This window comes from Chamaea fasciata, unplaced genomic scaffold, assembly GCF_029207755.1.
Source record: "Chamaea fasciata isolate MVZ Bird 193981 ecotype frontalis unplaced genomic scaffold, bChaFas1.0.hap1 SCAF_10, whole genome shotgun sequence".
Taxonomy (NCBI): Eukaryota; Metazoa; Chordata; class Aves; order Passeriformes; family Sylviidae; genus Chamaea; species Chamaea fasciata.
This window is the reverse complement of record NW_027094095.1, coordinates 23,902,034-24,040,606: the sequence shown is the minus strand read 5'-3', so window position 1 is coordinate 24,040,606 and position 138,573 is coordinate 23,902,034. Positions and strand designations below refer to the sequence as shown.

At 47.9% G+C, this 138,573-nt stretch overlaps 7 protein-coding genes and 1 long non-coding RNA gene across 13 annotated transcripts in view; 4 read left to right on the top strand and 4 right to left on the bottom strand.

Annotated features, from left to right (window-relative positions):
* DMBX1 (diencephalon/mesencephalon homeobox 1) overlaps positions 1 to 20,454 on the top strand; it is a 21,186-nt gene extending 732 nt beyond the window's left edge. Inside the window, 4 exon segments of the mRNA XM_066193132.1 lie at positions 13,082 to 13,247; positions 17,813 to 17,991; positions 19,210 to 19,564; positions 20,034 to 20,454. Of these exon segments, the coding sequence (XP_066049229.1) occupies positions 13,082 to 13,247; positions 17,813 to 17,991; positions 19,210 to 19,564; positions 20,034 to 20,434 (1,101 nt within the window). The 3' untranslated portion in view covers positions 20,435 to 20,454.
* Positions 20,455 to 51,272: 30,818 nt separating this feature from the next.
* LOC136294727 (fatty-acid amide hydrolase 1-like) lies at positions 51,273 to 59,614 on the top strand. The gene is made up of 15 exons (XM_066192763.1): positions 51,273 to 51,501; positions 52,555 to 52,668; positions 53,371 to 53,514; positions 53,841 to 53,974; positions 54,951 to 55,157; positions 55,561 to 55,601; positions 56,144 to 56,268; positions 56,445 to 56,570; positions 56,791 to 56,888; positions 57,231 to 57,330; positions 57,618 to 57,658; positions 58,028 to 58,067; positions 58,628 to 58,736; positions 59,041 to 59,186; positions 59,276 to 59,614. Exons 1-15 carry the CDS (start codon positions 51,337 to 51,339, stop codon positions 59,402 to 59,404), a joined length of 1,719 nt encoding a protein of 572 aa, XP_066048860.1. The 5' UTR covers positions 51,273 to 51,336; the 3' UTR covers positions 59,405 to 59,614.
* A 2,692-nt stretch (positions 59,615 to 62,306) lies between these two features.
* Positions 62,307 to 95,679, top strand: LOC136294721 (vitamin D3 hydroxylase-associated protein). Of its 2 annotated transcripts, XM_066192754.1 has the most exons (25): positions 62,307 to 62,587; positions 63,562 to 63,675; positions 64,004 to 64,147; positions 64,470 to 64,603; positions 64,867 to 65,073; positions 65,594 to 65,634; positions 66,212 to 66,336; positions 66,714 to 66,839; positions 67,563 to 67,660; positions 68,181 to 68,280; positions 85,809 to 86,036; positions 87,615 to 87,728; positions 88,047 to 88,190; positions 89,353 to 89,486; positions 89,804 to 90,010; positions 90,465 to 90,505; positions 90,720 to 90,844; positions 91,990 to 92,115; positions 92,497 to 92,594; positions 92,766 to 92,865; positions 92,966 to 93,009; positions 93,446 to 93,485; positions 93,917 to 94,025; positions 94,272 to 94,417; positions 95,087 to 95,679. In XM_066192754.1, exons 1-25 carry the CDS (start codon positions 62,378 to 62,380, stop codon positions 95,210 to 95,212), a joined length of 3,081 nt encoding a protein of 1,026 aa, XP_066048851.1. In that variant the 5' UTR covers positions 62,307 to 62,377; the 3' UTR covers positions 95,213 to 95,679. The 2 variants fall into 2 exon arrangements, with proteins under 2 accessions (XP_066048851.1, XP_066048852.1); XM_066192755.1 differs by lacking the exons at positions 85,809 to 86,036; positions 87,615 to 87,728; positions 88,047 to 88,190; ... (10 more) ...; positions 94,272 to 94,417; positions 95,087 to 95,679 and adding exons at positions 68,838 to 68,881; positions 76,191 to 76,230; positions 78,366 to 78,474; positions 79,284 to 79,429; positions 79,698 to 80,060.
* LOC136294726 (uncharacterized) lies at positions 68,999 to 75,714 on the bottom strand. Its single transcript, XR_010722477.1, has 2 exons — positions 75,088 to 75,714; positions 68,999 to 71,500 (listed from the first exon to the last, which is right to left on the bottom strand). It is a non-coding gene; the product is annotated as an uncharacterized lncRNA (long non-coding RNA).
* A 487-nt stretch (positions 95,680 to 96,166) lies between the features above and the next one.
* Positions 96,167 to 99,857, bottom strand: NSUN4 (NOP2/Sun RNA methyltransferase 4). 2 transcript variants are annotated; one of them, XM_066192760.1, is made up of 6 exons: positions 99,738 to 99,857; positions 98,695 to 99,116; positions 98,396 to 98,550; positions 98,075 to 98,229; positions 97,313 to 97,437; positions 96,167 to 96,580 (listed from the first exon to the last, which is right to left on the bottom strand). In XM_066192760.1, the coding sequence occupies exons 1-6, from the start codon at positions 99,855 to 99,857 to the stop codon at positions 96,307 to 96,309; spliced, it is 1,251 nt and encodes a 416-aa protein (XP_066048857.1). In that variant the 3' UTR covers positions 96,167 to 96,306. The 2 variants fall into 2 exon arrangements, with proteins under 2 accessions (XP_066048857.1, XP_066048856.1); XM_066192759.1 differs by lacking the exon at positions 99,738 to 99,857 and having other exon boundaries at positions 98,695 to 99,553.
* Positions 99,858 to 100,914: 1,057 nt separating this feature from the next.
* UQCRH (ubiquinol-cytochrome c reductase hinge protein) lies at positions 100,915 to 102,169 on the bottom strand. The gene is made up of 4 exons (XM_066192753.1): positions 102,083 to 102,169; positions 101,977 to 101,997; positions 101,610 to 101,771; positions 100,915 to 101,171 (listed from the first exon to the last, which is right to left on the bottom strand). Exons 1-4 carry the CDS (start codon positions 102,104 to 102,106, stop codon positions 101,139 to 101,141), a joined length of 240 nt encoding a protein of 79 aa, XP_066048850.1. The 5' UTR covers positions 102,107 to 102,169; the 3' UTR covers positions 100,915 to 101,138.
* Positions 102,170 to 102,402: 233 nt separating this feature from the next.
* On the top strand, positions 102,403 to 111,045 carry LRRC41 (leucine rich repeat containing 41). Of its 4 annotated transcripts, XM_066192747.1 has the most exons (10): positions 102,403 to 102,550; positions 102,636 to 102,722; positions 102,930 to 103,000; positions 103,769 to 104,900; positions 105,307 to 105,552; positions 106,857 to 107,021; positions 107,364 to 107,462; positions 107,929 to 108,051; positions 108,926 to 109,001; positions 110,131 to 111,045. In XM_066192747.1, the coding sequence occupies exons 1-10, from the start codon at positions 102,424 to 102,426 to the stop codon at positions 110,363 to 110,365; spliced, it is 2,361 nt and encodes a 786-aa protein (XP_066048844.1). In that variant the 5' UTR covers positions 102,403 to 102,423; the 3' UTR covers positions 110,366 to 111,045. The 4 variants fall into 4 exon arrangements, with proteins under 4 accessions (XP_066048844.1, XP_066048845.1, XP_066048847.1 ...); XM_066192748.1 differs by lacking the exon at positions 107,929 to 108,051; XM_066192750.1 differs by lacking the exon at positions 102,403 to 102,550 and having other exon boundaries at positions 102,654 to 102,797.
* A 69-nt stretch (positions 111,046 to 111,114) lies between these two features.
* RAD54L (RAD54 like) lies at positions 111,115 to 128,947 on the bottom strand. The gene is made up of 18 exons (XM_066192752.1): positions 128,901 to 128,947; positions 128,617 to 128,706; positions 127,443 to 127,562; positions 126,683 to 126,743; positions 125,002 to 125,137; positions 124,159 to 124,228; positions 121,848 to 122,136; positions 121,294 to 121,418; positions 119,807 to 119,957; positions 118,551 to 118,677; positions 116,349 to 116,423; positions 115,806 to 115,936; positions 115,597 to 115,707; positions 115,331 to 115,454; positions 114,937 to 115,015; positions 114,652 to 114,831; positions 113,072 to 113,235; positions 111,115 to 111,921 (listed from the first exon to the last, which is right to left on the bottom strand). Exons 1-18 carry the CDS (start codon positions 128,901 to 128,903, stop codon positions 111,720 to 111,722), a joined length of 2,238 nt encoding a protein of 745 aa, XP_066048849.1. The 5' UTR covers positions 128,904 to 128,947; the 3' UTR covers positions 111,115 to 111,719.
* Positions 128,948 to 138,573: the final 9,626 nt, after the last annotated feature.

Here is a 138,573-nt window from a genome sequence, read left to right as displayed (position 1 = left end):
GGACGATGGCGATGGCCCCGGGACTGGCTTTTCTTTCTGGTGCGGCTGGAAGTTGAGAGCGGAAGGGAGGGCAAGATGCCGGCGGCGCTAGGAAGCCTTTCTAGGACCAATCACACCCTCACGTCACCCCGTTGCGAGGTTAGACAGCAAAACGGACGGGGAGCCCCCTGTAAGGAGCTGGCAGGCCGGTCTTTGCGGCCCCCCCCCCCCCCCCCCACGCTCTCCCTCTTTAAGGGGTGTATAAATCCCGGACCTGCGCTGTCAGCCCTTTTTGATAAATTAAGGGCTTCGCAGTCGAAACCTATTTACACCTCTATTATAGGGCTAACCAAATGGGGATCCGCGTGCATATTTTTACCGCAAGAGATCTCATACATCTCCGCCAGAGTCGGCCCTCGGGCCATGGGATAACAGATAGGGAAGGGGGGTGGGTTGTGCTCCGCCGCGGCCAGCACTTGAGCGGAAAAAAGTCCGTGTCCCCACTCGGTGCTGGCTGCCCGGGGCACCCGGGACCCGTTCCCCTTGCAGGGGCAAGGAGAGGGCGAGGGTGACCTCCCGGGAGCCTCGAGGGGACCGGACACACTAGAGGGGCTCCTCCAGTCCAAAGCAAGGCCCTCGAGGAAGTTTGTCCTCCGACGGAGATGGGGTTTGAGTTCGACGCTTGCCGTGCCTGTCCTTTTATCTGGGGAGAGAAGGGACAAGAAGAGCCCCATACGGAGCCATCCTGTCCCCGCGGTCGGCAGCTTTTCCCGGCTGCGCTTTCCATTTATTTCCAGGCGGCGACCTCGGGCCACTCGGGGGAAAAAGGGGTCAGCGCATCCCGGGACAGGTCCTTGGTGTCCCCGAGGGTCGCCTCGGCGAGGCCGTCAGCAGAAAGGAGGGAGGGAGCAGTACCCCCCGTTTCCCTGTGGGATTCCCGCACCGAGCGCTGCCCGCTCCCTTTCGAAACGAAACTCGGCCGGAGCGAGGTGGAATCGCAGCCCCAGATCCGGGGAGGGCTCGGCCCAACACCCCCGTCCCTGGCTGGGGGCTTTGCGGGGCTGTCCCCGCAGCCTCTGCTCCAGCCGGCCGCGCTCCGGCTGTGTCCCGCATTCCGGCTCCGCCGGGGAAAAAGAAATGTCCCCGCTCCGCCTCATCCCGTCCCCTCCGGCGGCCCCCTCCAGTTCCACTTGGTTAGCTCAAGTTTTCCATGTAAATGACAGTAATAAATATCTAATCATGACCCGCAGCTATCGGCGGCTCGCCGAGCAGCCGGCATTAATGAGACATCCAGGGGAAGTGGGGGAAAGGAGAGGGGAAGAAAAAAAAAAAAAAAAAAAAAAACAACATAAAAAGGAAAGTTTTTCCGCTCTCCCTGAAATGGTTTCTAGAGGCGAGGCCCGGCCGAGGTGCGGGGGGATGCGGAGAGCGGAGCCCCTTGCTTCTCCGGAACGATCCCAACTGTGGGGTCGAGCTCAGGTTCAAACCCGTCCCCTCTAATTAACCTCCTCCCCAAAATCCCAGATATTCCCCTCGAGGGAGGGGCGAGTCCGGTCTCATCCCCGGGCTGGGAGCTGCTGTCCCGAAAGCCCCGCGGAGATGCGTGTGCCCGTCCCTGCCGTGATTCCCAAACAATTAATGGAGCTGCAATGAGCTTTGAATGTTGATGGTGAGCCGAGGGGGGGAAGGCGGTGGGAAGGCTGCGGCTGAAATTAAACCATGAGAGTTGGATTTGTTCGCCTAACGCTAAACAAATGGACTGATTACCTTCTTTCCAAACGCATCAGTCATACTACATTAAGTAGCAGAGAGCTAATTATCCCAATTAGGAGGCTGATTTATAATTAATGGCTTGGACCAAGTGATAATTGGATGTTAATGGATAACAGTTTTGTCTGAAGTAGCGTCCCACTTCCCCAAGGCAGGGCTGGAGGGTTTGGGGTTTGTTTACCCTCTCTCTCCCTCACCTCCGCACGGAACACAAAAGCAAAGGAGAAGCGAAATCTACTCTTAGCTGGGTCGGGTGAAACCCTCCTCAGGCTGGGGGAGCCGCTGGCTGCTTCCCAGCCTGCCCGGGGCTCAGCGAGGAGGGCTGCGGGGGTAACCTTCAGTACCCACCTTCCCCAGATTTCAAGCAATATCTGCTGCTTTTTTCCGCTCCTCCCTGAGTTTCCTAGCCGTGGCTAACTGACCCTGCTGGGTATCTCATCCTAGTACAGGACGTGGGTCGTGTTCTCGATGAAGGGCAAAGGCTGAGCCCCACGGGGTGCCCTGTTGCAGATGAGGCTGTTCCTCTGCCCTATCCGTCCCAGGGAGAGCAGGATGGGACTCACCCCGAGGATGAGAGGTTTTACACCCTCCCTGGCCCACACCCCACCCGTGCAGTGGCAGGCAGAGAGTAAAACTGCAGTTTCTCACTGCTTTGTGTTTCTCCTGACCATATCTCAGAACTGGCTTGCTGTTTAGCTTCTCTTTTCCATGTTCACGTTTCACCCACGAGTGAGTCGATGCATGTCAATCCCACTTCCTTGTTTGCCCCAGCCGGAGAAACTTGGACCTACAACCCTTTGGCTTTTGGACTGTGTTTCTAAGTTCAGTTTTCCCATTCCAAGTAAGAACTGCAATGGGGACAAAATTCCTGAAAGGGTAAGAGTGACTTCAACCCTGGGTTACCCCCTGACTGATGAGAAGCTGTATTAAATTACGCCATCGTAGTCAATGAAAAAATACACCCGAAACTGTGTCATCGGTACACAGAAAGACGGTTTAGATCAGCTTTCCAGCTTTTCCTGCTAATTTAAAGAGATCTTGATGTCTAAATGGGGGATTCTCCTCATGCTCACACACATGAGCAGGGATCTTATTGCCGTATCAGAAGGCACAGCTCGGTTTCAAGGAGCTGGTGCAGATGTTGCTTTTCCTTAGTGCCAGTGCCGCTGCCTGCACCAAAGAAACGGAGTCAGAGGGGCTTCCCACAAATCAAAGAAAAGGGCAGGCTTGCCAGGCAAGTTTTGCACAATATAGTTGTAGAGGGAGTGACTGCATTGGGGTTTGTTCCCAGTGTCTTTATCTTTTAAAATTATGTTTTACTGAGAAAGAAGGAAATTGGATGAAAAGAAGCTGGAGAGAACAGTTTCTTTTTCCTCTGGCATCTTCACAACCTGCCCTGACAAAACAAAGGTGCTGCAGAGAAGGTCCCGGACAAGCTCTTCTGATACAGCTACCTGCTGGTTTTACTGGTGACACAATGGGTAAACTGTTTAGCTAGAAGTAGTCCACGTTTTCTAAGATTTCAGTGGTTTTTCAGGGGCATCTCAAAATTCAGCTTGTCAAGTTGAAAACGCTTCTACTGAGGCACTAACAAACGGCTTAAACCCTTTCAAAAGGTTGAGTGCTGATTTCCACAACTTGTGTCTGAACAGGACGTTTATGGTTAACTTGCTTCATTTGGAAAAACATAGGAGTAGGGAAAATGCTGAAGAACAGGGATTCAGTAAATCCCAAATTTTCCAATCCTATACAGTTACTAATAAAGTAATCTACTTCGGGGGAATTTCCATCAAAATGTGCTGGTGGAGAATTTGGAAATGTAGCCAAATAGTCAAGAATTAATTAATGGCGCACCGGGGTTAGCCAAACCTTGGGTCTTTTCCCACCAGTTTATTTCACTCTAAGAGTTACTGAAATTGATTTTTTTTTTTTCCTTTTAACTTCATTAGGTTTTGGATCAGACTGCTTCTATTTCCCAAAGCAGTTCTGGTAGAATTATAGCCCATGGGAAGGAGGGAGTCTCTGAGGGAGAGCTGGGAGCAGGATGGACCACCAGTTCTCCGAAGGGAGGGAAAGAGATATTTGCCCCAGGAGTTGTAGGTAGCTGGCACAGCTTTCTTAGGAGCATCAGCAGCCTCTGTACGGCCAGAGCAAATACTGACTTGAGAAATGGTGCTGTAAAACTGAAACTGCGAGTGTGATGCTTGGAAACTCCGCTAGAATCTTCCAAAGAAAGAGTAACAATTGCACTGGAGGAGATGAGCTGATGGATCTCACCAGGGAGAAAATGCTCTTCCCAAGGGAGCTGTGGAAAACTGCTGCCTCCAGCCGTGCCGAGCACCGGGCGGAGCGAGCAGGGAGCAGCTCTGTGAGTTCTCCGCTTGTGTTATAGCCCGAGGTGGGGAAACCTCTGCTGAGGGACTCCACGTCTCCCCACAAAACCCAGCAGACATTTAGCAGCCCTGCCTGCTTTACAGCACACGGCTCTTTAGAGCACAGATCACCTGCTGGTGGCCAAAACACATTGCTTACCTTGGCAGCCGCGCTTCATTCGGTGTAGGGATCCAAACGCTTACGGGAAGGGAAGCCTTACACGCACCCGTGGTGCTCCCTGGCACTGCTGCCACTAACTCCAGTTTGTGGCCCTGTTTTAAGGTGGCACAAGTCTTCCCCCCACCCTGGCCCCTCTTTGTAAAAGCCACTGAGGTCAAGCATCTTTTTTAGTGGTAGAATGAAAATTGGTGTTACCACTTGCAAAGAAGGAAAATTCCAAAGTTCTGGTTTATTCTTTTAAGGTATTAGAAGTCCCCTACCATTCCAGTGCTTGTGGAGTTGCCTTTCTGGATTTTTTTTTTTTCCCCTTTTAGACCAAGGTAGGACTGTGTGTCATTTTGCCTCACAGATGATTTAAGTCTGAGCAGGAGAAGTTGCCATCCTGGGTTTTGTGACTGTTGTTTGGAGTGCTGCAAGAATCATCTGCAGAGGCAGAGTCCAGCTGAACTTGCAGAAATACCCTGAGTTCAGGCTCTCCGCTTCTGTCACTTTCAAATTTTGCTTGCTCTTTCTGTCTCTCAAAATCACCTTCGAGCAGAATTGCACTTGGCATCATAACCTCACAACCCTCCATCTAACCAGCTAAAAGAGCACCTAGGAAAGCCCTTTTGTGCCAGCGGGGTTAAACTCCAGCAACGTGGCAGAAACCACTGCATTTCACAAAGACACACTGCTCCCCTCCTCGTGTGCATACCACGCTCTCTCAGCTTAACACCCAGAACTTACAGCTTCAACTTTTTACTTTCTACTTGATGAGTAGTGGGGATGGGTGGAGAAATGACCCTCCCTGAGTGCCTCATCTCAGTGCCTGCCCGTGGAGCCCGGGATCTGGGCTGAGGCATTGCACTGGGAGTGCCTGGAGCAACCCCACATTCCCTCCTGCCAGCCTTGCTGCCGGGCTTCCAGCACCTGGGAGCAGCAGGAGAGGAACTGGGAATGTCTTAAACTGCCTCAGAAAACCTTTATTGAGCTTATCTGTGCACTTCTTGCAGTGTTTGATCTCCCCTGTTAGGGCTCAGCGTTAGATTGTCAGATCAGCGTCGTGGTTGTGGTGCTCAGGACAGTCACAGGTCCTTGTCACTAAAGGTCACAGGCTTAGAAACATATTTTGACACAGAACTGTAGATCCTTGTCATCTTGCGGAGACTGCCATGGGTAAAATCCTCCAGGATATTGCTCCATCTTCCAGGGATGGGAGATTCCTGAAACAGAAGTCCCAAGAGGCTGCCTTGCAAGACAGTCAGTTGCTCGTGGGAACAATCTGCAATCAAATATGCTGCAGGCAAAAGCTGTTTCGGGGGCGGAGAGCAAGCAGCAAACCACCCTCCTGCTTCCAGCAGGCCTTTGGGAAGGGCAGAGTTTCATTTGAAAAATTCCCTTTTCCAGCATCAGGGAAAAACAAAATGATGCTCCTCAAGAAAGCCTTTTTCACAGAAGTGAGGCACAGGGCTGAGCAGGTACTTTGTTGTTTTTCTTTTCATAAAAATACCAAAAATTACCCCTTTAAGCAGTTAGTGAATTCAGTGGTGTGATTGCAGGGTGCTTTAAGGTTACTCCAAGTTCTGGGTTCAGGGCAGTCCAGAGGCAGAGATGCTGTGAGGTCTGGAGGCAGGAGAGCAGGTGGGGAGCACAGGAATGCATGAGCCTGGCCAGATGCAACTGCATTTCATATCCACAGATGTGGAGTGTGCAGCAGCAATGTTGGCAGAGCTGGGCTGTAGGGTTCATTTTCAATTCTGGTGTTCATGATAAGAAATCTTAAATGCATGATTTTTTTGCTGTTGTTGTTGTTGCTGACTGATCTGGAAGCAGAATGAGATGAGAAACTAGAGTCAAAGTGATCTTCACGTCAAGAGCTTTTCTTGTTTACCCAGGAAAATACTCCACTTCAATATAATTTCCAAGAGCTTCTACTGAGGTTTGAGCACTGCTCTGAAGGGAAGAAGGGAGGTTTGTCCTGGTTTGATCTGTAAGCACTGCTTGTCTTGTGTAAATTACGGCAAGCGAGGGATTTCGCACCACAGCGATCTTTAGTGGTGCCACTCCTGGCTCTACACTGTGAGCTGCTGGGCTCCAAGCCCTAAAACTTATCCCCCACTCTAAAGCAGACCCTTTAAGGATGTCTTTATTTTATTTTCTTTATTTTGGACTTCTGAAAAATGCTTCTGCAAACAGAGGCATTGGAAAGTCTTTTGCCAGGAAGTGTCTTATCAATCACTCAGTTCTGTTAACTTCTGGGTGAAAAAGCGGTGATTTCACTAAAACCTTAAATAAAAATCACAGCAACCGACATGAGTTACCCCTTGTCAGCCAGGGCCTGTTACCTCAGCTGCTCACAACCTGGTGTTGAGGATTTCCAGGGTCCTGCAACAAAACTTCCTTCTCCCAGCAGAATTCTCTGAGGTTTGTTTTATAAAAATTGCGAGCCCTCCCACATCCAGTTATGTTTCCACTACAAATAGATGAGCATTACAAACACAGTTGCTGTGCTCATCGTCAGCACAGCCTCAGAGAGTCAATTATTTGACAAGGTCTACCCAAAAATGGCAATGCTGTCCCTAACTGGAAGCATTTCCAGATTTCAGCTGCTACCAATCCTCCTGGTTTTAAGAAAACTATCTCTTTATTTATACCAAGGTCACTGGGAATAGCTGAGTGTGAGCTGCAAGAATTGGTGTAATTGCTCAGGTTTTACTTTCAGTGCATTGTCACTTATTTGACTAGATCCTGCTGAATTAAGGTCTCTCTCTGCACTTAGAAATTAACTTTATTTAAATCAAGGGATTTTCACAGGTGTAAAAATATTTCGGGAAGATCAGAAAAGTGGAGTCCTGGGGGGTTTTTTGGTAGCTGTTTTCAGTTCCTTATTTCAGTTATAAGGAAAGTCTTTTGGAAGCCTGTTTTCGTGGTGCATGCTGCTCTCGGACTTTGACATTTGAATGAGAAACTATGATGTGTTGCAGTATTTCAAATTATCTGTATTTCATCCACTGCAAAGGTGGAGTTGTTTCCTTAGACATTTGGTAATCTCAAGTGAGGAACAAAACTGATTTATAACGTGTTGGTTATTATCTTATGTGATTTTGGGCCTTTATATATCTAAAAGATTTAGGGATATATTAAAAAAAATTGAAGAAAACCTCTTGGTAGGATCATTTATTCAAAACCCCTCAGGTATGTAATTCATTTAGTACCGGATACATATAAACCCAGTGTCTGCTATAGAGTGGGCCTGTTTTCCCAGAATGTGAGTTACACAGAGTCAAAGATTTGTTATTTATCTTTCTGATTTGAAGTGTTTCTGAAAAAGGAATTAAAGCATAAAATCATAACGCAGAACAGCTCCAGGGAGGGTGAGGGGGGATGTTCTGCTGTGATTCTATTTTCAGTGATTTTTTTTGCCAGTGGTAGTAAGAGGGAAAGGATGTTGCAGCACAAACCATTTGCTGTTTTTCCCTGTTAGTAATGAACAGTGGGTTCCTGTGCTTTGCATAAACACCAGCAGTGATTTGTAGCACCTTTGCAGGTCCTCAGGCTGAGGACCACAACTTTCCTTTTACCTGACAGGGCTACTCCTATTTTTTTCTGTCACCTGCAGAATGCTGAATACCAATCAAGTGCACCAGACTTCTGTTTCATGCTTGATGTTTTTTTAAGTGATCTTTTCCTTGTGCTCAAGCTGTGCCTTGCATCAGGGCACAGACCTGAGGCCGTGCCATGTTCTTCCACACTTTAAATGCATCTGTCGTGAATCTCTTCATAAGCAATGAACAATAGTGTTGAAATTCCCCTCTGAAAATCACTTTCTAAAGTCCATATTTGACCCTTTTTTTTTTTGTACAGCTTATTTCCCATGTAAAGAAGGCCTCACAAACCCTCTTTACCATCACTAACCCCCTCATTTTGGGGACAGACGAAGTGATAAAGAAACACCCCATGGTGCCCACCAGTCAAAAGCAGACTGGGATCCTCTTCTTGAAACCTCTAGGAATATTTCAGTATTTCTAAGTCATAGGTTTTATTACCCCATTATTTATGATGGCGCCTAAGTGTCTCTTGTAGATCAATGAATTTAGTCTCAGTATCTCTTTGAGTTTGGGATGACTCTCTTTGGAGGGAAAAGAGATAATGGGCCAAAGCCCCTGCAAAGCTGCATGTCCTTCATCCAGCCTCAGTCTCATCTCACCTGACAGTGTTTGCATGAGAAAGGCAAATGTCTCGTTTGTGATTTTGTTTTGGTGATTTTTTGGTTTGGTTTTTTCCTGATTGAAGGGACAATATGGATGTTTTCTTGCCAGGAACTTTTCAGAAAATTTCAATTTCTCATTTTTTAACTTGTTCTCAGATCTGTCTCAATTCTGCATGTACACAAGCCACTAGGAACAGGAATTTTCACCTGATGAGGAAATGCATGGGTCTCTCTTCACATCTTCTCTCAGGACAGAATTACTTGCAAAATTATACCAATATTAGTTACCTGATAAATAGGGAAACTTAAAGCCTTGTACAAAGCTGATAATATTAAAACCCAGGGTCAGATCTCCCCTGTATGCCATTCTGTTACGTGGTGCACAATAAATTGCATCACTCTTGTGCTGTGTGACTTCATGGGAACCTGAAGTTTTCAAGGCCAGTGCTGGAAGGGATGGATGGGAGCCACGCTGGTTGGAGCAGCACAGCTCTGCTCTGGGATAACAGGGTTCCTACTTCTGGCTGGTAAATATGCAAATTGCTTTGCATCAGATTGAGCAGCAGCTGAATACAGAGTGGTGGGGTCCCTGGATTAGTCTGGGATGGGCAGAATCCTGCATTGCCTGGCCTCAAAGCAAAGCAGGAATGGAGAAACCTGGATTCCTCATAGGCAGCAGCAGTTAAAGCTCAGGGGAATGCCGTGTCCTCTCTGTGAGGCTGGACCCTGGCAGAACACAGCCCCTGCAGCCTGAGGAGTCTCCAGGCTTGGGAAGAAAAACAGGCACAGCATCCATGAGTCTTCCATAGCAAAAACAAGTGAGAGGCAAGAGCTGTGGGAGAGTTTTTGACACTGAGGTAGCAATGCCAGGATTGTAAAGACAGAAGGAGTGGGAGCCCTGGCAGGGTTTGGTGTAGGACAGGGCAAGGAGACATCACAGCCCGGAGCTGTGGAATGTGGGGAGCTGGGAGAGGGCCGGATTGTGATGCTGGGGGTGGGAGAGTCTCTGGTGCTACTGCTCCAGGGGCCGTGCAGTAAAAGAGCCCCGGCCCCAGGAGGTGCCAGCCCAGCACTGCCTGGCAGCATCCTCCCTCTGTGAGGAGCAAACGCTGCCAGATCAGCGCACAGGCTCCCGGCAAGGGGCATTCTTCTCTCACTTATTGTTTTCCTGCACCTCTCCTCAGCTTCTATCTCCTTTCTTCGTTGCTCCTAACTCTTCAATGATCTCTGGTGCACAAAATCAGGATGAGGAATCCGCTTTCTTTCACCCTGTTACCCTCCCAGCTTATCCATAGCTGCTCAAGCCTGTACCCTTCCATAAAGCAGGGGTTCAAACTTTGCTCTCATCCTCCTCCTGGCTGTGGCTGTTCCTGAGGCCCTCCAGCCACGCAGAGACATAAAAGATGCATTTGCAGATTTTGAAAATTAAAACCATCTATACAGCCAGTGGGAAGGGATCAGCTTATTTGGTTGCTTAATGAAATATAAAGATTATTTTAACCAGTGTAAGCACTATTCGACAGCTTGTGAAACACAGCAGTGGCTTGATGAATGGCTTTCTCCATTAAAAAAAATTGCTGCATGATGTCTTTTAAATATTTAATTTATTGGGGTTGGAGTGAGCTCAGAGCTGACAGTTAAACAGGAGCTATTTGTGGTCTCAGTTAACTTTGCTTACCCGGCTGAACCGTCTCGCTCAGTAAATTCCCTCATATTTTATACAGAATCTGGGATGATACATTTGCTGCACAAGTGAGTAGGAAGTTCTGCCCGTTGTCTGCGCTGCAGCGTAACAGGCAGTTATCACCAAAGCTGTGGTGTGCATTGTCTCCCATCCTGAGTCCATCCCTATGAAGTCCTTCTCTTTTTTCCTTTTTTTTTTTAAATGCAGTTTCTTCTAGGCCACCCAAAAATGTACACATAAAATCATCTTTTAACAATCAAAACCACTGAAATATTCCTGGAGCAAGCGTTTCAGTGGAAACATTGGGCTCCAGACACAACACCACTGGCAGTGTCCTTGGAAGACTGTATAGTATGGGAAAATTCCCCTCCTCTCCCTCTTAATTTTTTCTTTAATGTGCCAGCTTGCTACACAGCTGACGACATGCAAGGGGGATTAGAAAAGAAAAAACAGGCGTTTCTGTGAGTTGGAAGTCAAAGACACTTGGCCTCCCACATTATCTTCTGGCAAGGCTGAGCCCCGGTGTGGGTTCTCCAGCCTCTATTAAGGACAGAGGTCTGGCAGCAGCCCAGGGCAGTTAATAGGTTCTGTGTCCTCAAATGGTTTTCATGAAACACGAAGGAACTTAATAAGCTTTAAGACCTCCACCCCGCTGGCCAAAGCTGGTGCAACCAGCCAGCTGGTTCACAAGTGGGGAGGCAGAATGAAGCTGCAAATCTCTGTTTTGCTGCCTGTGTTGGCCAGAAAAGCCAGTCCTGCCCTTGTCTGTGACAGTGAACAACTTTATTGGGTGGTACGATGTCCTTGGGAAATAAACCACACCAAGGATGGGGTGAGGCTGCACCACAGGTCAGTCTTTCCCAGATGATGGGAGATGTCCTCTGTGGCCATGTCAATGGTACATGCCACTGGGACATGTCCCTTAACACGTGCCACAGGCAGCAAACCTTTGCAGTCCAAGAATGCAACATCACTGTTTTTGCTGTGAACCCCATTGTGAGGAAAATAGATAAGAATGCCAAAAACCTGTTGGTGTGGGAGTCCATCGCCTTGGTCAGAGAGCCAGCAAACAATTTGGTCATTGCTTAGATCTGCCCTAAGCTCCATTAGAGCAGAGCAACGGCGTCTTTGTGTTTTGGCTAGCACCTGAAATTAAAATGTCCATTTTCACATTTTATCTTAGAATAATGGGGGGTCAATCCAGAGTGGATGAACAGGCAGACACAAAGCAGATGAAGCGGCATCAGGGTGTGGGTCAGATCTTTGGGGTGTAACCACACCCAGACCTGTCAAACGCTATTGGCATTTAGTGCTGAAATGATGCAGTGGCAGAGCACGAGGGACTTGGGGAAACAGGAATGAAGCAGAGTGCTAAATTCCAAAATTATGGGTTTATAGTTACCGCAGCCTGTTTGAGAAGACAAGCCCCTAAACCAGAACTCACATTCATGAGGGTCATCCTTGAGCTGGCAGAGTGTTTGACCAAACTCCAGCTGCATGTCTCCCTCCCCTGTGCCTGGGCATCACAATGCAGAGATGCTCGTGAAGGTGAAACCATGTGATGCCCCAGACCCTATTGTACTAAATTCAGCTGCTTTTTGAGGAACTCCCACTTTGTCGCTGGCTGTTACACAACGTGACTTCATGCTTGTACTTCTTACATCAAGGTGGTGAGAACAGGACTTCAGAGCAGGAGGGACAGTGGGTCCAACTCATTTCCATCCTTCGCTCTTAACCATGAGCCTGTCCGACTGTGGTATAATTCATTTAGGGATCTTTTCGCAGTAGAGAAAATACAGCAGATAATTGTTCTTCCAAATTTTCGCTGTTCAATGCATCACGTTCCTCCTAAAACCATGGGCATTTCTCCTAAAATCAACACCTCCCTCCAGCGTTTAAATTGTTTTCTAAGAGGCTGCCTGAAAAGATGTCTGCTTTCCTTAAGTTAGTCCAGCTGACCCTCTTTCCCTGAACGTTTGTTCATTGCACTGACTTTCCAGATGGTGACTTGCTGATGTAAACGGTGGTTTAAAAAATTTATTTTGTGGCTAATGTTTCACAACTTCCTTTCTGATGTCTTACAAACTGCAGAAACGACATCCTGGAGGCCCTCAGTCATTTACAGCAGGGATGAATGAAGCATTGCTTGGCTTTTGAGATCAATATTAGCTCAGTTTTACAGATGGTCTGTAAGGAAAAAGAGCTTGAAGTTTCATGCAGAGCCCACACTAGAAAAAAAAAGCCATTAGTTTTCTGAAATAATTTCCTTGCTATTGAGCTATGAAATGTCGGTATTTATTACAAACCTTATTCCCTCTTTAGCCATAACATTTTTGGTGCTATTATGCTGCAGATTTATTTTCTTTTACACCACATGCTCTTTTCCCACCCGCCCCCCCCAGCCCATATAATTTGTGTTTTCTTAAGAAGACCTGTTAGAAAAATGAATAATGAATGGAAACAAATTATAATGAGTGAGTTCAGGTGAGAAACATTATTTGACATTCCAGCACTGGGGTTACAAATAGTCCACTGTAGAGAGTGATCAGGGCAAAATCCCAGCTAGCCCTGGGATAGAGCTAGGACAACACATTAAAATCACTGTAATATGATAAACTGTGTTGTGGTATGCAAAAAAATTAATTTCCCATATTTTGATCAGCATGAGTGAGATATAGTCGGATTCTGGGGTTTGAGTTTGGAAGCCAGACTGGTATTTGGAAGCCAGAAGGTGCATGGAAGATATTTCCATTCCCGTCCCAGAACCTGTTGGAGTTGAGAGTGTGTGAGCCTTGCATGCAGCACTTTAACTCTGAGCTCAGCACTCCCAAAGCTCTGCTGAGACACTGGGAATGCTGGAACAGCACGTCCCTAAGCCTCTGTGTCCTGTGGCTGATGTTTTGCAGGTTTATGTCACCATGCAGCACTATGGAGTGAACGGCTACTCGCTGCACGCCATGAACTCGCTGAGTGCCATGTACAACCTCCACCAGCAGGCAGCTCAGCAGGCACAGCACGCCCCCGACTACCGGCCCTCCGTGCACGCCCTCACCCTGGCTGAGAGACTGGCTGGTAAGAACAATTCGTGGCTTTTGCCCTCCCCTGGTGATAAAAACCCCACCTCTTGGAACCCTGGGCACTGAGGATTTTAGGCTTTCTGTGCTGACAGGCACTGACCCCCGAGAAAACACTGCATTTGGCTTGGAAAAGGCTTCCAAAATTGAATTATTATGGGTGTGTAGTTTGAATAGAAGTGTGTAATATCACATGGTGGAAAATTTGGAGTTTGAGGTTTTAGAATATAGTAATATATATAAAGGAAGATGGAGGCTTCAGGGTGTAGGCTAAGTCCTTCTTTTTCATCTTCTTCTTCTTGGGTCTGGGTGGTATCTTGTAATTGGATAGAAAAATCCGCATTGCGGGCCACAGGTGATTGGTTATTGGGTTAAAAGTAAAAATAATTTAGGTGTCATTTCATAATTGGACAGTTTGTCCTTAAAAGGCCTTGTAAAGAAATAAATAGAGGCCGTTTTTCACTATGTTAGCTAGAACTCACAGCTTGTGAGACTGTACCGTAGATAAGAGTTAATAAACATCTGAGTCCAAACACGAAACACCGTCTCTCGAGCATTTAATCCTGACTCTAACAGAAAAGAAGATTAAAAAGCAACATCCACCCACCCAAACAACAACAACAACAACAACAACAAAATCAAAAAACCCAACCAAAAAAAAAAAACCCAAAAAAAAACCCCAGCACCCCCTTTTTGAGTTGTTAAAACCCCCTTGTAGCTTGCGTTGAGTGAAACTCTTCTGGAGTGTGAGAGAGCCAAGGGCCATGGTGTGCTCCTCTGTACTGTCGCTGTGGCCAAGCTCTCAGGTGACACCTGCCCTCCAGTGTTTGCTGGCACCTTGCTTCAGACTGGCCTCCGACGGCTGGGAAGAGATGGGACGTGGCTCCACTCCATGGGATTGAAAAGAGAGAATTAAAAAGACACTGAAGTGTCTTTTAGCAAGTGAACAGAAAACAGCAAAGAATTTCCCTTTCTTGTTAGTAAATAAGGGCAGAATGTGCATGATGACAAAGTAAATTGGGTTTCCCAGCTCAGGCAGCCAGGTGTTGCATTCAGCCACCTCCTGCCAGCCCAGGTCATAGCTTGTTTCACCACATTGTCTCTTCATGCAACTATTTTCCACTTCTTTCCTAAAAAACACTTTTTCTGTTTAGGACATGACCTTCATTTGGATCTTATTTGGGTTGCACCTTGACCTGTTTTTTTCTGGGAATCCTAGACACTTTCCTGCAGATCCTGCTGCCTTCCATAAAGCAGCTTTTTAGCTCAAATTAAGTCACATGTGACTTTACCCAGGCTGTGTCATTTACACAGCACTGTTCATGGTGGGGCAGCAGGACAGGAGCTGCTGGTCCAGAGCATCTGAGCTGGTTTGCTGTGTTCAGCCATGGTTGTAACAGCAGTGCACTGATGCTCTCATTAATAGGAAGTGCAAAGTGTAGACGATATTCTATGATTTAGTAGAAGTAATTGTTCAAAAATAGTGGGTGTAGACCTGAGAATATTTGGTGTGGTAGGGCACATGTATCTGCTATAAATTTCAGCCTGCCATGAAACATCCAGACCTGTCTGAGATCATCAAAGGCTCCTGCAGTACAAGTGATCAATAGCTGCAACATCACTGTTTTGGTCTGGACTTGGATGCAGTGATGTAAACCAGACCTGAAAACCAGGGCATGGAAGCTAAAGCAAAAAGTTCCCATACTTGTGATTCTAGAAACTTTCCCAGAATGGAATTATCTTCCCTAATGGTCTGAAAATGTGTATCTGTTCTAAGATAGCTTTCTAGTTGTCTGGTATTAAAGTTTAAAAAAAAAAAAAATTGTCAGGGATTCCTTCCAGTCTAGAGTAGGTGGGAAAAATTACCTGTCCAGACAGTTTTGGTGGGCTAAATTAAATAAATAACAGCTTAAGCCAAAATAAGGATGCAGAAGTTTCAGGAAGGTGGATTCCCAGGTGGGCAGTCCACAAAGGCATGGTTATAAAGGTCTTGGACTCCTTGGATCAGTGAGCCACAGCTGGCTGTCAAATCTTCGTGCCAGCAATGTTCTCTAATCCAGCTGCTAATTCTGACCTGCTTAACATGGTTCTAAGTGGCCTGGACTCTTCTCCAGGCTCTGCTGCTGGGCTGCAGAGTGATGAGGAGAGCACTGTCCTAGTCCTGGTCACCCATCCCCTTGTTCCCTGCCCCTTTCAGTATGCAGGTGGTCAGATGGAAGCAGATGGCCCTGAACTCTGCAATGTATGTTGCAGACCCTGGGTCTCCAGGTGCCCCTTTTCAAGCTGCAAGGATCTCTTGAAAGATGTTTGTGATCTCTATCTTTTAGAGTAGAGCATGGAGGACTTAATGTCTTTGGCCCTAGCTAGGCTAATGCAGAGGAAGATAAAAAAGAATGAAAAAGCTATTCTCATATTCTTGACCAGAAGATTCAATTGGTCTCCTGACCTCTTATCTTTAAAATTAATAACCCACCTGGAAGACTTCCCAAATTAAATCCCACAGTCCCCTTGTCTGCTTATCATTGGCAGTGTAGGCATTATATACCTACGAGCTGTTTCCTTCGCAGTTGCCTCACATTCTGTTACTTCTGAATATCTTTCAGTGCAGGTAATAGATCTCATTTGCCTTCCAGGGACAGTCAGAATAAAGCAGCACAAAAGCAAATGACCTTAAGTCAGAAAACAGAGGTTTCTGGAGGTAACTGCAAAGCCTCACCTGCAATTTATATTCTCCTTCTTGCACAAAGCCTGAAAACATAGTTAAAACATTAAAATAATTGCTGGTTGCCTCTCGCTGGAGTGGCCAAACTTAATGCTTGAGCTGCCGCCTCTGGGGAGCTGGTAGGTCTAACCTCTACTCTAGAAATTTGGGAATATTCCACCCTGCAGGTAGGGTGTTTAACCAGTGCCCTTTCTCCTCTTTTTGTGTACTTGAAACACAAATGTTAGCTTTTTAAAATGTTTTGGGGTAGCTTCAATTTCATTTCACGTGCTGGAATATCTCCCTGCCTGGCTGCCCTGTGAGCCGTGCCTGGATGCACAAGGATGGTCCCTCTGCCTCTGAACATGCAGCTTCATCATCAGCATTTGAACTCCCCAAGGAGCTCCGATACCCCGAACATAAAATTCTCTTGTATGCAACCAGCACTATATTGTTGAAGACCTTTAGCCTGATCACATCTTTGCCGGGTTGCCAAAACCACGCAGCTTTGGCACTCCCCCAGGAGGGCGCTGCGAGTGCTGACCTAGAATGGAACAGCTGGAAGTTTTGGAAGAAGAATGTTTGTGCAGTGCAAAGCTGATTTGCTACGCTCGTTAGCCAGTGGATCTGAGACCTGGCTGTGTGGTGCTGGGGGTGGCCCGACAGCAGGTTTTGGTTTATTGTTTAGATTCATGTCACGATGCTCGTGACAAAAGCGCAAATAAACAGCAGCCAGAGCCTTCACTGGGCTCTGTGCGCTGATAGTGCCAGCTTTTCTCCCTGCTCTGTTGTTTTCTCGTGTGTTCATTCCTCCCTTCTACTGGAAGTCACATTCTTAACTGAATTAAAAATGATACCAGACACTGCTCTTTCTGCATTTCCTCTAGCAGATCAAACCTCTTGCCAGACTGTTTCATTCCTGGGCTGTAGCACAGCGTGTCCCAACTTGCATAATAAAGGGTGGGTTTTTTTCATTTTCAAGTAACTTATTTTCATTGATTTAAGATCTTTCTACTCCCACTAACTGTTGTGCAATAATAACGCCTCTGGTAAAATAATAAGCCCTTTACTGTTGGCCTCAGATTTTCCCCAGTTTGAATTTCTTCTCTGCCCTCAATTTTCCAAGTGTAGTTTGCAAAGTCAGACCTTGTAAGTAGGTGCTCTGTTGAGAAGAGCTCAGCACATGAGCTCTGGGCTTGCAACCAGTGGGGCTGGACGTGGCCTTGGCTGGTGTTTCCACCCCAGATGCTGGAGAGTGTCCATGCTCAGTATAGGATGTGCTTTGGAGCAAAATGCACAAAAGCACATGAGATTAAATGCTCTCTGAACTGGAGCCCAGAACATCTCTCCAATATCATGCCTTGAAGACTACAGTGAGACAGCATAAGACATTAAAGAAGTACAACCGTGAATGTCCCCACATCATTTTTAGTTGTGTTTCTTAGTGGAAGGTACTCATGCCATGGTGGGGTCTGGGCATCTGCCTGTCCTGCCCCACTGATGTTGGAGCAGATTGAGTTATTTCAGCCAAATTCAGCACTGGAGTCTCAACAGCTTTCACAGCTGTCACAGAATGAGGTTCTCTCTCCAGAACAGGCTTTTAGAATCATAGCATGGTTTGGACTGGAAGTGATCTCAAAGGTCATCTAGTTTTAACCCCACTGCTATCATTTTATCTCTTTGGACACCTCAATTAACCAGTAAAATCCATATGTATGTGTTTTATTAGCCCTAAAGCAGTGGAAAAAAGCATTCTGTAGTTTTGTCTGATGATAGCAAGCGCTTTACTCGACTGTCAGCGTGCAAATTCCAATAATTAAATTGGCCACTTTTCTTGTCTTCCAACGGCTGTACATTTCAAGACATCATTTTGGAGGCACGTTATGGATCCCAGCACCGCAAACAAAGGCGAAGCCGCACGGCCTTCACTGCCCAGCAGCTGGAGGCCCTGGAGAAGACCTTCCAGAAGACTCACTACCCAGATGTGGTGATGAGAGAGCGGCTGGCCATGTGCACAAACCTGCCTGAAGCCAGAGTCCAGGTACTGACACCTTGTGGGTTTGCCAGTGGGGATGTTTAAAAGAACATAGCCGGGTTCCCAGAGGGCCAACAGCTCCCTTGACCTTTCAGGATTCCTCCAGTGGAACCAAAGATTTTGGGGCAGCAAAGTTGTCAAAGGCAGGGGCAGGGAGGATAAAATTATCCAAAGTGACACATCTGCTTAAGGAACTTCTAATCCACGTGCACATTTTTTAAATTTAGGATTGTCTGAAGTGTACACTGGTTTTCATTTGTTCTTTCACATTTCTTTGAGGGAAATTTTAGAAACAGAAACAGAAGTTGCTGTTTATTTATTTATTTGTGAGGCTTTTCTGGCTTTCTCAGGAAAGCAGAGACCCAAGTAATTCCAGCTGCTCTTTTCCACCAGTGTCAATATTTGTAACATCTCAGGCCAAGGTTTGGGTTTGCTTTTTTGGTTTTGTTTGCCTTTTTTTTTTTTTTTCAGTTTCAACTAGGGAAATGTGCTAGTTCATAACCTGCTGGTGAAGAGGTTCTTGTCTTTTAAAACACAAATATTTTTCACTGTGAAGAGAAAAAGAAGTGGAAAAATTTAGTTCTTTTATATAAGTATCAAGGCATTTGGATCTAAAAATGGCTTGTTTCCTTATCTAACCAAGCAAACAACACAAACAAGATTTGCAAATATATTTCTTCTAATCCATGTCTACTGATTTAGGTTAAAAAAAATAATGGATTCTCTCCTCCTTTCCTAAATGCAGTTCCCAGACAACAGCCTATGCCTGTAATGACTTACTTTGAGTATTGCCATCATAGTTTTGATACACTTATAACCAAATGGTTGTAGCAACTTAACAGACTGTAAGCCAATGTAATGACATCAGACATTACAGCTGCAAGACATTCTTTTGGGATGCAGCTGCCTAACCAGTTTAGGGGAGAAAAACTAACAGACCCCAAAAAACACCAGTAGTGGAGCCTGTTAAAGAATCAATATAGAGATTGATCTGTATCAATATAGAGGCTAGATATTTTTTAGTCTGTTTGAAATGTTATTTTAGATTCACTGAAAACAGTCAAGCTCTAAGGTCCAGCAAAGTGGAATGGCCTTTGGGCAGAGTGGGCTTGCAGCACCTCATTACTTGGGGGTCCCCTGAAGCTCCAAGGCTGAATGATGCTGAATTTGGCACTAAGCAGGAATCTCACTGGTTTTTCTCCTTTGCTGTTTGTGGCACTGAAGGTCTGGTTCAAGAACCGGAGAGCCAAATTCCGAAAGAAGCAGCGCAGCCTGCAGAAAGAGCAGCTGCAGAAGCAGAAGGACTGTGAGGGGAGCCACAGCGAGGGAAAGATGGAGCCACCTGTGCTGGAGACCCAGGCTCCCACCCCGGACACTGAGAAGGTCCAGAGCCTCCCCAGCGAGGCTGGCACAGACCTCAACCTGACCCTCTCGGAGCAGTCTGCCAGCGAGTCGGCACCCGAGGACCAGACCGACAGAGAGGAGGAGTTCAAGAGCACCTTGGATGAGGCCAAAGTGGACAAGAGCCCTGGTGTGGACAGCAAGACTTTGAACTGCAAGAGAGCAAGCCCAAAAGCAGGTGAGGGGCGGCGTCTTGATGGGGGTTGGTGTCAGGACCCGGCAGGCTGGTGGTCAGGCCCCCTTTCCGAGGGGGATGCTGGTGGTTGGGTGTAGTCCCGTATTCTCTGTGGAGTGGGTGCTCATGGATAGGCTGCCCAGGCTTGTCCTCAGCACTGAACAGGCCCCACAGAGGGCAGGATGTCCATTGCAGCTGGAGCACTGAAAGAACAAAGACCTTCTGCTCCAGTTAGATCCTGGGGAGAACAGTGCCCAGCAGCAGCAGAGATCTCAGCCCCATTTCTACACTCTGAGGTGCCAAGTATGGGGAAGGCACACATTTAGTTCTTGTGAGCTGTCACACCCCCTCTCATCCACCCTCCAGTGCACGAGAAAAGCCCATGCTGCTGTCTGAACCTTTCTGGGGTGTGAATAAGCACCTGCATCCAGCCTGTAGGAATAACCCAAATCCCCTCTGTCTCCTGCTGCAGAGTCCCCTCTCAGCGCAACTGTGACGCCTTCGTCCAGCAGTGGCCTGGCTCAGACTCACTCCTACTCCTCCTCGCCCCTGAGCCTCTTCCGCCTGCAGGAGCAGTTCCGCCAGCACATGGCAGCCACCAACAATTTGGTCCATTACTCCTCCTTTGAAATGGGGACACCGTCTGCCATGCCCTACTTGGGCATGAACGTCAACATGGCCCCGCTAAGCTCCCTGCACTGTCAGTCCTACTACCAGTCGCTGTCCCACGCTCAGCAGGTCTGGTCCTCTCCCATCCTTCAGGCCTCCAGCTCCCTGCCAAGCCTGAACAGTAAAACCACCAGCATTGAGAACCTGAGGCTCCGGGCGAAGCAGCACGCGGCGTCCCTGGGGCTGGACACCCTCCCCAACTGACTGCCCAGGAGAAGATGCACCAGAGGTTGGCACTACATATGGCACTCCTTGAATCCCCACCTCTTCCTGGAGTGAGGTGCTCCCTTGCAGGGAAAACTTTTGCATTTCTAAACGTCTTGTTAGCACCACAGTTACGTCAGACGTTGCTACTGGCCTGGTCTTCACTAAATATTTAATGAGGAAGGGGGAAGGGATCTGTGTTTAGACAGATGAACTGTCCTCTGGACTGCCATGAGTTCAACCTGTAACGTTCAGGAGGAGCCCCTTGTCCTCATCCCCTCGATAAGGTGCCAACTGTGTTATATTCACCTTTTATTTTGTTGTTGTTGTTGCATTCTTTGGGGGAAGAAAGAGTCCTGCTTTGTCTTGTATATAGTTTATAATGTTGACAGCACCCATCATCTGTGTGTTACTGTCAGTGTTACAGAACTGTGACCTCTTTTGCTTTTATTCCCCTTTCCTTTTCAATTTTTGTAGCTAGTATCAGAGTTACAAACCAGCCATCACCTTGACCTCAGCTGTTAGCTAGTTGCTCTTCTTGGGTCAGCATTCTAAAGGTGTTCTTGAGGAAGAGAAATGATCGTGCACTTCATCACTCCACTTCTCCCTTCTCTGTTAAAGCTAATTTTCTAACAACCGGGAAATGATCTGAAGGTGAATTTCCTGTTTAAGCACTTCCTACAAGGCAAGCATTTTTCATTTTCTTTTTCATAGCACTTGCTCAAAGAGGAAAAAATATTGGCCAAATGCTGCTGGCTGGGAGAAAATGAAGGCCAAATTTGCAGGTTATTTTTGATCGATTTTGTTTCCTCTTTGATCTTCAGTGAAGTGTAAACTTTATTTAAAAATTACAGGATTTTCTTTTTGGAGAGCGTTTTGGTCTTACTTTGACAATAGATAGTAATAAAAATTTTGTATGGACTCCTGGTGTGTTCATACACCATGAATTTTATGGTTCTTTGACAAAAAACTTGATTAATGCAAGCTGTGTCTAGAAAAAAAAAACCTGATCACCAAATTCTATTCTCAAGCCCTCAGTCCAGAAAGCGGTTACCAAGTGAAAATGTAACAAGTGAAAAATTATGAACTGCTGGAGGCAAAGCAGGTGCAAGCAGGGGCTTTGTATTCTCTTGGGAACTGAGGGCGGGGGAGATGGACTTGCCAAAAATGCAGGGTTTGTAAGTAACCAAAATTCATCAGCTTCAGAATTATTGCATTGAACGATTTCAGTCTCATTTCATTGGAATGACCCATCATTCACCCTTGGGTGGTTTTCCTTGTTGAGAAGGAATGTTCCTGCCAATTTAAATCACTTTCTTTTTCTTTTTCTTTTATTTTTTTTTTCCCAACCAAATAAACATTCTGGACTCACTGCTATTACTCTGAGCATTAAGGAACGGATGACATTCATGTCTCATCTCTAATATTTCCTAGGACTAAGACGTCCAGAGTGACCCTGGGGCAGGTGGCTTGTTTGTATCCCAAGAGTGTGGGCTGGGTGTGTCACTAACAGACTGGGCAGAGCTTTGCTGTGTCTCTGCAAATAATCATAATTGATTTAACGTGGAGTGTAGACCCACAGCCACCCAAGTGTGCGCCTTCTCACTCCCACCTTGCTTCACACTGGGGCAGCAGCTGGGGGTCAAATTATCTATTTAAACATGGAGGGAAAGAGTGTTTTCAGCTACATTATTACTTCTCGAAAAAGCATCTAACTCCCACAAATAGAGACGTAAAAATAGCTGTTTGATGGGAAATTATGGTTTATCCCTCATAAAGTTGGAGCAGGAGCAGAGCTCCGGAGGGGGCAGCTCATCAGCTGCACCAGATTCCAAGGAAAATGGAGTGCCTTCCATAAATATTTCTGTTGTGCCAAACACTTTGGTTTGGGGCTTTTTTCTCATGCTTTAGTTTTCCTGACTGTGTCAAATCAGCCTCCGTGACTGGCAGAATTCTCCACTTTGCCAAAACCAAATGTATTTGTAGGAAGCAGATTTTTGGCTGCCGCTTTCAAAGGAGTCTGAGTAAATTAAAACCACCAAAGCACATTTACTCTGTCCAAGGAGAAAGTCCCAGCTTTCATTTTTTGCTGCCTGTCACCCAAACCAGAGACACCCAAACAAAGCTTTAATTTTCCTCCTCCTCCCTCAAAAGGCTCTATTCACCTATATTTTTTTCTGTGCCCTGCTAACCTCTGCTGCACCCTTCTAGCCTGGGAGTTGCTTTACCAGAGCAGAGCAAACACAAACTTAATGAACACCCCTTCTGATGTTGTCCCCTGATGCCAGTGAACAAGTGAGGTAATTGGGTGTGAGATCAGATCTGCACTTGAGCTCTTTTTTAATGAATAAAAGATGCCCATGAAACTGCAGCTCATGTCAGTGAGTGTTCGAGGCAGAGAGCAGAGGGCTGCAGTCGCTCTTGCACCATCCCAGGTGAAACAGGCATCTCTTCTGTGCCCATGGGGCTGGAAAGGGAGGCATCAGCTCACTCCAGGGCGGATACAGCTTTGCCATGGCTCACGATGGATACCACAGCAAGGCCAGAACACGTGGATTTCTGGCCTGCTCCTGCAAGGAGAGGACAGGCCGCACAGGAGATAAGCTGGCTTGATCCAGCGCTAGATTTGCCATGATCCTCTGGAGGGAGACAAGAGGAAAGGAGGGAAACTCTTCCCTGTTCCTTGGCACAGAAATTCATTTTAACATTCCCAGCCTTCACACTGACCCTGAAGCCTGACCCCCTTCATCCCTGTGTTACTGCTGATCTCCTTCCTCACAGAGGCCTGGAGCTGCTGCCAGGAACTTCTCCAGTGGAGCATCTCTCACACTACTAAAAACCAACACTGGGCTGAGGCCAGCACGGCTCAGGAAGCAAACTGGGAGAGGAGACACTCAGATCTCCATCAGTCCATGGGGGTATTTGTTCAGCACCATCCTCATCTGCCTCTGCCAGGAGCAGCACTTACTGAGGTGCAGCTGGTCCTGGACCAGGGCATCTGAATAATTCCCACCTGGAGATTATTTCTCCTGCTCTGAATCAGGATGAAAATATCTAAAATTAAAAAAAAAAAAAAAAAAAAAAAAAAAGGATTGACTTAAATACAGATGAGCTCCTGAAGGATTTTATGCAAAGTTTGGGGTTTACCTTCTTACAGTCAACCTTACCATCCACCCATCCACAAGGGGAGTGAACTGACCTTAAAAGCCAAAATTGATTTGGAAATGCAAAAATGCAAGAATTTAGGCTCGCAGCTTGCAAAAATACAGTAATTAATTATCTGTCAAAACTGACTCTTTCCTGCATATTGTTGTAAGTTCTTTGAGCTCTTGGGCTATTTCTGACCAAAAGAAAATTATGAAAAAAACAGGGAGAAATTCCCCCTTCAGTATAATCCAGTGTATGTTTTGGGAAGACTGAAAGGACTGATTCTGCATAATTCCTCTTTGAACTTTGCAGAGCTGGATGTTTCTTCAGGTGGGAAGAACCTCTGCGGATGTCCCGATTTGGGATGTGAGGTCTGTTTATCCCCTTTCCTTCCACCATCCCCAGCTGTTTAGGAAAATTAAGTCACTAATGAGTCTCAGAATCAAAACCAGACTGAGGTTCCCCTCCTCACTTCCAGACAGAGATCTGAAAATTCTTAACAAACATTTTAATTGGATATGATGTGGCTTCTTCCATCACAGGCATAAAATGCTTGGAGTGTAACACAGAGATCCTTCCTCACCAGACAGCTGAACTATTATAGGGGAGAAAAAGAGTTCTCCATCCCCTCTGGATGCTGTGCCAACCTGGAGCAAGGGCAGGGCATTCCCGAGACAGCTTCACCCCGGGGCGGTTAAATGTAAAAAGGGAAGCAACATTTTGTGTTCTGTGAGGTCATGATCAAGCTGATTTTTTAATGTATGAGAGGAATGCCAAACAAATGTACAGCATGGCACGCAGGCCAGGAAAATTGCACAATCCTTTAAAAACAGAGGTGGAAAATCTGGAAAAAGTCTCCCATGTTCCTATCTGGAAACAGGTTATAGATCTGGAGATTTTCTCTGCCAGTCTTTTGCCCTTCCTATGTTTGCTTTGCCTCTCCTTGGTGAACCAGCTATAGCTCCAAACCCTCCTTAGTGAATTTATAAAGGTTTTATACATGATCCTTGCAGGATCAAGGCCCAGGAGAAAATCAGTCACGATATTGAGGGCAAAAGTTTGCAGTTAAATGTCTTCTACCCTGCAAGTCTAATAAGTATATATATGGATATATATATATATTTTTTTTTTTTTAAATAAGGAAATATTTAAACAGTGCAGGAGAAATGCTAATTGAGAAAGTATCCAGTAATGATGCAGGGAGGCTGAAAGGAAACATCTTTTTTTCCCCTTTTTTTTTATCTTTCTAATTTTTTTGGCTACGAAGAGAAATTGTCCTTGATGGTGAATATGGGAATAAAGAGAGGTTTTGGTTTTTTCCCCTATATTTCCTTCAAGAAAAATCATAATTTGCTGTGTAGGAAACACAAAAAAAAAAAAAAAATGCTGTCAAATATAAAAATAACCATCAGCAAGCAGATCCCTCCACATCTCCTTCCTCATTTAGATATTTCACCTTGTGAAGAATTTTAATGAGCTCTAGGTATGTGTTGCCATTGCAGCCAGCCAAAGAGATGCTTGTTTTTGCTGGAGAAACACCAAAGTGGGTGGATTCAGAGATGGGAACTGTAATTATTTCTGTCCCCATGTTCCACATGTGGTACTTCCATTGACATGACAATTTTGAGCAACATCAGGACATTTCTGAAGAGTTCATACCTAAAGGATTAAATAAACCTCTCTAGAAAAGGAATGCAAATTAAAATCCACCATTTTCTATTCGTTTAATTACAGTAGCTATGAAACATAATTCAATTAAGCTTGGAAAAAAAGTCAATTACAGAACTTTCCTGCTGGTTTTTACAAGCTGTGTTGATTTTTCTTTTCCTTCCTTCTTAGCCCTCCATGTGCCCCTTGCTGGTTTTTTATGATCTGTTCTAGAGCAGCATAATACAACTCCTGGGGGGTTTTGTTGGTTTTTTTTTTTTTCCTCTTGATTGAAAAAAAGCTATTTCCCTGCGTAGGTCTGCCCTCAGCCCAAATCCATAGTGGAAGGATAAGAAGAGGTTGGTGCAATAAACAACAAAAAAGAAATACCCCCAAACATTTCAGCAATGCAAGATCAAACAAACAAAAAATCCCCGGCTCTGCCGTGCGGCCACGACTCTCCCACCGTGTTACGCAACAGCCCAGCAGTGACTGAGGTTCCCTGTTTTCCACAGACTCTGCAGATGCTCTTTGCTTCCCAGCTGCTCAGGCAGCAGCATCCACCCTGTCCCTGGCTTTCCCAGGCTCCTGAGGAAGAGGTGCAAAAGCTGAGGTGCACAAGTGAGGACCCTCATCACTGCCTGTGATGCCAGAGTGGAATTATCACGCCAGTTTCGCTGGAGCAGTGCCACAGCTGGGAGCAACACTGAGCCCCCATATTAATTTATACAATTTTTCATATACTAACAGTAAAAAAAAGGCAATTATATTTTAATAGTCTGGGTTCCAGGCTCGAAGTCCTCTTCAAACTCTCTGTAAGACACACATTAAACCCATAGCAAGTTAAAATTCTGCAGCTGGTGCCCTGTGAATGGCCAAAGCCTTTTCTAACTGCTCTGGCAATTGAGTGGGGCCATCTCATATGGCAGAACTTTAGATGTGTCTGTGCGATGGGAAATAACTTTTTAGTTTATTTTCTCATGCCAGGAGGCAATCAGTTTATTCTTTTTTTTCCCAGGTTCTGACCCAAGGTGTGCAGTTAGCTCCAAAGTGTATCCATGTTTGTATGTCAAACCCATCCTGCAAAGGAACAAAGGCTTTTAAATTGCTAAAAGGAAATCAAAGTAATATACTGTACAGATTGCTGTAAAATTGAGCTGTAGTGTAAGACCTTGTGCTTTAGAATTCACTATTGAGGAACTCAAATATGTATCATATTTATTTATTCTGGTAGGTAAAAAAAGAAGAAGAAGAAGAAAAAAAGAGTTTATATTCATTTCTGAAAAGCTGCAGCATGATGTTATGTGCCAATTGTGCCAGTCCTGCTTTCTGTAAAATTATTGCCTGTTTTCATACTCCGCTAATAAAAAGGAAAAAAAATAATGAAAAATGCTAATTTTGTGAATCATTCATTAACCTGAGGCTGGGACCACACAGAAAAAGCTGCACAAAAAAGTGCTGGAAAGCAGCTTCCTGCTGCTGGGGTCCACATCTGCAGCTGGGGTGGCAGGTGAAAAGTCCCCCTTGGCCACAAGACACCAAAGCAGTGGCTGCAGCACCTCTTGTCACCTTCCTGCACAACCCAGGAAAAAAATTCCTGCTTGGTGAGGTGATGATAGGAAAGACCTGAGCAGACAGCACATCTCTAAAGACAGTGCACATTGGATGTGACCACTCTCAAACGGCTGGGGGTTTTCTGTGTGATTTTGAGGATGTTTCTGTTCTTTTGGTGGAAGAGCTGTCCCCTTTTCTACACCTAGCCATGGGGGACTGTGCTCCAGGAGGTTGCAAAAAAGCTTCTGCAAACTTGTTCTTCTACCTCCTGTTTCTTCAGGGTTAGTTTAAACTAAAAGGTGAAACTGCTCCTTAGGCAAGAAGCTGGTAGTGATTTCATGGGCTTTTCACCATGGGTATAGATCCAATTTGATGCCTTGTGAAGCAGATGGGAAAAAAATATTTTTTTCCATGTTTATCGATATTTTCCTGAAGTCATCTGATAATGAAGCTCTTAAAAGAAAAAATCAAATTATTCCATTTCAGAATGTCAGCCCCCATTAATATGATTTCCCAATTTCTTTTCTCAACTGTAGAAATATTGTAAAGGAAAACACATAGAAGGGAAAAAGGAATCTGGAAGGAAATGCAAGTAACAATGCATTTGTAACAATGATTAATAACTTTTCAGACATTCTCAAGAAAAGTGACTTTTTCTTAAACCAGGCAGAGAACCAGAACAGTGGGAATGTGGGCAGAGACTGGGAACACCCTCGACTGCAAAAATTTTAGTGCTAATAGTTTTGACCCAGTTCTATCAGTGCCTTTGAAGACTGTTTGATCACATGCACCCAAAATATCAGCCAGCCACAACTGTCCTACACTGCCGCCATTGCTATTCTTTTTATCCACAATAAGGCAAATATTAATCATTAGATCTCCTTTTCCACTGCAGTTACAGGCCTGCTTTGAATATTAAAAACCATGTGGGCAAGGAGTGTCTGTGACCATCAAGGACACCAAATTGCTCAGTAAATTCCTGCCTTCACAAAGAGCGAAATAAATGGATGAACTATGGTCACATCCTTGTATGTGGTTATTTTCAATTAACAACTGAATTTTTCCCTTACGCAAGGTTGATGAGGTAAAGTCAGCCACCAGCTGAAACTGAGACCCAAACTTGCAGGAAGTTTAAGGTGGTGCTTTGGCCTTGAAGACCATGCCCTAAAGTTATCAGGAGGTTTGTTCCAGAAAAATACAATGTGAGGGGAAAAATAAGATTTGAAAGAGCTCCAGAGCTCAGTATTAACTGCACATGTGGCATTTTGATCCATTTCCATAAGGCATAACATAATATTTGCTAAAGAAGGAGGAGGAGGAAGGGGAAAAAAAAGACCAGAGTTAATATTCTCCTTCGGATTCCCCATTTGCTGATTACTCTGCAAGCTGTGTAATTGGGTGTCTCTGGCAATATGATGAAATGTGCCACAAACATCAAAAAACGGTGCTATATTAAATCTGCTTTTCATAATCTCTTCTCATTTCCCAGACCTGAGACATTTTATTCAATTTTTCCTGACTAAGTTGATATGTAAAGCCATATAAACATATCAATGCAAATAAATACATATATATTTTTCAAATGCTCATCAGAATGCACTCATTACAAAGATTTGCATCAGGACTCTCTCACGACTGGTAGCCAAAGAAACCAATTTTTTTTTTTAACATTGCATTATTTTTAAGAATAGTTTACAAAGGTACAGGCTACTTCTTTGTATTTCATTAACAAACGAAACTCTAGCTATCATGTTTCAGCCTAATCTTACCTGATTAGAAAATCATTTCCCTATTTGCATTAAGGGCAACAATCTATGCAAAGTCACCATAATGTTATTCAAGCCCCAGAACAGCAGTGAAGATCCTGTTATACACTGGGGCTGCCTCTGTTTTGAGGATCTGCAAGTCCAGCAGGGACTGTGCTGGTGTTATATTTTAACATGCTGCAAGGCACACATCAGAGAAACCCATCTATTAATAATGCCTAAGTGGCTTAAATACCTGCAGCTTTTGTCTGTGTATCACTTGGGGCTTTTGCTTACATTTTACCTGGTGTCTCCAGGCTTTGTAGCCCCATTTTGGATAAAAGCTGGCTTTTAGCTCAGCCCTGGCAAATTCTTCAGCACTGACCCTCCACTCTGCCACCATCACCCCCAGCTGAGGGTGGGGGAAGATGAATCCCAGCCTCTCCACTGTCAGATTGCAGCCTGTTCTTTGCCTTTTGCAGCTGATGGAGGAAAATATTTCCATTCCCACAGTGGCAGGAGAGCGTCCAGCTGTAGAAATGGTAGGATTGCATCTCGCCTGCACCAGGCTCACCAGATTAGACACAGAGCCTGGAAGGTGTTTAACTCTCTGACTTCCATAAAAATCAGCAGACGTCAGGGAAACAGCTTTCTCCAAGCCCTGATTTACCAAAGACCCATCCAGGTGGCTCAGCCGAGTCCAGTTAGTCCCAGGCTCACATCCATATTGCAGGAATAGGAACAAGGTGACTCTATTGCCCCCTTGCAGCCCTAATCATGCTTCTCTTTCACCAACCTGCACCCAAAATTGTTTTCCTGCTGGGAGCAGGGCAGTGCTGGGACCAGCCAAGTCCATTTCTCGAGTGTGCTTTTCCTGGAAGCCACCAGAGCAGAGATTATGTTTAGAGACCTTTGAGCTTCCAGCAGCACCCACTCTGCATAGTTTTCCAAATCACCTTCCTGACAAGTGCTGAGCAGGGAATGCAGTGGCCGAAAGCAAAGTTAGTTCACTCACACACAGATGCAAAAAGCAAGGTACAGATTTCCTTCAGCTTGACTTTCTTTCCAGCACATTCTCTCTGCATTAGTAAGGTGAAATATCAGTGTGGGACTGCACCATGTCCACAAGGAAACACATGGAAAAACTGACACATGGGAACGTGAGTTTATTTCAGCAGAACACACCACCAGCAGGAAGCCCAGGTGAGGCACCTGAGATCCCCAGGCTTTTTGTCTACTGTTTTTGTACAGTAAACTTTACACCACCCCTTATTTCAAGGGCAGCTGCAAGCAGTTTACTCTGACATGCAATACTTGTGCTAATTTTCCAAGTGTTTCTTTTTTATGGAGTCAATGAAGAGGTCAGGAGAGTCACAAAGGCTCTGAGAGTTTAGCCAAGTATCCTCTCAGTGGTTTGGTGGCCATGGCCAGTTGGCTGTAGCTGTTGGGGACAGGAGACCGTCTCTCCAGTGACATCGTGGAAAGAAGCAGAGAAACACAAAGCAGTTTCAAAGCCACCTTAAAATCTCCATGCAGGTCGCCACAGCTGCCCTGGGAAACATGAGGAAAACTGAAATACCCTGTGTTAACCTGGAAAAACCTTTGCTGATGGATTTTCATGTGTACAGTCTCATTCTGTAGTTAAAAAATGAACTTTCCTGTAACAAGATAAATCACTCGCCTGGTGGAAGCAGCTCAGCTCCCTCCAGCTCAGCCTTGTTGAAGGCAAAAAAACCCCCAGAAATTATTTGTCAAATTCAGTTTTGTTTCATGTCCAAAAAAAAAAAAAAAAAAAAAAAAACCAACCAAAAACAAACCCAAAAAACACCCAAAAAACAAACTTATTGTCTGATACCTCGTATAGTCCAGTCCTCTCTTCCCCAAGGAGAACTGGAAGCTGTTTAGTAAAAACTCCTTGGGATTGCCCTGTGGAGACCACCAGAGGTGAAACTCTTCTTCCAAGAGATTATCTGCTGTAGAGGGACCCACATGTGGAATTAAGGGCACGTTTATTGCTGTGTCAAGAGTAGAGAGAAGCATCACAGCTTCCTGAAGACCAGCCCTGCTTCACCCCAGCCCTCCCACCCCAGCAAACCATACAAGGTATTTGCCTCACCTCCCTGTAACAGGCACCTTAAAGGAGAAAGAAAAAAGAAAAAAAAAAAAAAGACCTCTGATCCACTCTGAAACATGAGATATCTCTCAAACCCTCAATAACATCTTAATTTCCTCTCCTTGCTCTCTGTGCTGGAGATGATTACACAGGCAGGAATGTTTCTGAAGACAAAAAAAAATTACATTAGTGGGGAACAATAGAGGGGAGACCTGGTGGAGCAGAAGTGAATTAGTTTTGCCTTCAGAGATACCCACAGAGAAAAGAAAGGTGTCTGAGTTACCTCAAAGTAATTCCTCTGCACACAGAGATCCTCTAAACAGCTTAAGCAAAGAGAGACGAGAGATGTGCTTTTGATTTCAGCTCCATTTCCCGAATTTTATTTGTTTGCTTTGCTCCCACCTGGGTTTTTAAGTCCCTGCACCTCCCAGGACGTTTTCAGGGCTGTTACCTGCAGGAATGTGTTGTGTGTGCATCAGGTCTCAGCACAGGAGCCAGGGGTGGGAGGGGGCTTCACCTCTGCTCACGTTCCTGCAGCTTTCAGCAAGAGCAATTGCACTTTCCAAATAAAATTTAAGGACAAATTGACCTTTTGGGTATCCAAAAACAGCAGGAAGGGCTGCAGGGCAAGCAAGGGAAAACAGGAAAGCAGGGAAAGGAGAGGAGCCTTTCACACAGGGAATCTGGAAGGGCTGAAATCCCAAATAGTTAGAATTTTATCTAGATGCCTTTTAGGTCCAAACACATTATCACATACTTTTCCCCATTTCACTTCATTTTTAATGTAAAAAAAGTCAACCAAATACTTCTTTTCAGCACGAAGCCGAATCTTGCTAGTGGACGAATTATTTGTTGTTGTTTTAATTTCCCAAAAATACCCGCAAAAATCTCTCCCCCCAAAAAAACCCCAAACCCCAAAACCTGACAACTTGCTTTTCATTCATTTTTACTCGATAAAAATGCTGAGGTTAAGCCCTCTAAGCCTGAATCAGGACCTTAGCCTAGCCCTTCCAGCTGGCCTTTAAAACACTGGGGTTTCTTGGCACATTTCTGGGGGCACGAGGGTCTCCTACCTCTGAACTTTCAGACTGTCAGGCCAAACAAAAGTGAGCACTGCTCTCTTTTTCTTGAGGGTGAAGTGGAACACACACCAGTCAGGAGGCCTCGTACATTGAAAAATTCCTGTGCTGTCACGCTTAACTAATAAATTATCGAGTTGTGTAAACAGGGCCAGGGATGCTCTTTATTCATTTATTTGTTTGTTTGCTTGTTTAAAGGGGGGGGGGGGGAATAAAAGGTAGCTTGTCCATAGGTTGCTTGCAAAATGCGTGTCAAGCAGTGGGGGAGAGGAAAAAATCAACAACAAAGGAGCTTAAAGAGAAAATATTAAGAACCCCAAATTGGGTGAAAATTGCTTTCTGACAGATATCACCTATTGCAAATGAGACAGAAATACAAGTAATCTTGTAAAATGAAAGCCAAGGACAGACTTGTACCTGCCTTAGATGAATAAGTATCCCATTATCTTGAAGAATGAGGGCCCCAGGCTGTGATTATGCCACTATTGTATTCTAAACAGCATGGTTTGTCAAATGGAATAAATCCTAGCAAAATCAAATAATAAAAAAAAAGGGATCCAATTTGAAGGCCAGCACACGATTTATTATTTTGTTTAATGTCGCCCTCTTGATGTTACTGATTATTGGGCAAAAGGCACCGTGTTTAAGCATGTGTTTAGAGTCCCCTGTCCCCCTCCCAGGCTCCCAGCTGTCCTCCTGAATGTCACCCAGCACTGGCTGCCACCACCCAGCTCAGCAGCCTTAGAATGGCTCCAGATTCCAGGGCCCAGGCCAGCACAGTGGGGAAAGAAATTCAGTGTTTGGGTTTCTGCCTGGATGAGTCTCGTGGTGACACTGAGGGATGGGGTGAGGAGCACTTTGCACCGTGCTGGCAGTGCCAAAACAAGAAGGAGCTAAAGGCAGATGGTTGCATCAAAAATTTATGCGGTTAAAGGAAATTTCACACCAATCTTCTTGTCCTTTATGGATTTGGGATAACAGTCCATCTCCCAGTGTATCTTGAAAAGGTTTCTCCTCTTCCAAAAGTGCCACTTCTTGTTTTATGATGTCTCAGGCTTGATTTAAAAAAAAAAAAAAAAAAAAAAAAAGTGATTAAAAGGACCAAACAGGTTATATGTGTTCTGAGGTGTTCTATGAAATACTTGATATTGCTTTACCTGCTTGAGTCACAGGGGGGACTGGACCTGAACCTGCCTCTGCACAAGGGGAAGGCATTGCTGTTAAACTGAGATTATGAGTATTAAGGAGCCAGATCCAGAATCACAGAATCATTTATGCTGGAAAAGGCCTCTAAGGTCACTTGGACCAACCATTAATGGAACACTGCAAGGTCCAGCCCTGCTTTGCATTCAGCTGACTTCCAAAAGTTGGAAAAAGTTCCTGAAAGTTGGAAAATTCCTCAGAAAGCTGACCCTGACATTTCCCACTTGCACTCAGAAGTGGGTGTTCAGGAGAAGGTGGTACAATCAGAGGCAGATGCAAACAGGAGGGAAGCTCTTGGAAATATTTCTGGGCAGCAGTTTGCTGAGGAAGGAGCATTCCGGTACCCTGGCTCACTTCAAGGAGTTACTGCAATTGCTTGACTTTTCTTTGATGGGGCTCTGATTTCCTCAGCTGTGAGAGGAAGGTAGTAACACTGCCTTTAACTGGCATAATCTATTCACTGTGTATAAACCCTCCAGTTACATAAAAAACCACTGAGCCAGGAGCAGAATGGGAGATGGAACATGTAAGTGATCCCTGTGAGCTCAGACCTCAGGGCACCTTTGCCCAAACAGCCCTCATGATGACTCCTTCTCCTCCCATAAACCCTTTCCCCTTCAATTCTTCATGAATGAGCAGTGGTTGCTCATATCCTGGTACTTAAAAGGAAAAAGGGGGTTTGGAAATGTAAGTTTTAAGAACAAAAATGCAGCAGTTTGTCAGGTCCTTGGGGCAGGAGCTATTAGGGCTTGAAATTAGATTGCCCTCACACAACAAGGACTGATTCCAGCAATGAGTGGGCTGACAAAGTCTAAGAATAATAGCAAGAAATGATGGATTTAAAGAGTCAAAAATAAAGCGAGAATATTTTATTTAGACAAAGTTACAATTGAAATCAATAAGAACTACAGAATTTTGCCTTGTAATTTGACTTGAAAGCATTATTTGTTAAGGACTATGAAAAACAGAGGAATTTTAAAAGTCTTAATATATATTGCATCATTTTGTGTGAACTATTTAACTTTCCTGAACCTCATTGCTTCTGGGCGTGGTAATGTCACTCAGGTCTCTGTTTCTCTCAAGTTTCACAGTATTGTCAGCCACAAGCATATAGAAAGTTACTCTCGAGTTTCAAAAATGATTGATGAGACTTTGTCATGTAGATGAAGGACAAAATTGATTTCTGTCAAATTTCTGTAAACCACGAGGGAAAAACTGCTTTAAAAGCAGAGGTGTTTTCATATTCACAGGTCTCCAGGAGCTGGATTTTAACCCTTTTGGCTTTCACCCCCTCACTCCCCAAATAGTGCAAATTCTGTGCAGCAAGTTCCTCTTGCTGGATTTCTACAGCTTCTGCAAAGTTCTTGTTCATCAGCAGGTCTCCTGACTGAGTTTTCCTGGTGCTTTAAATCAAGCAAGGGGTCTAGAAAAACACAAATCCTCATTACAGAATAGCTAGAGGTAGTCATGATCCAGAAAGTTAAAAAGACAGAAGTTGTTCCTTTCCCCAGCTATTTTGGGCAGCCAAGAAATGACATTACCTGCAGGAGTTCCTTTTCCAACACAAACCAGAAGCAGTGGCTAGGTTTCTGTTTGCTTTGTGTAGAACAAGTGAAAAACATTCCACACCCACAGAGTCAAACGAAACCCAGATTTTCTTAAATGAATCTGAATATTTCACCAGAAATGCTTCTTTTCTACTGAAACGTACAGATCTGAGAGGGCTCACACAGGCCCAGTCCTCATGTTTTAGACTGGGAAAAGTGGGGACACTGGTCCCTTCAAAATCTTCTCCATCACAAGGTCCTAAACTGTAAAAAGACAAAAGCATCTTCCAGGTGGAAACATCAGAAGCCTGCATGTCCTCAGTTTTCTGAAATGAGCCCACAGGGCAATTTGATACTACCTGATTCCATTCTCCAGGAAAGCTCAGTGTGCTTGTGTTTTTCTTTTGTATGAAAGTAGCTTCAAAAGTTTCCAAATTTTTTTCTCTTTCGCAACTATTTTTGCCTCTTGGTTTTCAAAGCACGCTTTGAGTTTTCAAAGTACACTTTCTGGGTTTTTTCCCCCACCCCTCCTTATTTCAAAATTGTTCTGCTTTTCTGGAACTTCTGTTTCCTATCACCTGGAATGCTCAGAAGCAAGCCTCAAATATTTCCAATTAAGTTCCCACCAGCATTCCAATTCCACCTTAAGAAATGAAGGAGAAAAAGAAAAAAAACCCAAGAACTAAAATGCCCAGTGAAAGCCATGAAATCCCATGCCAGAAAAAAAAAAAAAAAGGAAATCGAGAAACCAAACTTGGGACTTTCAAAAGGGAACATTCTCCTCTTAATATAGAGATTTGCACCTAAAAATCCTCCAGCCATTTCAGCATTAATTCAGATCGCCGCTGCTTTATTATTGTTATTATTTCTTATTCTTATTATTTTTTATTTTTCCCAGGCTGCCGTGCTGGCTGCCCATGAGACCTGCAGCAGTGCCCTGACCTCTTCTCCCAGCTCCTGCACCGTGGGGCGATGCTCCCCAGAGCCCACCTCCCCATTCAGGGCCACGATTGTGCTTTCCCCACCAGGCTGAAAGCCCTGCGAGGAGGGGAGGGAAAGAGGAGAGAGGAATCCTAAGGCATTCTGGCACCCCGGCCTGATAAGAAACTTTAGCCCCATTCAGCGACTGACAACCGCTTGTAGAATATGATCTTAATCCTATTTCTAACACTCTCTCGCCCCTCGGCCGCCCTATTCCAGGCTGTATTCTTCCAACCGTCGCTCCGGCAAATCCCCCAAAGAGAATTGCCGGGGGGGAGATAAACATCAAAGGGAAATTCAAGGAATCTACAGTAGGTTCACACAGTGGGGAAAAGAGGGGCAGGTGGGGGCCGGTGGAGAGGGCTGTCTCTGCCCTCACCCTGGTTGCATTCCTCAAGGCTGGCTCTCTGCAGAGCAGCCCCCCCAAACCTGCTCAGCAGAGTGCCACATTTATGATTTTTTATTTTTTATCCCGTCTGAGGCTTTTTTTTCCCCACAGGAGTAAGAGCCTGGTCATGCAGAGCTCTGTACACAGGCACCGTGTGTAAAAAACACCCCTTCCCCAGAGAGGGGCATCACCTAAACAGAGAAGATGGAGGTGGGAGAAGGAGGGGACATTTTCCTGGTAGGAAGCAGGAATGGGGAGAGCCAATGGATTTGCCCAGCAGCACATGGGAAGTCTGCTGTAGAAATTAAATGAGTGAACATCATTCGGGTGCCCCCCAGTAATTCCCATCAGGCGCAGGAACCTTCAGACACAGTCCCATGGTCTTCCCTAAAGAGCTTCCAGCAGGTTGCCAATGCCAGCTTAGAAGGAGCTTCCCTGTGATCCCATGGGAAGCCATTCATATTTGTCACACAGCTGTGGGTCTCCTCTGATGTGTGACCTCCAGGACTAAGGACAAGGCGGGATTTTGAGGACAGGGTCAGCCTTTCCCTCCTGTCTCACTTCAGTCCTTCAGAAATCAGGGCACTGCTCTCTGCTTACTGTGCAGCTGGTGAAGGAGGATGAGCTCCTACCACCCAAAACTTCACATGCTGCCTCCCATGACCGAGGTGACACCTGGACTAGACATCCTCCAAAGACCCCTTCTAACCCAAATTACTGCTGTAAACACTGTGATTCAAGAGGATCTGGCCTACAACAGGGCACAAAAAAATCGGGCTGTTAAAAGAGAGTGCAGAAAATTGAGATGGCTAACTTATTCCCAGCCCTGCAAAAGCATCCCCTTACAATCTCCCCTGGGATCTTTCCTTCCTGCTGGCCACAGTTCACAGATTTGTTCACACAAACTCCACCAGCACCTTCTCCCCAGCCCTTTGTGGCAGCTGTGAAACTTGGGTAAACACAGCCTTGACCTGGTGTTGGCAATAGCCTGGCTCCAGGCAGGAGGTGGGTTTGAATTGCTCAGAGGCGCCCTAACCCCACCCAAGTGTGCTCCTCAGTTCTCAAATGTTAAAAAAAAAAAAAAAAAAAAAAAAAAAAAAAAAAAAAAAAAAAAAAAGCTGTTTCAAGAGGAGCACTCTGAGACTGTGTACCAGCTTCCAGGAGGTAAAAATCTGATGAGCTATAAAAGAATAGAGAGACCTAAAAATAGAGCTCCCACCACCCACGCTAAAGGATTAACTCTCTGTTAGGAAGCAGGACAGCCTTGACCTTGAGGCAGGGCAGAAATGCCTGGCTTGCTACTGTGGTCTCCACTGCCCCATCACATGCGGTTTGGAGAAAAAGCTTCACATTCTTGGTTCTGGATTTCCTGTTTTTCAAAGGAAGCTGAATATCCTTGTACATTTATTGATGCTGTAGATTCACAACTTGACAGATTTACCCCAGACCTCAAGGGCCTACCTGGACTGTGATGAATTATCTCCAGTTAACAGGGCAGGAGCAATGGTGGAGTCCTTTCAGCTCTTTTCTCTTGCAATTCTATGCCAAAACCTGTTTTATTAGATGCAGAAAACTTTTAAATACAGAACAGTGATGAAGATGTCCACCTTACAATAGCTATTTTGCTTTCTTATAACCCATTTTGTGGTTTTGGCATCTCACCTTTGCAGAGAAAGTTGGGGGCGGGGATGGGTGGGAGGAGACACATTCCTCATTTCCATCACATTCAACAAGAAAGAAGTCACAAAAGAGTGTTCCATTTCCAGCCTACACAATCCCTGTCACAGATTTTTGGTGTAAGTGCTTGATTAAAGCCATACAACACCCACGAGGTACTCTTACAACCATGGACAGCCCTGAGAGAGGCCATAGAATTTGGGAATTCATCTTCTTTCTGCTCATCTCGGCTTAAACCTGAGATGGAAAAACATGTCTGGTTTTGAGAACCAGTTCAAGAAAGATATGTATTAGCTGGAGAGACTCCAGAGAAAAATAATGAGAATAACTGGAAAACAGCATCCATAAAGGAATATCAAGATTATTGATGTTGTGTGACCTGGAAAGAGAAAGCAAAGGGAGTTTCAGACACATGGGTGCTGTAACTACATAAAAGTCTGTTAAGGGCAGGAACTGGTCCTTTACTGTGTTCTCAAAGTACAGGGCAAGATGCAGACACAGAAATACAATCTTTGAATTTTGCTGATCAGAATACTCTAGGGCTTTCTGCCCTGTTAGCATTTCCTAGGTGTCCTATCTCTCTGGGAGATGCTCTCTCTCCCACGTCATTTGATATGTTGGGAATAGTTATTTACCTCTCACACTTTGTGGGGCCTGAGGTCTCAGCTGCTGCTAGACTGGTCCCCAAACCTCTGTTTCAGCTTCATAATCTAGTCTGTCACTCTGCATAGCACACGCCAAAGGACCTCAGTGAATTGACTCCCCCTTGAAACACCAAATCCACCCTCCACTCTAAAGCCTACCAACAAGGAGGTACCCCCCACCTCACCTTCAGCTAATAATTACTGTGGTTAATTACCCTCTCAGCCCATGTTAATCTCACTATGAGATCCTGTCTCATCCTAAGGCTCATACCTCCTTCTCGAATTGCTTGAGATTTCACCCCTGATTGCTGATGGCATCCATGGTCCTGATGGATATGAAAAGTTCAGATAGATCAGTTGCACAGGGAGGCTTAAGTGTTTCCAAGACCATAATGAAAATTCCTTTCAGTAGAAACTGTGACCCAGACATGAAACCCAACCCTCAGTGGGAGACTTCTGATTTCACAGGAGACAAAAGCCAAACATGCTAAAAAAAATTGTCACTCTCAGAGAATGGGAATTTATCATTCAGGTGGGAAGTGCTCCATTAACCTCCACACATTGGTTTACTTAGAGATGTTTTTCTTGGGATTTATTTTAAATCAACAGAATGGGTTTGGGAATACTTTGTGTTTGGCTTGTGAGGACAACAGAACAACCAAAACATTGTGCGGTTTTCAGTGTTCAAGGCTCCTTGAACACAAGGCATCCCAGAAGTGTTTGTTTGGACTTGAGGACTATTTTGTTGAATATTTGGGAGATGGAGCGGTGGCTACACATCACTCACTGAGATGGTGCCACTAGGCAAAGGAAACAACAGGGGGAAGCTCATCCTGTCCATAGGGATGGGTGATCCATCCACCTCAGCCTTGAACTCCATGTGCTGTTTGTCCAATGGCAACTTCATTCACCAGAGTCTGTTCTACATGTCCAAGAATCATATCCATGCCTGGCTTGCTGTCAGGGTGTAGGAGCCCAGATCCAGAAATTCCATCATGTGGAAAGGATTAAAAGATATCTGGGGATATACATTATTTGATTTCATCCACGACAATGTTAGCTCTGATTTAGATTTAATATTTCCAGAAAATCTGTGCTTAAAGAAAAGAGCCCATGGAAATCCACATCCCCACCCCCATGGATTGCCATGGTTTTAACAGAGACAAGAAGAACCCAGTCAAGGGGCATGCTGATGCTGTCCCCATACTGGTACAGCAGCTCTATGTTTTAGCGTCCCAATTCACTCAATTTCCTTGAACTTGTCTCATGACCTCTTCGCTTTATCCCTTCTCAAGCAGAGCAAGTAGGAATGTGTCCATATTCAAAGTGCTGTAGAAATGGGTTACAAATCTGAGCATTCCCTGTGTCTGTCCAGAACAAGAGATGTTTCTGTATGGCCAGGCTCAGGACTGACCCTGCGTGTTCAGGCTGAGCACCACTTCACGGCCAGATGAGTGCCAGGATCCCACCATATTCCTGCTCCCCTTTCCCGGGGAACACAGCTGAAGAGGAGAGCTGGAGGATCAGGATTTTTGAGCGGCAAAGTGCCCACATGCCACACAATGTGATCACAGCCACAAGGATGTGCTCATGCTGGGGAGGCTCTTGCCCTTTCTCCATGCCAGGCCATTGCAAATTCAGCTTCTGGGAGGATTCTGCTTCTCATTTATTTCTCCTTGGTCTGTCCATGCTTCCTCCCATTAGCTTTGCCAAGTTTTAGCTCATTCTGCATTCTGAAAACAGTTCCAATTAAATGGCTTTTCAATCAGTTTGATCACAAGTGCACTTGCCAGAAGTGCGGCACATCCATGAAATCAGGAATTTCCTGCAGGACAGCTACTCTCTGAAAAAAAAAAAAAATTGGATTTTTTCTTGGAAAATGATCAGTTCAAAAACTATTCAGCCTTGTAGCCAACATTTTTCTTTTTATTTCTTCCAGAATTTGGAGTAGATTCTCGCCCTCCCTCTAAAATTTTGTCCTCAACAAAATATTTCATGGATAAAAAACAAACCAAAAGCACTCTGTCCTGGCTTGGAGTTCAAACAGGCAGGAATTTTCACACAGCCCAGACCTGGGGCTTGGAAATACTCTGGCTTCTTGACAAAGCCCATTTGGTAAAGTAGCTCAGAGTGCCCATGTCTGTCCAAGGCACACCTCCAACCAGTTCAACACTGCAGAGACAAACCCAGTTTGACTAATTCCTAATACAGACCTGCTGAGACTTCCCTTTCCAGTAAATATTTATTTTTGTTAGCAGCAGCTACGCAAGACACATACTTTTTGGGTTGGCTCTTTCCCCTTTTCTCAGCTTCTTGAGGACGAAGCCATGCTTTTATGTGTTTTCCCCCCCTCGTTCCACACTCACCAGTCCAGAGGATCACTCTGATTTATTTGAGAAACAAGGGTGCACCTGATGGTTATTCCCCAGACCAGACTGCTGTGAGATAGAAGAGCTGGGCTGTGCTCCCCCCCTGCTCCTGATGGGGAGAGATTAGATGGGGAAGCCTGATAGCCTGGCTCTGGAAGCGAGCAAATGAGCAACCCTAAATACCTCCCTGGACCCGGTGACCGTAAGTCCTTGCCGGTGCCTGGTCCTTGTGGGATAATGCCAGGAATAGGCATATTAAGCACATGAATGTCAAGTCCTAATTCATCTCTCTAATGTTGTACAGTAGCAAGACTGTACCCCCCTGCTGTGGTGTAATTTCACGCTGAGGAGTCTGATGGGGCTTCCTGCAGACTGATCCTTTATGGATCAGAAAACTCACTTTCTCTTTGTGTTGGAGGGTCCGGAGATTATCTTATTAACCACATCCATGCCAGCTCTGATAAAACACCGGGCTCTGCCTCTTCTGAGGACTCCTTTTCTTGCTGCTTTTCCTCTCATGTGGGTCCACATCACAGAGGTGAAGAACATTAAACCCAAACCTCTACCAGCAGGTTTCACACTTGCATCAGCAAATGGAATATTTTGCATTTTCTTGGCTCAGATGTAAGACTGACCTGGCTCGAACCCTGAATCAGTTTTAGGAGCTTGATACATCCACACTAGGGCTCCTGTGTCCCCTTTCCAGGTTCCTTTCACCTCTACTTTCCCCCAAAAAAGTCAATGTTTAAATTACTTTGGGTGATGGCCTGCAGGTACCACCTGTCCCATGGCAGCAAGTGTGAATTCGGGAGTGCGTCCACCTCAAGTACTGCTCTCTGCAGGACCTGGCCACCTGGAGGAAGGGCTTCTTCTCTTCCACCATCTCAGTGCACCAGACTGCCTCTTCACAAACCTCTCTGGACCATGCCATGGGGACAGCAAGATGTGACAGTGAGCAGTTAGGATGTTCTTGTGGCCTCTGAAGGTGTCAGGTACTGCACACAGGTCAGGAAAAGGCTGCAGGAGGGAAGGCAAGACTGCATGCATTCTCGGACATTCCTTAGGATGTGGGCTTTTCCAATCTGACAAGACAAAAGCCTTCTGCTTTCAACACCAGACCACGGCTGCCTCCCCGAATGATGCCAGAGGGCCACCCTGTAGCCACATCCCAGCATGTAACAAGGGATGGTAGTTTATAATCTCATTTTCTGGGCTGGCTGCCCTTCTGGTGCCCCTCATGCTCCATGTAAATCATCTGGAGTCTGATTTCCTTGGCTTGCAGGGCTGTTCTTTCCTTGTCTGCTTCTAACAGGCTCCTGGCTCAGCAGGGACCTTGTCAGTAAGGACAGTACCAGGACAGTCCCACCAGAAAAACTTCAATTCAGTCTTGTTTGGACAAAACGCTGCAGCTAGGGCCAGGCTCTCATCCACATGCAGTTCCGGCATGGCTGGGAATGGCTCTGGCACGCTCACATCTCCTGTTCAATGTGTATGGACTTCCCAATCCAACGGCACCACTTCTTGAATCAGGGTTATCCCACTCCTTTTTGCTTCACCTGATGCACTTTAAAAAGGCAGCTCAACAGAGCCCTCAGTGGATTTCAGTTCTTTTTATGATATTGTTCCTATCTGCTCATGTTGTGTCGAGCTACAGACCTGGTGGCAAGCTTTGCCACCACCAACAGCCTTTTGCAGCTAATGAAAAATAACCTGCTTTTTATCTGCAGAAAAGAGCATCGCCTGGGTCTTACCATGGCAAACTATTTAATGGGTCTCCAAGTAAAAAAAGTCTTTCCCTGTCTATATGGCTGTGTAAGTCTCCTTCCAGCTGTTATCTTGCTGCATTGCTGAGCACCTCAACTTGCAAACTGTCCCATTTCTAGGCAGGGAGGCAGAGTTCCACTTGTCTGTAGAGAAGAGAAAGCTTCTGATCCCACCCCAGCACCTTGCACTCAGCCGGAGCATCCTCAGGAGAGCCCAGAGCAGGAGACCAGCCCGCAGCTGCCTCCCCCTCTGCCGCAGTGGTACGGTCAGAAAAAACAGATCTGTCAGAGGGATGTTGCTAAGTCAGGGGCTGGTTTTAAGAATTTGGTCATTAATAGGGTGATTGGGTTTTCTTTTCTAACACAGGGAGAGTAGTGAAGGAATTTGTTTAATTTGTTTAATTGCAATGTTCTTCTTGTTCTTATTTTATTTTTCCATAAGGGAAGAAATAAATCCTTCTGTTCTACTCCATCTTCTCTTTACAGCAATATGGCAAATGGAGAGTAGTAAGAAATATAATCAAATTCTCCAGGAAGACTGAACTATTCTTTTTTCCCCCCTTCTTTTTCGTTTGTTGCTTAGGGTGGGGGGTTTTTTTGTTTTGTTTTTTGGGTTTTTTGTGGTTTGTTTTTTTTTGGGGGGGGGGTGTTTGTTTGGGGTTTTTTTTTTTGCAAAAAACCTACTTAAGAAACACCCAGAGGAAAATGTGTTACTTCCTTAAACCCTCCATTTCTGCATGAATAATCTGGCAACTCTCTCCTTTGCCCACACAAGCTGGGCCAGGTTTGGCTTGGACTTGGGACATTTAGGCTCTTTCCAGATAAGCCCATAAAGGTGATGGGGAAAGGCTTATGAAGATGACAGGGAAAGGTTGGGGAGAGTGATGGGAGAAGGCTTATGTGGTGTTTGAGGCTGTGTGGGCCCTGAGATCCCACTGGATGAGAAGCAGGTGGCAGCTACAAGGAAAGCTCTCCAGCCACAGAAGCAGAGCCGAAGCCATCACTAGCAGAGATTACTGCAGATCAGAGGTGAAGCCAGAAGGGACGTCCCCAAAGGACATGCCAGAGTGATCTGGTGCATGCAGAGCTGCCCACTTGTTGTGGGACTGGAGCAAATCTGTGGGAGAACCTTTTCCAGCCTATTCTGCCACTGCCCACACAGAGCTAAGGGGACAAGCAAGGATGGAGCATTCCTGTGGCACAGACCAGGGAGAGCCTTCATCCTGCAAAGGGGAAGATTTTCAGCCTGAATAAATGCAAAACCCCCTATTCTGCCTGGCACAGTAGGTTTCCCTGACACTCAGCCCATGCCTTACTGAAGGACCTTTTCCAATCCGCGAGCCAACAGATCCCAGAGCAGAAGGGAGGACTGTTTGTTTAGACCTATGTGGGTTAGGCAGCTCAGACTTTATTCTTGCACTTTGATAGGTTCCTAAATGAAAATCCAATAATATTTAGAGCAGAACGAGTTCCCATGAAAGTCATTTCTAAATCACCCGGCTCATCCTACCTGTCGGCTGGATTCTCCATCCCCACTGCCCTAAGCCTGGTGTAACGTCCCTGCTGCCAGCACTTTACTCCAGGAGCTGAGTCTGGCCCTGCTGCAGAGAGCAGCGCTGCTGCTGCCTTTAATGAACATGTAAATAGACAGGAGGCTTCGCAGCAGAGTAACCCTGCAGTCAGGAAGTTCTCCAAAGCAGCTCGGGAGAAATAATACTTTATTCCTGGTGGTGCAAATAACTGATAGGGACTGGCTAAGAAGTGTTCATGCAAATACTCCTGAATTAAGCTCCGTCTGAAGTTAGAAAGGAAAGATGATAAACACACCCGGCTTTAAAACTGCAAAATATGCTTTGCAGGCATGAAACCGGAGGAGTAACAAAACTATCTGACATCACATTTAACAGCAAAGCATTTCTTATTCTCAGGGATGCAGTTACCTAAACTAGAGTTCCACTAAAGAGTCCTACCTATTATTTACATTTCTAAATCTTAAAACCATTAACAAAAGCCACTTAATTCAATTACTTTCCCTGAACACTGATGTCATTACATTATTGTCACGAAGGCGAGTTTTGGCTCTGGTTTTCTCTTTTTTTTCTTTCTTTAAATTCATTCCTCTTTTCTCCACGCCGAGTGCCTCCCCATCACCTCCCTGTCTTTCTCTCCCCCGATGTCATTGTGTAGAACTAATGGGGTAAACTGAAATGGTATCTGTCCTCATTGACAGGTTTATGAGAATTTAATAAAGCGTGGCGCGGATAAAATGAGATATTACAAGGCCACACAAAGCTGATTGACTTCTCCACGTCAGCATTTTTATTTGGTTGTTTATTTATTTATTTATTTTCAGCACAGGGGTGATCTCACCAGTCCTTTGGTGGTGCTGGCCCGGCAGGGATGAGAGGGAGAGATGCAGACAATGGGAGGGGCTGATCAATCCATTGAGGTGTTCGCTGTGAGCACGGTCCGTGGTGTTTTGTGGCTTTCCAATGGCTCAGGGAAGATGACACAACAGGAGTCACCAAGGGCCTGCCCAGCACTGCCCGTGCACATCTCTGCCCCTCGAGCCTCCATGGTGATGGGTGAACTCACCAAAATCAGCTCTTGCAGTCTCCAGCACTGCTCCATGAGGGGTCTGAAACAGGGACCAGCTGCTGGTAGTACAGACCCTGCAGAAGACACTTGGCACGGATGGGGCAGGGGGTGCACTCCTGCTGTGCACTCTGGTGCCTGTAGAGGTGACTTCTGTGGTGATGCTCAAATGGACCCCCACAGACCACCTGAGGACCCACCTCAGACCACAGGGATGTTTGCACTGATCAACACAGAGCAAATTCCAACCTGCAATAGGGCCCAGGAGGTCATCACAAAGATGCCACCAACTACTTCCCTCCAGGCATGGTCCTGCCCCGTGCCTCAGTTTCCCCTACTGCCCAATGCCTACCTTGCTTGTGTAAATGTAAATTGTTCAGCTGGGAAGCCTGCCCAGATGAAACGTCTCCCCTGGGAAAATGAGTGTGTACACCTAAAGTGTGTTTGCTTCCATCCCAGGGCGAACAGGGAGAGCTGGAAATCAGGGCTGTGCTGTAACTGGCTGGCTGTCTCCCTCTCCTGGCCTGTCCAGAAAGTAGGGATCTCGAAAAGGAAAGAAAGAGGGAAAGGGAAAGGGAAAGGGAAAGGGAAAGGAAAAGGAAAAGGAAAAGGAAAAGGAAAAGGAAAAGGAAAAGGAAAAGGAAAAGGAAAAGGAAAAGGAAAAGGAAAAGGAAAAGGAAAAGGAAAAGGAAAAGGAAAAGGAAAAGGAAACCTCCGTGTGTGTGTACTTTTTTCTTGCCAGGCAAGCAAACCCACAATGCCAGTAGCCACGGAGGTTTGGATTCAGCCCAGTCACTCAGAGCTCAGGACCCTGCTATGATGCAGGACCCCATTTGAATCTGGACTCCACACTACAGAATAACATCACTTTGGGGGAAGACAGTCAGGTTTCAACTTGGGGCAGCCCCTGTTAGCCTCAAAACTTGGGCCACAGCGCTTCAAACACAAATAATATCAAGTGTTTTCCCTTCTCTGCAATGTGCTTTCAGAAAGGGTGGAGATGCCTTTGCTCATTCAATTCATTCCAATGTCAAACATTGGAACAGGCTGCCCAGGGAAGTGGCTGTGTCACAAAAACCGAAGGCACTTAAGAGATGTGCAGATGTGGCACTTAGGGACATGGTTTACTGGTGTCCTTGGCAGTGCTGGGTTAAGGCTTGGAGTCAAAACCCCAAAGATTCCGTGGCTCTCCTTGAACGGGCAGGCAGCATTCCAGACTTGAGGCACCGTCCTGGCCACGGCAACAAATCCTGGCAGCAGCAAAGTTGACAATTTGCAGGACCAAGTTCTGCTGGGATGCTCTCCTTAGCAAAAACAACGTGGTCCCAATGGATCAGCAGCAGAACTCCCAGCAGTTTATAGGAGCGCTTAAAACCCCCTGATTTCACAATGCTGCTCCCCACAAAAGCTCGGGCTGTCTCATCACCCAAACAGCCCAAAAAGGGCTTTCTGCTTCGTACAGTATTTCAAGTTCAGAGCATATAGCACAGGGTTTGGGGTGCAAAAGTCTCCGCGTTCACGATTCCTGCCAGGCCAGCAGCTCAATCCTGCTCTCTGGTGGCTACACCCGACAGGCCAAATCCAGCAGCGATTTCTCCTCGGTGCTGCAAGAAATGCTCACCTGGTGCTCCCTGCACTGATAACGCTCTTTCCCCCATATTTATTTAGCTCAAAGGTGAGCTCAGAAGGCAGCTGTGCACAAGGAGATGGAGATCACGGAAGGTTTTATGTTCCCTGCTTGAGCAGAGCACGGGTCCATCATTGCAGGGGGCCCATGGGCTCCGTAAAGGGGCTGGAACCATCACACCTCTTTTAAAAGCCCTTCCAAAGTCTTTGTATCATGGAAAGCATCCTGCTGCTCTGCACGCATTGCCCACAATCCCTGCAACAGCTTTTCCTGCAATGCCCCAGACTGTAAACATTCCCCCCAGCATCTCCCTTGAAGGGCCACAGGGTGGGGAGCAAGCTGGGGAGAATTTCTTCTGCATTTCTTCACCCCACCCCTGCTGAGATGTGCCCATGCTCCCAGCCCCACAGAACAGCAGCACAATGGGATGTCCCAAAGCACATAGTATGAGCAGATGTCCCTTGGGGACAGCACCTCTACCCTTCCCATCATCACCATCAGTCTCCCAGGGCTGAGCAGTGACTGCCTGTGACCCCAGGACTGATTTTATCAATTGAACACACCATGAAGCAGCATCCTAAAAAGCCTGGACCCATCCTTTGATATTCTGAGCATTTAACCATCTTTTCCATACTGGCTTCACACTATAAAGTTTTAAACAGATTACCCCCATTCTTCACTCTGTAATGCACAATAAAGAAAAAGGATGTGTGAAACTTGTCCCCCTGCTCACCAGCTTTGCTGTCCTGGCTCTGCTCCCCGCTGCCCAAGCTGCTCAGTGTGTAAGAGTATGTAAATTTGTGGCAGTATACGCAGCACCCCCATCTCCTGCTCTCCTCCTCTGAGCAGACAGAGTAATTACAGTGCAGCAGTGCCAGCACGAGGCATTTCTGCTGATGAATGCACTCAATCTAAGCACAGTTTTATGTATCATTAATTCCTTTAGCATTCAAAAAATAACTTTTTTGATGGCAGATAATACTGTAATCACTCATGATTGCCAATAAAATTATCTTCATTGAGCTGTGTAAAACAACTACAAGAGTAATTTCACTCACTTAAAATTTCTTCCTTTTTTTTCTTATTTATTTTTTAATTCTAAGTTGTTTGGAGTCAGATTCCTGTAACACAGACACTGTTGGAAATAAGTCCCTACTCCCTCATTTATGTAGGATGGAGCTTTTCAGAGGCTGTTGCTTAAGGTGCCTTCAGCAATACCAGGGATCTCCCAAGGGATCCCCTCCACCCTAGGGATCCCTGTGTTATGATCCCTGTGTTATGATCCCTTTAGCTTTTCCTTCAAGCTACCATGCAACAAGGAGCAAGAGAGTTTGTGCAAATGCAAGTTGCACATGCAAGTCATGGTTCACTCCCAGGGCAGCTTCTCCTCCACTCTGCTGGTGGAGAAAACATGTGGGCACCTCCTAATCTGCTTCAGAACAGAGTCCACAAAGCTGGCAACAAACCATGTGTTCAAGGTGATTGTGGTAACTCACATACTCCAGCTTGAAGCAGATTTGGGAGTAACCAGTCCTCACACTGACAGAGCTCTGGGTACAGGCAGTGAGGAGGACAAGCACCGTTTTGAGGCAAAAGTGACTACAAAGTGAACAATAAAAGCATCACCAAGCAAGTGATTTGGTTGAAACATGCAGTTTTCTTGCAGGGACAAAAGGAATCACTCCCACGTGGCACTGCCTCTTGCCCAAGCTGCTGAACACCTCTTCTTGCGGGGGTTAAACTCCAGCTCTGCATGGAATTGCTTCACCTTCTTGCAGATCATGTTAACTAATTCCACTTGAGAGTCAGGAACCTACAAGGAGAGGAGAAATGAAACAAGGACTGCTGGCTGTAGTAAATATAGCTTGAATCTTCTTCCAGAGAGCCAGATCCCAGTAAGCAGGTGACTGGCAATAGGAGGCAGGAGCAGATTGTTAATTTCTGGGAAATAGTCTAAAAGCAGCAGGGTGAAATGGAAGAAGAGAAGTGTAAAATTCCTGGGTGAATAGCAAACAATTTTTTATTTCCTCCCTGGAAATAAAAAGAGTAAATGAAATTAGCTGTAGGAGGCCAACAGGAGATGGTCGTTCCCTACAGCACACGGATAAACCATGGATCTCCCTGCTCCAGGAGGCTGGGAACGCCAGAATTGGATTACTTCACACAAGAAATATCTGTGGGAGCACACAGATATTAGTCACTCAACCCTAACCTCTGGCTTAAGGAGCCACAGCATTCTGGGTTCCAAGGAGACAGCGCTAAGGAAAACACTGCGGTATGTTTGCCACGCTCTTGGCTCTGCCCTGGTGTCAGGTGTACAGGAACTAGCTGGTCCTTCAGCCCCAGCCAGTCTGGCTGACCCTGTGTGATTTGCCACAGAGAGAAGAAGGTGGTGACAACTTTGTGCCCCTCCTTTGGTAACTGCAGGGTTACAGCATTTCTGGGGTGTGGTGGCACCCACCCCGCCACAGCTCTGTGACCCAGGGAGGCATATGAGCAATGGGGAAAGAAGCCTTCACAGATCCTTTTGTCCTCCCTTAGCCACAGGTTCCAGCCCTGCCAGGCAATGGAGGAAGAGCAGGAGAAGGATCAGTCCTCAATTCCATCACTCCAAGATTCAAGCCCCATTTGCAGCAGCACATGGGCAGCCCTGTGCACATGACAGCAGACAAGGGCCCATCCAGCAAGGAGACACCAGTGTCCCAAAGGGACATCAGGGCGTCACTTGGCCCACAAGCATGCAGTTGGCTGCCACCCCAGGCCATGGGGAATAAGACCAGACCCATTTTATCTCACTTAGCCAGTCCCAGGCACATCATCCTGGGCAGGGCATCACCAGCCACCAGCTGCTGGAGCTCCCCGTCCTGTGCCCCGTGCCTTCCACTGGCCCATCTCTGCTGGCAGCTGGGTCACAGCACAGACCTGCTGCGTTCTGGGATTTCCCAATCCCTGACTCATCCTCCTGGACCTGGCTGGCCCCAGCAGAGACCCAAGCCTTACCAGTGTCCTGACAGATGCTTCTACCCCACTTATTTACCCACACACACGTCTCCAGGAAAAGGGGAGAAGGAGATTCTCGAGCAGCAGCTCCTGGAGGTGCAGGTGCTCCAGGCATAACTCTCCTACTTCGTTTTCTTCCCTTTCAAAAACTGAACTGCAGAGGTTGAAAATTGTTCCTGCATGAGAGATTTTAAGCAGGATTTAAATTAGGGGGAAGAAGGCTGGAGAAATAATTTCATCTTCTACAAGAACTTGTTTTAACTTCTCTTCCTCCAAAGTTCCCCACCTCTCTTGTTCTTATGTTGAAAGACCTCAGTGCACATGATTTTAGAGCCTGCAAGGGAACAGCCCCGTTTTGGCATGGTGCAGCCATGGGGTGAGATCAGTACAGGAGCCTGAAGCCTCCAGGGTGAGAAAGAAGGAAAGGGGAGGTGGGGATCACAGACAGTGCGTGGTGTGCCAGCCTTGAGCTGATTACATCCTCCTCACTCATGGGAAAGGCACTCCTGCCAATCCACTCCTCTCTTGTGAGCCAACTGCAGTGCCCTTGGGAGTTTGCAATCTTGTATAACCCTCTGAGCCCCATAACCCAAGAAAGGGCAGGGAAGGGGAAGGAAAAAAAGAAGTTAAAGGAAAAAAACTGCTGGGAAAACTGCTGTTCTTGCATGTGATTTCCTGAACGCAGATAACAGGCAGCTGCATATTCTTAGAGCAAGAAGGCCACTGAGTTCATGAGGACTGAGTATTTCTGAGGCTCCAACACCCTTTAGCAAAGAGCCCCAGGACACGGAGTACATCCAGCACACCCTCGGGCATTGTGGATGCACAGCACAGCAGCTCCTTCCAAGGGTGCCAGGCTCTGGCAGGAGTGGCTCGGGTGCTTCCAGAGGAGCCCGGAGATCCTGAAGACTGAAAGAAATAAAGCCAGTGGCCTGAGCAATAATGCCAGGAAAAACGAGCCTGGGTCCGTCTAGCTCCACCACATTTTCTAGGTCAGCATCAGGGATGGCTTGGGATCAGCTCATCCTGCTGGGAAGTGAGAAAACATCCCAGATTCTTCCCAACAGGCTTTTCACAATCCTACAGGTAGTATCTAAACTAAATAGCTTGAAATATTTTCTGACAGACTTTTGGAAGTCGTGAAGGGTTTTTTTTTTAAGGACAGACCCCCCCCCCCCCCCCCCCCCCGTGGAGCTGGTGATGAAGAAGTTATTTTGGAGTTTCCCTCAACACGGAGTGGAAGGCCGCAGAAAGCAGGGATGCCAGATATCGCAGTTAGGAGCCGCGGCACTTCGCACAGCACAGACACACCCATGCTCTGCCAGTGACAAGTGAACTCCGCTGGGCGCAGCCTGCGACATTTATTGTTTCTTTTCCCCACACAGCCGCCCGGCTCCAGGAAATGCAGAGGAGCCCAGTACCTTTGGGACTCCCCTCCGTGCTGCCGTGATCCTCCAAGCCAAGACTGTTCCCAGAGGGGCTGAAAAAATTACGGGGAGATCCAAAACCTCCCTGGGCGAACGGAAACACCAATAAACCTTATCAGACAAGAGACCACCCAGCACAGGGAGGGGCGAGCTGTCATCCAGCAGCTTTTCCTGCTCCCGAAGCTCCCCCTCTCCCTGCCCGCGCTGCGCTCGCACGGCAGCAAGCCGGTTAAATCCCTGTCCGGCTGGGAATCCCGCCCAGGTTTTGGCTCGCTCTTCCCACGGGCGGGTGCCCTTGGCCGGGCCGGGCGGGGCGGAGCGGGCCGGGCGGCTCGGGGTGCCGGCGGCTCGGGGTGCCGCTGCCGCTCCTGCCGCTGCCGCAGCCGCAGCCTCGCCATGCGGGTGCCGCTGCCCGCCCTGCTCGGCGGCTCGGCCCTGCTGCTGCTGCTGCTGCGATGGCGGCGGCGCCGAGCGCTCTGGAGGAAGGTGGCGGAGGCGCAGGAGCGGCAGGAGCGCAGCCTGGTGCGGATGGAGGCGGTGGTGCAGCGCTTTCGGGAGCAGGTGAGCGCCGGCAGCCGCGGCCCCCGCTGCATCCCCCGGAGGGGGCTCCTCACCTGGGCCCCTTCCCCGTGGCGTGCCGCCCTCCCTGCGAGGGACAGCCGCTCGCCCGCCTGTCAGGTGCTCTCCCGGCTCCTTATATGGACCCACGGGGATTAAGTGTTATTATTTTCCCTTTCTAAGTCGATGTGTGTCAGCATCGTAGCGATCGCCGCTGTGGCAGGGATAGGGAGGAAACGCTGCGTGGAGCAGCGGGAGATAACCCGTTATCCCGATGACAGTCACCGGCAGCTAGGAGGGGGAAATCCCTGTCGGAAAGCTCCCCGTCGCCGTGGTGGGAGGCTCAGGCTGGCTGAGGAGGCAGCAGGAAGAGGCGACAGGCGATGTGTTATCAGCAGAGGCCAAAGTGCAGCCGCAGCTGCGGGCAGGGATGCGATGGTGCCCCGCGGTCCCGGCAGGCGGCCCGGCCTCGGGCGGGAGCAAACTCGCTCGGGTTCAGAGTCCAGCTTGGAGACGTGAGGTTTGATAGATTTTTCATGGTGTTTGGTAGGTGGTGAAGAAACCTCTGCTGACCTAAAAATTACCAGCCCAGGAGCTCCCGGGTTTTTGCACTTCCCTGTGCAAATATCTTACAGTGCCAGAAGAACTGGCTCCGCTTCTGGTTTCATTCCTTGATGGAACAATTTCTTTAACCGTGACGCCAACTCCCACTGTAATTCAGCAAGAGCACTGCATTAAGCTGTTCCCCCAGGCCTGGCCATGACCTGTCTAAACAAGGCTGCGTGAAAGGCTTCATTTTAATGAGCAGGTGCTTGGTGTGACTGGTCTGAACAGGAAGAAAGGCTGAGAGAGCCGGGGGTAGTACTGGCCCTGAGGGTTTCACACCATGCTCACTGGTGTCAGATAGAGCAGGATGTGCTCTTGAGGCAGATACCACCTTCAGTGACTAAATTGCAGATATTTTTGGGTGAGTTACAGAGGGGACCAAGGAGAAAGGAGGAGGAACCTATCAGCTGAAGTAGAAGTGTGACATTGCCTGTTCAACCTTTCCTGTAGCATCCTTCCGTGAGCGCGGCCTCCATCCTCTCTCTGCCTTTGCCGGAGCTCTCCAAGAAACTCCGGGATGGCTCCCTCCCTCCAGACCACGTCTTCTATGCCTATGTGGGCAAGGTGAGGAGCAAGGGCAGCAGGGCAACATCTCACCCACGGTGGGACTGGCTTTTTTGGGAGGAGCGCAACACAAGGTTCAAACCTGGCTCAAATGATGCTGAGCTGGCCACTGGTTAGTGGTGGGCCCTTCTTGTGGCTTTCTGTGAGTGGTTTGAGAGCTGGACGTATGGCTGCCATAGCTCTCGGCTTGGTTTGGAGGAAAAAAGGAGGCAGCAAGCAAGCAGCATCTGCAGGGCCCATGCCTTCCTGGGAGAGCCCACACCTTCCCTAGGGCAGGTATACCTTTAGGGAAGCTGCAGAGTGCTGCTGTTGTCTCCCCTCCATCTCCAAATGGGTTGTTAAACCTCAAAAAGTCAGTGTTGATGTTCATTCTCAGCTTTTGCTCTAATGTTCTGATCACTTCCTGGGTTCCCTTTCTGGAACTATCATTTATGCCACCCCAGAAGCTCAAACAAGAGAACAGGCTGTGGTATTGATCTGAGCTGAGTGCCTCCCTTCATCATACACAAGCTGGAACTGTGGCCCTGCTGTGTCCATCTTGGAGTTTGGCTTGAAGAGCAGCAGAAAAGACTGCTCGGATAGCAACTGTGCAGATGGGGAGGAGGAAGAGGGGGAAGAGGCAGGTGTCCTTTGCAGAACAGAGGTCATTGTGCAGCACCATGGGCTGTGACTCACCCGTGGGCTTGTCCTGCTTTCCCCAAGGCCCTCCAACTTGCCACAGAAACCAACTGCATCACGGAGTTTCTGCAGGAAAGTGAGAACCAGGTCCGCAAAGCCAAGCTGATGGAGAGGCAAGGTCTGCTCTATGGGGTGCCTGTCAGCATCAAAGACTCCATCGACTGCCAGGTGCCACCAGCACAATTCCGCCTGTATCCCAAAATCCCTGTGGGTTGAAGTCTGGGGAGGGGGAGCTTTGACCTCAGCACCTGGCTTGACTTTGTCATAGCTGATGTGGAATGGGCTGCCTGGACAGGGGAGGGGCTTTGCTGCCTGTCTCCCACAAGAGCCAACAGCAAAGTGTAGTCAGGTTTGCCATCAACACACATTTAACATGCATGTGATGGGGTGGGTTGCTGGAGATGTATGGTATGCACTTAAATGTGTAAATAAAAGTATGGGGGCAGGGAGAATCGCACTCCTCCATCTGAAAACCTCATTGTCTCTGTTCCCAGGGTCATGATTCAACGTTGGGGTTCATAAAAAACCTCAATAAACCTGCAGCAGAGGACAGCGTGGTGGTACAGGTGCTCAAGAGACAGGGGGCAATTCCTTTTGTCAAAACCAATGTTCCCCAGTCCCTCATCAGGTAGGTGCGTGCTCCATTCCCTCAGCATAGCAGCAGTGCTCTCTTCCTCTTCTCAAGGGAGGGTTTCTATCTGGTCTCATTCTCCTTTCCCACTTCTTTTTTTATAACAACACCTGGTCTCCATTCTTTCTGTCTATAAATTTCACCTCAAAAAGTAAACACATTTACACTGAGGATAACAATTATCTCTGGTTCCACATGAAATAAAGAAGCAGAAGAGGAAAAGGAGAAAAGAGAAACTGGTTTTATCTTTTTTAAAATTAACCTCTCAGCGATGATCCTATTAATTCTAAAATGCAAACACATATTCATGGAAGGGAAGCTAGTTAAGCTAATGACCTTAAATTATTCTGCCCCAAGCCTCCTGCTCCATCTGGCAAGACTGCTTTTGGTGTCATTGATATGTGGTGTGCTCAGGTGTGCTCTGCTGGACAGCCACCCTTCTAGTGTCCCTGTGTCCTGCCAAGTGAGCTCTGGCAAAGCTCCTCTGTGGGTGTCCATTGCCCAAGCCCTATGAAATGCCTTTCTTAAAGTGATGTGGCAATGACTGACCACAGTTTAAAAAAGCCACACAAAGAGGTTGCCCCAGGGATTATCAGATTTTGCGCCACTTTCTGGGGAAGTCCAGTGTCAAATATCTCGGCAGTTGGCATTTGGCCTGTACTCAAGCTTTGGGTGACCTGTGGCACTCAGTTACCTTAACAGGAATACTTTCCAGGAGGGTTGATGTATTTGTGCTGCCAGGGGTTCACTCTGGGAAAAGTTTAATGTCAGTGAAATAAGCTGTCAATGAATTCAGGTCCTGGGACTACCAGGAAAAGGCTCATGGTCTTCACAACCCCAGTAGATGATGTCAGTGTAATAACTAGTGAATTACCTGATTGCCTTCTCAGGGTCTTTTAGTGGTGACTAGCCTCCACAGCAGCAGATACCTGAATTCCTCATTTGCAATATTCCTCTCTCTCTCTCTCTTCAGCTATGACTGCAACAACTTAATCTTTGGTCAGACCCGCAACCCTCTGCTGTACACCAGAACCCCCGGAGGCTCCTCTGGTGGAGAAGGAGCACTTGTAGGAGGTGGGGGGTCCATCTTGGGCATTGGGACAGATGTAGGAGGGAGCCTACGTTTTCCTGCTGCCTTCTGTGGGATCTGTGCAATCAAACCCACAGGGAAAAGACTCAGGTACTGTGAGAAATGCAGCGACATCTCTGGGTGACACCCACTCTACCAACCACTGTGCTGGGATGCTCCAACTCCTGTGGGCAAGGGAAATTTGGGAGGAACTGGGAAGAGCTCGTTTATCCCTCCTTGGGCAATATCTGAGGTTTATATGGAGGGAAGCACTGGTTTCCCCAAAGTGGAGGTGGGGAAACCTCTTCATCTGCATGCTTACGGGATGGTTCTTCCTGACTGACATGGCCTAAATCACTCAGGCCTAGGCTGTGTCTCTTGAGCTTTCTCTGGGCCCTTCCTTCAGCCAGCCTTCACATCTGCAGTTTTAATTAATACTCACTACTGCTTAAAGCCTTTCCCTTCAATGAAAACTACTCAGCTGCTGTATTTCCTGTGTCTCTTTTCTTTACAGCAAAAGAGGAATAATGTCTGGAGTCGTTGGGCAGAAGGCAGGTAGGAGTTGATGTCTGTCCCCCAGCAGCAGGGCAGGGGTCAGAAGGACCCTCAGCTGGTTATGGGAGACTTTCTCCATCACCTTTAGAGAGAAGCAGGTTCCCTTTCCGGGATTTATTCAGAGACCTGCCCCCATACTGCGATTTGTTTTTTTACGTGAGCTGAGAGGGGCCGTTTGTGTAAACCACAATACAACCTGTTACCCACAGGGTGTGGCCTGTCTGTCACTGCTTCGTGAGGGTGGGATTAGCAGTCAGAGGGAGTGTCTGATGTTGTCCTCGTGTCATGATAGACAAAGTTTTCTGGGTTTTTTTTTTAAAGTCATGAAATGGAGCCATCAGGGTGCATATTAATGGATAGCAAATCTCATAATGATGGACCTGTGGGTGGGACGACACTTGTGGGCATCCCCTGCCCAGTTCTTAAAGAGGAATTGCTGCCAACACTAGATTAAGACAAAAGAGTCCCAAGAGGTCCTGGTTTTGCAGAACATGCACTTGAAAGATCCTCAGCCATGAATTCTCTCTTGTGGTCTCTTGCAGTGGCTGCAGCAGTGGGACCACTGGCGAAAGACGTGGAGAGCCTGGCGCTGTGCCTGCGGGCACTCCTGAGCGAGGACATGTTCAGCCTGGACAGCACAGTGCCACCCCTCCCCTTCAATGAAGAGGTACAGAACCCCCAGGGGGCCAGAGATCTCTGGGGAGAGCTGCAGGCTGAAAACACCTGACCCATGGGTGGGCACCTGGGCAAAGCCAAGTGCTGCTTTCCAGACTCGCCCCGTGGCATGGGTGTGCTGCTGGCTCCACTGGCACCCTTCCAGCCAGTTTCTCCCTCTGCCTGCAGGTGTATTCCAGCACAAAACCCCTCCGCATAGGCTACTATGAAACTGATTTCTTCACCATGCCCAGCCCGGCCATGAGGCGTGCCGTCCGCCAGACCAAGCAGCTCTTGGAGGAGGCTGGCCACACGGTAGGGGCCTGGGGCTGCTGAGATGGGAGACAAACCCATCCCATGTCTTTTGACTCAGCAGTTGTCGCTCAAAGGGAAAACGTTGTTTTCAGGGAAGGATGGAGGTTTTCCTGTGGGCTTGTCAGGAAATCCTCAGCGTAGCTTGGCTCGTTTCAAGGCCTCAGTGGCTTTTCCCAAACAGTGCCTGTGCCACTGATACCCTCCTCCTTTGTCCTTCCAGCTGGTGCCCTTTGAACTCACAAATGTGGACCATGTGATCTTTAACTACTGTGTCAGGGGAATGTTTGCAGATGGTGGCAGCTCCTTTGTCAAGAAATTGTAAGTATGGCCTGGATTTGATGGGATTGGTGCCTGTCCATAAAAATCCTCCCTAGGGTCTGGCTGGACTTGGGATACAAAGGTAGTGGCTGGTAGGCACTGTGGGGGCTTAACATTTAAGTGATTCAGCTGCATCTTGGTTCTCTTTGGGATCACCAGCCTTGGAAGGAGGCTGGGAGCTGATATCCTGTAAATGCTGCGAGAATCAAGTGTTGCCCAGCAGAATGGAGCAAACCTCTTTTTGTCACTTAGATATGCTGTTCAAAGGGGTTGGCCTGGAAAAAGCTGATCTGTTGTGGTGGCTTCCTACCACTGCTCACCTAACCCCCCTCTCCCTTTCAGCAAAGGGGAGATGGAGAAAGGCGGCACAGGGATGTTCTTCTGGCTGGCAAAGGCACCACACTGGCTGAAAACTCTCCTCTGCTGGACTTCCAGACCTTTCGTAAGGTCCATTTCTTTCTAGTGTAGACAGAGTTAAGCTGCATGTGAATAACTTGTCTCCCATTGCACTAAGGCTTTCTCATAGAGAAGTCACTGGGCATTGTTCCCTGGCTGTGGTCAGACGTCTCCAAACTGGAGTGGGGCTATTTCTGTTCCTTCTCTCCCCACTTTGGGGAATATCCACAAGTCTGGCCTGAACACTGAGGAAACAACTTCTGTTTGTGACTGAGCTGTCTCAGAGGACAGAGCTGGGATTCATTTTTTTTTTCTTTACTTTCTCCTGCTCAGATGCCTCGACTATCAAGTATCATAAGAAGTATGTCAGAAAAGTGAGTAAATCTGAGCCTGAGCAAATGTGTGGAGATTCGTTTTGCAGCAGTGTTTGCTACATTATTGATACTGCTGTAGCTGCATGTGTCTGAGAGAATGCAAGGCAGAAAATGCAAGGCTGGGAGCAAACAGAGCAATTTGTGTCAACACCATAACCCTGCTGGGCTTGGAAAACCGTTGGCAAATTGAGGGTGGGAATGAGACCAGGGTCATAGCCTTTTGCTTAGGAAGGGGATGAAGCCTGTGGGAACGAAATATGGTGCTGGCTTCAGCATTGGTTAATGCCAAGAGGTAGGGACCCCACAAGGCAGAAAGAAGGTGTATGCACAGGGAGGGATGCCTTTCATTGGGTTTGTTTCCTTTTACAGCACAGTGGATGAAGTCTGGAATCTTCATCAGGAAATCGAGGTAAAGTATTACAGTTTGGGGTTAAATAGTTTTTGTTTGATTTCTCTTTGGGAAGAGGCAGATTCAGCACTCACCAAGGTTAGGAGATGTTCAGGTCTCTGGTGATGTAAGATGTAACACGTCTCTCCTCAGTGGATCTCACTTGGATATGCAAGTTCTCAGCACATTTAAAGGTTAAGACAACACCTCGGCAAGTTCACGATGGCAAATCAGACCTGAATTTTTGACACCTTCATATAAAAATGTCAGTCATCAGACTTGCCTTTATTTCCCTCCTGGTTTTCCAAAAACAAAAGCCCGTGTCCCAAGTCACCATGTGCCTGTGCACTCAGTCTTTGCCCACCTCCAGTTTACCAGGAAGAGGGTGCTTTGTGAGCTGGGAGGAATATTGTCCAGGCAGCAGAGCATTGCTGGATTTTAGCAGGATCAGGCCTGATGTAGCCTGTGGGCTGCCCCCAGAGAAGAGCCAAGAACCCAGCTGGACGCCCAAGGAGAGCCTCAGCCAGCACCTGTGGGACAGTACATCCACCCCACTGACCACCAGCACATTTCCTCCTCAGGACTTTTGCCACCAGTTCATTGCCCAGTGGAAAAAGCTGAACCTGGATGTCATGCTTTGTCCCATGCTGGGCCCGGCTCTTGGCATCGGCTACCCTGCAAAGCTCTCAGGTAGGGAACTGGCAGGGGACCTTTGCTGTGGCACTGTGCCAGTACCCATGAGCAGCCTTCCTTCTCCTCCTCCCCTCACGTCCCCAGGGTGCTGGCCAGCAGCAGGAAGAGCTCAGCTCTTGGGACAGCTGCAGCCCAGCCCTGGAACAACCCCTCCGGTGCGGTGGGAGCCAAAGGGGCAATTTCCATCCCTCAGCCCCTGAATTCCAAGTGCAAGTGCCCCATTAGCTGGAATCCCGCACACACGGAGGAGTGAAGGCTTTCCCTGTGCAGGCTGGCACTGCAAGTTCCCCCTCTCCCGCAGTGGCAGTCAGCTACACCATGCTCTACAACGTCTTGGACTTCCCTGCTGGTGTTGTCCCTGTCACGCTGGTGACGGATGAGGACGAGGAGCAGCTGAAGGGCTACAAGGGATACTATCAGGACTGGTGGGACAGAACCCTGGCCAAGGTGAGTAGTGCCAGGTTCCCCAGGGGCACGAGCTCCCCCATCCCTTCCCCTGGACATCCCCAAGCCCTCCCCCTCTTTCTGTGGCACAGGCTTTCCGTGGCAGTGTGGGGATGCCCGTGGCCGTGCAGTGCGTGGCCCTGCCGTGGCAGGAGGAGCTGTGCCTGCGCTTCATGAAGGAGGTGGAGACCCTCAGCCTGAAGAAGAACAGTTTCTTCTGAGCCCCAGGCGCTCAGCTGGAGCAGGATTTCAGCTAACACCAGCGTGGGCCATCCTTTGGTCTGAGCCACAGGACTCTTGTGGCCGTCACTGAGGATGCCGTGATGGCTGCGCTGGCTGCTGGCTTTGGGAGCAAGGGGAAAGCAAGGCGAGCTCTGATGTGGTGGAACTCTTCCAGTCATTGTCCTAACACAGTGCTTTTTATTATCTGAGTCTGTTATTTCAAGTCTCTGTTTGTGTGGGAGGTTGGAATGAATTTTAATCACCCCAGGGAAATACAAGAACATGAGCTTTCTCTTCAAAATGGGGAAACTGGGGCACGGGGACTGGTTCTGTGAGGGATGCTTAGACTACTACTTGGAATGCTCTAGGAACAGGGATTTCCCCTCTGTTCTCAGCTCCCTGAGGATGAAATCTGGCATTTTCCTAGCACAGACCAACAGTCAGAAGGGAAAGCTGAGGCTGTGTGCAGACTCTGGCAAGCAGGGGTGGAGCTGGCCCACTTCCCACAGCATAGGGCTGCTGGCACCCTGCACAGCATGAAGGAGAAATCATGGAATTCCAGAACAGTTTGGGTTGGAAGGGCTCTTAGAGATATATCTTCTTCCAATCCCCTTCCATGGTCTGGGACACCTTCCACTAGCCCAGATTGCTCAGAGACCCACCCAACCAGGTTTTGAGCACTGCCAGGAATGAGGCGTCCACAGCTTCTCTGGGCAACCTGTGCCAGGACCTCACCACCCCCAAGGAAAGAATTTCTTATATCTTACCTAAACCCACCCCCTTTCAGTTTCAAGCCTGTATTGAGCAGCGTGCCAGGGTCAGAAGGACAGCCTGCCCTGCACATCTTCTCCTCCCATGTGGCCCATGCCAGGTTTTCCAGCAGGATTTTCCAGCTGCTGGCAGCCACTGTCCCTGGGATTGGCAGCACTGGCTGCTCCCGGCCGGTTTCCGAGGGTGTTCCAGAAAGGAACACCACAATGCAGAAGTGTTTTCTGGATGCAGGGATGTCAAAAGCAGATTGTAAAAAAGCTCTGGCAGGATTAATGTTTGGACTTTTATTCTATTACTGTAGTTTAAACCATGCAAAAGCATGGAGTGTGTTCAAGGGCTTGGGAGAGTGTTTATCACAGCCAAGGAGAAAGCAGCCCCTGAGGACCCCCATTCTTTATCAGCAGGCTTTGAAAACAGGAGGCATCCTATGACTGAGTGCTATGTAAAGCCAAGCCTGGGTGTGGTTACAGGTGCTTTCTTCCCACATAGAAACTGCTGAATGAGGTTATATGTTTGTTTTAAAATTCAAGCCTGGAGGACTTGTCCCAGGAAAGGCAGTGCTGCCTGCACCCCTGCCCCCGGAGCCAAGCACCACATGCCGGTTGGTTTAACCCCTCTCTCCCTGGCATGGAGGTGGGCAGGGTGTGAGAGTCCAAGCCCTGGAGCCACCAGTGAACCTGAACCGGTAATTATTCCTCACTGGAAGCCCTGAGTGAAGCCCTCCAGCAAGCCGCACCCATGACCATGGGACAGTGCACCAGGCAGGGCCGGAGCTGCGGAGCTGCTGGGTGGCTTTGGGGACTTGAGGCTGCCACAAGGGCCAGCTGCAGGCTGCTCCCAGCCCAGCCTGGGCAGCAGGAGGTTGGTCTGAGTGGCAGCACTGAAGCACTTAAGGCCGGGCTGGGGCAATGAAGACCCATCACCAGGGAGAGGTTGGTGACATCCACACTGAGTTGTTTGGCTCATTTTGCTGCCCCCCCCCCCCCCCGTCCAGATAGGGAGGATCCTTCTCAGTTTTCCAGTCAGCAGTTTCTCTGCAAGGTCTCACGTCTTCCTCAAGCTTCCTCCCTGCTGCCACAGGAATAATCCCACAGGACATGTCTGTAACAGGCAAGAAGGTAACATGATACAGCAGCACGACCACTGGCTTCTGTCCCCAAACAAGACGCCTCCACCATACAGCAATGGTTACTCTGGACGCTCTCCCCTTACAAGCTGTGCTCCCCAGCTGACTGGAGCAGAGCCAGGGTCTCTCCAGATCCAGGGAGGTTGCCTTGCCTCTTGGCACTGAGCTCTCAGAGGCATCCCCTGACCCTTCCCTGTTGGCTTGCAGGTGCTTGGGAACTGAGAGAAGATAAATTTTTCAGCCTCTCCTTTTTGCAGTAAGCCACAGAATAGTCCTGGGCAGGGGGAGCATCCATGGCAAGGGGCAGCTGGTAACACTACATGGTCCAGCTCCTTTCCATTCTGCTGGCTGGAGAATGGGTTAGAAACAGGAGAGCAGACTCTGGATCCATCAGAAGGGACTTCCCAAAAGTGCTCGTCCTCTGATTCAGGTTGCCAAAAGGCTTTTCAAAGGGGCTTTCCTTGAAAATGATACAGAGCAGTCACTCCTTGAAAGCATCTTCAGAGAGTTCCTTCCACACTACATTTCCAGAGTCACTGTTGCACCTTCATTCTCTTGGTTCTCCTGAGCTCCCATCTCTCCAGAGGGACACTTTGACTCCCTACATGAGGTTCCCCAGGACAAGCAGAACTACCTTTTCCCAGGCTCTTGGGGCTGCAGGTGATGCTGCCTGAGGGACAGGGATGATGGCTGAGCACTTCTTGTCAATGGGCTTAAGTGTTCATTAATTATTACACATGGGTACAGCAGGGCCAGCCCAGAGCTGGGCTTTGCTCTCCTTCAGCTCTGTGTGTAACCAGGTAAAACCACTGGCTGGGGGAGACACAGCCTTGGGGACAGCCCTGCTGTTGGAAAACCCTCAGGCTGAGTGAGCTGAGCACACTGACCACAGGGTTTGCAGCTGGACCCTTTCAAAGTCCACGGTCTGCAAAGTCCATTCCTGGGCTCTGTTAAAGCAACTCTGCTCCAGAGCTGATCCTGCACAGCAGGCGAGCGCAGAGTCTGCCTTCATCAGCCCTCTGAGGGGCAGGTGGGAGAACCAGGTGTCTGCTGCTGGACTTAAAAGACAGATATCATGACCCAGGAGCGACTGTGGCAGGTCCTGGATCCATCCTGGGGAGATCTTCGTGCCCTCTCGGCTCTGCTCTGCAGCTCAGCTGCAGCTGTGGTGATTCTGAAATGGCTGGGAAGGAGGCAGGTCCAGCAGAAGATGGATGAGGCAAGGAGGTCTCGGCATCTGGCCCTGGAGAGGATGGAGAAGGCAGCTCAAAGGCTTAAGCAAAAGGTAAATTTGGGGTAAATGCAAAGAAGGGGTTATAATTTGGATAACCAAAGAAATGGTGGAGCTCTGATCAATCCCTCTGTGAATGGTGGCTGAGGCATGGGCATGTTTTGGAGCATCACCAACCCAGTGTTTTGTGAGGGTCATCACCCTCCATTGCCTCAAAAGGCCTTCCCATAAAAGACAGTGTAAATTAAGAATTTCTCAATACAGACCCATTGAGGAAATCCTGAGGATGAAAGAAAAATTGGTGCTTGGGACCTTCTCAATCAGGTCACCACCGCAGACCTCCTATGCCCATCCCCCTCATCCATCCCTATTGCCAAGCCTTTTCTCCCTCATCCTCCTTCCTCTGCCCCTCCATAAGGATCTGTCTGCCCAATCATCCTCAAAGTACAAGGGGGTTCCACATCCTTCCAACATTTGCACATCAGTGACCAAAAGCCATTTCCTCCTGCCCAAGACTCAGGCAAAGAAGCACCTGGATTTTAGGAGGTCAGGCCTTTGGAATTGCCTTAAACCCAGAAGAAATACCTCCTGCTATTCTTTTCTTGGAAGGGAGGTTGCAAACAGCCCCCACACTATTTTTTTTTTCTCTTGTTAATGATAAATTTTGTAAAACTTTAGCTGGTTGAACTGCTATTCACTAAGTTAGAAGGGGAGTGAAGGCCTATAAGAGAGTAAACGGAGACAGGTCAAAACACACAAGTTCATGCAGCTCTCCAGTCAAGGTGCAGTTTTCTGCCTGTTTTGGTTCTGGTTTTATTAACTAAGACTCAGCAAATTCCCCATCTGTAAATTCCCCACTCCAGCACACACAGTGCTCTGTGGGAGGTCTGCGTGTCTACAGGGCATATATCCTAAAATTTTCCACTCAAGGTGATTGCTGGGCAGATGTTAGAATTGGGTATTTGCAGCCTTTACCAACATTTTCTGTCTTTTTCTTCCCTCTGTACCAAATTATCCACCCTTGGCAGAACCCAGGCACCCAGACCTCACATATCCTCTCGCTGACAATGGTGGAGCTGGCAGAGAAGCTGAAGGAGGGGTCCCTGTCCCCAGAAAGTGTCCTCTACTCCTACATGGACAAAGTGAGTGATATCTCCACCATGGCAGGGATGCTGCAGGGCTCTCCTACAGTGGGACTTTCAATTTAAAAATCAGCTCATTTGCTGAGAGAACCAGCAGTGCTGGCGATGACAATTTTTGGTGCTGTGATGTCTGAGGGGTGGCCTACAGGCAAATAAGCAGGACAGACTCCAGGGCAGAAAAATATCTCAGAAAGAAACATATAAAGTTTTTAGGTAAGATCTCAACGCTGAAGTTTTGAGAAGGTTGAAAATTCAGCTTGAAAACTCCATATGTAATGTCTCCTTCCATCCATTCTTCTGTCTTGCTGCTCTTCTCTGTTCTGGAGAGGCTTTGGAGGTGAATCGGGAGGTGAACTGTGTGACAGACTTCATTCATGGATGTGAGGATCAGCTCCAGAAACTGAAGAAGCAAAAGGAGAAGGGGCTGCTCTATGGCATTCCCATCAGCATCAAGGACCACATTGATTGCAAGGTACATCTCCAGTTCCTCTGTCCCATCCTCATCAGGACTGGCAAAGAGTTGCCTCAGACGAGGATCCTGGGGTCCAATATTCTGGATCCAATATTGTGGGATGGGCAAACCTGCCTTTCTTATGATTAAAATTGTGGTTTCTGCAGAAACTTCTAACCTGTTCTGATCTGGTTTTCCCTGGGATAGTCAGGTCCTGTTCTGCCTCTGAGAAAAGTTAGGCGGGAACTTTGCTACAAGAGGCATCATGAATTAGGTGTGTTTTTGTGACTGCTCCTGCTGTGACATCTCTCCTGCACCTAGAGCTTTGTTTCCCATCCCCAAGGGCCACATCTCCTCTGGAGGGATGGTGAAATTTCTGGGCCAAGTGAAGGAGGAAGACAGCGTCATTGTCCAGGTTCTAAAGCACCAGGGGGGAATTCCCTTTGTGAAAACCAACATCCCGCAGACCATGATAAAGTAATGCCATGTTTGCCTTCATGGAAACACCGTGACACGTGCCTCTTGCTAGCCAAGCTAATCATGCACATTAATTGCCTCCTTACTTCAATCTCAAATGATTTCTCTTGTCTTTGATGCCTTTTTCTTCTTAAATTCAGCTGTCTCAACAAATCTACTTCATGCCAATTCCACACCCATCCCTGCACAGGGCTCTATGCCCTGTATTTATGGTTCGTAGAGGCAGAAGTACCTCACTCACCTGCTGATCTTCCTCTGCCCAGCTACGACTGCAGCAACCTCATCTTTGGCCAGACATTGAACCCTCTCAACCCCCAGAAGAGCCCCGGGGGCTCCTCGGGAGGGGAGGGAGCTCTGATCGCGGGGGGCGGCTCCATCCTGGGCATCGGCTCGGATGTGGCCGGCAGCATCCGCCTGCCCTCCAGCTTCTGCGGCCTCTGCGGCCTCAAACCCACGGGCCACAGGATCAGGTACATCCCAGCTCATGTCCTCTTCTCCCACCCACTGTGGCGGCTGCAGGGTGCCCCCCACACTGCATCAAACCTTGTAGCGGTGCCCACGGTTTCCTCCAGGGTTAAGTTAGCACTGAACTTGCTCTGTTAATAACACAAGATGACTTCAATCTGTATCACAACAAGGACTTATTCAGTTTTTAATAGCGCTGGCCAGGAAGCTGAAAGCAAATACTACAAGATGATCTCCTTTTCAGATGTTTTGCAGCCCTTGCTTTGCTTGTGAGAGTTTTCTGTTTATCAGAAGCGATTTGCCCATAGATAAGGAATTAGTTGCAGCAGGGAAAAGAGGTGATAAATACTGTCCCTAGCAGCTTCCAGACCATGAAAGTCTTCTTCATAGCCTAGGACGTGTTGAGTTTTTGCAGGAACTTCTTCCCTCCTAGATTTGGTTGAGGGCAAATGGGAACTTTGCAACTCAGCATGGTGACCTGCCCTACAGCCTGCTGCTAATCTGCTTCTCCCATTATGTTCCCAGCAAACAGGGAATCATTTCCCCTCTCATCGGAATGCAATCAGGTAAGTCCATGATGACATGTTACTGCATCAAACTTTTGCCTCTTACATCTCCTACTACTGAAATGCCAGCAAGTGTGCTTGCTCTGCTCTGTGCCTCATGGCCAAAGCGGTGACCTATTAAAACAGCCTCATGCTATGATAATTTGCACTATTTGTTCTCTTCTGTGTGGTGGCTGGTGTTGGCTGAAGCTCAGCAGGATGAAATCAATGCAGTGGTGGAATGGAATCAGGCAGTGCAGGAAGTAGCAGGAGAGGCGTGAGGTATGGATGCCAAAGGCCTGGGATGTCTCACTGGAGATGTTGCCAGGAGACTCTGACAGCTTCAGCTGCTGCCAGGCAGCATTGGCAGGAAGGCTGCAGACCTCTCTCTTCATGGCTGCAGAAGCCTGGCCCAGGAGGTCATTAGGCTCGTTAGGCTGCCTCTGCTCTGAGACTGACACATCATTCCTGCTGGACCTCCTTGCTCATTACACTCATTCCCCACTTCTTTTCCCTGGCCTGAAACTCCCCCTTGCTGGAGCCCCACCAGTACCTCTGTGACAGCCTTGCTGCAGTGACAGGCCCTTTGTGCTCGCAGTGACAGGGATGCTGGGGCCCATGGCGAGGGATGTGGATAGCCTGGCCCTGTGCATGAAGGCTCTGCTCTGCCAGGAGATGTTCCAGCTGGACCCCACCGTGCCCCCCATCCCATTTGATGAGCAGGTAAGGCTCAGAGGCGCTACCATATCTCCATCTGCCCAGCAACAAAATACAATCTCCAGAGATTCTTATCCAGTTTCATGTCCAAGACAGGAAAGAATCCAGGGAAACACACATCCTTGTGGACAGAGGACACCCAGCATGGGTGACCTCAAGAAGCAGCCACACAGCAGGGTTGGCAGGCAGGGGGTAGTGCCAATAAAACCATACCACGGACCACTGCTGCAGACCTGTGTTCTGGACAGCACTGCTCTTCACCAGCCCTGCTCCTCCCATCATTCCCCCAGCCCTGGAGACCTCAGTTGGTGCCTCTCTGAGCCCTGGGAACAGTCCAGTCCTGCTCTTCTCCTGGATGCAAGCCATGGCTCCTCTTCTCTCAGGTTTACACCAGCTCACAGCCCCTCCGTGTCGGGTATTACGAAGGAGATGGGTACTTCCAGCCCTCGCCTAGCATGAAAAGGGCTGTCCAGCACACCAGGAAGCTCCTTCAGGACGCAGGGCATACGGTGGGTTCCCATGCCTGTGGTTGCCTGGAGCTGTTTCCCTGCTCCTAACAAAGTCTGGGTCAATCACTTTCCATCTCCACTTTTGCTCCCTGTAAAAGGGAAAGGCAAATATAACAGCTTCTTTTCTCAACTGGAGTGATCTTGCTTATATTTCTGTCCTAGCAGACGTGATAATTGTGTTCAGATATCTCCAAGTCACCCCAAGCATGATGTTTCTTCCATCATGCTTGTTGTGCCCATAAATATCAAACTCAAAACTGTTTCCATGATCCCTCAGCTGTTAAACACAGCTTACAGATTTCTTAGTGGGTAAGTGGGAAGGAGGTTGGAGCAGTTGACCCTCCAGGGACTTCTTTTAGCCTACATGTTTCTGTGGTTCCACTGTGGTTCCAGTGGAGATTTCTCTATGGTAGCTGCTCCAATGATGCAAAATAATTTTTTAAAAAAAAAAGTAAATTTGTGGTTTGAAGTTTCTTAGAATGTGGAGGAGTGGAGCCTGTGCCAGGTCCCAATATGTGTTAATGCTTTGGATAAGACTAATGGGAAAGGATAGCAGGCAGATGAAAATGAGGCCTTGCTGTCCTAGAGCAGCAAAGGAGGGTGTAAGTTTCCCACCACTTCCCACTGACATCTGGTGACCACTGGTGAGGCAGGGAGTCTCACAGAGGGCTCTGTGAGTCATTTACCTTTGCTGCCTCATGGACAAGGATGGTTTTCTTGCAGCTTGTTCCCTTTGCCCTGCCAAAGATTGAATACATGGTGGATGAGCTGTTCACCAGAGGGATTTTCTCGGATGGGGCCGCCCACCTGGTGGACTGCTTGTGAGTAAATATTTTGATATTGAGTAAATATTGTGACCCCCTCATTGCTGTGTAGGCTGTGAAACCTGCAACTGTGGGGCCAGTGGCTGCATCCAGAGCGTTTATATTGTGTGTGCAAACTGGATAATGAGCAGCAGAGGAGTAGTTTCTGTCAGGGTGACTGTAGCATGAGCAGCAGTGAGTGCACACACACAGGTAACATTGTGGGTGCCCAGTCAGCCACTCTCTCACCTCAGCATGCCCAGGGCTGTGTGTGTCCTCACCACTGCAAAGCCCTCCAGAAGTTTTATGGCCCTGATGACACAGGCAGTAAAGAGCTGATTTATCTGCCACTTTTGCAATGTGCATTTACACCTCAGCATCTACCGCTCAATGTTTTCTACTGAAACAGACAGATTCTGTCTTCTAGCAACTCCCCTCCAACAAAAACCCTGCCTTGGGAGCAGCACTGTTGTTACTATTGCTCTGTGACTTGTCTACTGGTGACTTGTCCTGACTTTTTCACTCTCTGCCCTTCCAGCAAAGGAGACATCGTGGATCCCAACCTGAAATCCCAGTACAATACTTACAGGCTTCCTGCTCTGGTGAAAAGGATCTTGGCTATCATTTTGAAACCCATAGTAAGTGTGTGCATGTATCTAACCTGTGTTGTAGGAGATCTGCAGGGTGGGGAGGTTCCCTTGTGCAGGGAGGTAAATTGTACCACCCAAGAATGCTTGGCTGCTTCACGTTAAGTGCCTGAGGGGCTTCATAGTGAAATACATTTAATTTTTAAACCCAAGATGAACTTATCAAGTGAGTCTGACAGCCTTTGGTGGGAGTTTTGCATGGGGAGGTTGAAATATGATCCTTTCTCAGAAAACCTCTGAGCATACAGCTCTTCCAACAATGAGCTCCAGGAGAATGGATATCACTAGTGAGGATCTAAACAGCATTCCCACATCCCGAAGATGCACTCCAGGACTAGTAGTGTGGTCTAGAGCCTTATTTGTATGAGCTGTAGTGACTAAATGTGTAAATTATTGTGGGAGTAAACCCACTTCACTGGAACTAGCCTGTCCTTCAGAGCCACTTCTGCTAGGACAAGACAGATGCCCAAAATGCAGTCACAGGGTGGCCAGCTATTCCAGCTGCATTGCTGTTGACTAATCCCAGCTTCTTCTCTCTCCTCCAAAAGTACCCACGAATTGCTCGGGATCTCAGCGCTCTCTGTGGAGTGGGGTAAGACACACTGAGATGACTCAGGAGAAAGGGGATGTGCTTGGCTGTGCCCACCTGCTCATGCAGGCAGATGCTGTTATAGAGGAAATTTTGCACGGAATAGTCTGACACCGTTGCTTGTCCCAATCAAGGATTTTATTAATTACAGCAAGCGTAACAATAAGGTAATGCAGCGCTGGGCGACAGAGGGACCATTATCCCGCCACTGCCGCGCCAGTCACGGTTTTAGTTCTTCCTCTTATACAGTCCGGTTTCCGGCGTGCGTGACTTCCTTGAATAGTACTCTGCGCATGTGCGTCTCTGTTGCTGGGGTCTGCTCTTCCCCTGCCGCGTTTCAAGACTCAGAATCGCTGACTTCCTGGAAAATATTGCTTACAACCGCAAATTATGCGAGACTACCTTTATCACTTAACTTGTCACCCATATCCTGGATTTAATGAACAAACATATCAGTAACAATATCCCCCCTTTGTCTTTAGGTTAATTTATGTTGTGCATTAAATCACTTAAGCTCTTGTCTGCTCCATTCCAATCCATCTCCCGTTTCTCCCTTTCTATTTTCTAAGTCCTCATATTTTGCTTGTACCAGCAGCAAGTGGGCAGCTTCCAGTCGCGCTTTTACTATTGTAATAAGTTTGTTAAAAATACAGGGACCAAAAGTTAATACAAGAACTAGTAAAAATATTGGTCCAGCTATGGTGGACAGTAAGGTAGTCAACCATGGGGAATGATTGAACCAACTCTCATACCAACTCTGATGGGATTCTCTTTCTCTTTCCCTTTTTTTTTCTAGTTGTTTTCTTAGTTCTCCTAGGGTGTCAAAGACTATTCCCGTTTGATCTATATAGGTGCAACACTCTTCTTTTAAGGCTACACAAAGTCCTCCCTGTTGCCAAAATAATAAATCCAGGCCCCGTCTGTTTTGTAAAACTACTTCTGATAATGAGCGTACTGACTTAGTTATGCAAGGGTGCTTTCTGCTGACTGGATATGGTTAGTGGGGAGCCTGTAGCCTCAGGGTAATTTGTAACCGGTGTTAGCTCTTCATCCTCCTCTAAAACTCTATTCGGTCCCATACCATAGGTATCAGCTGGGGCGGGTTCTTTCTTTATCACTATTAGGTTCCCTCTATCACGCCCAGGTTCCCAATGTCTAATTCCCCAGTATTTTCCTAATACCCAGTCAGGGCTCTCTGGATTTATATACACATATTCACAAGTTCCTAAGTAAGAAATTTCTCCAGATGGTCCTAACCAATGCTTTGCACACCCTGTGGGACCAAATCCTGCTCTAATAAATTGATCTGCACCTCCCCCTGGAGTCCAATCGGAAGCAATAGTCTCACAGCCCCAATACCCACAGTAATACTCCCCTGGGTAATTACAGTAGCTCTTTCCAGGATTTGAGGCCGGACACATATAAAACCCAGTTAAATTCAAAACTCTTCCGCACTATTCTATGTTTGTCATGTTGCATAACCCAGCCTTAAAGGCTGGGGTCTGACTGGTCACAAGGGAGTCTAAAATTTTGTAGTCATTCATACGAATCAAGGACCATTTGAAAGGCTGGTGTGTTTGACCTCCTGTCTGCCTTACCCATAGGGATAATAATAGTAGTGACAGTAACAGTTGTCTACAGGTGGCTTTTTCATTGTAACAGTGGCTTGTTCCCATCTCATTTTCTTCTTCCCTGATTTTAGTCCCAGTCCTTGGACATTTCATTTTCCATGACCTCCTGGTTCCACCTATCCCAGGGCGACTTCCTCCACAGTTTTCTCTCCCTCTGCCTCGCCCGTCGACTCGGTTGCTGCGAGCCACGGGGAGACCCATCTTCTCGGCAGCAGGGATATTCTTCAGGAGGGGACTTTCGCCCTTTCTTTAAGGATCTCTGGATATAGGTGTTCCAGTTGTGGTCTTTAACCTGAGGAGCGTCACACCTTACTTCTTTTACCCGACGGTGACACACTCCAGCTATTATTTGTGCCACAAAAAGGACTGGTTCATTGGAATGGTAACAATATAGTTCGGGATTTATGCCTTCTGCAAATATGTCCCACCACTCTTTAGAGTCTACTTGTAATTCCCCTTGAGCTACTTTCTGAGCCAATACCAAATCAGTAAGCTCCCGCTGAATTTCTAGACAGAGGCAGCAAACACCTCTCGGGGGCCTGCCTCTGTGACAATGGGTCCACCACCTGTTTTCACAAACTAAACATTGGTAACATACAAAGGGGTAACAATTCCCATTACAATAAGAATCATTACATTTAATACAAACACAATCAGCATATATATTTCCCTTATGATCTCTTTCAAGCTCTAGTTGATATTCTATCCTAAAAGTTTTATACCAATATTTTCTATTCATCAAGAATGTCCTTTCTTAATTTCCTGTTGCAGTTCCCCGAGTGAGTTTCAACTTTAAGTCTCCGGCTGGGCTGATGACCTTCCACCTAGGCTCGGGCACTGGTCCTTTTATACGACTGGCGTGAGTCCATCCCCGCTCTGCTGTCCGTACTGCTGTATTTGTTGTGAGGAGCACCAGATATGGACCATCCCAATGGGGCTGGAGAGTAGTTTCTTTCCGAGTTCGGATTAAGACCCAGTCTCCCGGTTGCACCTGATGTAGAGTAATATTTAAGGGTGGTCTCTGCAATATCTGCCCTTTTTCCCATAACTTCTTCCTAAAGGCCATCATCTCAGTTATAAATGCTTTCATTTGCTTATCTATTATTCCGGGATGGTCTCGAGGCATACCTGCATCATACGGCATCCCATACAGCATTTCAAAAGGAGATATCCCCACATCAGATCGGGGCAGAGTTCTGAGATTTAACAAGGCCAAGGGGAGACACTTAATCCAATTAAGTTTGGTTTCTAAAGTTAACTTGGTTAGCTGTTTCTTTAATTCTCCATTAACTCTCTCTACTAACCCCGAACTTTGAGGGTGCCACGGGGTATGTTCTTCCCATCTTATTCCAAGGGCTTCTGACAAGGCCTTAATAACTTTTGATACAAAGTGTGGTCCTTGGTCTGAGTCTATACTTTCAGCTACTCCATACCTGGGCACAATTTGTTCTAGTAACACTTTGGCCACCGTGTGTGCAGTGGCCCTTGCGGTTGGAAATGCCTCTACGAAGTGGGTGAGGTGGTCTATTAGTACTAACACATACTTGTATCTTCCCACCTTGGGAAGTTCAGTGAAATTTTTTTTTTTTTTTTTTTTTTTTTTTTTAAGAGCCCACAAGATGGCGTATAATTCACATGCTTGGGCTGACCATGACGGACTCAAGGGTCCTGCTTCTAATACCTCATAATCCTTCCCTGCTACTAGTGCATACCCTGATCTACGTCTTCCATCCACTATCCGGGATGAGCCATCCACAAAAATTACTTCTCCCTCTGAGAGCCCCTCCTCCTCTAAATCGGGCCTAATCTTAGTCTGTTCCTCAATAGTTCGGAGGCAATCGTGGGCCAGTTCTTCTGATGGTTTTGGTTCCCCAAATAAAAACTGAGCAGGGTTTTGTAAAGATGTAGTTTCTAATGTTAAATTCGGGGCCTCCAGCAAGATTCCCTCATATTTTAATAATTTGGAATCAGAGATCCATTTTTCAGCTTTTTGCTGCAAAACACTCCTCACATTGTGGGGGGATAATACCTTAATGGTACTATTGAAGGTTATTTTTCGAGCCTCCTCTATCATTAAGGCACATCCCACAATGGCCTGTAAACATGTGGGCCAGCCCCTACTCACAGGGTCTAATAATTTAGACAAGTATCCTATGGGCTTCTTTTTCCCTGCCCAATCTTGGGTTAATACTCCATATGCTGTCCCATTCTCTATGTTGGCGAATAGATAAAATGGTCGATTTAAGTCTGGCAAACTTAAAACTGGTGCATTTGCCAATTCTCTCCTTAATGCCCAGAGTTGCTCTTCATCTGTCTTTCCCCAGCTTATACGATTAGACTCGGTGAGCTTGGCATATAAAAATTTAACTTTACTACTGTAGTTTTCAATCCATAAGCGGCAATATCCCAATAGTCCTAACCATTGTCTAACCTGTTATTTTTACTTGCTGGAGGGGGTAAAGATAAAATTCCCTGTACCCGTTCCGGGTCAATTGTCTTCTCTCCCTTCTCAATGTAGTGTCCTAAATACTTTACCTTTTCTTCTACAAATTGTAATTTAGATTTTGATACCTTCAGCCCCTTAAGCCCCAGAAAATTTAAAAGTTTTATGCTTTCTTTTCTGACTTGATTTTCCATTTTTCCTGCTATCAATAGGTCATCCACATACTGAATCAGAGTAATTTCTGGGTCTGGGGTAAAATCTTGAAGAATCTGTTCTAGGGCTTGTCCAAACAAATTAGGGCTTTCTGTAAACCCCTGTGGAAGCACGGTCCACCTCAATTGTTGTTTGCGCCCTGTGTCAGGGTCTTCCCATTCAAATGCAAAATAGTCTCTACAGCTTTCGTCTAAAGGGCAAGCCCAAAAAGCATCCTTTAAGTCTATTACACTGTACCACAAATTTTCTGGCCCCAATTTACTCAAAAGGGTATAGGGGTTTGCTACTACTGGGAATCTGGACATAGTGCGCTTATTGATTTCTCTTAAATCGTGCACTAGTCGATAAGTGCCATTGGGTTTCTTTACTGGTAAAATTGGGGTATTAAATGGGGACATACACGGTTCTAATAGTCCCTGAGATATTAATCTCTCAACTTCGGGTTTCAACCCCTTCCGCCCTTCTATAGAATATTGCTTAATTTGGACGGGGTTCTCCGGGTTCTTGAGGGTTACTTTAAATGGCGAGATGTTTAGTCTGCCCACGGTCTCAGGGGTATACCAGACTTCGGGATTAATTTCTTGTTCATCTTCAACCCTAAGGGCACATATTTTAATTCCCAGCTCCCCTTTTTTAACTTCCAAACCTACTCCTAATTCTACCATCAAATCCCTTCCCAAAAGATTAAAATCGGCTTCTGGGACTAAGAGAAAATTTCCCATACCTAATTTAGATTCTGTTTCTATTAAAACTTGTTGTATAATCCCTACCTTGAAGGGTTTTCCCTTTGCTCCAACCACATGGGCAGTATCTTTAGATAATTTGCACCCAGGGGGTATTTGCTGGAGGGTAGACCTCTCAGCTCCTGAGTCTACCAAAAATTCTACCTCCTGTGACTGGGGACCTAGTTTCAGTTTTATCAAGGGCTCTTTGTTCGTACGGGTCCCCAATACATAGAGCCCCTGACCCCCCTAATCTTCTTTGAATGCCGCCTCATCCTTTATCCTCTGTCTGCAGTCTCTTTTCATGTGTCCTTTCTTCTGCAGTAAACAAAATCCTCAAAATAGACTGTATTTCTTAACAGTATTTGAGTTCAAAGGGACAGATACAAATCCTAGTTGTGGCTGGGCTCCTCCTATTGGCACTTCCCTTAAGGGGAGTAACTCATGTTCTCTTTGCTCCCTTCTCCTCCTTCTGACTGCGGCTCCAATACCTTCATCTCCAGGGGAGGGAGGGGGTGTAGGAGGAGGTAATATCTGAGGCGCCGGTGGTAATGGGGGAAGTGCATACGGGGGTGGTATTAGGGGAGCATCCTCCTCCTCCTGCAATTTTTCAGTCTTTTTATCTTTATGCCCAAACTCCATTTGGGAGAGATTGAATATTGCTACTCCCTGGTCCCCTGGGCGGGTAACCCATACTGCAGCATAATCAGCCTCTTCCTGATTAAAGGGGACCTACCTACGTACCCACTGATTCAAAAATCTCTGAACCCATAATTCTGATGACCCAAACCTGGGCCACCAAACTGCCTTGGAGATTTGTCCTCCCCAGACTTCTACACAAAAGTGTATCATCTTAACTTTGTCCTTGTCCCCCGTGGTGGGATAATATTTCCAATTCTCTAACATAAACCCCAGCGGTGAATCCCTAAGAACCGAAGGGGGTCTCATGGGTGGAGGGGGCTTGCTTTTCCCCTGTCCCATCTTCTGGAATACCCTCTTTCAGCCGTGTGTGTACTCACTCACTTCCCCTTTTTCGTGGCCCAGTCCCTCGCGGGCGATGGGAAACGCACTACTTAAGGGTCCGCACTCACTTGGAGAATCTGGCTGCCAGTTCTCCTCTCATTCACACGCACACACGTTGTATTCCAGGATCCCAACCCAGCCCGGACGGATTCCCCTGCACAATGGGCAGTTACTTACGCGTCTCCTGCGTCTTCGTCCGGACCTCGAGTGCACCGAGCTTATAGGGTTTTCCTTACCTTATTGTTACAAATTTGGGTTCGTCGGTAAGAGCAAGATCCCGACTTCAGAACCAGAGGCCGCCTGTACAGGCGGGGCGCCTCCCCTAGTCCCTCTGTGGGATCCGTATTCTTATCCGAGTCACGGCACCAAATTGTTATAGAGGAAATTTTGCACGGAATAGTCTGACACCGTTGCTTGTCCCAATCAAGGATTTTATTAATTACAGCAAGCGTAACAATAAGGTAATGCAGCGCTGGGCGACAGAGGGACCATTATCCCGCCACTGCCGCGCCAGTCACGGTTTTAGTTCTTCCTCTTATACAGTCCGGTTTCCGGCGTGCGTGACTTCCTTGAATAGTACTCTGCGCATGTGCGTCTCTGTTGCTGGGGTCTGCTCTTCCCCTGCCGCGTTTCAAGACTCAGAATCGCTGACTTCCTGGAAAATATTGCTTACAACCGCAAATTATGCGAGACTACCTTTATCACTTAACTTGTCACCCATATCCTGGATTTAATGAACAAACATATCAGTAACAATGCCAGCTGGCTGTGCAAAGCCCTGCCAAGGGGCTGTGGGGCACAGGCTGAGCCAGGCGAGTGTGTGCTGCCTCTGCACCACCTGGGCTCAGCACTGGCTCAGCCAGGGGTTGTTTTAAGAGCTTGGGGAGCCTCAGAGTGACAGAGCTAGGATGACTCCATGGAGATCAGCACAGCGAGATAAGGGCTGTTTTCCCCGACGGGTGGTACCCAGAGCATCATGTGCCAAGTTAATGCAGAGGTCTCTGCCTGCCCCTGCAGTGTGGTGTGAGGTACCTGTACCTCCAAAAGAGGCACAGACACACCAAACTGGTAGCAAATGAATTCAGAAGGCTGATTTTTATCCAGGTCTTCAGGCATGTTTTAACAAAAGCTCTTTTGATGTACCTGTAAACATGTGTGCACCAGGAGATCAGCTGGGCGGTACCATTGCTTGTTCCCAGAACAATGAGCTGCCTGTGCATTTTCTTAATTGTTTTCTGTTGCCACCGTCACAAAGCTCATTAACTCTGCCACCTTTACAGATCTGCCAAAAACCTCTGGGATCAGCATGGAGCAGTCGCGGTAATGTGACTTCTACTTTATTTTTCTTACTATAGTGAGAGGTCTCGAAAGTTTCTAAGCAATTGCTTTGCACTCTGTGATGGACTTGGGGTTGGAAATTATTCACCATACTTTGCCCTGCATTGTCTAATCAAAACCAGGATAGGAGCAGCCACTAAAGATGAGGCTTCACTTTGCTTTTTCTGTCTCTTGTTGCGAATTCTTCATTTCAGGTATTAGGTGTTAATGTTCTGAGCTAAGGCCATGCTTCAATTGTCAAGCAGAGACATTAGAAGTCCAAAATTCTGTACATGAACTCTGTGACTTAGGTAGCTTCCTTATGAACTCATTTGAGATCAGGAAACTCAGACAGGAAGCTTTTTCCTGGACAGCTGCATCCAGTGCTGCCACAAGCTGACCAGGTTCCTCTTTTAAACCAGCTGAGTCTTATGCTTCAGTTTGGTTTTATTGACTGCCTCCTTTTGTCTCTGCTCTGATGGTTGGGAACCTCCATGTTTCCCGTGCTCTTTACACCCTTCCAGTTTATCCTTATTTTTTTTTTGTCCTTGGGTTTAAATAGCACCTCTCCTCTCTGGTATTTTCCACCGCCTCCATCTATTTAAAGAGAGTATCCTCTTTCAGCTGGCGTTTTGCAACGCTGAAGAGGCTGTTTTGGTGTCCTCCCACAAGGCAGGGTCTGTGTTCCCTGGAACACCCTCACAATCCTCCCTGAGGAGAAACATCCCCCCAGCCTGCACCACCAGCCTCTATCAGTGCCACTCACTCCATGGGTGTGCACTGTGGTGTGACAAATTATAGGGCAGAGGAAAAAACTCCTAAAAAGCTGCCTGGTCACTGGTGGGAGTGTTTGAAATGAAATGGGCATGGGGTTTTTTTATGGTGAAAACTGATTCCTCTCCCACTCCTGAAAAAAAACCCACAGAAAACCAAACTCAACAAATAAACATAAAAATCCAAGACAGGCAAACCAACAAAACACACACAAAAAAGAGCCTCCACAAAAAAAAAAAAAAACAAAAACAAAAAAAAAAAAAAAAAAAAAAAAAAAAAAAAAAAAAACAACCCCAAAACCACCACTTTAGAAGATTTCATGGCTTCAAAGGTATTTTGAATTATTGCAGTTCAGTGAAACCATATTCACATGTTTTCATCTACTGCAAACAAGACCTGATTCAAAACTTTTGGCTAGTGACCAGCTTTTCTCTCAGGAAAAAAAAAAAAAAATCAGGTTAGCTGCAGTGACTGTATTTCCTGGAAACACATCTCATTTGTTTAACTTTCAGCAGGAAGGATCTCAGACTGCAGGTGGAAATTGAGGTCAGACTAAAAAATAGCCCCAAGGCCAGGTCTTTTGTGAGAGAACTGGAAGACTCTTGTACAGAAAATTTGCTGTGAAAGGGTTGTGCAGGACAGGGGCTGGGCCGTGGGAGAGATGTGTCCCTGTAGCCAGAAAATGGCTGCAGAAACAACTGTACTGTGGTTCCATCTGTGTCTGTTTGCTAAGACAAAGTGGGACATCTCTTTGGGGATGGATTCATTCATTGCCTGATGTTCAGCAAAGCTGTGGTAAACCAGACTACAGATCTGGATCTCTCTTGCAGCTGCAGTACAATCCTGAAGCTGTGCCTCCTGTGTTGTGGGGGATGTCCTGGGGCTTGCCCAAATGTCTCTTGCTGCTTCCTTTCCTTACCTGTATCCTCATGCAGAATGAAAGAAGGTTTTGTGGGAGAATTTTGGATTCATGTTTTTTAATATTTCTACCAGAATAACCAAGGCTTGTAGGAAACGGGACTTTTTAGTCATCCAAACAAACTGCTGTTGATCTCCATTCAGTATAATTCTAAAACAAAGCTGTTCATGGAAAGGATTAGGTTAATACTCAAATAAATCAGTTCTGAAACACACATCTAGTATTAATGTCTAGGTCTGGGCAGCACATGACAGGAAACCTAAAAGTGGAAGAACAAAATCTCTGACGCTTTCAAAGCCCAGCTCAGATTTTATCATAATTTTTTGTTGTTGTTGTTGTTGTTGTATCCAGGAAGGCTTTCTCTCTCCTTTTCCTCTGTGTCAGCATTGCTCTGCCACTGCTGTCCAACAGACCTGTCTGCCATCCTCTCTGCCTTTCCTCCCAGGCTTACTGCACGGAATTCATCTCCAAATGGAGGGAACTGAGGCTGGATGTGATCCTTTGTCCCGCTCTGGGGCCGGCCTTCAACCACGGCTACGCTGGGAAGCTCTTTGGTAACGTCCCCTGAGTTGTCCCTGCACACACACAGCTCCTGGTTGTGGGCAGCAGGATACTTGAGTCCCATGGACATTCCCCAAACCATGCACAGTGCTCACTCTTCCCTCTGGAAGAAAGCAAAGGAGAGGCCTCTGGGTGGGTCTTCTCATCTGAGCTGAAGATGTTTGGATGATTATGAGGCAGCAATTAGTGGTCCCCCTGTCCCAGTTGTTCATTGGTGAGTTTTCCCTGTTTTTCTGCTGCAGAAAGCCCCGGAGCTACTCCTGCAGCAGAGAGTGGCAGTGAGGACAGCTGTGGTAGACTTTGGTACAGGACCAAAGCTGCTCTTTTGGATGCAGCTGTCTCACATTTCCCAAGACTCTGCAAACAGCAGGAAGGCTCATTGCATGTGACTTGCAGAAAAAGGCCTCTTTTTTTAATATAGCTTACAGCAAACAGTCAGAGTCCTCCATCCCTCCAGCAATGACCTTTTGGGATCCAAAATCCCCACAGTGATGTTACATAACTGGACATCAGGAATATCTTGAAAAGACAGCTGGGATTTTTCCCCAGGGATAGATGTAGACTCTGAATTGGTCCCTCCCAGAGCACATCTAGTCTCCACATGAGTGACAGGTGAAGGCAGAGGTCAGTCTCTGCTCTTTGGACCTCAAACCTCTCCATCAAAAGTCCCTTTGAGGCAGCATGTCTTCAGGGCCTCCTCTGGATGGACCAGCAACTCCAGTCTGCAATTCAAGTTATCATCTGAAGGTTATTGCTGGCCCAGCATATTAAATTTTGCCATTTTGCATACTCTGTGTTCCAGCTGCCACTTCCTACACCAATTTGTACAACGTGCTAAACTTCCCTGCCGGGGTGGTGCCGGTCACCACGGTCACAAGGGCTGATGAAGAAGAACTGAAGCAGTACCAAGGGCACTACAGAGACCCCTGGGACAAGAGGCTGAAAGAGGTCAGCAGGAAAGAGGTCAAGGCTTAGCAACCAGCAGAGTGACACTTCTGGGACATTGTCCCCAGGCTTGTCTACATCTCCTAGTGAGAGTGGGAGCTTGTTTAGCAGCGCAGTTTGCACCCACTGTTGCAGCACCCCGTGGTGCAGCAGGGCTGGTGTTTGTCAGCCTGGCGGCTGTGCTCTCGTTTGTCTTCCTCTGCCCTCCCTTCCTGCAGTGTCCCGTGTCTGCCTGGGTGCCCTGACTCAGCACTGCCCTTGACTTTTGCAGGCTGTGGAAGGAGCTGTGGGGATGCCCGTGGCCGTGCAGTGCGTGGCTCTGCCGTGGCAGGAAGAGCTGTGCCTGCGCTTCATGAAGGAGGTGGAGACTCTTGCCCGGGGCACGAAGAGAAATGTGTGATTTCTGGAAGCCTCCAGTGTGATGGCTTTTCATTCCCTGCCCTCCACTCCAGCCACCTTCTACCTGACATGAAGCAAAGTAGATAGTGAGTTGAAAACTCCGAATTAATGTTTCAATAAAGTGGCACTAAATTCGGTTTAGAAGTAGTCAGCAAAAATCTCTGTCTAAATTGTCCTTCATTGTTAGAGTTAAACTGATTAAAAAAAAAAAAAAGTTAATGCTGGACCAAAAGGATCAAATAACAACATTTTAATATTATTTATGGCATGGTGTGAGACCAGAGAGCTGTTTATTGCAATATTTGATTTCTAACAGTGGGCAGGAGCAGATGTTTGTGGGAGATTATAACCTAGTAAGTGAAGGATTCCCTCACTGGCTGTGCCATTGTTTGGCCAAGAGAATTTTGGCAAAGACTTTCAGTCAGCCCATGGGTTTAAATAGCTGCCAAGAGAACTCTCCTCCACAAACTTGTCCCCTTCTTGAACTCATTTGCTGTCTACAGTTCCACACCATCCAGCAGTTTAGCTGTGCAGAGAGTACTGCAAAGCTTAATGTTCTCTGTTTTACCATAAGCTGAGAGAAATGTTAAATGGTCTGTCATCACTCCTGCTCCTCAGTATTTCTTCCAGTTAAGCAATGGAAGAAGATGGGGGGTTTTTGCCTACAAGCACTTCGGGGAAAACTGAGAAAGCATTTCTGTGTCTACACTTAGGCCATTCCTCTGTTTGGTGCTTCCAACACTGTGACAATCGGGCGCTGTTTCTTGACCCATCCTTCACCCCCAGGGTGGACGAAGAGGCTGCAGGACAAAGGGGGGCTGATGAAGGAGATGAATAAGCAAGTGTGTGTTGAAATAAGGCACGATCATTAGCAATGCTCATTAGGGTGATTCTTTCCCCAAGCGTGCCGGGACAGAGAAGGTGTGACTGCCCTGGGTACTCATCCGCCTCCCTGGGGCTGTGCGGGGATGCTGCAGTCATCCAGCTGCCTCCCGTGGCCACCGGCAGATCTGAGTCACACAGGGAGTGTGACAGTCACACGGCCTGACTCACCAGCCTCTGACCCGTGCCGGGAGAAGCTCCATGGCACACCCTGCTCCCAGGAGATGCCCTGCCTCTGCAGGATTGCTGCTGGGGGCACCAGCCACGGAGCCCCGGCATGGGGGCAGCCTGTGGAGGGACTGTGACCCTCCCAGGCCAGGAGCAAAGGGTCTTTAGCTGTCCTCTCAGAGGAAAGATGGGAGATCTCCATTAATCAAGTAATCTGCCCAGGTAGCATTCCTGGCTAGACCTGAACATGCACAGACCTTGTTTTGCAAGGAAAGGTCTGTGTCCTTCACTCCTGTATCCCTCCATATCCTTGCAAGGCTGAGCCAAGTGAAAAAGTCCTGTTTGTAAGAGGAATTTCTCCAGGCATACTCGTGCTCTGCATTCCAGCTGCTCCTCGAGGATGTCTCTAAAAGGGATTTGCTGTTCTTCCCACTCTCCTCTCTCCCTCCTCCAGCCAGTCACTAGATCTTAGGATCCTGCAGCCCTCACTCCCAGACCCAGCAGACAAAGGGAATTTCTCCCTGTGATCCAGCAGATGCTGAAGTAGAGAGCATGGATGCTCAGATAAAACTCTCCTGGCACTGAAGTGGATGAGGTAGAGAAGACATCCAGAAAAATGTTGAAAAAGTGTGATGGAAATAAGATACATGTTTGGACCTGATTTAGGGGTCTGTTCAGGAATTTACAGACCAGGTAAATGCCTCAGCTGGGCAGACAGCAAAGCACCTTCCTGGGTAAAATTTAGGGCCCTTCTCCAGCCAGGTTGTTCATGACATCTGTTGCCATTGCTGCATAAATGTAGGGGAAGGCGGGGAGGGTGATGCTGAGAGCACTCTGGTGAGGTCGGGTGCTGAAGCACTAGCAGAGAAAGGCCTTTAGTAGGACATAACTTCAAGTTTTCTGGAGAGTTCCTCCTCCAGGCGTCCTCCAAGCTGGAGAAAGAATTTCAGCTCCTTCCACAGCCACCAGCACGGTGCTGCTGTTTGCAGCCCTGCTGCAGCTCCTTCACCACAAGCTGTGAGCTCGGACTGTGCAGCCCTTGCAGAGCTGCACTGTGTGTTTGCAGAGGGTTTGTCCAGCTGCCCAGCACTGAGCAAAGTCCAGGCTTTGGTCTGTCTCGGAGAATTATGTACCAATGCTGCTTGGGTCAAAAGGGCTTTGTTTTTACTAGCTTCTTTCATCTTCAGCACAAAATCCTGGCTGTGATCTTTGATCATTTTTTCCTCCTCCCTCTTGATTTTAATAATTTAAATCTGCCCTCCTTAACCCACATTTCGTTCTGTGGCCAGACAAATAACCAAGCAAGGTTGAGAGATTGAGGCATCAGAAAATCCAGGGTTTTTATTTGGTTTTACCTAATTGTGCAGGACTTTTTCTTTAGTTTGCAGTTCACACTGTTGTATAATCACAACACCAGCAGCAAATAAAACTCCCTAGAAGGACTTACACTCACAGAACATGAGTGGTTAGAACAGGTCAGGTGTCCCCTTACAGTATCCAAAACACACAGAGCTTGCTGTGTAGCAGCCAGTGGCAGAGAAAATTAGGGACACAAACATTCCCAGGATCCCAGATATTCACTTCAAACAAGTTCCAAGGAAGGTGGTAATTGAAGAAGCTTAAAGAAAATGTTCAAAAAGCGGGTGAAATGAAACACCTGAACATAACAAGGCTCACCCTTGAAACACACAAAAAAACACACAAGAATTAGGGTTGGTACGTCTTTCACTCTGAAATGGCTGTTCACTACACAAATCCTCGCCCCTCCAAGCATGATCTCAGTCTGCTCTTTTTCTTTCCTGCTCTCCTGTTCTTACTGTTCTCCAGCTTCCTACAATCTCTGCTTGCCCATGGGAGACCAGTGAAAGCGCAGCTTCCTGCTGTAAGATTTGTGCCCAGTCGTGCAGCAGCTGGGAACATCCCAGTCTCTCACCATCAGGGCACTGAAGTCACAGCTGTCACTCAGTGGGGACAGACCTGTGCAAGACACCAGACATGATGGAAGAAATAGGAATGCTCCTGGACTTCTGGTGAAGAACTAACAGCTCTCTGCAGCACGCATTCTGACCATGTCTCTGCCTTGCTGGACAAGTTCTAAGTAGGATTCATACAACTTGGCTATGGAAAATCTGAAGGAAAATAGTGCAATATCCATAAAAAGCGGGAAAAATATAGAGATGGTCAGGAGAGGAAGAAGCCCCTGCTGTCAGAGGTCTGAGGGTTGCTATGGGAGTTCTGTCTTCCCATCCTATCACAGTTTATTCAGGAAAAGCCAGCAGGGTCCTGGCTGAGCAATGTGAAAAAGGGTTTTTAGAGACAGACCCTCATCTCTCAACTGATGTCCTTGGTGTTTGGGAAGTTGCAGCTTAGGTAGGGGAAAGTTTCTTAGCAGTTGTTATGTTCTGTGAGTGCTGGTGTAGTTGGACTGGAACTGAGGAAAGTATTATGCTTCCAATGGTTATTCCAGGCTGAAATGAGTCAGAAACTGGAGAGTTCACAGCAAACAGTTATTCAGCCCTCTGAGCCAACTTGAACAAGTTCCCCAGAGGGGTCCAGCCCATTTCACTATGATTTCAGTATTTTGCAAAATGTCTTAAAAATTCTTTCAGAGCAGCATAGTTAACGTGCCTCATTTTGTAAATAGTTATAAAAAGAGCATCAGAGTGTTTGGTTACAAATACATGAACACAAGACACAGCTGTCAGGATTTATTCTTTGTCATTTTAATCAAAATGGAGTCAAAGCTGGCAAAGATGCTTCTTACCAATTCAGAGAGAAGACAGTTTTGTTATAAGAATTTCGGAAAAGATCCAGTGTGCTTGAGAGCTGAACCTGCTGAGAGTGAATCAGTGCAGTTTTGCTCTTGCAAGCAAAGATGCTGCAGGTCTTGCTGGGGACAGGAGGGGACCCTCTGTCGTGGTTTAACTGCCTTTTCCTGGCATGGGCAAAGTGAAGAGCATGCTGTGTATGCCACAATGAAATCCCAGACCAGCTGTTACAGGCTGACTCTCCTTGTGAAAGGGGTCATGGCTTTCATCTGAACTCCACTAGTGGGTTTGACCTTGGTCTTGGATCAATTTAGGTGACAAAATCAACATGCAGAAGTGAATATTGACCTGTAAGTCAGGCAAGTCTCTCCCCTCTGCTGCAGACTTGAGATTTGACTTGGGACATCCCTCTGCTTCCCTGCTTTAGGTTCCCTTGGATTTGTGGCCTTGTGGTGGCAGGAGGAGCCACACCTCAGATTAATGAAGGATGTGGAGGTGCTGGGACATTGATAGGAGAAGGGTTTTCCCCAGCAGCATACAGCCATCTGCTAATGCAGCTGTGCCTGCTGAAAAATTTGGCCTTTGAAATTCCAAGTCATTCCGGACTCAGCTGTGTCTGTCTGTGTTAAACAGTTACCAAGTGTCCAAAGGGCAGGATTGGGGCTCTGATCCCAGGGCACAGGCGGATGTGGGAGGCCAATGCCCTCACACTTCCCAAGAAAGCCTTCCACATCTGCTCAGCCCATCACAGAGGTTGTGGTGCTGTCACACAGGCAAAGAACACACCTCTGCCTCAGGAAGTGCTTGCATGGATTCCTGGAGGCTGGATGAGGATTGGAAGAGGGCTGGGCATTACTACATGCTGACTTTGCTCACGTGCATCACTCTGCACCTCTGGAAGCTCCTGCTGCAGGCAGCACCATGGAGTAGGAGCAGGATGAGCTGCAGGCATGTCCCCAAGCTGCAGCTCTTTTCACACCAGCAGTGCCATAGCTGAGGGGGCATCCCCCAAGGACGGATGCCACCAGAATGGACACAGGAAAAGGCCAGCTCAATTTGTTACGACATTGCTGCCAGCTCCAGAATGTTTCCTCACGGACACCAAAGTCAGATTTCTTCAGAGTCCATAAATTTCTCTAGTTAAGAACTAAGATAAGAACATTCCCAGCTGACACAAATTGTGACAGAAAACAGCAGTAAACTCTTACAACTGCTAAGAACGGGCGTGATGCTGGAAAACTGAGCACTAGAGGACCACTCAGCCCTGAAGGGAGCTGAAGGGCTCTTCAGCCTCCATTCCATATCCAGTTCCACACTCTGCTGGAAGCTTGCAAAGTTTTGTAATGCACAATCCATAGCTGCCCAAACACTTTTTCCAAGGAGGGGACCCATAGGGAGGATCCACCATCCAAAAGCAACAGAGGAGATTGCAGGCAGACCATGGCTGATGTTGGCTGGGCTGTTGCCTTCAGGTCAGTATGTGGTTCTTGGTGCTTGTAGTGAGAGGCATTTGTGCTGGAAAGATGTCAGACACCAGCCACTCCAATGCCTGGTGGAAATAGTTTGCTTCTGGCCTGCAAGCCTGTGGGATTTTCCACTCCTAAGGTAATATCAATGTGCTTTGTCACAGAGTGAAACAGCCTCTCCCTCTGGTGCATGAGGACACCACGGCAGTGCCAAAACATCCTCTGGCCACCCTGGCAGCAGCAGAAGGTTCTTGGTGAGCCCAGCATAGCCCACAGCTATGCATTCCCTCAGCATACCACACCCCAGCCCGGTGCAGGGTAGCCTTGTTATTTCAAGCTGGTTTTCCTCTTCTCCCATTGTCCTCTCAGGCTACACAGGAAACAGGAGAGCAGCAATTTCCTTGCTTCATTTGTTCAGTTGATCCCACAGACCTCATTCCCACAGTCCAGAAAGCCCCTATAAACCCAACACCCCAATGAACACAAGGGTCATTGGCCAAACTATACGTTCCCCATTTGGTGGTTAATCATTTTCACTTCAAGCTCCACCTACAGTAGCTTTGCAGAAGTCAGCTTTGGACTGCAGCCTCTGAACTATTTGCTGACCCAGGACAGTGGTGCTGGGGAGAGGGATGGGCCTTGGGGGTCAAGGAGGGCCTCCTTCACCTGCCTTGCTTTTCTTTCTCACTGCATCCTCAGAGACCAGAAATACACATGATGATCCAGCAGCAGCTGAGACAGCTCCTGCCAGAGAGGAAGGTGGACACTTCTGCTGCCCTCGCCCTGCTCGGCGGCTCCGTGGCAGCCCTGGTGGTCTGGAAATGGCTGGGCAAAAAAAGGATCCAGAAGAAACTAGAAGAGGCTCGGAGGACCCGGGATGAGGGCATGAAGAAAATGGCAAAGGCTGTCCAGCAGTTCAGGGAGCAGGTAACCTGTCCCCCTCGGGTGTCTGAGTCCCACTGGGGTGTCTGCTGATGCTGTCCTTCAGCTCTTCCTTCCAGCTCACAGCCCCATAGCTTTTAGGAGGAGATGTGCCAGCAGCCCTCAACAAGAAGAAAGGCTGCCATGGGAGAAAGGGAGATCACTGCTCTTCTCAAGCTGGATGAGATGTGGTGGGAGTCTACAGCTTTGGGGAATGTGAATTACTCAGTGAGAAGAGGTTTTTGAACATAGGTGATGATGCACTGGATCTTCATTGATCCAAACCCAAATTTTTTCAAGATCTGGAAATGTCTCTTGCCAATAATGTGTAGAAGCAAGAAAGCTTTTTCCTCTACTTAAGTTTGCACATTGTTACACTTTGGGACACGAAAGAATGAGGCAGGCAGCAAGAAGGTCAGCAGGAAAGTTCTATATCCAATTTTCTGACTCCATCTTATATACAATTCTTTCAGAAGGCACAAGATTGGCTACATAGGTTGCCACCTCTTTGACCTCGTTGGTGAAGACCACCATCAGTCATCTTTCTCCTCCCAGAGAAATATGTAAACAAAAAGATAAATTCTAAAAATATACATTGTTTTCTTGAAGCTGCGTGAGAACAAAATGCTAACTGTGAAAAGCAGGCAAAGTTGGGGTGACAGCACATCTGTTCACACCCCTATACCTTTGTCTCTAAAACTCGGCCTCTGGACAGCTCTAGGGGTGTCTCCAAAAGCAGTATTCTTAGTCAGTGGCACCGTGCCTGGTCTAAATTTACACCAATGAAGCACAGGGTTTTTAGTGTCCCCTGGGAGCAACCAGAACGTGACATGGGGGTGAATGAGCCAGGCATCCAACCAGCATAGCCCTGAATTCCTACTGAAACATCATTTCTAACCACCTTTCCTTTCTGCTCCATTCACTTCTGAATACATAGTGGGTAAACCAGCTTATGTTTATACAGGGAACACACCTGGAGATAAAGCATACCAGCCCCAAGTGATACATATATCTACAACCTTTTTCCTTAAATATAGATCTATATAAATATAAATACATTATATAAAACCTCTAAAAGCCTGGTGGCACTGAGAACTGCCAGTATTCTTTACCTAAGTAGACTACCTGTTGATTTTCTTGCAGTTTGATGGGTTTGAGCTGGTAAATGTTTATTCCCAGCCTGGGCTGTCCTGCATTGCCTCTGTCTGTTCAGCCTGAAAGGACAGCCTGAGACTTGTGTGCAAGGACTTTGGTACCTTCTGCCCCAGGCAGTGTTTGTTCAGCCAAGGTTATGTCTTGGTCAGGGGGTTAGCTCCACCGTGCCAGGAGGAAGGCATTGCCATGTCCTCTGCTGCAGTAGATGGACAAAGCCCTTCTACACCTGGGTTCCTGTGTTTGCATCCTGTTTGTGATATCTAAACTCAGGATAAAACACTTGGAAGCTCAAGGTCTGAACCCCCACATGCAGGATCTGCCTTTCCAGCAAGTTTTGTTGATAATGTTGACAAAACTTAACAGCCTTATCACCTGAGCCAAAGGGTAACTGCAGCTGCTGCTCTGGATCCCCTCACCTTCCCTCTGCAGGTCTCCAGTGTCCAGAGAGATGCCATTCGGTCCCTGCCCCTGCTGGAACTCACTAGAAGACTCCAGGAAGGGTCTCTGTCCCCCAGGATTGTCCTCTACACCTACTTAGAGAAGGTGAGTGTCCATCCACAGTGAGATGGACAAAGCAAATCTTTTACATTCTGCATACCATGGTCTGTGTGCTGGTGGCTGAAAAGGCTCATTGGAGCTGGATTATGACCAGCCTTTAATACAGCAGATATTAAGAGAAACACACGCTCTGTCTCCTGGGTCAGATTCATCACTGGACAGTCCTTTGAGATGGCTTGAGCTGGGGTGCTCTGGGGAGGGGGTGATTCATGCCGTGTTTTGTAGATCAAGATAGCTGCTGAATGCAGCTGTGTAATGATGCTGTTCTTTTCTAACCTCTGTTCCTCCACATGTCCAACAAAGGCCCTGGAAGTGACCCAGCAGACAAACTGCTTGCGACACTTTATACCAGAGTGTGAGGAGCAGCTCCAGGAAATACAGCAGCACAAGGAGAAGGGGCTGCTCTACGGCGTCCCCGTCAGCATCAAGGATCACATTGGCCACAAGGTTCCTCCCTTTGTGTTTGTGGAGTGTCCCACCGTAGGCTGGGCTGGGTGGTGAAGCGGTGGGAGACGGAGAATCAGGAAGGGGTCCAATCCCCCTCCCTGCCTGCACCACAGGAAACCTGGCTGTGTCTGAGGCAGCTGCAACCCAGTGAGCACTCACTCACTCATTGCCCCCCACACCCAGTGGGATGTGGGAGAGAGAATAGAAAGGGTAAAAGCGAGGAAACTTGTGGGTTGAGATAAAGACCGTTTATAACGTAAACTCTGCTCACAAGCAAAGCAAAACAAGTAACTTGTTCACCACATCCCACGGGCAGGCAGGTGTTCAGCCATCCCAGGAGAGCAGGGCTCCATCACGTGTGATGGTAACTGGGAGAGGCAAACACCATCACACCAAACATCTCCCCTTCCTTCCTCTTTCCCCAGCTTTATATGCTGAGCCTGACTCAACATGGTGTGGAACATCCCTCTGGTCACTTGGGGCCAGCTGAGGACTGTCCCCTCCCTCCTGTGCACCCCCAGCCTGCTCACTGGTGAGGTGACATGAGAGGCTCTGTGCAAGCCCTGCTCAGTGATAACAATTACATCCTTGTGTTATCAACACTGTTTACAGCATAAAATCCAAAACAGCCCTGTAGTAGCTACTGTGAAGAAAATAAACTCTAACCCAGCCAAAAGCAGCACAAACCTCCATCAGCAGAGAAAAAACAGGGATGAATAGTTATAGACACAAATGATTTCTCCTCCTATACATGACACAGTACAGGCTGCACTCAAGTTGAGGGCTTCAAGCCCAAAGCAAACCCCAAATACCAAGGCTAACTGAAAAAGGCTCCTCCATTTTGTTTACCTGGGATTATTCCTTCCCTGAACATCCACTGGTGGATTCACTTGGACAGCAGGATGCTGGCTTTGATCCTGAGCCAGTGCACCTATGGAGTATGGCGCTTCATTTGGGTCAGGGGAGAAAAGGAGCAAGGAAAAGAGCAAGGAGAGCTTCAGGAGAAGCTTTAACCTAGTGAGTGCTTGGCAGCCCTCTGCCAAGGATGGAAGGAGAGGGAGTGGGTTGGTACCAAACACAACCCCTGAAGGAACACCAGATGATCCTTCCAAAAGAGCAAAGGAGCTGCATTGACGGTGTCCCTTGTCACTTCTCTCTGCAGGGGCACTTGGCAACCTGTGGGCTTGTACAATGCTTGGGCACTCTGATGGAGGAGGACAGCGTCCTGGTCAAGGTCCTGAAGAAACAAGGGGCCATCCCGTTTGCAATGACCAATGTGCCACAGTCCCTCTTCAGGTGACATACATGATTAAAAACTTTCTCCCTGGTTGTGCTTCTGAAGGAAAATCCCAGCCTGTAGGTCCCTGGAGAGCTGTCAAATAAGATAAAGAGGGGAAAAAACCTACCATGAGTTAAGAGAAATCAAGTCCAGTTGTGCATGGGAGGGAGAGCAGAGGCTGGTGGGAATGAGCCATGTCCTGAGGGATTTACAGCATGAAGGGATGGGGTTGACTGTGCCACACAGTCAAAGCCCTTGTTTGCAAGGGAAAGCAAACAAACCCAAGGCACTTGGCTCTTCCTCACAGCCTCTTCCCTGGCTTTCTTCTCCCCAGCTACGAATGCAGCAACCCCATCTTTGGCCAGACATTGAACCCTCTCAACCTGCAGAGGAGCCCCGGGGGCTCCTCGGGCGGGGAGGGAGCTCTGATCGCGGGGGGCGGCTCCATCCTGGGCATCGGCTCCGACATGGGCGGCAGCATCCGCCTGCCCTCCAGCTTCTGCGGGCTCTGCGGCCTCAAACCCACGGCCGAGAGGCTCAGGTGGGTGTTGCCTCTGCCCATCCAACCCTGCTTGTGGTCAGGCTTGGCTGCTGGGGAAAGGTACTGGGGGAGTACTTGGGAGGGAGGAGAGAGAGTGGCTCTTTAAGGGTGGCTGGCTTTGCTCAAAACCTCTCCCAGGAGACAGCACGGTTAGATTTTGTGGGAAATGGGAATATTTTCATTGTAGATCTAGCCCGGAGTTAAAAGTAAAAGGGAGTTGATATGGTTAAATAATGCCAAAATTGAACGGTTTTGGTTAAACCAAAACCAAGATTTGTTGGGGTTTAGGTTTGTTTTACTTCGGCCAAAATTTCCTGCTTTGCACTATTCAGTTCAAATTTTTATAATAATTTCCTTCTGTTTCTGGTCCTGAGCTGGAGACCCCACTATGCTTTTCAAACGTATTGTGAGTATTTCCCCATTACTGAATGACAATATACTTCTTTTCCCACAGCCTGTCTGGAGTGACTGGCCCTGTCAGTGGCATCCTGGCAGGTACGTGAATTTTAAATTCCTTTTCTCTATACCCTGTCAAGAGCCTGATGTTCCCCTGTAGGTCAGAAGAAAACCTGAGGCAGCAAAGGCCTGTCTAGAGTCCATCTGAAACTTCCCTCACTGCCTGCTCACCCCAAGGTGGCTGTGCAGAGGGTTGGGCTGGGGTTTGGCACATCCATTGCTCAGTGTGGGTGTTTTCTCTTGTCCCACCCAGTCCCTTGTGCCCTGGGGCCCATGGCGAGGGATGTGGACAGCCTGGCTCTGTGCATGAAGGCTCTGCTCTGCCAGGAGATGTTCCAGCTGGACCCCACCGTGCCCCCCATCCCCTTCAATGAGCAGGTGAGGCCTTCACTCAGCAAGCCCTGGTTCCTTCCAGGGTGCCACACACCCTCCTGAAGGGTCCAGTTATCTCTGCTGTTTTTCGGTAAAATAGAACTCTTTGAGGGCACAATTCATAATTTTCATTAAAAAAAAAAAAAAAAAAAAAAAAAAAAAAAAAGGAGGCAAATCAGTAGTTATCCTGTCTGTCTTCTCAGCTGGAATGCAGCTTACTGAATTGAGAGGATCCAGGACAGAGCGGGGAAGAAGGCAACACTGGGAGCAAATAGCTGGAGATCTTTAAGGGAAGATGAGACAGGATCAGAAACTGCTGCAGCAAATCTCTTAACTGAGGGTGTTCCCTTTCTCTCTGCAGCAGACCAGCTTTAGGAGGTTTTTCCACCTTCACATTTTTTAGCAGTGGTTGAATACACTTGTCTAGAGTGGCTGTGCTGCTCCTTTTCCCTGGAGAAAACGACAGGGGTAGACATTTGGAAAGGGTAACTATAAACAGCAGACCAGAGTACTAGTCACTCCTTAGCATTTGGAGCTCTTGCCCCCTTCTGCAGAGGGTGTCAGCATGGGAGCAGACCTACCCCCCAGCAGGGTGGGTGTCACAAATGAGTGATTTAGGTCAGCTAAAGAATCACTGTCAAATTGGAAAAAACAGGTTTTAATTTAAATTTGCAAAAGGGTGACAGAGTTCAATGACAGGGTTCACTCTGTTACTTATTACGAAGATGGAGCATACAAAGGAAAATCAGCTTAATGTCAGTTTGGAATGATTTGTGTGGAGACTGGGGATGCAAAGGACAAGGGTGCAAAGGGCAGGGAAGACGCTCCCATTGAATCACAAGGCTCAGAAAGGACCCCCTTGCTTTCTAAACTCCTGACAGAGCCCAGGTACAGCTGAGTCCAATCCTAGTCCAATCCCAGACTGGCCAACAGTTCCTATCTAAGAATTTAATGGGAAAACACAAGGAGTAGGGGAGACCCTCCCACTGCATCACAAGGTTCAGAGAAGACCCCCCCCTTGCTTTCTCGATGTAGTGTGGGTGGGGCTGAATCCAGTCCCAGTCCCAGGCCTGGTCAATGGTGTATGTCTAAAGGGTTTTCACAGTAATCCCATGGGGAATAGGAATGCTAAACAGGTGTCTCTGCTCCAGGTGTACTCCAGCTCCACTCCCCTGCGGGTCGGGTACTACGACACCGACGGCTACTTCCCACTGCCCCCCTGCATGAGGAGGGCAGTGAAGGAAACCAGGCGGGCTCTGGAGGCTGCAGGGCACCAGGTGAGCACCACCACCCCCTGCTCTTCTCCCCAGGGTGTCCCCAGCCTCGCTCCTTGCTGAGGAAATCACCCCTCAGAAACCAGACACAGCTCCCAAGCACATCTGTGGGAAAAATGACCTGGCTGAGGTATGGGATTATGTTGCTCCAGCCGCATAAGACCAGGCAGAGACCCCTCTGCCTGAGGGAGCAGTGCATCCCGTGGGCAATCAGCAGGAATAATCTCATGGGGAGATGCCTGGATGGAAAACAGTTGAAACAGGGCTTCTCTTGGCACATGGAGCCCAGGGAGGTGCTTCTCTGCCTATGACAAATGCCCACATTTGGGTCTTGGAAAATGTTTACATCTCCAGGCTGCCACATAATCTTGTGTTTTGGTGCAGCTGGTGCTCTTCTCTCCTCCTCGGGTCCCCTATGCCGTGACTGAACTGTTTCTGAAGACCTTTTTTGCTGATGGAGGCCGTGCCTGGTTGGATGTGTTGTAAGTAGGAGCCCTCAGGCAGCAGTGCTGCCAACACCTCCATCCCCACACCGCGAGCACGGCACAGGCACAACGAGCCCAGCTCTCCCACCCCAAACAGGCAACCCTCAGGTCTCTGAGAAAGGGCAAACAGCTTCTCTGGCATGACCCCATCCTCTTGTCATCTCTCAGCACAGGAGATATTGTAGATCCAGGCTTGAAATCACAGGTGAATTCCTGCAAGATGCCGAGGCTGGTGAAGAAGCTGCTGGCTCTGCTTCTCAAACCTCTGGTGAGTCCCTGTCCCTCAGGACAGGAACTGGGGCTTCCCAGGGTGACACAAGTTACTGCAGCCCCAAGGCATGTGCCTAAGGAACTTCGTGCCTTTCCAGTTTCCCCGCCTGGCTGACTACCTGAGTGCCTTGGCTGGAATGAGGTAAGATGGCATTGTCCCCAGGGATGTCCACGGAAATGGGTGATACCTTCTCCTCTAGGTGTCCATATTTGAGGGAACTGGATTCACAACAGGCTGTGATCTGCTCTCTGCAGGGGCTGTCCTTCATTCGTGGACATGGCTTCAATGCCCCTAGTGATTTCCTGACAGGAATGAATGGATAAGGTCATTACAGGAAGCCTGTGGAAGAGATGAGTATTAAATCCAGGCCCATCAGGAAAACCTTCTCTCCAGCACTTCCAGACATTTGCTGCTTAATTGCTTGTCCAGATGCCAAAGCACACTTTAGGAAGATTGTGAAAGCTGTATTGTTTTAAGCAATTGCTAAAATCACCAGGGCTTATCAACCCAGAGGACTATTTAAGCAACTCCTCCTCCTCTTAAAGCTTAAAGAAATTGCTATGATTTCCACTTGCAGGTCAGTGAAGGAGATGTGGGATCATCAACATCAAATACAGGTGTGTTTCAAGGACTTTCCTCTCTGGCATCATGCCACAAGGCTTTGTGGCAAGTGCCAGGTCAGAGAGTCATTGGTTTGGAAAGGGATTGTGCAGGGGAGGGGTCACTGGGGAGGAGACAGGATAAAGAGAAAGGCATAAAGAAGGATAGGAATGGGGTAGATGGGCTTTTGATGGGCCCAGACAGAACTTCATTGGTTGCCTGCAGTGCTCGTGCCCAGGCACAATGAAGGCTGTCCTGGGAGTGGGGTTGGCTTAGGTGGCACCTTTCCAATTCCTGGCCATGGTCAGGCCACATGCTGTGGGGGCAAACACACGCTCCTCTGCCTCGTCCCTCAAGCCGTGCTGCCTGCTGCTGCCTCCTCAGCTGTGCCTGGAGAGGCTGAGAGGCTCCAGGCATGGCTCCATGACATGCCCCTCTCCTCCCTCAGGTGTACCGCTCCCAGTTCATCAGCCAGTGGAAGGAACTGCAGCTGGATGTTGTGCTGTGCCCTGTCCTGGGGCCCGCCTTCACCGCGGGATACCCTGGGAAACTCCTCAGTAAGTGACTCTGGGGCCTCCCCAGGAGGGCAGAGAACCAACCACAGTGGCTGAGACTGGAGGGAAATGTCCACTACCATGGAGCTTCACTGCCCATCCTAGCATTTTATGGGAATTAGGAAGGAAAAGTCACTACACAGAGCTCTCTGAGCAGGTGGAGACACAGTTCTCAAGGTCTTCAGTGGAATGTGTAACTTTGAAGTAAGACAGGAGGCTGTGACTGCCTGCATCCTCTCCTTCTCTCAGCTGCTGTCTCCTCCACGATGCTGTACAACCTCTTGAACTTCCCGGCCGGGGTTGTTCCCGTCAGCACCGTGACGGAAGCTGATGAGGAAGAGCTAAAGCTTTACAAAGGATGCTGTGATGACCCCTGGGACCGGACACTGAAGCAGGTATGAGAAGTGGTGGAGCAGAGACTGCTGATGGGAGTTCAAGTAACGGTTTCAATGGTATCAGGGGCTCCTAATTATCTCCATTGGTATGGGCACAGCACAAAAAAAATTTGTATCTTCTTTATACACCCCTTGCTAATCCCCAAACCCATCCTGAACACATCCCTTGCTTTTCTCCCAAGCCCCCAAGAGGTAAGTCACGAAGTTTTGGGGGGACTAAACGATCTCCCACAGGCTGGGTAGGCTGAAGCCAGCAAGGAGCCATGCAGCAAAGCTCCTGGGAGCAGGTCCTTGCAACAGCCACAGCCCACAGCACTGCACTGCACTTTCCTCCTGCTCCATGTTGCCTTCAACCAGGCCCGGGCTGTCAGTGGAGCATGGATCAGGAATGAGGATGCTGAAGGAAAAGGGATTGCCTACAAGACAGCTCAAAGCACAGCTGGCTGGGGTGTGTGTGGGGGAAGGTGTCTCACACATGTTACCCAAGATTTGGCAACCATTTCTAACAGAGAAGAGCAAGAGCCTTCCCTCTGCCCAGCACACTAACAGGGCTCAAACTCCAACCTCCCCACGCTCTGGGATGAGCCACAGACAGGCCTAAAGCAAGTTCTCAAAATCTGCTGGAGGTCCGAGCCCCCGGGTGACCCCTCCCTTGCACCCTCACTGCAGGCTGTGTCAGGAGCCGTGGGGATGCCCGTGGCCGTGCAGTGCGTGGCCCTGCCCTGGCAGGATGAGCTGTGCCTGCGCTTCATGAAGGAGGTGGAGACCCTCAGCCGTGACAAGAGAGTGGCATAGTCCCCACAGTCCCCCAAGAGAAGGGACAGACTGCCACCAGCAGTGCAGAGACTACACTGAGGAGGGGAGGAGGAAGGAAACGCCACCTCCTGATCCCTCTCCTTGCCAATAAACACACATCCTGTAAGGAACCAAAATGCCCTGCAGGACTGGCTTAAGATAGGTTCAAACAGTGGTAAATCTAGGAACTGCACTTCCAGCAAGGATGGCCATGGATGTGGGTTCACCCTTCACCCCTGTGGCCATCAGTGCTGCCTCCTGCACAAGCAGGGCGGTGCTGAGGGGAAAGGATTACACAAGTTCAATAGTATTTTCTTGCTGGCACTGGAGTAACTTCATATGGACGTAACTGTGGGCTGCCCCATGAGGAATACAGCTGTGTCCATCACTTCCCACCACTGTGTTTTCCTCACAAAAATAAAAATGTAACTATTAAGCAACTCTTATCATAAATTCCAGTAATCCTTCACAGATGGTGATGATTCTATAAGTGAAGTTACTACTCAAAATCATAAGAACACCTGCCCACTGGACATTAAATCGCATCTAGCATGGGAACATTCACATTTATCCACAGCCTTCCAAGGTGTGAGGGGTGGCAAGTCACTGGCCTCTCCACAGTAGCAGTTCTCCAGCATCCCAAGCACATTTGCAACCCCATAGGAGGGGCACTCAGGGAACCTCTGGTTTCAGGACCTCAGGCTGCTCTCTCTGAAGGCAGGAGATAAGCAGACAGATGCAATTCATTTATGCAGATGGTGAGAAGTGGGACAGAAAGGCTGAGATCCCCAGATGGTGTCTGTTAACCCAAACCTGCTCATTTAGGATCAAAGCAGTCAGACAGGAGGAAGAGTGCAGGACCATTTATCCTGTCCCACAGAGACAGATAAATCCCTCTCTTTCCTAGATTAAACACCTCAGTCTTAAACAGATAAATATTCAGGAAATGCTACAGCAGGTCTTTCTCATTTATTCCCTATGTCTGCAGTAAAAAAGCAGGCTTCCTTTGGGACATTTTAGAAAGAAAAATAAATACAAAGCAATTCTGCTTTCCCTTAAATACTGGGGAGAGCAGACAGAGTCTGCTGCCCCTTCTACATCCGACGCAATTTGCAGAAATACATCGGCCCAAAGTTGGCTGTGAGGTGAGGCAGGACAAGCTCCCCAAGCCGGCAGTCCGAGAAGAAGGAAAACGTGTCCTGGAAGAGTGTTCGGAAGTGGCTCAAGTCCTCAACGTGGATCCTGATGTCGAACTGGGCTTCTGCAATGTCCAGGGCCCTCTCCACCACATACTCGTTCTGCAGCGGGGACAGGGAGCATGTGGAGTACACCAGTTCTGCTCCCGGCTTTGCCGCGAGGATCCCAGCCCTGCAGCCAAGGGGAACACACACATCAGGATCAGGGGGACCCTGGGGCAGGGACACGGGCATTCCCACCCACCAAAACTGGGAAGCCAACAGGGAACTCAGAGGAAGTGACAGACAAACCCCACTGAACTCCACAGGCTCGGCAGTCTGTGTCACTGCAACATGAGGAGTGTTTTGGGCCAGGGCAAAGAGTCAAACAGATATTGATAAAGAATTTCATGTGGGAGATGCTACTGGAGAGCAGCTGGAAGGTGTAATCCTGCAGTCACATCCAAAGGAACGGGATATATGTACAGGGGAGGAGATTCTTGCAGTTCATGTGCTGCCATGGGACTCTATCATTTGCTTCTTTATTGCCACAGCACACAGTGACAAGCTGTGGCACTTCCCAGCACCACATGGCCTCCCGTGTGCTGGGATAGGTGGGCACTCAGGAATCCTCCAGGGCTGACTGCCGGGACCCAGATCACCACCCAAAACAACTGTGCCCATCCTGCTCCTTAGAACCTTCTCCCTATATCCTACAGCTACTGCTGGGGACAGAAGGACAAGTGATATGACCAAGGACATTTGCACTTTCTTACACTTACTGTGATTTGACGTGTTCCAGCTACTGCCAGAAAACTACACATGGTTTCCCCATTTCCCAGTTGGGGACAGAGTAAGAAGTTGTTTCAGTGCTGGAGAGCTGCTCCCAGCACCTGGGGAACACAACACAACCGAGCTCACTCACATCAGCAGCTCCAGCTGCAGCATGGGCAGCATCTGACGCTCTTTGGTTCGCCTCTTGTGGAAGATGTTGTTGTGCTCCTCCATGGCAGAGTGTCTGTCTGTCGTGCAGGGCACATCCACCAGCACCTGCAGCAGCAGAGGTCCCACCTCAGCTCCCAGCACAGGTCAAGCTCAGTAAGCCCCCTCCTGCAGCGAGCCCCATGCCCACCTCCTCCAGCCCTGCCAACAGCTCTGTGCCTGAACACAGGTGTGCACCACAACTGAACTGCAATCATCTGGCTGCTTTGGCATTTTGGGAGCATGCAACAATGGTGCAAAACACCCTGCACTAACTCATGTCTTCATTTAAAGTCCCTGCTCTGTGTGTGTTCCTGGCAATGCTCCTGCAGCACACATGGGCATTGCTGCTGCAGCAACCCAGCCCCTGGAACACCAAACCCAGCCCCTGTGGCTGGACATGCCTGAGAAGCCAGAATTATCTAATCTTTGCATTTAACCCCTTCCACATGATGGACAAGAACAGGATTTCTAAGGGGTGTTACACAAGCAAATAAAGGTACAACTCTAGATGCACATATGCACCAGATCCTGCAGGAAGGGATAGCAGGAGGAAATATTACTTCTTATGTGGCTTGGTCCTCTCTCTATATTTATGATTACAGAAAGCTAAACAGTTATATGAAAGGATAAGCTGCTGTCTTCCTCAAAAAGAGGAGGGAATTGAACTTGATAGGTTTATCTTCACTGGCTCCCAAACACATACCTTATGGAAAGTGCCACCTTTCACCTGGTCCCAGTCCCTTCCATCGTAGGATGTGACACTCACAGTATCCCTGACTTCTTTGGGGACGTAGCTATGGAGAATCTCGTACAGCCTCTTTGTCCGGGAAATGGAGACGTCGTTGGCTGCCAGATGCCCTGGCAGGACAGAACAGGCACACTGGGAATGTCACTTTTGCAAAAACACATCTGATTCCCGGCTCTTACACACAGAAACTATGAATGGTCAGACACGAATGGGTGCAGTACACTCCTCCAGCCCTGTTTTATACACAGGAACAAGGGAACACCCTTCCCCACTCACCACAAAACCCAGTCTGCAGCAGAGCCAGAGTCTTCCCACCCGGAGCTGCACAGAGGTCGAGGACAAAGTCACCCGGCTGCACGCTGAGTGCCAGGACAGGCAGGAGAGATGCTGCATCCATGAGGTAATAGTCGAGGAGTCCCAGAGAAGTCGGCCTGGAAACCATCAGTTTGCATAACAAAAGCAAATGTTGGAGGGGAAAAAGAAAATAAAAGAGCACTTGGAAGTGAGGATGGGGACACATGGAAGCAGCCCCTGACACTGGCAAAGACTGCGGCAGTCTGTCAGGGATGTCTCACCGTGCAGGGCGAAAGCGCGTGATGTCACCCCTGGGGAAGGTGTAACACTTGATTTTGGAGCTGATGGAGGCGCAAGGTGGTGGGGACATCTCTGCCTGTGCCATCATTTCTGCCTGCATCACAGTCCTGCCCTCACCAGAGCCCTCCTGGCACCCTCTGGCTGCTTCCCCCACAGCTGCACCTCGCTGCCATTGCTGCACCTTTTGGTGGGCCTCAAAAATGAAATCTGTGGCATTGAGCAGCTCCAGCTCTTGGGGAACATGGTCCACAGCAGCGAAGTTGTTGAGGAGGGCCCCGTACTTCTGCTCACAGAGCAGGCCAGCACGGACCGAGGGCCACAGGGCCCCCAGGTGCAGGCTGTAGCTGGTGTCAAAGTGGTGCAGCGCCAGCCGCGTGGACGGGACGCGCGGGGCCGTGGTAGCCTTGTGGGGAGAAAGAACAGAAGTGTTAAAAGAAAAAAATACCTCGAGACCGCCATACCCAGCCCCCCCAATCCAGCCTTCATGTTTTTCTGGGAGAATGCAGCACTGGGTTCTGTGCTGCCAGAAGTCTGTGAGGCCTCTCTGGAGTGTGTGACAGGACCTGAGGGAATGGCATGAAGCTGTAACAGGGGCACTTATGATGGATAACAGGAAAAGGCTTTTCACCCACGGGGTGGGCGGGCACTGAAGGAGGCTCCCGAGGGAAGTGGTCACAGCACCAAGCCTGTCTGAGTTCAACAAGCATTCGGACAATGCTCTCAGGCACAGGGCGGGATTGTTGGGAGTGTCCTGTGCAGGGCCAGGAGCTGCGTCCTGATACATCCCTTCCAGCTCAGGATATTCAGTGGTTCCAGGATTCTGTGAACGGCCGAATGTGGCTGGGGGCCCGGGGTGGGCACGGCTGCACACAGAGCGGCAGCACGAGGGTGCAGCGAGAGCTGAGAGGGAGGAGGATGCCAAGGGGATTTGCAGTAGGGTGCGGAACGGTTAGCGGGGACAAAAGCGGGGCGCAAGCAGCGCCGTGGGGTGCGGGTGCTCTGGTCCCGCCCCGGCCCAGCTCACCCACTTCTCCTTGTGCCGGTGCCGGCGCGGCCCCGCTGCCAGGATCGCTGCCGGTGCCGTGCCCGGTCCCCGCCGCAGCAGCGCGGCCGCCGCCCGCCCGCGCCCGCCCAGCGCCGCCATCGCCGCTCGCCTTCCGGGGCGGGACCGGGCAGCGCTCGGGGCGCGGCTGGGGACGGCTGCGAGCCGCCGGGGCTCGGGGAACCGTGCCCGTGCTGGGGGACGAACTGAATGGTATATAAGGTCCCTTCCAGCCTAAACACCCGGTAATTACTGAGCTGGGTTTGGGCATCAGCTGCTGAGAAGGATCCGGCAACAAACGCGCTTTGCAGCAGAAACGCACAGGCACAGCTGGACGCTGCCCTGTGCCACAGGAAAAAAGACAAAACAAAATCAAGAAACAACAACCACCACCAAAAAACCACACCAAAACCTAGCTGGAACTTACACGGTACGCTTGCCCTAATAAGAAAAGTCTGAAATCCGCCAGCAAAAGTACCACGAACCACGACATGGACAAAGAGTGGCCACAATTGTAAGGTGATGGCTGTGGCTTTCGTTAGACTTTGAATAGCCGAGAAATTTTCTGCCCTGCGAGATACCCTAGTTTTCCTCTTACTAAACGTTCTCTCTCGCGAAAGGAGCAGGCAGAGCACAGGCAGGGTAGTCCCAGGGTGAGCAGAACGGGCTGGCAACTCACACAGAAAGGCTTTCGCTCCCTGCAGGTGACCCTGACCGGGGCTTGAGCAGGTGAACCACCCCCATGCGCCTCTACAGCCACGTGGCCGGCTGGTTTCGTGGGCAAGAAGGCAGAGCTGGCTGCTGCCAGGAGGCTCTTCCAACTGCTGGCAGAAGCAGGAGACAGTGAGGGATAGGTGACAGCTCTCCCGAGGGTGGGGAGGAACTTTTCTCTCCTAGAAAAGGGTCACTCCCTTCAGTCTTAGAACATACTGTGCGAACAACACTGGTCTTGTGGGGCTTAGGAATAATCTCTGTGGCTCCAACAAATTCTTCCCCATGGGGCTGGGCTGCAGCAGCTGTCCATCATGGCAGCACAAAAGCGACATTTCCACAAGTGAGGAAAACTCCCCCGTCCTTAACTGGACTCTGACACCCCCTGATTTCATCCCAACCCAGTACAAGGCAGAAGCACGAGAACTAGGAAATAAACACAGGGCACTTCCACAGGAACTCTCAATGTTTAATATGGAAAATAACAGGACATCAACACGTTTGTTTTATTTTGCACAGCTGCACATCTTCCAGGAGCACAGAGGCAGTGACAGGCTGCCAGGAAGCCGTTTCATTCATGCTCAGCATGGAGGATGGACTGCAGGAAGCAGAGCTGTGATCCAGGAACCGCTGGCACCGGCTGTGGAAGCAGATGGACAACCATGCCCCCCTTCACTTCAGCTTACTGAAAAGCTTGTGAGCAACCTGGAAAGAAAGAGAGTAATTCAAGGTTTAGGGATGGAAATCAGCAAGGTGTCACCACCTGCCCCTTGGTTTTCTGGGCCACCAATGCACACAGCTCCACAGCCCTAGCTTTTATCCTGCAACAAGTCGTTCAAGAAAGATATTGAGAAGCCTTACAAAGCTTTACCTCCAGTTCAAAAGGCTTAACTGTCAAATGCCAAATACAAGGCAGAAATAGCCAAGTATCATTTGTAGGGTACAAACACTGGGTTTGAGTTATTTGATTGTTCAATAATGTGCCAAATCACAGCTACATATGCTGCAACATGGAGAAACAAAACGTTAAAAAAGAAAACGGGACTGAAGAGCTACCACAGCTCACACCCAACCTGGCAGCACTGTCAGCAGCGTGGCTGAAGGCAGCTCTGCTCAGAGCCGCAGCAGGGACGCTGCACTTACACAGTGGTCCCTGGCGTGCAGGAAGTCGAAGAGCTCCTCAGTGCACTGCTCCTCGGTCTCGGAGCGGGAGGACACCCGCGCGTCACACAGCTCCAGCCGCTCCCGCGCCTTCACGCATTTCTCCGTCTGCTCGCAGTGCTCCCGCACCGTGGTCAGGGGGTCCTGCGGACACGGGGCTGCGGTGAGCACAGGGACAGCCCCGCACGCCGCTTCCCCCCCAGCCCCAGCGCCTTAAGAGGATGCCCGGCATCCCCACGGAGCTCCGGATCGCCGGCACGGCGCGGCCCCGCCCGAGCTCCCCGAGCCTGTTCGTCGGCGCTGACGGCCCCCGGCAACTGCGAGTCCCCGCCGCGGCTCCCCGTCTTACCACGAGCTCTTCCTCTTCCTCCTGCGGAAAGAGAAGAGAGCAGAGCGTTACCGCCCGGCCGGCCGTGCAGGGTGGCCGTGCGGACCCGGCGCCGCCCCGCGCTCACCTCGGGCTCCCCGCGCTGCCCCATCGCGCTCCCGCCGCACAGAAGGACTCGCCAGGGTCACCCGCCGGAAGCGCCGCTGCCCGCGCCGGTAACGGAAGCGCTCCCTCCGCGGGGCGGTGCTTCAGCCCCGGGCGCGGCCCTTCCAAACATGGCAGCCGGCAGCGGCCGCGCGTGTGGCCGCGCCAAGAACAGCCACTTCTGCGCTCCCGCCTGTCGTCTCCCTTCTTCCTGTGTGCCTCGGTCTCGGAGGCGGCTCGGCCGGGCTGCTACCGCCGGGCTGTCCGCCCCACTGCTCGTCACGACCTCCCCAACATGGCCGCCCGCTTTCGCCGCTTCCCAAGATGGCGGCGCGGTGCGGGCGGTCCGTGCCCGAGGCGGTGATGGCGGCCGAGCGGCCGCGCAGCCTGTTCGCGCTCAGCGCGGCCGCCGTGAGCCGCAGCATGGCCGCCCTGGAGCGGGACGTCTGGGGTAAGGCGCGGGCGGCGCGGGGCGGCGGGGCGCGGGGCCCGGGCCTGCCCGCATCCTGCCGCCCTCTCCCTCTGGCTCTCCGCAGCGCTGCCCGGGCACCTCCTGCGGGTGCTCCTGCCGCTCCTCACCGTCTTCCGTCTCGAGCGGGCCGAGGACGCCGCGCGGAGAGCAGGTGACACCGCGGGGACGGCGACGAGCCCGTGGGGACACCCGCGGGCGGGAGGGACGGGCCCCTCAAACTGACGGGGTGAGAGACTGGAGGGATGTCCCCCAAAGCTGGCGGGAGGAGCACACAGCGCGGGGACCCTCGAGCTCCGGAGCCGGACACTGGGAGAGGGAGAGGGGCGAAAGCGCCCGGTTGATGATTCTTCCTCCCCAGGCCTCTCGACACAGCCCATCTGGCGCAAGCTGTGGGACGATGTGATGAAAACCAGACCGCCCAACTCGGAGGTGAGGAAACGCTCTGGTGGGAGAAGGGGCTCGACATAGGTGCCCTGTTTCTGCAGTTTTCCATGAGGTTTTCTTTCTGGCTGCCTCCAATCAATTCCTGGCACCTGTTTATAAGCGTTCACAGAGCTCCGGACCAAGGTATAACCCTGGTAATACAAACATTTTGGGAAATAGGATTTATAAAGGAAAAATAGAGCACAGCCACACCCTTCATCTCCCAACAGTGAGTTTGCCAAAAGAGCAAATCGTTGTCTTCAGAGATTCTCACTGAAGCAGAGGATAAAAACAGTATCTTACATCATGTTTACACCTACACTGGCAAAAAAAAATATGCCAATGTCTTAGAAAGCATGAAAAAATAGAGAAGACAGTGAGTATGGGGAATGGTTTTATGTAGAAAAAATGTAGCAGCTTCATTGCTTTACCATCGTAAAAGAATCACTGACAACTTAATGACAGCCAGTAAATGGATGGTCTGGAAGAAAATTACTGGTGACGGGGTTTTTAATAGGCAAAAAAAAATGGCCCAGCTTCAAACCACTGAGCGTTTAAATTAGGTCAGAAGGAGGATGAAGAGAGCAATGGGATTCACTCAGGTTTTCAAGGAATACACTGAGGAGGGAGGCTGAGAACTAGAGGTGATCTCAGTGGAGCTAGCAAGAGTGGTTTTTTGGACACTAGGTTAGCAGACAGCAATAATTTAACTTAAAAAGAACAAGAAAAATGTATGCTGACTTTTTGTTCCTACGCCCTGTTGTTCAATTGTAGAGCATAACATGCTGGAGGAAGAAGTTCCTTGAAACGTTCTTCTCCAATGTGCTCCATGGTGTCCTGGACGTTTCCTCTGACTGGCGCCTTAACGACCGCCACTTCTCTCCGCTGCTCCACAGCTCCCCGCACGTTTCCCAGCTCACCCTCTGCAACATGCTCCAGGGCGCCGTGGAACTCACTGCCGAGCACAACCACAGGGTGCTTGAAAACCTGGCTGGCTCCCTGCGGATCCTCAAGTTCCAGCACCTCCTCTCCTGTGACCAGTCCGTCAGGCGCTCGCTGGTTTTGCTCCTTCACCGGCTGATCCACCACGGCTCTGTCAGCCAGGTGTCCATGTATTCCTGGCCCGTGCCCGACACGGTTCTTCTCGTTCTCATCCTGACCATGAGCGCTGGGTTTTGGCGCTCAGGAAATGCCCTCGCCTATCATGGCAGCCCGTGTGGCCTTTGCAGAGAGGAGGACACAGCCCAGAGCCAGGAGCCAGTGCAGGAGGGAGCAGACAGGGGGTGTAATGCTGAGCAGGAGGGGAGTGGTGGTGAGAACCAGAAGAGATCCCCAAAAGAGGCTGATGCTCACATGAACTCTGTCCTCTCTGGCCCCAGAAGTCCTCCCTTGGGAAACCCAGTGTGTGAGGAGACAAGCAGCGAGGTGCCCTGTGGCCACACCAGCATTCAGGAGGGTTCTTCCCCTCATTCCAGCTCAGAGCAGCTGTCCTGTCACCCCATTCCTCGAAAGACACGCAGACGGATGAAACCTGCAGTGGGGAGGAAACGTCGCTGCCTCAGACGGAACAGGGGACACTATGCTGACCCAGAAGATCTGTATGATTTTGTTTTCACTGTTGCTAGAGAGGATAATTCAGGGTTACTGGACAAAACCAGTACCACAGAGCGAGAGAACACTGAGAACTTGACTAGTTCCTCCCCAGGATCTCCGTGCACTGGCCATGCTGGCTGTAAGAAAAGAGGAGGACCTGCTGGAATCCTTTCTCTGAAAGCTGCTCACCGCTTCCGAAGCGTTTCCACGCTGGAACTGTTCTCCATTCCTTTGACTGGGGAGACATGTCGGACTCTGAGTAACCTGCTGAGCTCCTGGGTGTCTTTAGAAAACCTGGTTCTGTCTTACAATGGTCAGTGCTGTGAATAGGGCACTTCCTTCCAGCCCTGCTCTAATGGTCTGGCTTACTGCTCGGGTTTACCCTAGGTTAATTTTCACTGGAAGGGGCATTGTAGGAGTATTGGTGCCCCATCCTGAGAAAGGTGTTGGGTGAGATGTTTAATGAGTGTGAGGACTTGAGGGAGAGACTGGGATCCCTCTGTCCCAGAACAGCCCCCTGGCTTTGTACTTAAACGCCCTTCAGAGAGGGCAGAGCCAGATCTCCATCTCCCATGCACAGAGTGTAGCTTAAGGATGCGTGGATAAAGCAATCTGTGAGTTTATCCTTTGACTCGGGCTGCCATTGCTGCAGCTCCAGCTCTGCGTGTCAGTGCCTACACACACAGAGCTGACACTTTTCTGTACAAATGCTGTTGCAGGCCTGAATGCCAACATCTCCTGCATCCTCTCGGGGCTCCGGGCCCTGTCCCGCCACCCAGGGTGCCGCTTCCGTGCGCTCCGCGTCAGCGACATGTTCTCCCACATGCCTTGCATGGAGCTCGTTTGCTGCATCCTCAGCGCCCTGCCACAGCTCCACACGCTCTCCGTCAGCTTTGACCTCAAAAACCAGCTGGAGGGCAGCAGGCCAGAGGTGAATCCAAGCTGCAGCGAAGCAGAAATCCCAGGTAAGAATCATTCTGAGTGGTGGCCAGGACTTGGCAGGCAGGTAGAGGTGTAAAGGCTTGGTACAGGCATCACTCAACACTATTATGGTGGTTTGTTGTTTGGCAATTACAGCCTCATATTTCTGATTTAGTTGTTGTTGCAGTTTGTCCCTTCCAGTCTGAGATGTTCTGTAGAGCAGGAATCTTGGAGAAAACGTTTTATTGCTGTATCCCAGCCTGCTGCAACATCAGCTTTGTAAAGGGCCAGTCATAACCTGCTACCTGTGACTGTCCACGGGGAGCCTATCCCACCAGATCTGTAAATTGACTGAGATTTAGTCTATCCCATTGACTGTGAGGCTGTAAGCCACAGACACACCTTTAAGCAGAGGGAAAGCTTCCTTTGATCATCATAGTACCATAGGAGATGGCTAAGCCTTTGGATTACAGCCTGGGAGCTACAGCAGTGTGTGCTCAGCTCACAGGTCTCCCGTCACCCTTAGTAGCCCTTGAATTGCCACAAAAGCAGTGAGCAAAGTTGGAGTTTGCAGTGGGATCAGGAAAGACCTGTGCTCTGGGAAGACACTGACTGACTTGTGCATTATAGGGTGACCTTTTCTCAAGCATTGGTGAGCACAGTAGAAATTGGTGGCCCTGTGGTCTGGCAGGAATCCTGGAGTGAGCTGTGAGTGACACTACCCCAGGTCTGAGTTGCCAGAGCTCCTCAGGGTGGAGCACAGTGCATAGGCAGTTTCTGCCAACCTACAGTGATGCCTTGAGAGGCTGACCTAGAATGGACTGGACAGAGTTAAAGAATAAAGTGGGTATTTATTAAAAGACCTTTAAGGATACACCTTGGGCAGTACAAGAGCCTGGCCAGGGCTACACCCAAGATGGACCCAGAACGGTCACCCAAAATGGAATCGGTCATGAGGTTTCACATTTTTATAAATTTTGGTCCATTTGCATATTGGGGTTAATTGTCCAATTACAGCTTCAGGTTATGAAGTCCCATCCTCCCAGATTGTTCTCTTCAATTCACCATTGTTTATGCTTTTTGGGCCTGAAGCTTGTAACAGTTGTCCTTGGTTCTCAAGCTGGAAAAGGATTGTTTTGTCTAACTAAACTGTGAAGAGAACTTAATAACACTTAATATGAAGTTCACAGTTACACACCAAGGCAGCACAGGATCTGAAAAATATGAAAGCTAAAACTTAAGGCATCAAAAGGATGGTGGTGTTGGGCATACAGGCTTCCTGCTTGCTGTAGCTACACTGAAGACAGGCACTCTAGAGCAAACTTTTTTATTGTTTTTCTTCTCTTAGAAAGCTGCCTGGAGGTGCTGGAGATCCGATTCCCCAGGGAACCTCTGCACACAGTGTTCCTGCTGCCAGTGCTCAAGGCATCAAAGTCCCTCCAGCAGCTGTCCCTTGACAGTGCCACACTGCCCTGCCCCCAGGAGCTTGGGCTCCTTTTGGAGGTGCTCAGAGGTACTCTGCTAACCCACAGGCAGCATCACTGGGGCGCACACAGTGTAGCTTCCGTGCTGTAGTCTTCCATCCTGTAGCATGAAGCCAGCTTAGGTGGGTCCATCTCTTCAGCCTGGACATCCTTGATGTCTCCCAAGAAAAGGAAATGGGTGTCAGCCATACTACATGCCGGGCTATGTGGATGATCCTACACAGCACAATGGTTCCTTTTTAATTATCCACAATGCAGCACAAATTACTCACAGTTTAAGTCAGTTTCTGGGTGTTAGCTGGTAGCTGGGTCAGGGTCTTTTCATCCCAAGGATGTACAGTGCTTTACCTGAGAGCTTGTTTTGCTTTTAGAGTGTACTCCCAATTTGAAGAAACTGAGCTTTCATGATGTGAACCTGGCTGAACACCAGAAAGAAGTTCTGCTTCTGCTTCAGGATCCTGGCCTACAAGGTACAGCCAGCTCCTGGGTGCTGTTACTTGGAAAGGTGCTATGGGTGCCTGCTTCAGGATGGCTGGCATTTAGAGGGGCTCTTTGGATGTGTAAGGTTTAGCCAAATGTCACAGACATTTGGAGCAGACCTGCAGGTGGTGTCAGAGTGGGAACATGCCTGGTTCTTTGTGCCAGAGGAACTGCTGGCAAATCCTGCAGGGAAGTGTCTGCAGTCTCAGCTATAAAACAAAGATTTTTAACCTGCCGAGCACATCAGCCTTTAACTCGTGAGCTGGCAGAGCCACTTGCCTGGGTGTGATCTCTGCTCTCTTCCTGACACAGGAGAAGTGCTGTTACATGCAATCCACTGCTGGGAGAGCTTTCTTCTTGCATGTGGATTAGGGGCTGGAGCTGTCTGCAGAATGTAATTATGGACTAATGAAGCACAGGGAATCTCATATGTACTGTAAATCCATTTCTTCATAGAAATCACCTTTTCCTTCTGCCGGCTGTTTGAAAGCTCTACTGCTGAGTTTTTGTCAGAAATAATCAATACAGTGAAAAGAAATTCATCACTGAAGAGCCTCAAACTGCCTGGGAACCGCCTTGGTGTGTACTGTGTGTGGCTGTGGGGCCTTAGAGCAGCTCTGTGGAGGGAACTTTGGGGCTGGAGTCAGGACCATTGAGAGCTGCTGACTGCAGTGCTGAGCTTCCCATATGCAGGAACAGAGTGGGATTTAGTTCACAAAATAAGGAGCACTGGATCCATTTTTAAAGGCAGAATTTCAGTTGCCTTCAGCAATGTACCACGGTACTCTGCAGGAATTATGGCTGCTTTTCTTTCTAGCAAATTCAAGTTCCAGCAGATCTCCAGAATTGACTGAACATAGATCTGCTTCAGACTTAAACAGGAATAGATCCAGCATCAGATGCACTGCCTCTGATTCAGAGGCACAGATTTTGCCCAAGTTTGGGCAGTTTGTGTCTTAATAGCTGTTGGCAGCCACTGGACGAATGAGAACAAGGAGGAATTTGTGTCAAAGAAATGGAACTGAATTTACAGGAGTGATAGGCTTTTTGAATCACAGCCAAGCAGAAATGTTTGAGAAGTTAATTGCAGGTAAATCCAGAATATTGTTTTCTGTTCTTCCAACAAAGTATAACAGGAAAGCTTGGGATAACCTAAATATACCTTATTTCTAAAACAAAGCTGCATCTAGACTTCTCAAACAAAAACATGATTTTTCTATGGACCCTATCAGCAACTGTTTTCATTGCCTCAAACACTGTGCTCAGGGGGATGACATCTCACCTCTCACTTGATGTCACTGAGGGGGACACACTGAGGGTGCAGAGGTGGGCTCTTTGCATTGCATTCACATGCTTACAGACTCCTTTTTTGCACTATTTTCCCAGCCCTATGGCAATTTAAATTTTAAGACTCTTTCCAATTTGCATCCAACAGTGCATTTCTCCCTTTCAGGGAATCACAGGCTGGTTGCCCTTGCAGACATTTTCTCTGAAGATTCCTCCTCTTCTCTCTGCCAGCTGGATGTCAGGTATTCTGCTGCTCTAAACACTGAATTCCTCGTTTAGGGTGGGAGAGAGCTGAACTGAGCTCTGACTGCAGGAGAATCTGAGCATGGCTTTGTTCCTTGAGAAAATGTGTGCCCAAGAAAAGCTCAGAGAATGCCACAATGGGCACATACACCCACAGGGACCTCCAGGATCTCTGAAACATTTCACCTTTAGAAGGAGACAGGTTCCATCTTTAAAGCAGCTTTGGGTTGCTGCTCCCTGGGGAGCCTCCTGCAGGCCCTGCCTGAGCTGTGGGTTAGGACTAACATCCCTACATACTTTTATTCTTGGACATCAGTATGAACAGTTCTGTTCCCTCTGCCCCTTCATAGCAAGGGAATGCTGTCATTATTCCTGGCACATCCAGAGAATGCTTCTGCATTCCTTTCCTCAGCATTGGTCTTCAGTCAGAACTGCTGCTCTCTTCTTGATCCTGAATGGCCTTATACAGACAGGCAGTAACCTTCATGAAGCACATGGGGTGCAATACTAACAACTGCTGTTGCTTGATTCTGCCCCCCTTTACATCCTCATGGCCTGACAATTTATTTAACCATGGCCACACTCCTTCAAGGAGGCTTGAAGCCTGATTCTTACTGTGCCTCTGACAGGATTTAAATCCAGCATGCAACTTGATATTTATTTACGCATCTCTGCATGGGAATTGACCTTTTAATCTCCTAGAAATACCAGGAACTGACACATGCCCTTCAGATTTTCTCAGCAGGAAGAGATAAATGATCACTTACTGTTGAGTCTTGCACTGGGGTCTGTAGGTTGGGCCAGGCCCCTTGGTCCAGAGGGTTAACAGCTGCAACATTTTAAGGCCACAGCTAAATCTACTTAAGTCAGAAATAAGAGGTATGGATAATGAGTTTAACTTGGCAGTTGTTACCACTTTGGTTTAAAAAGGTTTCCAGCCCTTCATACTCAGTTTTGTTTTGCATGACAAACACTTATATTTTGCACTGCTGGAAAAAGGTGCACCTGGTCTTGAAACATCCTCAGGTACCTGCACTGGCAGTTACCAGAAGGAACAGTAATTTAAACTGTTTTAATTATAGCTTAGACTCTTAATGGTTTTTTCCTTTTTCTTCTTTCCCTGGAAAGCTCAAATTGCATCAAACCAGATGGGCTCCTGGAGTTCACAAAGAAGCTGGAAGGCCACATCCAGCAGAGAGGAGGACAGCTTCCATTCACACAGCTCCGCCTCTTCCAGAACTGGCTGGACCAGGACGCAGAGACTGCGCAGGAGGCGCTGCGGCGTCTCAAAGCCGTGTGCAGTGTCGTCAACGACGCCTGGGACTCCTCCCAGGCCTTCGCTGACTACATCAGTGTGATGTGAAGGTCACAGCAGCAGCAGCAGGAAAGCCATCAGCTTCTGATTCCACAGCACAGGTGGTGGGGAGTCTTCCCCAGTTCAAGCAGTACAAAGTTGTACTTTTCACTCAGCTCTTCATTTGGAGAAGGGGTGTGACACTCGGATCACGTGGGCCCACAGCTGTATTTCCAGGTGATCTAACTCTGCCATCTTTTCGAGTATTATAAATGGGACATACATCAAATGAGTTTCTGAACAAACAGTTGTTTATGTCACTGGGTGTTGTGAAAATTTTCACGTTGTTTCAGCTAATGTCTCACCAAAAACGATCTCCAGCATGGGAGAGACTGAAAAGCCATTGGGTTGTGGTGCTTGGCACCCAGGTCTAGGGGATCTTGTTTTTGAGGAGGGGTATTGGACAGCATCACCTGACATCCCTTCCAACTTCCAACCACATTCTATGGTCTGTGAAGTAAGAACTCCCTCCTCTAAAGGGAGTAGAAAACAAGCTAACAAAGCCCCCAGGCTTGACCTTTTCCATTTGGAAAGTTGTACTTTACACCAAAAAATTCTTTATTTACCAAGTAGCTTGCTGTTTATTTGCAATCACACTGCCCTTTTCCAGTGTCTGCAGTCATTTTACAGAGGTTTGAATAGTTTGTTATTTTGTAACATTTTTGTAATAAAATTATAATTAAGACTCATAGTGTACCAATGTGATCTCATTAAAACACTGCTAAATCAGGGGATCCTGCCCATAACAAAGCAAATGGTTTTAGAAATGGGGTTACTGGAGGAGAGCCTGATTTCCTACTGCTTGCCTGATCTTTCAGGCCAGATGTTCAACATATGAGCTAAAATTTTTTTTCCCCCTGTACAAAATCCTCTTGTTCCCAAGTAATCAGCAAGGTTCACATTTCACAGCAAAAATGGATCCTGCAAGTTTTGATCAGCAGCTGTAAGCCAGAGCTGTCAAAGACAAAAACTGCACATCAAGTGCTATAAAACTCCTGGTTCAACTGAAATCTGAAGACAAAATCTGGCTGAGTAGAAGGCAGACACCAAAGGAAAGAGAACCAGTGCTAAATCTGACCAAGCATGCAAGGTCCTGTTACTCCCAGTTCCCGAGGGACTGTTTTTCAGGCACACAATACAACAGCACAGAAAAATCCAAGGGCTCCTTGCTGCTGCAGCAGACAGAACACTGCCAAGGGCCTTCCAACCAGTCCAGAGCCACGCTGTTCTGCTATCCCACAGCTACACAACAGTCCAGCAGGCACAGCCACCCACTGCCCCTTTCCTTGAAAGGAATCCAAGTGGGGCAGGCTGCCCAGAGCCTGCCTTTGCCCCCACAGGGGACAGACAGTTAAGTAACCTGTTAGGGAATGCCTCGCTGCTCCTCATGGGAGTGCTGATAGAAAGTGAAGGTGACAGCAGCGTCCCAGGCAGCCTTGAGCACCGCGTCCTGCAGCCGCCGCTTGTCCGCGCAGTGCTGCCACTGCGACAGGTCCGACGTGCAGTCAGCGCCGTCGGGAGGGGGCCGCACCTGGTGCCCGTTCACACAGCGGGGACACTTGATCCTGCAACAAGGCCACTGCAAGGTCACTGCAAGGCTCCTCTGCTGTTTAAAACTGCAGCCCAGGAACATCTGGATTAACTCCCCCTGGAGCTGGAGTTTCAGTTTCTGAATTACTACTGCATTTCATTTACACACACAACTACCTTCTGGTGTGTGTGACAGGTAAGGAGTGACTCACATTTTGAAAACCTGGGGGGGTTCTGTTTCCCATGGCAATCCCATTTCCCATGGCAGTCCCTCTTCATGTTTAACCATTAGGGAATGGTCCAGCAAGACCCAGAGGAAGTGCAGGAGGAGTTTCTCTTGAAAGGTGTGGGATGTTGCTTAAGGCAGATCTCAGGTGACTGCTGCTAACACCTTATTTGTATTGCATCAGGACTCCTAAGTTCAAAGAGCACACCGTGCTCCAAAACACTCCATCCTGGCTCCCACCACAGCCACCAGGTTGTGCTCAGGCTGTTTTGGAGATGCCCCACCACTGAGCTGTCATTTCAGGAGACAAAGAGCAGCAGCAGCCAGGCCAGCAAGGGCTGTTGCCATGCAGAATGGATACCTACACTGAGCTAAGCTTTGATACAGCTTAAAACTAATCCTCTTCACTTCTTGTCTGAATTAAGAGTCTTAATTTTCACAGTGAAGCATTTTTCCTGCACTCCCTGTCCTCTTTCTGGTGGCTATAATACCAGAGGTCTCTGGGCTGGGGGAGAAGGGCAGACAGTGGAGAAGAGTATTCTTTTAGTTGCCAGAACAGCACTTGGGCTGGCTTAATGAATTCTTAGCCAATGGAAAAGCCTTAGTATGGAATCAGTTCAGCATTTGTTCACCAGTTCACTAGGAAGGGAGCAGTAAGAACCAAGTTAGGCTCCACCAATTTTAACAGCTCTGATCAGTTTTTTCTCTTTTCATTAACTGCAGTATTTCAGTCTCCAAAACAGGCAGCTACAAGATAGTTTGCTCACTTGTCCAGCCAGCACAGCTTTTCTAGACAACGAAAAGGGAGGACAGCAAGGAAGTGCTCATGTCTAGGTGGTTAACAGCTTCAGAAGCAGAAACACTTGAGGCTCACTCTCTGCACTTCCCCCTGCTGCCTGGGAGACCCCAGAATTACACAACCAAACTTTTCCCAGCCCTGAGTCATTCAGAATACTCACTTGTCATGGGTGTCACTGGTGGTGCTCTCATTCAACGTGAAGAGCTCCTTCAGCTCCCCAAGTGAGAAATGCCTTTCAACATCCTGCTCTTCATCCACCACGCAGCTGCTCAGGGCTTTCTTGTGGGTCTGGCGCTGGAATATCTTCTCCTCTATGGTCCCTGTCTATAGGCAGGTCAGAGATGAAGCACAGTTGGTGTTAAAGGAGCACAAGGGGAAAATGTCACAGATCAAATGACACTAAGCTGTTGGGACCACTCAGTGCCTCGCCAGTACAGGAGAGAGGCAAGTTTTAGGAGCTGTACTCCAAGTGTGCAAACAAACCAAGTGTGTTTTGTTGCAGATCTATCCCAGCTCTGCTTGTCTTTCCCTGTGGCTGCAGGAGTGGATCCAGTGGAGATACGGATGAGGAAGAGATGCAACTGCCATTCATGGCTAAAGCTCACACACTGCACCAGGTTGAGCTGACAGGAAGGAAGGGAAAGGAGCTGAGCAGCTACAGCTGCTCCCTGACAGAAGAATCCCAACCACAGTCTCCTCAAGAAGCAGCAACAAGGTCTAGCCCTGGGTGACACGATCATCAGCACTATTTTCTGGTTCACCCACACACAGATCAATCACATCCTGCCTGGAGGGAGATGTCTGCTTCCAGAACAGATGTGTAGAAAGCCCAGCATGCTGTATTTCCAAGGCAAAAATCTAAGAGCAAAATGTCTGTTTTGCGAACAAACATAATACCAAGGAGGGGGGTGATTAGTCATGATTTGCAGACTGATTTTCTATTTCTAAAAGCAAAGGAGCTCCCTGCTTCCAAGTGCAACAAGGTCAGAGGAAAAACTCCATTAAGAAAAGATGGGCAAAGAATGTCTGTTTTCTCAAAGTAAAAATAATAATTTACCAAGGAACCTAAGCTTACACAAAGAACCCCAAACAAAACAAAAAATCACACACAAAAACCACCCCACAAATTCCCCTCTGAATCAAAACAAAAAAACCCACAGTCTGAACTAATGAGAGGTGAATAAGGGCAGAGGAGACACTCCTAAGCAGTAATCACTACTGGCACTGCTGGACAAAGCGTTAGAGTAGCCTGAAAAGAGCAGTCCCCTTCATGGTTTTCCTCTACAGAACAGCTATCCCATCTGCTCACTGGCAGCTCCATCCCAAATGCTGCTGGTAATTCCAGGAAGGTACTTGCTGTTTCTAAAGCGCACGTACACCCAACTAAAACAGACTGCAGCCTGACTGAAAAACAGCAACTTCTGCATCAGACACCCCATGAAATTAAAGAAGTCAGATGCCTGAATGACTTCAAAGGAACATCTTATCTGCAAAGCCACAGTTGTTTCTATTTCTCAGAAGCCAGCCACTACTAGAAACCAAGGGCTGCAGTAATGACCCTCCAGCTAGAGCCTTCATGGTTTTCCATGGCAACACATCTAAGGGTAGGAAGCAACTAAGTTCCAATCAATTCTGGTCACTAACACAGAGGAGTTCTTTCCCTTCTGGCCCCAGTCACAGCAGCTGCAGTCTGGGCTGGCACCCAGAGCTCCACACTGAGGAGGAGAGCGGTTTCCTCACCGAGAGCAGTCGGTAGATGTAGCACATCTTCTTCTGGCCATCCCGCCACACGCGAGCCATGGCCTGCTCATCGTTGGCCGGGTTCCAGTCGGGGTCGAACATCACCAGCCTGTTGGCCCCAATCAGGTTCAAACCACAGCCACCGGCTTTGCTGCTTAGCATGAAGATGAACTCGGGGCTCTGGAAAAAGGCAGGCTTGGATTAGACTACAGAGGCAGCCATGCTTTGACTCACAGCACTCAGAGCTGGCAGGAGAGCTGCTCACATCTGGCAGGTTCCACTCACCGAGGGGCTGTTGAATCGCTCCACGATCTTTGCCCTCTTTTTAATGGACATGGTGCCATCCAGCCGGACATACAAATACCTGGAACACACAGCACTTACTACAATCAGACTGCTGCCATCTTTAGAGCATCCTACCCAAGAGAAAAATCTGTCACCATCAGCCTTGCAACAACAGAATAGGCTTTAGAAATGTTAGCAGAGGGCCAGAGATGTTGTGCTGAGTGATGCCAGCAGACAAAGCACAAGCTACAGTAGTTCCAATTCAGGAGCACCTGAGCTAAAAGACAGATCATAAGTTCCTGCTGATAGAAAGTGTAGAAATAGCCAGTTCTTTTACAGCATAGGCAACAAGTATAGTCTAGCAGGATTAAACCACTGAAATTTAAAGACAAACCTTCTGTTCCTGCAGAGCTTTTCAAATAGATCCAGTGTCTGAGTGTAGTTAGACACTAAAACCACCTTGTCATTACTGGTGCTTTTGGTAACAGCAAGGATGTAATCCAAAACCAGCATCTTTCCTGGATAAAAAGGAAAGAAAGAAAAAGCTGAAGCAGAATTACCAAATTCCAGACCCTGGAAGGGCACTTAGTAAGATGCCAAATACAGTCACATAGTTGCCTGTGTTAGGCAGCACATCTGTACTGCTGAGTTCCACCATACCTGAAAGCTGGGGCTCCAGAGATTTGGTGCTGTAGCCAGAAGGGAACAAGCCCAGGGCTCCCATAAATCCTTCTTCCTCTTCCACACACTTATCATAGATAAGAGCAGGATCTGGAGAATAAACAGAGCTCAGAGACTGTGGAGTGCACAAGGGAGACCCAAAAAGCTTCACCAACAGTGCAGAACCCAAACCCATGTGAACAACTCACGATTACAGAGCTTCTTCAAGGATGTGATGGAAGAGAGAGAAGACACACTGATTTTGCCCTCCTTCAGCTCCTCCACTGGCTTGGCTTGCTTCAGGAAGTTCTTGTACAGCTCAGTCTGCAGAGGTGTCAGTCTGAAACACAACAAGAGCTCTGCAGTCCTACCCTGCAGTCCAACAAAGCCCTTCTCCATCCTCTGAGTGTTCCTTTCAGCTCAGCTTTTCTAGCTACAGCACAGACAGCCAAGAACTGCCCCCAAGGCTGCTAGTAGAGTATTGCTGTCTTCCAGAGCTGGAAGAGAAGCTTGCAGAGACTGCACAGCCCAGGGCTCTACTCTACACAGCTGCCCAGAGCTCACCAGCTGGCTGGCAGAACCACCAGTTGTGGGTTGTGGCTTCAGGAGGAAAAAGCAACATTTGGTCAATGGCTACAACCTCATTCCTAGAGGGAAGCAGTCACCACAGGAATTAAAGGGGCTTATGGCAATTTTTCAGTCCTTCCTGTTGCTTCCACTATTTCCCAGACACAGCAGATGCTTTTTGGTACCTGCAGCAGACCACCTGTTCAATCTTCACTGGCAGGTATTTGGACAGGATGTCTGAAGTTCTCCGAATTAAACACCTGCAGGGAGAGAAATTAAGATCAGATGCTTGGATGACTCTGGGATCACTTCTACTGATAAAACTCTGTTTTATCACTGTTGTTCCTCATGCGGTCAACAGACAGTCCCTTTGATATTTTCTCTCCAAAGGTCTGTGATAGTCCAACACAAGGCAGAGGCCAGACACCCACAATCCACATGAAGCCATATTACAGAGCCCCACATAAGCCATTGTCTTTGTGAGGCTTCCCATGTGGTTCATGAGATTTGGAGGGATCAGACATGATTCCACCTACACAGACAGAGCTCAGTCACAAGAGAAACTCTGCTCTTCCTCAGACTACCAACAGCATTTGCAATTTGAGCTACAATAGACCAGCAGCACAGCCAGCAAACATGTACAAGGGTCAATCACCACAGGCAGGCAACTCCCCATTTAATAACTCAGTAGCCATCCTCACCCAAGATGGACTCATGGCCTGGCACAAGATTCAGCAAAGGACATATCCTTTGGCCTTTGGAAATGCCCCATGGAGCAGTTTTGCCACACTTCAGAAAAGGTGGAATGGACTAGAAAAAGTGCTGAGCTGAGCAACCAGAGTAAGAGGTGCAGAAACCCAGTTCTGCCAGGAAGCATCAAAAATGTTACAAAACCTATAGAAGAAAGACAGCAGGGATATATGACAACCCCAAAATCAGTCAAAGGCTGGTAAATAAAGGAATAATCTGCTCTCCGAACCTATAAGCAGCAGGATGAAAAGTAATAGGCTTAAACTGCAGTAAGGAAGATTTATGTTACACATTAAGAGCATTTTCTAACTGCAGAGACAGCGGCGCCCTTGAAAAGGTGTCCTAGGAAAATTGCAAGGTCTTCAGTGCTGGGTGGGGGTTAAGAGATGGTTTAGGTCTAACACCTTCTACCTTAGGACAGCAAGACTGATTAGATGCCGTCTCCAGGGCCCTTCCAGCCCTGCCCCTATGATTCCATATGTCTTTGCATCGCTGTCCCGTTTGCAATTCCTACCAAATTCAACTGACTCATCTGTTACTACTTCTGTGCTTTGTCTTCCCTATTTGTGTATCATGACTGTTGCACAATAAAGGAAAGGACCCAGACCTCAACAGAGCCAGGCACAGGCATTCCTGAACACACCTTTACATCCATTTTTCATCAACTATAATGAGAAATAAATGCACCTCAGGAAGGAGTAAGCTTTTCTCCTCCTAACCTTTCCTTTTCCTTAGGCTTCTGCAAGATGATCCGAGTCAAGTTCAGGACTGTCTCTATGGAGTGACTTTACTTACTGTGAAATCTAATTTACCATGACTGTGAACTGCGGGATTGTATTTGTGATGGCTGCAAAAGGTCAGATTAAAAAACCAAAACAAACCAAGCAACCAAAAACACCAAACAAAACCCACAAACAAACAAAAACTCAGAAAAAAACAGGAAGACACCAGCAATGCTGAGAATTCAAGAGTCTTTTCTAGGAAGTTCTTAGAAAGCCAAGCAATTGCCAGCAGATGTGGATAAATTGACTGTATTCATGAAGACGAAACAGGTTTAACAAGTACCACAAATCAACCAGAGATAAATAAGACAGCACTTCACATCACAGAGGTGCTTCTTGGGGATCACAAGTCCCATTTCTGTCACTTGTAGTGTGTCCTATCAGCCCTACAGAGCCAACAAAACTGTGGAAGTGTGAGCTGGACTCTTCTGTGACTTGGGAAATCAACAGCAGAATTGACATTCCTTATACACCTTGTCCTCAACATCTGGGCTGGATGGATCTCAGGTCTGATCCAGCCCACATTTGCAGATAACATAAATAAAAGGATGCTGCCTGATTACGCAGATCCCAGGAAAAAACAGAAATATAGGAGTCAAATAATAATTCAGTACCTGAGAGTACTGCTTGGGGGTGACTGCAGCTGACTGTGCCATGTCAGTTCCATTTATCAGACTAAAGCTCCACATGCTTATGTGGATTTCTTAGGCAATAAATATTTGCACAATCACTTGCTGAATAGACATAACAGGCAAGAGAATTCATTACAGCTACAACTCTAATTTGGAAAGATAGCAGGGCTTATGCAAAGGGCTTAAGCAAAAGCTCTGCAAAGAGAAGAGAGATGAAGTTCACCTGTTCACAATACTGATCAGCTCTTTAAGCCTCTCTTCTCCCTTGTGTCGCTCAGCTTCACTTGCATCTGCATCTCTTCCTTTCAAGATGGGCATTTCAAAATGTCTTTTAAATTCCTGTGCAGTTCCTGTATAAAGCAGAAGTGAAAAGGTGACAACTACTACCAAAGAACCTTTGATCAGCATCCCACAGCCCCACTTACCACACCCCAAACACCGAGGCCAGCAGATAAAACAAACCCTCATCCCATCCATAAAATTGGGGTTTTTTCTAGCCAAGAAAAACTCACACAAGGCAGACAAATCAGAACAACAGATAATCATTTTGTACTCCAACAACAGTGCAAAGCCAAGGGTCACAGAATTTTACCTTAACAGTCATGCATATACTGCTTTTGCTCACATTTCAGTTATACTTTTATTCCCAGATTTTGTCCTTGCAAACAACAGCACAGGCATTATCTGTGCCTACTCCAAAATTATCTGTAATCAGTTGCTTATTACTGGCCATAGGCTGGAAGTGGGAAAAATGCCTACTGAGTGCTTGCAGCTTTGCTGCAGTAGTTACACCATTAACCTCATCTCAGGAAGAACGAACTGCAAGTACAGGGAGAGTAATCTTGCCCAAAGTACAGGTCAAGGGGGGCAGGTGAAATCCCATCACTCCCTGTAATAACTACCCAAAATTGAAGCACACCAAAAAGGCAGATGTAGAACACCTACCACCCCATTCCATCCATTCCTTGAGAACTCCTGGAGGCAACACAGCTGAACAGAAAAAGACAGCAAAATTCTGCTTGCAAGACTAAGAATCTGATGCATTGTGTTTAATTAGAGTTGTGCATGCACAAGAATTAATGAGAAGCCTTTTGGACTGGATGTCCAACAACCTGAGGCAATCATGTGTGATGAAAAAAGAAATGATTTACAGTAGCACTCAGTTTCACATATTCAATTTACTTTAATTGATTCTCCTTCCAAAATACCTGTTAGACTGGTGTACTTTGCATCAGAATCTTGTTGAAACAAAGCTCATATGATAACACAGCCTCTGGAGCAGGGCACCCTGACCTATACCAACTGAAAGAGACTAAGTCTCATAGAATCACAGAATGGTCTGAGGTGGAAAAAGCCCTAAGAGATCATCCAGTTACAAGCCCCTGACATGATTTTTCACCATCCCAGTTGTTGCTTTTGCTGGCATTGAGGGAAGCCTGGGCAGCACCTTCCCCTCCCTCCCACACATTCATCCCTTACCCAGGATGCCTGAATTGACAAAGTGCACCAGGCTGAAATATTCCAGCAGGTCATTCTGAATAGGGGTGCCCGAGATAAGGACCCGTCGAGGTGTGTTTAAGCTGTTGAGAGCCTGGTAAGTTTGGTTTTCAGAGTTTTTCAGTCTATGGCCCTGTAAAAAAACAGAGACAAGGAATAAGGCTGATAAATCCAGTGGCCCTGCTAGGAAGCAGCTTGGAGAGCCACATGAGCACTGATAAAAGGCATCTCCCACTTTTCCCATTCCTGGTAGTGGAGTAAGTGTTGCAACAGACTTGTTTCAAAGACAAGGATCTCGTGAAAAACCTGAAGCCATTACGTGAGGAAACAAGACCAGGAATATCTGAGCTCCACCCAGGCACGAAAGTCTATCATGAAAACAACAACCAACACACAGTATAACTCTAAGAACTGTTTCCTGTTCTAAGATGGGAATGTTTTCAGGTATCAACCCAAGCACTGAACTCTGCACCAGTAAAACTGCTTCACTCAAGGTCAAGACCACAGGCCACTGAGACCATTTATACAGAGGATTGCCAGACCTTTGCACACTAATAAAAAGAGGTTCTTCATCTCTTACAGGGGTAATTTGAATAGAGGCCCCATTTCTCATGCCTGGGAAAAGCAACTTTATTAGCATCTGAGTGCTGGGTAGGACATAGCACAAGAGATAAGATGCTTTTCACGAGTGCCAGATTGCAGCAGAGATGGGTATTTACTGGAAAGGTATAGAAACCACAAGGCCAAGGACGTGGGTTCCCAGATTCCCTAGGTGCTGACCCCATTCCAGGGGCACTGAGAGGTGTGGACAGTCATAGACTTGTAGATAAAAGGTTTATGGGAGCTACATTCCTGAGGACACTCACTCTTTTTAAGCCCCTCTCAGCACTGTTCTGGCAAATACAAACCACTGGGTGGCACCTCTATTTAATAAATTCCTTCTACCCAGCAGCAGAGGACACCTCAGCCCCTGCCAGGCCCCAGCCTTGTCCTCAAGGAGGCAGAGGACACTTGGTTTATTTTGTCCTTCAAAGCAAATCCCTGGCTCTCACCACCTATAACTACAAATAGGGAATGACAAATTTAAAAAACCCTCAAATTTGGCCATGTGAAAGCAGAGCTTGACACACACCAATGCACGAAAACCAGTAAGCCAGGGCACTACCAACAGAGACAGGCATGGACCTCCTTTGTGGTAAATGGAGAGGGCCCTGGTAGGGACCCATCAGGAACCTACACGTGGATACAATTACCACCAACTGGATTTTCTTCATCTCTTGGCTCATGAAGTCACCTCTCCCCTTCAGGCTCACACAGTATGGTTGATCTTACTTAGAGCCTCTGAAACACCAGAATGGGTGCTGTCCACAGCTAAGTCTTGTCCTCTCTCCTTTTAAGAAAGCAGATGCAGTTTCACCCAGATGGTGAGAAAACACCAGGAATGGATCCCCTTAAAGGTGTCCCCGTACCTCGTCACATATGACCAGCCCAACAGTGCCCTTCTGCAGCACCTCAGCGTGCAGCCGGAACGTCTCATAGGAGATAATCAGGATGGGTGAAGGCACTCGCAGGCCACGTTGGTTCATAAAGCCAACTGCAGATGGGAAGGGGGAAAAAGGAAAAAAAAAAAAAAATTATGAGAAAAAACTAATAGAAAACAGATCAAATGGTCAAAACACTTGCCTTAAAAATTTAGGAAAACCCTTCCACCCACATATACTCACTTTTCCCACAACTGTTCCCATTTCCATGTCCCCTCTGCCTCCTTTCCTGCCTTCTGGCTGGAGCAAAATAAGAGCATTGGGACTATCCTAACACCTGACTAGATTTGGATTATGGCAAAAGATCAACTATTATGAAACATGCAAGAGGCAGATCTAAAAATGTTAGAGCAGAGACAGCCATCAGTCTGCAGAGATCCAGTGACTACTCAGGGATGTTCACATGAGCTGCTGCAGCCTTCTTCCAAGGCAAGATTTTGACCCCAACCAGCCAAACGCCCAGATTGCAAACATTTCTGTACCTAGTTTACGGTCAATCTCGTCTTTGGAGCCTCCATCAATGGCCAGTGGCTGGATCCTTCCCCCCAGCCATTTCTCTACTTCATTGTACCAGTTTCTCACCAGGCTGGAGGGAGACACCACCACGGCTTTCTCGATTTCGGGCTTGCAGTCTGGGCTTTGCCGGAGGAGCGTCCACATGAGTGTGATGCACTGGAGGGTTTTGCCCAGCCCCATCTCATCTGCCATGATGCAGCCATGGCTCCCAGGGATCCGCCGGCTCGTCACACAGTCCCACAGGAATTTCACCCCCTGCCAAAAAAATCTTTCTCTCAGAGCAGGATGGGAACATCAGCGGAGTGACAACTTCATTACCACAACACACAGGACTGATAGCACAACAGATTTGTGTAGCGCACACATCCCTGGGGACATGCAGTGTTCTAATGAGACAGTGGGAAACCACCCGAGGCACAGATAAAATGCTGCCACATCTGGAGTGAAACAGTATCTCACAACATGCACAAAATCTTGCTACATTTTACTTTTTTTTTTACAATTCTAACCAGCTTTCTAACATGAATTCCCAGAAATTTCTACCCTTGGCTACATTAGACAGGGCCTGGCCATGAACTACCATGCATCAATCATTTCAAAGAGGTTTATCATCTTACCACCACTAAGTCAGGTAATTTTAAAGAATCAGAGTGAGTAGAGTTGTTTCTGCTGCTCGAATAATTCCCAGAACATCATCATGAGCCCTCATCATTTCTGCCTAGAAGCAGTGACTCACCTGGGGGCTCAAGGTCCAAAGCAGATTTAGCTTTAGAGAAGACACAGGGCTGAGGTTATAACCCACGTCACATGGTGGGAGAAGAGCTCAGCCCTGCATTAGGCTCTGACACATCACTGAGACAGATAAAAGCTGGGGGGAAGAGACAAACTTCAAAATGTTCCTGTACCATGTGATGATAAGAGAGCCAAAGAAAACCAGGGCATTGTGCTGGGAACATACAAGCTAAACACACCTGCAAGGATTCATCCTCTCTACTCCACTACTTAGGACTTGAAGATGGAGCACCTTGACCTGCACTTTCAAGTCATTTTCTTTCTTTCTTTCTCAGGCTTCTATTAACGGGCTAATGGAATTTTTTTAAGCCAGTTGAACAATTATGAAGTATACTACTGACTGTAAGACTGAATTTTGCTGCAGAACCAGCACCTGGGTAAAAGTCATAACAAAGCTGGAGCAGAGCTGTACAACTATGTAGGAGCATCAGCTGAATAAAGCAGCATAGGAGTCTTAGCAGGCAGAGACTTAAGAGTCAGCCTAGAGCAGAAACTGCTTCATCACTGACATTTACCTGCCAAAAACCAGTGTGCTGAGGACACCAACATAACTTTGATTACTTGACAAAAGCACCAGCAGGCAGCAGCTTAACCAAAACCAGAGTGCCTCCAGCTATGTAGCCAGAGATGAGCATTACACTGGGTCACAGGTTTATTACCAGATCTGAGATAAAACTACAAGCCATGAGCAGCCTACAATGCTCTCAGAGCTATCTGAAGATCTCCCATGCAAGGACACATCTAGCTTGACCTGCTTAGCCTGCAAGATCAGCAATCACAGCTTCCATCTGTGCTCCCTCCAGGCTTAAATGATAATACACTGCATCTGAGATGAACTTTGAGCTGTCCAGAAACCTACATCAGATATTTGGAGAGTTGTACCCACTGCTGCCATATTATAATGTTGCACATATTTACAACATAAAACATATTTGGCAGTCTCCACTGTCAAATTTCAAGTCTGCATAGGTCAGGCACAGCTCACACCTACCAAGGGCAACCCCCAAACAAAGCAAACTGAAGTAAGAACCTACTCCCACTTTGTTGGGAATCACAGTACCAGAAATTGGAGTGTTTGCTGGCTCAGGGACTGCAGATCCTATCAATTCTGCTGAGCAGTAAAACAGTGGTGGACAGTCCACACTTCCTGACTCCAAGCTGGGCCGCAATAGAGTTTATTGCAACTACATCCCCTCACCTTCCACACTGAATTCCACTCAGCAGAGCTACAACTCCAGACTTCACGGTAAGTAAAAGCAGGACTTTTCAGCCCTGATTCTTTGCTCAAAAAGGGACAGGGAGTATCATCAGCATTCAAGCCTCTCAGAGGATACTTAAAACAAAAGTTTTACTTGGTACTTTCGACAGATTAGAGTCTGTTAGACTGTCAGTCTGTGAGGTCTATGCAGACCTGTAACAACTCCAGCAGAGGAAACGCAGCTTTTTGAAATGGAGCAAATCCTCGGGTCCCAATGGAAAACTTACTTCTCTCTGATGGGGTCGTAAAACACGGCTGAGGACAGGATCCACCACAACATGGACAGGTGCCTTGTCCCTGCAGGAGGCAGGCAAGGAAGAAGAGAGTGTGATTAAGGAATTTGGCACATGTTTAGGTTTCGTTGAATCTCACTGCTATACTGAGGACTCCCCTGTGGCACAAGGGAAGCAACTTCAAACAAGAAAGTGAAAAATGGATTAATTCAGCTTTGAGAATGAAGTTAGAGACCTACCCACAGTCTGAAACATCAGTGAAACCATGTATGTGGGTTGTGGTTAAAACAAGGGCAGAATGTGGTTCAGAGACACAGCTAAAAAGCCAGTATTGTTTATCTTGTTTCTATAACAATATCATAACTAAACTTCTGGAGAGAGAAACCCCTCCCCTCTGTCCATGAAGATGCAGTTGACAGCCTTTTTAAGTAATAGCAAAGCACAAAAGAAACTACTTCAGAATAAAAACCAGCAAGCACCTAACATTTGACAGTCATCTCCCTTTGCTTGACATCAGATGCTGATGTTTCCTGATAAACAACTAAGCCATGAGATTTTCTAAGCAACTTCTCCATGCACGTATGCTCATTTCCTGCAACAGGTTTAAATTTTTGATTTATGAGAGATGGAACAGTCAGTGAAAGAACACAAAAAATCCAGCACGGGTACATTCCTTCTTTGACTGTAACCATACCTGAACCAATCCTGGCAGAATATTTGGAATCAAACTCCCCTTGATGTTCAGACCCCAGCTCAAACACATTTGGGAGAAAAGCACATAAACCCACACCCAGAAAGAGGTCAGAGCTGCAGCATTCATGCCAGGCGATGACTCACTTGTCTATTTTCAGCTGGTCATGGGCACTCAGCACTGGGGGCTCGTACAGAACCAGAGCTCCTTCTTCAAATGGGTCATGGAGAGGACCCCTCAGTCCTGCCCGTTTGACACCCAGCGAGCGCAAGCCCAGGGGCCCTGAAAACAAACAGAGGCACGGCTCAAACAACAACATCTTCCTGGAAGCAAGCAGAGCCTGATTGCACTTAGGAACAGTGAATTAATTGGGTGCTGGAGTGGAGGTGCACACACAGCTGGTGCAGACAGCAAACCTAAGCGAGGTGGGTGCTTGGCAGCGCTCTGGCAGCACAGAGTGGGAAGCTCTGCAGGAGCAAAAAACAGAACGGAGGAACAGAGGAAAGATGGAGCATTGGCACTGCTCACTCAAAGTGGTTGTTCTAGTTTTTTCAAAGCCAAGGAGGATTTCAGAATGTACATTTCAACAAATACACTCCTACATCTAGAACATGCTAGGCGAAATCCTCTTTGGGGGTCATCTAACCCAGACTTAGCCAGAGTTATATCTTTGATGCAAGGCCATGAATTGATCTTTAACACTGACAAAGTTCTACAGCAGCACAGCCACCATCATACTGTCACTACCTACTCTGGGCTATTATTTTCTCTCTGCTGAGCAATAGTAGATGTTTGGCCTTGGAGCCAACGTCTGTGAAAAGCAGAAACCAAGCATGAGTCCCTTTTCGTAGTCCTGTATTTTGATGTCAGTTTTGAAACGGAGATGCACACAAGAACATACATAAAAATCCCTTTTCCCATCAAAATTCAGGCAACTGTGCTCCCAGGATTGATTTTGCTTGAAAAAGATTCAGTCTATTTCTCTGCTGTTTACTAAAGCTCCTTGCAAAACAGGAGTGTATCACAAGCTGAGGCAGCAATGCACACACAAGAAAGAGCAGAAGGAAGAGCCACTTTTCCCAATTAACAGAGCAAGGTAACAGGCACAGAAAGCAGCTTTCCCAGTTACAGTTCTGTTTGAGCCTCCTGGCAAATCCGCTTCTCCAGAAGCGAGCTTTCCCAAACTCTTTTGGGGCTTGTCATTCCATTTTTAGTGGTTGCTTACAGACATTTTTATAACTAAAGTTTGAGTGAAACTGGTTGATCTGCATTCGAGTTTTTCAGCTGGAGGGTGAAGGGGAAGCAGGGGACACAAACAGGCCCATTTGTATCTGAGATCTTATGTTTCACTGATTCAAACCAGCTGAGGCTTTGAACTTCAAAACCATCTCATTTTGAAGATCACCTTGAGGCTCAACACACCAAGCCAAGTAGAAATAAAACTGGCACATACAATCTTTTTCACTTCAGCCTTCTGTCTGTTAGCATCATTATTTAAACGATAAACCTTCGTGGCTTGGAATTCATTTTGCTTTTGTATTTGTGATACAGTGTAAAATCTCCTGGCACTACATCAAATACATAGCAGTAAGACTATAAAATCCAATTCTGAAATGTAGGATTATCCAAACTAAACACTAGTAAGAAATATGAAGACTTTGCTAATATGCCAGTATTTTTCTTTCAAAATTAAGTCAGGATTTCTGGAACACATGCATCAGTGCAAAAAGGAACAATAATCCCCACAGATATATTTGACAGGCCTAAGCATCATCTGTTTTACCCGAGTCAGCCAACACAGACAATCCTTAAACCTCCTCATCTTACCTTTATAATTTGGAATGGGGACTTTGAAGGGTTTGGACAAAATACTGCGGATAAAAGCCTCCTAGGAATTCCGAAAGAAAACACATTTCAGAAGACTGAAATAAGAGATTGTTCAAGAAAGCAAGTCCAGGACATGTTTTGAGAACTCAGTCTTGCCAAGTACTCAGAGTCCCTCTATTTAATTTACTCAAGCTTCAACTCCAACTACTTTCAAGACTATCCAAAAGGAAGAAAGTAACAATTCAGCACAATTTCCTCCACCACTTCTGCTTTTCAAAACTATTTTCCTTTGGGTTTTCTAATACATTAAATTGATTTTTCATAGCTCCCATCTTCCTAAATCCACTAGCTTTATTCACTTCTTTAAAAGCTATTGCTTCCCCCTGCCTTGGTAATTCAGTCAGGCATCTCATTTCCTGCAAAGGAGCTGGGTTACCACTGCAGGAACATCCATGCTGGATCAGCAAGCACCCAGCTAGTGCAGCAGTGGAAGCCCAGAGAAAAATGGGCAGGCAGACAGCATTTGACCCACCTGGCTGGAAAGCAACTCACATCTCTGGGTACTGTCCTTCACCTGGGCCTCACAGAACTCCCTCATTCAGGATTTCCACTACAGCCAAGTTCCCCCACCACAGCTCCTTCAACACTCAAAGGCTGGTTGTGTCTGCATGGCACTTCCATAACACCTCAGTTTAAATTAGGCCATGAGGCACTTGGACTTCCTTGCTGAGTGAGCTGTACCAGCGGCCACCCCACTCACATGCTGACTGCTGTCCAGGCAGTGGGGTCTGTTGGTCAGCTGAGCCAAGGGTTTGCGGAAAGGTGACCTGTAGCATTCTCCACTCTCGGTCTCACTGGCTGCCTTCTGCCTCTTCCGGCCCTGGAACATAGAAAACAAACAACTCAGGGGCAGCTGGGGAGAGCAGAAGGTGCCCTGCAGTCACACTCAGAGGCTGCCCTGCAGTCACATTCACCAAGCACCAAAGCGCACGGACCATCGCCCAGGCAGCCAAGCAGCTCTGAGCATCGCTCACCCCTGCTGCCACAAGACTCACACAGCAAGGTCACTGCACCCTAAAGTTTAATTTATATGAAACTTAAAACATTCTGCTAGTTAAGAAAATAACTACCACTTTCTAACCTGTAAAAGGGCAGGCTTGCCCACGCTAAGATTTGTCCTGTCCCACCACTCAAGAACAAAAGCAGAATTAAGAAAAGGAGGGGTCAGTGGCATGGAACAAACTACATCAAAGTCCCCAGAGGCTCCATGGCACCTGTGTTATGCATGTGAAAGACCTCACACTGAACCCTGTATTTCAAACACTTAGAAAAGCATGAAAAGAAATAAGTTGTTGATCTGCTTCCTGATTTAACAGTCTTCTTCAGCATGAGGCATGGTTTCAATCACCTGCTAGGCACAGAAAAATGGATTTGACACTGAAAATATTACATGAGACTCTTTAACCAGTATAACATAGAACATAATTATAAATTACGATCAGGGCTAGGAGTCGTGTCATTATGAATGGCTACAGGAGGTCTTTACTGTCTCTTACCGATAATCGGCGAAATTGATCCTCCCGTGTCCTGTTACAAAAATACGTAACACTGTGTCTTGAACAGCCTATTCCTAGTTACCCACCCACCCTTCCTTTCACACAGCACTCGAAGCTCTCACAAGGGTAAGTTTTTCCATAACCACGAAGCACCATCTGTACACAATGAAGCTCTTTCACCGACCACATGCCGAGACACAAAGTTTTAGGGCAGCATAAACCGGGGGCGCGATGCCCGGAGGATGGGGAGGCTCGGGCACCGGGGAGTGACTGGGATGCAGCGCGGCCCCGCCCCGCATCCCCCTGCCCGTGGCTGCGGGCTCACACCGGGCCGAGAACGCGCACGCACGGGGCCGCGCCCCGGGGCCCCTCGCTCACCGTCGGGGGCTGCCAGTCGTCCTCCTCCTCTTCGTCATCTTCATCGCCCGCCTTCCTCTTGGCCAGCTGGCTGGGGGCCAGGCTCCTCCTCTGGAATAGAGGGACCACACACAGTGAGGGGCCGGGAGGTTCCTAGCACAGACACTGGCACAGACACAGACACAGACGTCCGGTCCGGTCCGGTCCGGTCCGGTCCGGTCCGGTCCGGTCCGGTCCGGTCCGGTCCGGTCCGGTCCGGTCCGGTCCGGTCCGGTCCGGTCCGGTGCCCGCCCCCCCGCACCCACCATCGCCTCACGGGAGCGCGCGGACACGGTAACGGCCCGCGCGCGCCGCTGGCGGGAAAACCGCCGGGCCGGCTCCGCCCCGCGCCCACAGGGGTGGCCAAGCGAGCGCCGAGCGACAGCGAGCCGCATCGATCCGCTCGGGGCTCCGCGGGGGGAGGGTACGGCCAAGAAATGCAATCCACTGCTTTTATCTCTCTCTATATATACATATCAGGAAGAGGACTTGAGATTTATCATGAATCTCTGTGTCAGGGGGAGGTGTCCAAAGGGGGGGGGGGGGGGGGGTGTGTTGGGAGAGAAAAATGAAAAAAAAAAAAAAAAAAAAAAAAAAAAAGGAAAAAAAGTGATTTATTTTTTTTCTGTCCAAAGAAAGATCCTGTCGGGTCTGTTCCCTTCAAGCAAGAGTAGTGCTGGCCTAGGGACGTTGTGCCGCAAAACAGTCAGGGTGTAAGACTGTAGCAGGGAAATGGGTACAAGGGAATAAGCCATTAAGCCGCTTCTTTTGGCTCTTCAGCAGCTCAGGTGCTGGCAGTGAGGTGAAGGGAACCATCTCCGCGCAAAGGTGTGAGGATGAGAGCGGGGCCATGGCTGCAGTGAATCCTGGCAGCAGGAATTACAGCCCTGGGTGTTGTGATGAGCAGGCAGGTGACCCTTGGCACCCAGGAATGAGCAGTGCAGAGGGAGAAGATATCCCTTTCCAATTTTGTCTCAATTTGGCACAATCTTAGGTTATTTTGTGAGCTTACCTGTTCTGACAGGTTTGACATTACCTATACTCTGTATGACATTAAGGTTGACCCAAAATCTCTGACTGTGGGCCAGCATCGTTTTCATGGAACAAAGAGAAAATCCCTTTGGAGCATCCTAAAGGGCATTTGTGAGGGTTCAGGGCAAAAAAGCAAACTCAGGGCAGCAGCAATTTCAGCGTAGATTTGTTTTCCTTCAAACAGAAGGGCGAGGAAAAGGAAAGAGCTCAGGGAAGAGCGAGGCTGTTGCTGTTCCATGGATCACAGCTGACATGATAAATGAGGGCTGGTGCTCACCAAGCAATTTAAAGGACAGACGTTCTACAGGGTGCAAAACCGCAGCATTTTGAAGACGCACAGCTAAATTATCCTTCTGGCTACACAGGGAAAACCCCAAACAACTCGGTGAAATGAGCCAAGGCCTCTGACACATGCGGTTAACTCTTCCACTGCCGGATAGGAAAGACGTCCTCCTCAGGATGAGATTCCCACACAGCTTCTGGGGAAAAGGTGCTGCTCACAGGCCTTGGAGCACATCCCCCAGAACCTGTGGGTTCCTGGAGGTTTCATCAGCTGATAGCATTAATAGATCTTGGGAAACCTGACAAATCTCCAGACACTGTCCATGGATCACCTTGGGGACAGGCAGGGAGTGAAATGTGGCCTTTAGTGCAGTCCAGCAGAGCAAACATATTCAACACCCTGCCACTCTTGAAAGGACTGTGTCTTTTCTTCCTCCTCCAAGAAGGAAAAGAAGAAAGGGGAAGATGGATTTCCCCTTTGTTGGTTGTTTCATTGGTAAACCTGGGAAATAAATGCAAGAACTTACTTGTGTCACAGTTGCCCAGCTGACCTTCTTAAGCATCAAGAAAGCAGCTTTGGCAGTGTCCCCACCTCAGTTACATTCTATTTCACTATTCAGTTTATTATCTACATTAATACAGTTGTGTACCTTTAAAACATAAGACAGAATGGATATAAGACAAAGCCAAATTCTTGCATCTATAGGACTTGAGGTGTAAGTGGGCATGGATTCCCTGCAGGCATTTTACACCTCCTGGATATCCAGTGCCTTAACCTTACTTTTTTCCCTTGTTTTTTTCAAGTCCATGCATTTGCCAGTATTTTATTCCCAAAGCGCTTTCAGAGCTCCATGATGAATGTTAGATGTTGCAATTACTGGCTCACTGGGCAGAGAGTGGTTCTATAGGAAGGTAATTGGCTATTTTTCCTGGCTTGAATAATATTCACAATAATAGGTTCTCTCTCCGTGGTTCTGAGAGCAGTTCTGCTGTGTGCTTTTTTTTTCCCTGCAATGGGAAAACTGGGAGGAAAAAAAAAAGGGGGGGGAGGCAAAATTCCTGTTTCTTGCAGAGGAGTGGGAAAGATCTTAGTCATCTTACACCCAACATAGAACTGCTGTGGGTTCTGTCCTGCAGTGGCTTTTGTCTTCTAACCATTCATGACAAGTCCCAGAGGGAAATTTAGGGTGATGCCAGTGTCTGAGTGCAGCCAATCCCCTCATAAGGCGACCACACTGCAGACCAGGGGCAAGGTGGACATGCAAGAGGGTCTTTCTTCACAAAGAAACTGGCCAAGAGCTCCAGCAGAAGGAAATATTTTGTTCTTTCTCAAGAAGAGAAGATCAAAGGGCTTGGACAAAGCAACAGGAGCAGCCAAGGACCAGGTCAGCCCTTTCCAGGGCTGTGGGTACCAGAACAGAGACTGCTCAGTGTTCTCTTTTCCACTCTCCTCTCTAAACCAGCACCTTCAGGCAGAGGTTGAGTCCTCCCCTCTTCCCCCTCTCTAATTACACAATTTACTCCTTTTCTGCTGTAATCAGCTCCCATTTATACAGCCCTGAGAGATCACAGGATAATCACCATGGGGAATAATCCTGTCATTTCCCTTGCTGTCTCTGCAGGATACTGAGTCCCTCCAGTACAAGCAAGGAGAGGGGAGGATGCCAAACATCTTCTTCAGGGACTCTAGAATTAGGCAAAAAAGCAACCCAAAAACATTTATTGTTTATATTGTTTGTCCACATCAAACAGAGCCTGTCTTCAGTCGCCACCATGGTATGAGTTCGAGGCCCTCCCTGGGTGTCAACCACCATCACATTCACTGTTGTACTCAGACCTTGTGGATGCTGTGGTTCTGCACTGACCTCCCTGACTCGTGGGATCTCTCTTCTTTTACATCCTCTCCCTTTTTTTCATTTCTTTTTGAGGCTCCTTCCTTTACTATGGAATGCAGGCCTTCCCCAGTTCCCCACAGAAACTTTTAAGAAAGGTTTTGGAAGAACTGGAGCCTATTACCCAGCTCTTCACAGGCAAGAGAAATTGTGACCTTTGTAGCAGGTGGAAAACAGCACGAGGGAGAGATAATGTAAGAAAATATCTCTGAAGAAGAACACGTCAGACCTTGTCTAACAGCTCCAGCCATTCTGCAATGGAAAGGAGACAAAGATTTGTAATTATGACCAGAAGGGCAGAGCTACAGCTTTAGCAAAATTCAGCAGTGCCACCTGGATCTTCTCAGGTGAAGCTCTGAAGGGACCAGGACTGCAGGATGCACCAGCATAGCTTGACCATATTCACTTAAGAAAGTAATTAAATATGCTTCCGGTTAATTCCTTTGGAAACCGGGAGAGGGAAACTGACTATGGTCACACCAAGTTACTGCCAGCTGCGGTTGTGATCCCATCTCATCAACACCACAGACAGCTCATCTGCCCTTCCAACAGAGCCACTTCCTGAGAGGGAAAACACTGAGTGCTTTTGAAAAATATTAAACGCAGGGAGAAAATTCACCTTCCTTTCTGGGGGCCAGGTGCCATTCTACATGCAGCCAGGTCACGGGCTGGAAGGAGACGGGAGATCGGCAGCAGAGATCCCAGCAGTGCTGCTGCTCTTGGCACATTTGCACAATTACCACCCGAAAGAACACAGTCACGAGCCCAGAGCGACGTGAGTCAGGCGGCTGATCCACATCCCACCCCCGGCCGTCTGGATGCTGAGCTGGCACAGCCTCCAGCTCTTGCAGCTGTGCCTGGCAGAGAAGGGCTGAGGGGGCTGACCCACATCCCATCCCTCACCCCCTCCATCACCCCCTGCAGCCTGAGCACACCCAGGGCACAGCTCTGTGTCCCTCGGCGGGGTGGCACAGCTGGGTGACCCTGTCTGAGTCACTCTGGGCGCCCTTCACCTTCAAACATTACATACCAGATCTCACTGTTTCTTTTGGTTCATTTGTCTGCTGTTCCTTTGGCTCCAGTGGCACCTAATCCTTATTATTGTTAGAAGAGGGAGGGAGGAAGGAAGATCCTATTTCCTTGAAGCAGCAAAGGCAAAAGGAGCAGGGAAAAATCTCCTCAGCTGCTTCTCCAGTGACCTCTGAGCCCCAGAAATGCTGCAAGCTCACTTTCTTGCTCATGGGTTTGCTGCATCCCTCTCCAAATATCTCCTTGTCCCTGTGCTGGAAATCGAGGACAGAGACCTGCGCACCATGCCAAGCCACAGGCCATGGCTTGAGAGCCATGAGATGGAGAAGGGGCCAGTGGGACAGAGACAGAAGGAGAATGTGGGATCAGTGGGATAGCAGGAAGAGGGATGACCTCTAGGTAATGCAGCCACTTCCTCCAGAGGCAAAGCCCTGGGCTTTCTCCTACATCCCTGCATCCACCATTAATCACAGTCTCTGGCACTAATCTCACATTAATCAGCTGATTCCTCTTCAGGCTCGTGCACTGGCTGAATAGTACCCATAAACACAGGCTCACCCACCAAGCGATATCCCCCCACCCTGAGAAAAACCATCAGCAGCTTGAGGGCTTCAGGCATTTTCCCACTAGTTGAAACTGCTTTCAGGAGCCAGCCCTTCATTCAAGGGAATGGCAATCCCCACAGGGTATTTTCCCCTGCACCACCTTTGCATCTAATTTAATTTTTTTTTGCTAGAATGTTTTTAAACATGCATAGGTCTGACTCAGCAACCCAAAATATTTCATTTGATGCAAAGCAAAATGTTCTATTTTGTTTACAAGCTAATTAGCCAGTCTTATCTCGCTCACCTTTATAAGCACATGCAAGCCAACAACACAACCTGTGAATATGAAAAAGCTTGGATTTAGGAAATATCAGAGTCAAGCTATATTGGCACTTTCAAAAACACATCCCTCATTTCTTATGGGGAGGATGGGAGGCTGAAATTACTTCCCAAATTCAGCTTGATTTTGCAAATTGGTTTAGTCCTGCTGAAGGTCCATTTTTGCAAGAAATTTACAATCAGTTACAATTTTCCTTGCCAAGCTCAGACACTTAGAGAGCACTCAGAGAGCTGCAGAGCAAAATCCAAGGGCAGATCTCAGCCTTATGGACCGTGGACAGCCCCTGATCCTGCTGGGTCCTTACCAGGTAATAAGGGATATGTCACCTCTGACCATGTGGGACTTCTCTCCCTAACCCCTTTGTCTTTGGTTAGAGAGTCCTCCCTCTGGCAGGAGGCAAAATATTATTCTCTCTTCCCCTGATTAAATCTCAATATAAAAATAAAAAAAAAAATCTGGCTTCTATAAGTAATGGCTCAGGACAGAGGAAACATCATTTCACTGGGGCAATTAGAGCAGTCTAATTAAACCCAAGTCTTCCGATCAGGCTCTCCTGATTAAGTGGGTTACAGGCACTCTGGATTATATTAACAAAATGAATCAGTTAATTATATGACAATCAATAAGAAGCAAAAAGTAGGACAAGCAATTTGCCTTTAAATGACCATCTAAATTCATCAACATGATACATGTTTGTAAGTGTTAAGGGAAGGGGCAGACATGACAGAACTCTTAGGCACTAAGACGATAATTTCTGATAGCTGCAATTCCTGAAAAGCAAAGAACTGACAGCATCTCCCTGAAAAAAACAATTGCTTTTTTATAATAGCTTGCAAAACAAACAGGACACCAGTGAACAAAGCTACTGAGGGGAGGGGGAATCAAACTTAGGGCTTTAATAAACTGAAAGTCTTAGTTTAGAGTTGTGAGCTCAAATGGTGAGCACTGCTTTGAACCAGAGACATTGTGGTCTTGAATGATTATCTGACTTAGAGCTCCCATCCAAATTGAAAACCTTGGTGAAGTGGAAGCTAGAAAATGACATTGGTAAAGAGGCAATTTTTGCCCTGAAAAGCTCACAGCCTGAATGAAAAGACTTAAAAAAATACAGGTGAAGAACTATTTCATGAAAAATAAAGAACTATCTGTTGTTCTCATTTTGCTGGGTTCAAAACAGGCAGACTGTGAGGGATTTTTCAGCATTTGTAATGAGGGCTTTTAATCATTTGGGGTTTTTAAAAAAACAACAGAAAGCGTTATCAAGATGGCTATGAGAAGTTCTCTCTGAAAGCAGGGTTTTCAGTCAAGCTAAAAAGCAATAACATTTTCAGGAAAAAAAAATCTGTGAAAATGTCATAAAAAATGAAATGTCTGACAAGCACAACAATCTTTCCAGCCTTGAAAAAAGGGATTGGGTATTTTATTTTCAACTTTCTGCTTTATGATTTCAGCTGGATGGGTAATGCAGAATCAGGAAGGTGACTTTCTCTCTACTGGAGATTGAGACCTCAGGACCAGAAGGATGAATTTTACCCCAAACCATGCCTGCAGTCACAGACTCATTTACGTAAGGAGGGACCTCTGGCAGTCTCTGGTCCAACTTCATGTTCCAGTTTCCAAGGACGGCCTTCAAAGATTAAATCAGTTTGCTCTGGGCATTTTCTGGTCAAGCTTTGAAGATCTCTGAGGATGGGCACCCCAACCCCTTGTCCCACTCACAATAACTCAGGTTTTCAGCCTTCTGGTTCAGTATTCTGATGCCTAATTCAGTTCAATGTCATAATGCCTCTCAGTGCCCTGGGATTGTCATGGAAGGAGATCTGGGATGTGCAGTAGCAGCTACAGTCATGGGGAAAGTAGCCTCTGAAAGGAAGAGATATAGGCCAGAACTTTTTGAAACCTTCAGGCTCTGTCCACAGCAGGGACATGAATAATTGAGTGTGGGTTCCTCAACCAAGGCAGCTGTGCTGGACACACTGAGGCCCACCACAACGCAGACTTTAAGATGTATTCTGAAGCTCTGACACCTTGTTTGTCATCCTTGTTTTCTCCTCCTATATGAGAATGTTTATAAGTCTCTGCAGGAAAAAAAAAAAAAAAAAAAAAAAAAAGGAAAAAAAAAGTAGAAAGGAAGAATCTCAATGCCACAGGCTGGACTGCCAGGCAAGGCATTGACTTGCCAGTTGTGGGCAATCATTTGCCATCTTGCACAGGAAGTGGATCAAGCTACTGGGAGACTTTCTCAAAGAAAGCTCAAAGAAAACACTATAAAAAAGCTGAAACTGCCAGGAAGCAGAGGAAAGCGGATTGCAGTGAGATGGCTTTGCTGTCCCAGCAGCAGGCTTTACTGACAGTAAGAGCTCCGGGCTCCTGGAATTACTTTCCCAAATTCTTTCCAGCTGGCTGCCAAGTTAGAGCCTTCAGAGAGTGAAGGCGAATACCTTTCATCTTTTTTAAGCTTTATTTTTGAAGGAAGCAGAATTATTCTGCTGTTCTCTCTCTTTTCTTTTTTTTTTTTTTTTCTTTTTCCTAATAACTTTTAAATCCTTTGGCTGCTTGCACCAAATTTTTCACAGGGGAACTAGACATGCCATTCTGACAGGTCTGGAGTAAACAGGTAGGCGGGGAGAGGAGAGAGAAACTCTGCTAGTGCAAAATGCCTCTTGACAGCCACACCGGGGCATGAAAGATCTCATTTACAGGACACCATGGACTCCAAGCAGAATTCAGCCTTCAGGAATAACTCCATGGGAAACAGGCTGTGCCCAGATCAGCCCACGTGTCTCCCAAGTAACTTGTCCTGCTTTACCAGCAGGGTTTTGCAGTTTGCTCTGAGCAATGCCTGTGTGCAAGCAGCAATAATTTCCAGAACAGATGGAGGTTGTGCTCAGGGCTCCTTTAGTCCTCAACTGCTGGAGCACATCACATGTGCAGCTGTTAAAGAGCTCTGCTGCATCCTGGACTGTGTCATGAGGCATAAACCATCAGATGCCAAACAGCATCCATTTCCTCAACACTGCAATTCTGTGCCCAGTTTTGGGTACCCAGTCTCAGTGTGAGGTGAGAAACGAGCAGCATTATCAAAGCCCTTGAAAACAGGAAGTGGAGAGGGAAACTGGAAAGGATATGATTGTTTTAATCCCAGGAAAGGGGAATATGAGATCAATCTGACAATTTATGAGAAGTTCTTGCAAAGTAGGGCATCTTCTCTGTGATGAGAAGTAAGGAAGGAAAGTGGTAGGCTCCAGTTGCAGCTCGAGAGGATAGGTATGGGTCAGAAATTAGGGGAAAACCTTGTCTGGACAGGGATGGCCTTCCACCACTGCAGTTTTTAAGAGCAGGCAGTACAACTTTCAGCTGGGTTTATGCTTTGGATGAAAAGTGACCCCTAAAGCTCCCTCTTCACTTAATTTCTAGTTTTCCATAAGAAACCACCATCTCTGAGGAGACCACCAGCAGCTTAATGCTCTGCTTGAAATAGATGGGCAGGACACAAATCTTAGAAGAGAGGATGTCATTTTTTCAGCTTGCCTGGCATGCTCAGTGCTGCACAAAGCCCAAAGACAATTCCTGCCCCATTGCTTCAGACAATAAGGATGCTGCAAATTCCAGATTATCATTCATGCCTCAATGTCTTATGTGTATTTAGGAAAACCTTAGGACTTTCCTCCATGCCACAACTAAACTACAGTGAACTGGCATTTTAAATGCACCACTGAATCCGTATTCAGTAAGAACAATGTGATTGTTGACAATTTAAACTCAGTCAAACCACTATCCCACTATGTAGTGGTCTGGATCTGGACGTTGGCATTTCTATCCAAGATTTTTAAGTATCTGCAGTAAATCAGCCCTTGCAGCTTGAATTGCAAGATATCATTCACATAGGAAGCACCTATCACACAGCCCCCAAATCTCTCTGCTTGCAGGAGCAAAGAAGCCACTGCACACATCCAGGATATATGTGCAGTGCATATGGATGCTCAAGCTGGACACTGCTGATGCCCTTCTGAAGATTAGGAAGAAGGCTTTTCTCCTTCAAAGGCCTTGTTCTTGTTCTTCTTGGAGGGTCTCTTTGAAGGCACAAGGGCTCTGATTGTGCCACACACAGTCTAATCAGCAAACCTGGCACGTCTCTGTGCAGGAAAGGAAATAAAAACCACCTTGATCACTACTTGCCTTTTACCTTAACCAAGCCTCCCTTGATCTCACTAAACCCAGGGTGCTTGGAGTACAGAGGCACAAGTTCAAAGAGACAGCAAGATGTTAATCTGAAAGCAAAAGGTGCTCTTCAGGCAGGTGGGAAGAAGTAATTAGAAGGCACAGCTATTCCAAAGCTTCAATAAATGACATCAAGGCAGCCATTATACACTCACTAAAGCACGAGGGTCCTTCACTCTTGTCAATCAAGGAAAAAAATGCACAAGACTGTACACATATGGGCCAGACTGCAAAGGCAGGAGCTCTAGGGCTCCTCATCACCCTGCTCTGCTCAAGAAAGAGACTCTGCAGGAAACAAGCAGCATCAGGAGGCCCCCACCTGTCAAGACTTTTTTTTTTGTTTAGTTGTGCTTCTCCTTTCCCCTCCACTGTGAATATTTGCTCTGCTCCATGAGTTCTGTGGTGCTCCATGAGGTTCATCTTTCCATGGGCAATGTCCCATTTGGTGTTACCCATCAAGATATACTGTTTTTTAACTTCAGCATTTTAGTTATTTCATTCACCTTCAGAAACTGTAGCCTGTCCCACTCTGAAGCCTGGTGGCAAATCAAAAGGCACTTATACTTCTGAGACTCCCAGCCCCAGGCAAATGTCACCC

What these genes read in the sequence shown, in the direction of transcription:
- LOC136294727 (XM_066192763.1), top strand. Translation starts at nt 51,337, where the DNA reads ATGCGGGTGCCGCTGCCCGCCCTGCTCGGCGGCTCGGCCCTGCTGCTG. An exon ending in TGCAGCGCTTTCGGGAGCAG is followed by an intron (nt 51,502 to 52,554) that starts GTGAGCGCCGGC and finishes CCTTTCCTGTAG; the next exon opens with CATCCTTCCGTGAGCGCGGC. An exon ending in ATCTTCATCAGGAAATCGAG is followed by an intron (nt 58,068 to 58,627) that starts GTAAAGTATTAC and finishes TTTCCTCCTCAG; the next exon opens with GACTTTTGCCACCAGTTCAT.
- LOC136294721 (XM_066192754.1), top strand. Translation starts at nt 62,378, where the DNA reads ATGACCCAGGAGCGACTGTGGCAGGTCCTGGATCCATCCTGGGGAGAT. An exon ending in CTCAAAGGCTTAAGCAAAAG is followed by an intron (nt 62,588 to 63,561) that starts GTAAATTTGGGG and finishes CACCCTTGGCAG; the next exon opens with AACCCAGGCACCCAGACCTC. An exon ending in CGTGCCTGGTTGGATGTGTT is followed by an intron (nt 92,595 to 92,765) that starts GTAAGTAGGAGC and finishes GTCATCTCTCAG; the next exon opens with CACAGGAGATATTGTAGATC.
- NSUN4 (XM_066192759.1), bottom strand. Translation starts at nt 99,497, where the DNA reads ATGTATCAGGACGCAGCTCCTGGCCCTGCACAGGACACTCCCAACAAT. An exon ending in ACGCGCTTTCGCCCTGCACG is followed by an intron (nt 98,551 to 98,694) that starts GTGAGACATCCC and finishes GATGGTTTCCAG; the next exon opens with GCCGACTTCTCTGGGACTCC. An exon ending in GCTGCAGACTGGGTTTTGTG is followed by an intron (nt 98,230 to 98,395) that starts GTGAGTGGGGAA and finishes CTGTCCTGCCAG; the next exon opens with GGCATCTGGCAGCCAACGAC.
- UQCRH (XM_066192753.1), bottom strand. Translation starts at nt 102,106, where the DNA reads ATGGGGCAGCGCGGGGAGCCCGAG. An exon ending in GGCAGCGCGGGGAGCCCGAG is followed by an intron (nt 101,998 to 102,082) that starts GTGAGCGCGGGG and finishes CTCTTTCCGCAG; the next exon opens with GAGGAAGAGGAAGAGCTCGT. An exon ending in TGCACGCCAGGGACCACTGT is followed by an intron (nt 101,172 to 101,609) that starts GTAAGTGCAGCG and finishes CTTTCTTTCCAG; the next exon opens with GTTGCTCACAAGCTTTTCAG.
- LRRC41 (XM_066192747.1), top strand. Translation starts at nt 102,424, where the DNA reads ATGGCGGCGCGGTGCGGGCGGTCCGTGCCCGAGGCGGTGATGGCGGCC. An exon ending in CAGCGAAGCAGAAATCCCAG is followed by an intron (nt 105,553 to 106,856) that starts GTAAGAATCATT and finishes TTCTTCTCTTAG; the next exon opens with AAAGCTGCCTGGAGGTGCTG. An exon ending in ACTGCCTGGGAACCGCCTTG is followed by an intron (nt 108,052 to 108,925) that starts GTGTGTACTGTG and finishes TCTCCCTTTCAG; the next exon opens with GGAATCACAGGCTGGTTGCC.
- RAD54L (XM_066192752.1), bottom strand. An exon ending in CGAGATTGACCGTAAACTAG is followed by an intron (nt 121,419 to 121,847) that starts GTACAGAAATGT and finishes TCCCATCTGCAG; the next exon opens with TTGGCTTTATGAACCAACGT. An exon ending in TGTCAATTCAGGCATCCTGG is followed by an intron (nt 118,678 to 119,806) that starts GTAAGGGATGAA and finishes TGCTTTATACAG; the next exon opens with GAACTGCACAGGAATTTAAA.